Here is a 144,179-nt window from a genome sequence, read left to right on the forward strand (position 1 = left end):
ATGTGACTTTACACAACATTTTTGTTTACATGCATTAACATTTTATTAGTTAAATCAAAGGTCAAAACTTGGCGCAAAATGCAAAGGGGACCAATAAACCAGTAAACATCAAACTTCTCTCGTTTGGCCCCAACTAGAGGTCCGGTGAGATGACTATACTGCACCGGCATGGAGGGGGACGCAACTTCATTGACTTACGGCAACTGCCTTTGGGTGAATGACACGTGGGCCCAAGGGGTGGCTGGCCCACCTATCATACAACCAAAGGCATGTGCAGTAGAGGGCCGAGGAGTAGTACGAAATCCTACGCACCTACGCACGCTAACCAAGGGCAAGAGTGATCACACGAATCACAAGATCAATTGACTAGTATAAGCTAAGCTAGACCCATGGAGGCGATGAGCGCGAGCATCAGCCGTCTGTGCCAGATGGTCCACGATGCCGGCCTGCGGCCCGGCACCGAGGAACGTCTCCAAGTAGTATTGCTTGACGCTGCCAGGGCGAGGGGCCGCTTGGACGACAGCTTCATCTCCTTGTTCAACGAGGTCCTCATCGGTTTCCTCGACAAGTTCACCGTTGTCAAGAAGCTCACGGACGACTTTGATGTAAGCCTCCAGCCGACGCGCCCAGGCTCTACGATGCCCGCCACCCTCAACAGCCACTATGGTGACAACCTCTTCAACGCACTAGTGGCCCTGCGACTGCCCGCCATCACGCCAGAGAATGTCCACCTCGAGGTCGCGCTCGCCGCGCAGCGCCTGGCGCAGCAAGACACCATCGACATAATCACCCATGTCTACGCGCAAATCGTCCAAAAGGACTACTACATGCAAGAGGAGGACGATAGGACGCTGGCCTTCTTGGACCGCAGGGCAACCTTGCACGACACTGTTCAGAAGCACGTTGAGCTCGCCGCCAACGCCGCTGCTCCTCACACGTCGGTTGGTAACCCGGCGCACTAGGGCGTCAGGATGTCGTTGATGGATCTGTATATATTTTTATCTTTCCATCAAATCCATGTAGTAGTATATGATACTACAGTAATTATCTTACCTTTCGCATCAACTTCATAATTTTTGTACGTACTCCATGCATGAATGGCAGAACCAAACTTCTCATTACTCTAGGCAAAATCATTATTTTCTATCTATCGGTCGCGCCATGGAGCAGAACCAAAATTTACAAGTTACGAGTTCAAAAGGAAAAGCCTGTCGTGTTTGCATCGCACCCCCACACGGTTGGTCCGGCACGCCGCTCAAGCGGGAATGCGTGCGGTGTTACATTTTCACTTACAAGTGGGACCGCAGTTGAGCAAACCGACTATCGGCAAACCCCCACCCCGCCCACCGCACGATGGCCGAGAAAACAGGAGGGAGAAGAGATGGATGTAGCATGTACTCCAAGAAAATTTGTGTTGGATGGGACTCGTGTGGGTGGCATGTGCCGTACTGCTAGACGTGAATGCTAGTTATGGCCCATGCCACCCCACTATATCGAGCCTATATCGAGGTATGTAGAACAAATTTCCTGCAGTCCTTGCTCAGCCCTCCTCTATCTCTCTTCTCAGCCAGCCAGCGGACGCGCAGAGCCCATCGTTTGTTTGCTCACATGCGGTTCCACATATCAGTGAAAATGCAAGCGGACCCACTGAACCTGCACATCTTTCACCTCGACGTGCTGGTGATGAAAAACAAGTCCAATAAAGATCTTCGGTGGCCGCTTTTGGAGTTACTCAAGAGTAGTAAGATTCTATTTACAGTTTAACCCAAGATGCACATCTCATGGCTTCAACTACCACTCTATTTTCTTTCATGACACGACCTTGATGCTGGATGTCCGCCGTGTCGTCAAAAGGAGGAAGAACCCGACCAAATCTTCGGTTGTGCTCTCGGATTAGACTAGTTGTGCTAACTTAAAAACTTTATTGTGTACTCCCTCTGTTCCAAAATACTTGACTTCCATTTGTCCAAAAATGGATGTACCTATATACTAAAACATGTCTAGATACATATATATTTTGACAAATAGAAGGCATGCATTGTGCAACGGAGGGAGTAGAATGGATGCAAGTTTTTGTATTGGGAAGAAGAGTACATCCATATATTGATAGAGCGCAATTTAGTAGATGTTCTATCACTTTTAGCTAGCACAGAGGCTAGAGATGAGATTAGTGCACTTGTTGATACTCTTACTAGAATATAGGCTAGACATGAGATTAGATGCGAGGAAGCAACGTCTACTTCTTTACACTCGAAGGAGAAAGAAGCACGCAAGATCGAGCCTCCGCAGATCAACAATGAATGCATCGAGAAGGCACTAATCCAACTTACAGGATTAGTAAAATGTATTCTTGTGGTTCTTGTTTTCTTTGGTCTTGCTTTTCTAGTCAAAATTATCGTTGGAGTTCATGCAAAACGGAGGTCCGTTTGGGGTCGTGCGTTGGAGTTGGCCTTACAAGTGGGACCACAGTTAAGGAAACCGACTATCGGAAAACCCCCACCTCGCACACCGCGCGATGGCTGAAGTTAGAGAAATGACGAGGTTGAAGAGATTGCTCTAGCACGTACTCCAAGAAATAATATGGTGTCAGATGGATGTCGTGGTGGTGGCGTGTGTCGTACTCCTGGACGTGAATGCTTGTTCTGGCCCATGCCACCCTACTACTCCTACTACTTACTCCTACTATATAGTACTAGTATCGAGGATTCGAGGTGTTGGTTACGTACAGCGAACACATTAACATATGGCTACAGTAAAAACACCCGCCCGACGCGCAAAGCATGTGAAGCTAGTACAAATAGTGTACTACTATTGTTGATTGGCCTCATCCGATAACCTGTTGCAATGCACGTACAATTATGTATTCGGAAAAAAAATTGCCTCGTCGCACCACTCACTCAGAGAAGCGACTCGAAAGCCATTCATAAATTTAGTAAGTTTAGCACAGGTGAGGGAGTCCTGGATTAGGGGGTGTTTGGATGACCGGACTATAACCTTCGGCTGGACTCCTAGACTATGAAGATATAAGATTGAAGACTTCGTCCCGTGTCCGGATGGGACTTTCCTTAGCGTGGAAGGCAAGCTTGGCGATACGAATATGTAGATCTCCTCCCATTGTAACCGACTCTGTGTAACCCTAGCCCTCTCTGGTGTCTATATAAACCGGAGGGTTTTAGTCCGTAGGACGAACAACAATCATACCATAGGCTAGCTTCTAGGGTTTAGCCTCCCTGATCTCGTGGTAGATCTACTCTTGTACTACCCATATCATCAATATTAATCAAGCAGGAGTAGGGTTTTGCCTCCATTGAGAGGGCCCGAACCTGGGTAAAAACATCGTGTCCCTTGTCTCCTATTACCATCCGCCTAGACGCACAGTTCGGGACCCCCTACCAGAGATCCGCCGGTTTTGACACCGACATTTGTGCTTTCATTGAGAGTTCCTCTGTGTCGTCATCTTTAGGCCCGATGGCTCCTCCGATCATCAACAACGATGCGGTCCAAGGTGAGACTTTTCTCCCCGGACAGATCTTCGTATTCGGCGGCTTTGCACTGCGGGCCAATCCGCTTGGCCATCTGGAGCAGATCGAAAGCTACGCCCCTGGCCATCAGGTCAGATTTGGAAGTTTGAACTACACGGCTGGCATCTGCGGAGACTTGATCTTCGACGGGTTCGAGCCACAGCCGAGCGTGCCGCACTGTCACGATGGGCATGATCTAGCTCTGCTGCCGAACAATGCCCAGGAGGCCGCCCTAGTGTCCGCTCCAACCCTTAGCTCGGAGCCGACTGCGCCAATCGAGGACGGGTGGTTGGACACCGCCTCGGGGGCTGCAATCTCTATGGCGATCGAGCCGAACACTAGCCTTATCCTTTGCGAAGCTCGTGACTCCAAGGTGCCGAACTCCTTTCCGGACTCAAAACCTTCCATGCCCCTGCCGATCGAACCCGATTGGGCGCCGATCATGGAGTTCTCTGCCGCGGACATCTTTCAGCACTCGCCCTTCGGCGACATTCTGAATTCACTAAAGTCTCTCTCTTTATCAGGAGAGCCCTGGCCGGACTATGGCCAGCAAGGTTGGGATGCGGACGACAAAGAAATTCAAAGCCCATCCACCACCCACTTCGTAGCCACTATCGATGATTTAGACGACCAAGAACCAGCGCCTATAGGGCACTGGAAGGCCACCTCGTCATATGACATATACATGGTGGACACCCCAAAAGAAGGGAATGGCGATGGAACAACGGAGGATGGCCCCTCCAAGAAGCAGCCTAAGCGCCAGCGTCAGCGGTGCCGCTCTAAATCCCGCCAAAGCAAAAATGGCGATTCCGGCACAGGAGATAATAACACGCCGTACAGTGCCGAAGACAACCTCCTCTAGCAGGATTCAGCACAGGAGGACGGACAAGCCAGCCCTCATGAGAGAGCGGCAGACAGAGAGGTAGAGGATGATAATTACATGCCTCCCTCCAAAGATGAGGCAAGCCTCGACGACGACAAATTTGTCGTGCCTGAGGATCCCGTCGAACAAGAGCATTTCAAACGCAGGCTTATGGCCACGACAAGCAGCCTCAAGAAAAAATAGCAGCAGCTTAGAGCTGACCAAGACTTGCTAGCCGACAGGTGGACTGAAGTCCTTGCGGCCGAAGAGTACGAACTCGAACGCCCCTCCAAGAGCTACCCAAAGCGCAGGCTGCGACCCCGATTAGAGGAGGAAGCACCTAAACCTACATCACCAGCGCACGACGCGGCCGACCGGCCACTTCATGGCCGTGACAGAGAGGCCTCTCGGCCATCCACTAAAGCCGCACCCCGGCGTCGCTCAAAAAATACCAAGGCACGGGGAAATGCGCCAGACCTGCGAGACATATTGGAGGACAAGGCAAGGCAAACAAGATCAATCTATGGATCGCGTGGGCGCCCCACGACATGTGACGGTAACCGTCACACCGGATATGGCAAATACGGCCAGGCCGACCACAACAGACAAAGCTCATTTGAGCTACGTCGTGACATAGCCCAGTACAGAGGCGCCGCACACCCACTATGCTTCACAGATGAAGTAATGGATCATCAAATCCCCGAGAGTTTTAAACCCATAAACATCGAATCATACGATGGCACAACAGATCCTACGGTATGGATCGAGGATTATCTCCTTCATATCCACATGGCCCACGGTGATGATCTACACGCTATCAAAGACCTCCCACTCAAGCTTAGAGGACCAGCTTGGCATTGGCTTAACAGCTTGCCAGCAGAGTCAATTGGTTGCTGGGAGGACCTGGAAGCCGCATTCCTCGACAATTTCCATGCACCTATGTGCGACCACCAGATGCCGATGACCTAAGCCACATCATTCAGCAGCCAGAGAAATCGGCCAGACAATTCTGGACATGGTTCCTAACCAAGAAAAATCAAATAGTCGACTGTCCGGACGCAGAGGCCCTCGCAGCCTTCAAACATAACATCCGTGACGAATGGCTTGCCCGGCACCTAGGACAAGAAAAGCCGAAATCTATGGCAGCCCTCACAACACTCATGACCCGCTTTTGCGCGGGAGAAGACAGCTGGCTAGCTCGTAGTAATAACATGACCAAGAGCACTGGTAATTCGGATACTAAGGACAACAATGGCAGGTCGCGTCGCAACAAGCACAAGCGCCACATTAACGGTGACAATGCTAAGGATACGGCAGTTAATGCCGGATTCAGAGGCTCTAAACCCGGTCAGCGGAAAAAGCCATTCAAAAGAAACACTGAGGGCCCGTCCAGTTTGGACCGAATACTCGATCGCTCGTGCTAGATACACGGCACCCCCGAAAAACCAGCCAATCACACCAACAGGGATTATTGGGTGTTCAAGCAGGCAGGCAAGTTAAGTGCCGAAAACAGAGACAAGGGGCTGCACAGCGATGACGAGGAGGAGCCCTGGCCGTTGAACAATAGGGGAAAGAAGGGCTTTCCCCCACAAGTGCGGACGGTGAACATGATATACGCAACCCACATCCCCGAAAGAGAGCGGAAGCGTGCACTCAGGGACGTATATGCGTTGGAGCCAGTCGCCCCAAAGTTCAACCCGTGGTCCTCCTGCCGATCACTTTTGATCGAAGGGACCACCCCACTAGCATCCGCCACGGCGGATTCGCCGCATTGGTTCTAGACCCAATCATTGGCGGATTTCACCTCACTAGAGTCCTTATGGACGGTGGCAGCAGCCTGAACCTGCTTTATCAGGATACAGTGCGAAAAATGGGCATAGATCCCACAAGGATTAAACCCACAAAGACGACCTTTAAAGGCGTCATACCAGGTGCATAGGCCAACTATATAGGCTCAATTACACTCGAAGTGGTCTTCGGATCCCCGGATAATTTCCTAAGCGAGGAGTTAATCTTCGACATAGTCCCGTTCCGCAGTGGCTATCACGCCCTGCTCGGACGAACCGCATTTGCAAAGTTCAATGCGGTGCCGCACTATGCATACCTCAAGCTCAAGATGCCAGGCCCTCGAGTAGTCATTACGGTCAATGGAAACATTGAACGCTCTCTCTGAACGGAGGAGCATATGGCGACCCTCGCGGCAGAAGTACAAAGTAGCCTCTCAAGGCATTTCTCCAGTCCGGCTATTAAACGTCCGGACACCGTCAAGCACGCCTGGAGTAACCTACAACAAGACCGCCTGGCACATTCCGAGCAAGCGTAGCGGTGCGGCCCCAACCCCAGCCCTCGCAAAATTGCGAAGCCAGTACCATGTGTACATAATTACGCTCTGCAAATACCATGGACATAAGGGGAGGGGCACAACCACGGCATGCCCAAAATGCGGTTCAATCGCACTAGGGGCTCCCGAGTTTGTTATTTCTTTTTTCTTACTTTCAGGTCTCCACTCTCCAGAAGGCCTGCCCGGCAGTACAATCGCCGAACACACGATGCAACAGCCAGGGAAGCAGCAAGCTACATCGAATGTCCAGGTGGTCTCTATAACGAGCTAAATACCTGTCTTACATAAAGTCTTGCAGCTTGCCCCTAGAGGGGGACATGTCAAATAATCCCATCTCTTGCTTATCGCATTATTTGTATCGTTCTGCTTTCACAGCAGCCTTTTAATAAACAATACATAGCTCTTGTCTATTATTGCATTCATTTTTATGTAAATATGTTCAGTTATGAAATTATGCAACCGTACACCTTGGTACGACCAATACACCAGGGGTTTAAGGTACCCCAGAATATGGTGTGAGAAGTCCGAACACTCTCACGAGTGCGGCACCCCGAACTTATAGCATTATATGCATCAACTCCGAATCATGTCTTGGCTCAATAGTTGGGTTTGCCCGACTCCCATGTTTTGGTACCTTACGTTCCGTTATATCGGCTAAGGTAGCGCAGGGAGAACTACTGCGATTCTGCCCCAGTTGAGCTGGGTTAAGCACCTCAGTAGAGAAAGCTAAAACTGACCGTCATGATAGGGCGAGAGCTGGTCGCTGTTCGAGAGGTTTCGAGTCCCTAAAGACTTATGCCGCTTAGAGCGAGGAGCTGGCTTTGTCCGGCCTAGGCGTGGATAGCACCCCGAACTCGGTCTTCCGAATACTAGGGGCTTCGCCGAAATTTAAAATTATAGAATTCTATGGCTAAGTGAGAGTGATAAAGCATTATAGTCCGATTGCCTTGTTCGTTGTGCTGAGCGCCTCCCTCGAAGGACCCAAGAATGGGAACAAGAGCGCTCAGGTTTATCCCGAACACCCCATCACTCGTGGCATGGGGGTAGAAGCCGACGAATCGCCATCTCTCGGATTTAATAAACGGCCGCACAGAAGGTAATATTTTAAATTCAAAAAGCGTTACTTAGCGCATATGAACAAGTTTTCAGCGCACAGGATAACACGAGCGAGTTTACTCAAAAATTACATCCTTGGAACACTCATTCACCACAAGGCAGGCACCCTTCAGGACGCCCTCATAATACAACTTGGGCTTGCGATGCTCTTGCCCCTCCGGTGGCCCATCTGTCACCAGCTTCTCAGCATCCATCTTGCCCCAGTGTACTTTAACATGGGCAAGGGCCCTACGGGCGCCTTCGATGCATACGGAGCGCTTGATGATTTGAAGCCATGGACAGGCATCCACCAGCCGCCTCACCAGCCCAAAGTAGCTCCCAGGCATGACCTCCCCAGGCCATAGCCGGCTTATAAGGCCCTCCATGGCCTGTTCGGCCACCTTATGGAGATCGACCAGCTGCTTCAGCTGGTCGCTCAAGGGCACCGGGTGTCCAGCCTCAACATACTGGGACCAGAACACCTTTTCCTTCGAGCTCCCTTCCTCGGCTTGGTAGAATGCGGCAGCATCAGACACACTGCGGGGCAGATTGCGAATGCTCCTGGAGAGCTCCGGACTCGGGTAAGTAACAAGTAATTCACTTTCACGTGCTTGCTTTGCATAAAGAATGTCTTACCCGCTGCTATCTTCTTCATCGCCTCAATTTCCTGGAGGGCTTTTTGGGCTTCAGCCTTGGCAGATTTGGCGCTCTCAAGGGCCGAGGCTCTGCTTCAATGTATCAACCTCCGCAGTCAGTGCGGCAGAGGTCAGCAGCACAGCCTGCATTCCCATATTGACGTACTTATGTTAGACTCCTGCGTATATGTTTTTAGATCCTTAGTCCGGCTTTTCTTTCCGAACACCAAACTGAGCATCAGGGGCTACTGTCTATGCGGTAATATTTTTACATATCTTAAATGCATACCTCAAAGCCTGTTAGAAGGCTGGCACAGGCTTCCGTCAGCCCGCTCTTGGCGGACTGATCCTTCTGGATCACCGCACTCATAATAGTGCGATGCTCCTTGTCGATGGAGGCGCCGTTAAGCACCTCCAGCAAATTATCCGGTGCCTCCGGTTGGACGGAGGTCACCAGCGTCGTAGGCTTGCCCTTCTTACTAGGGGGGCGCTTGCCGGACTCCGGAACCACTAAAGGTTCCGGTGCGGTATCCGACCCAGGGCCAGACTTAGAGCCCTTTGGGGTTTCATCCCCTTTGCACTTGGAGTCCGGGAGGTCGCCTTGCGGCGCCTCCAGGACCACCTCCTCCTGGCTTGGCCCCTTTTGGGACTCCACCTCAGCATTGTCCGTAGGGCGAGGGGAGGTAGCGGTCGGGAGTGAAAGACTATTAACATCCGACGAATCCAGGGAGCCGCTCGACGAAGCGTCGAGCCGGGCCTTGGGCGGACTGCATGATTATATTCGGCGTCAGAAGATATTGTGCAATAAAGGAACACCATGAGTTATTCTGGTATCCGTATACTTACGATTTTGCTAGGGGCTTGGCCCTGGATGGCCACTCCTTTTCACCGTCGTCGGCGTTGGTGGAGTAGTCCGTAGGAAGGGTCTTTCCCTTCTTGGACCCTCCGCCCCCCTAGTTGGGGCGGCCTTCCTTTTCTTTCCTCCCCCCGTTGGAGGGGGATAGGCCTCTTCTTCCTCCTCCTCGTCTCCGTGGGAGGAGTGCGCTTCGGAGTCATCGGACGATGAATCCGACACCACCAAGCGCCGGGAACTCTTTCGAGTTACCGTGGTCTTCTTCTTGGCCTTCTTCTCCGGCACCACGTGAGGTGCCGGGACCAGCAACTTCGCCAAGCGGGCATCTGTTGGGCCTTCGGGCAAAGGAGCCGTGCAGTCGATCTGTCCGGACTTCTTTTGCCAGACCTGTCAAAGGAACGGGAGCTTAGATCCCGCATAGAGTCAAACTATGAAAAACAAGTATCCCATAAAGGGTAAAACAAGCTTACTACGCTGACTTGGCGCTTCGCGCAGAATCCGCGATCCTCGATAATGGGAGGGGGAACCTCGGCACCCTTGAATAGCACCTTCCAGGCATCCTCGTGCGTTGTGTCAAAGAGTCTAGACAAAGTTGGTGCTGGGCCGGGTCGAACTCCCACAAGTTAAAAGCCTGTCGTTGACACGGGAGGATCCGGCGGAGGAGCATGACCTGGACTACATTGACAAGTTTAACCTTCTTGTCCACGAGGTTTTGGACAGAGGTTTGGAGTCCGTCCAGCTCTCCCGAATTACCCCACGACAGGCCCGTCTCTTTCCAGGAGGTTTGCCGTGTGGGGATGCCAGATCGGAATTCGGGGGCCGCTGCCCATTCAGGGTCGCGTGGCTCGATGATGTAGAACCACCCCGATTTCCACCCTTTTATGGTTTCCACAAAGGAGCCCTCGAGCCATATGATGTTGGGCATCCTGCCCACCATGGCAGCTCCGCACTCCGCTTGCTGGCCGTCCACTACCTTCGGTTTGACATTGAAGGTCTTCAGCCATAAGCCGAAGTGGGGCTTGATGCGGAGGAAGGCCTCGCACGCGACGATAAACGTCGAGATGTTGGGGATGAAGTTCGGGGCCAGATCATGGAAATCCAGGCCATAGTAGAACATGAGCCCCCGGACAAATGGGTGGATTGGGAAGCCCAGTCCGTGGAGGAAATGGGGGAGGAACACCACCCTCTCATGGGGCCTGGGGGTGGGGATGAGCTACCCCTCATCTGGGAGCCGGTGCACAACGTCGTTGGACAAGTATCTGGCTTTCCTCAACTTTTTGATGTGCCCCTCCGTGATGGAGGAGGCCATCCACCTGCCTCCCTCTCCGGACATGGCTGGAGAAGGTTGAGGTGGGAAGTGCAGACTTGGGCGCTGGATCTCGAGTGCGCGGAAATGGATAAGCGAAGGAGGAAGAAGGCGTAGATGAAAAAGGTGGATCCTTATCCCCTTATATGGGCGGACGAAACTATGTGCCCCCACCAGCCTGGTAAAACTCACTTATCTCCCAACCGCCGTGATTAATGGAATGGTTGGGTTACCCACGCCCGTATTGATGAGAATCCCGGAATAACGGGACACGATCTCTGCTTCGACAAGACGTGCCAAGGAAACCACCTCTCTAAACACGCTAAGGTGGGACAGTAAAACAATTCGAATAAAGGCTTGGCCATGGGGTGATGTCAAGCTGCGGAATACGTCAGCAGATTAGATTTGTACAAATATTATTCTCTCTATGGTGGTATGTGGAACTTATTTTGCAGAGCCAGACACTATCCTTGTGTTCAAAATCTTCTATGAAGTATTCGGAGGAGGAACCACCTTGCAATGCCAAAGACAATCTGCGCGCCGGACTCATCGTCATTGAAGCCTGGTTCAGGGGCTACTAAGGGAGTCCTGGATTAGGGGGTGTCCGGATGACCGGACTATAACCTTTAGCCGGACTCCTGGACTATGAAGATACAAGATTGAAGACTTCGTCCCGTGTCCGGATGGGACTTTCCTTGGCGTGGAAGGCAAGCTTGGCGATACGGATATGTAGATCTCCTCCCATTGTAACCGACTCTGTGTAACCCTAGCCCTCTCCGGTGTCTATATAAACCGGAGGGTTTTAGTCCGTAGGATGAACAAGAATCATACCATAGGCTAGCTTCTAGGGTTTAGCCTCTCTGATCTCGTGGTAGATCTACTCTTGTACTTACCATATCATCAATATTAATCAAGCAGGAGTAGGGTTTTACCTCCATCGAGAGTGCCCGAACCTGGATAAAAACATCGTGTCCATTGTCTCCTGTTACCATCTGCCTGGACGCACAGTTCGGGACCCCCTACCCGAGATCCGCCGGTTTTGACACCGACAACAGGCATATCATTTTATTACATACAACAGGTCATCAACCCACATCGACAACGAGGATAAGTTATAAATACTTAAGTTTTCACCACACAACAAACAACAAGCAATGAAATGAACTTCAACTCAACCATTCCTCAGCGTTGGAAATGCTTGCTTTGAACCACAAGTGATTCTCTGGGACGGGCCATCCATTGTCGATCTTGAGACCAACGCAGGACTGATCATCCAGGCTGAAGCGGCCTACTATAACAGTACCAGGGTAGGGAACCACCCAAATCTCTGAGATATAGACACAGTTGCTTCTCATAAATGGTAGTAAGGTTGTGTCAACAGCAGTTGGATTGCCTTTCACCATCATTGGATAGTTTTGTACAAGTAAGAGCGAGTTTTCTCCAAGACTATCAATTCTATACCAGGGAGAAGGAGTTGGCACTAGCACACTAGTATCCATCCCGAATACCATGCAACGGGTGTTGGAATAGGTCCGTAGAGTGCGACCATGGGAGACTACACCTGCTTCCTCAGCACTAACATCATCAATGGGCTGTATACACACAAGAAGAGGTGATCTATCGGAATTAGTTGCCAGGTGCCAAAGAGTATATGGGCGCGGCTTGTCCTCATGCTCGTGATCATCACCATCGTCATCTCCCCCTTGGTTATAAAATTTTTCAAGTATAGGTGGTGGAATGTTCACAGGACCTTGGAAACACAAGAAGAAGGTTAATTAGTAAAGGAAAACTTGCTAACCCGCATGCATGTGGATGAACAATTATAATTATGGTGGAAGACAAATGTACTGAAACTACGAGGGTGCCATGCAAAAACAGTGCCACGAGTGATGGTAGCAAACACAATGCCCTCGTATTGAATTGCATTACAGTACTCATCCGTGTACAGAAACTGATTTTTGAGCAATATCCATCGAGTCAAACCACCAAGGATGGCAACAAGCTATCTTCATAGTTGTTGTAATTCCAAGAGCGGTTGGGAACTCGACAAATTGCTATCTTCCATAGAAGACAGTCACCATGATCGTATTTGAACGTGCGTACAATACCGGTGTGCTCAACCTCTGGGCAGTCTGCTGAGATTTTTGGAAGTGGAACCCGGTCACGTGTGTACACATTCACAAGATTCCACTTGCAGTTGAACCCAATATAAACAACCCAATCTCCATTTGCGCCTACCCAAGCCTTGCCCTCAAGCAATGGCATCTTAACATCATACATATCATTATCAAGCGGCATCAACTTGCAGAGGGCGAGGCCTCCGTCGTGTCGGCACCAGTCATCAGGGTCACGTCAAAGAAGATAGGGGAGATCAAACCGCTCCTTGACTCTTGGGTTCCTTGTAATGATGTTATTAGTTGAGTCGAGAATGGGCTTGAACGAACCTACCATGCTAGTCGAGGTGATGACGTCACACCGATCAATGAGTTCCTCCACCATGTCATCTTTCAGATCGGGGCAAGAATAACGGGTCGTTTTGAGACGATTGAACAATGGCAGAAGAAAGGGTGAAGGGCTAAAGGAAAATGGAGGAGGGAGAGGAAGAGCGTGCGACATAAGTTCCAAATCGAGAGGGAAAGGAGAAGAGTCGGTGGACGGTTGCCAGTTCGCCACTGTTCACGAAGAGGTGCCCTGGCCTACACGTCCGTTCGGAAATACTCCTACTACTCGTCGTCGTCTCACTGATATGTTGGAACGAGACCACATGTCAACGAAACATGGTGTGTAATTTCTCGTGCAAAATGTGATCTAGCCACGTTGGTCCGACGTGCCGCATTAGTTATCGACCTTTATTTTTTTAATGGTGTGTCGTTCAGTTTTGAAGCACAACTAACTGGTACTGTACACAGAGAAAATATAAACTACTCTACCACTACTCCACCTCAAGTACTAGTAGTATAAAAAAGATATATAGGCTGGAGCTTCAGCGCTTTCTTGCCAAGGGCTGCCCACTTGCTTCTTACACTACCACCCTCTCTCTAGATCTAAAAAAGATGGCCCATCTCTCCCTCCTCACCGGTGGTCACAGATCCGCCGGGGAAGAAAAGGACGTGTAGCGTTGACGCACTCGTCGTCGGTGAGCGAGGTCACGCACTGACGACAAGGCCGTCCTCTTAGACCTAGTGCCCGCGCGGGGTGGCCTCCATCCCCAAGCTCACTGCCGTAGTGTGTGCGGAGGACGACGACCACGAGCGAAGCCACTTCCCGCCGACCCTCAGGTATGCTACCTCTTTTCAAACCATACCATTGTTCTATTGCCCCATCTGCCATGTCGTTGCATGTGGATCTTTTTCCACTCCACCATCTTCCCAATTTGCTATGCTCCGGTCTGCTAGCCACGCAGGCGAAAACCATAATTTGCACTATTAAAGGAAACCCTACTTCATGCAGACTAATCCATGTCTGGGTTGAATAAGGAAAGTAAGGGAGGATGTACTGTCCAAGAGAGTAGGCATCGAACCCGCATCTAGGTTGAAAAGGGGAAAATCAGTAGCTAAGGAACAAGTCTCGTATCTCTTGGTTGAAGAAGGGTAGAAAGGCATGACAACGCAATAGAGAATTACCAGGTCGATCGGTTTACCGAAAAAGGCTTTCTCCCCGCTTTATATATAAAGCATAGATCAACCACAGCCCAAGTACAAACACAACCCACGACAACACACGCACACACCCAAGGCGGGATACATAGGCGTTGAGCGCAGCAACACCACCCCTAACACTACAAGAGCAATCGGGGACCTCCACCGTGAACACGCCACCGCGAAGAGATGAAGCCACATATGACGAATCGTGAGCTCCAAGGCGGCGCCTCCAAGAAGGTTATGACGCTAGCACGCCGCCACCGCCTGACCCGGGGGTCAGAGTTTCCCCTGGAGCGACACAATGACCGGTGAGAGCCGTGACCACGCCTTCAAGAAGGTAATGCGCTATGTCGCCGCCGGTACGTCTGAGGATAGAACATGTTTTCACCCCAGCAAACACTCACCGCCACCGAACGCCACACCCCTGCCACCATGCCGCCCACACGGCCATGGTCACCGGGCAGCACCAAGCCACGGGATCTGCCCATGAGCATCGTGCTACCACCACCAGGGCCGCCGCCCCGGCATCCAAGACCCTGACACCACCGCATCCGAGACCCGTCGCTACCCCAACCAAAGAGACGAGTGGAAAGGTCGCTCCTTTACACACCCCTGGACGGCCCCCGGCCTGAGACCCAAAGGGCCGGCCCAAAAAGGCCTCCATCACCTGTCCTGCTACACTGGGTGCAAGACAAGATCGGTCCTGCTGTCAGGCGCGAGACGAGCTCGGTCCTGCTGCCGGGCGCGAGACGAGCTCGGTCCTGCTGCCGGGCGCGAGACGAGCTCGGTCCTGCTGCCGGGCGCGAGACGAGCTCTGTCTCGCAGCCACGGGCGTGAGATGAGCAACGGACCGCAACTGGGAGCGGTCCAGCCCTATGACGAGGGTAGAGCCCGGACAATGAGGGGAGGAATCGAAGGTCGAAAAAGGCCGCTCACCAACGGCCGACGCCGGAGGAGACCAGCCGCCGACGTGAAACGGTCTAGACCTGCCAAGCTGCCGTGGAGCCATCCACGGCCGGAGCAGCAGCCACACCGGACCACTGGCCAACTCGCGCCGCCCGCCGAGCTCCAAGCGTCGGAGCCGCCGGACACGCACCTCCCGCTTCCGGCGAGCCACCCGCAGCCACCCGAACACGCCGGACCAAGCCACCACGAGCCAGCACGCCGAAGCACCACCACGTCGGAGCCTCCACCACGCCGGAGCGCTGCAGAGGCGGCCAACCCGCGCCGCCCACGGCCCTCGCCGCAAGGTGCAGTAGCAGACAGATCTGGCCGGGGCCATCCGCCACCACCGGGCCCCCGCACACCCTCCATCCAGGCTGCCGTCCGTAGCACGACGAGCACGCCGACAACCTCCAGCCACGCCACCCCGCCGCCACGGCCCGCGGCGCCCACGTGCAGACCGCCGGAGGGACCAGATCCGGATCTGGATCAAGAGGCCGAGCCCCGCCGTCCATGCGCAGGCACGCCCCACCTAGCCCGCGCAGCCACCGCCGCCAGCACGCCAGCCAACGCCACCGACGCGCCTTGCCGCCGCCGCGCCCCACGCCGAGCACGGTGCTCCCGCCGACCACCGCACCCCGTGCCGCGCGCCACCAAGCCAGGAGGGAAGAGAGCCCCGCCGCCGCCGACGCGGACCAGGCTTTGCCCGGCCGCGCCCTCCGGCGGCGGCGAGAGGAAGGAGAGGTAGTCGAGGGCTAGGGTCGGCGGCGCCTAGGGCTTCGCCCAGCCGCTCGCGGGAGCGGACGGGATGAAGCGTTTCACTGTTCAAAAGTCGGTCGATCGATTTGTTGTCCTCACATAGGAAAAAGGTGGCTAAAGGGAACAAAAATGGGACGTAATCCACATATGCTGCCTGGATATTTGTTGCTCTGGGCAACCATACCTCCCTCACCACTCTGCGTCCGTGGAGGTACATCGTACTGGTGCGCCCACTGTCCGAATGGGCCTCCAATGCTCTTATTGCCACTTTTTTGCTGTTAGTATAACGCCAGCAGTCAAGTCAAGCAATGCTACTGCTAAAGTGATGCCACATTTAACTAATGCCTCTCTCAGTCTAATGCCACCGATAAATTTAAGCAATGCCATTTAATGTCACTGGATTATTTCAGGGTTAGCTGTTGATTGTGGATGTATTAAAGATTTTTTAGCTAAGGCATTCTAATGTTGTTGCACATCCAGTATACCAACGATGAAACTTGTTACTACCTTCAGATTTTTGCACTATTAATGCTTATAGATTATATACCTCACTTTAATGCTCATGCACAGCTAGTATACCAATGCTGAAACATGTTACCTCTACATTTTGTATTGTTAATTCTTATAGAAACCTTCCAGTGCTAGAGTTTATTGAAATCTGTTCAGTAAAACCATTGTACTGTACCCTGTAATAAACTAACTACTCTACTGTTGCACTAGCCACTGGATTAGTGTATATTTGTAGTATTCAAATGGTGTTGCATTAGCGTATGGACATAAATAAAGTGTGGCAAGCTTTCCCAGATATGTTCTCAAGAAAACTACTACCTATTTTTCTAAATACTAGACGTTTGGGTACTTTAAATTGAACCGCGAAAACGTCTTATATTAAGGAGCAGAGGGTGTAGAGTTCACTCAAATTATCCCGGTAAATCTAGTCACACCTTTGTTAAAATTAATGTTCATTATGTTATCGGAGGAGGTATGTATGTTTGTCTCTAATGCCTATCGACTACATACCTGACAACATGATGTAATGTTAAGTCATTTCTTTTTGTACAGTGTCACTGAATTGTCAAGGGGGTGATGGCATTTTATTTTAGTAGAACTGCACAAAATTTGCTTAAAAGAAGAGGAAAGGTCAGGAATGGCTCAGTTTTTCATAAAAAACTATGTATGCCTTCCTGACATCAGCCCTTGTTGCTTTATTTATTCCTTCAAATAGGTTGTTAGAAACAGTCTTGCTACCTTTTCCCATTAAGGAATTGGAATGCTTATATTTGTGAGTCTATGCTTCAACTAGTGACACTTTTATAGTAATCACACTTTCAGTATCTATGCAAACAGGGATGCTCGATTTTAGTGGAGCTGCACAAAAAGTTCAACTGGTTCAACATTAGGAGCATGTTTTTATCCAAACCTTTATATCCAATTGGTGGCACTATGAGCTGTTCATTATGAAGGTACATGGTTTGCTACTATCTTGCTACTCCTTTTTTTACTATCATTAGATAGTAATACTAGTGGTTTGCTAGATGCTTGATATGTTTACTAGCTGCTTGATATTTGTGCAGACAGAGATGTCTGCCCGTTGCTATTTGGCAAACAAACAAAGTGTCCGCAATTTTGGTTGAACTACACAAGAGAATAGTATAGTCACTGCATGCAGTGCCATTTGAAAATAGACACAAAGATTGGATAGTCACTTCATGGACTGCAGAAAAGTAGTATTGTACTATTTACTGGCCAACAGTTGGTGCTTCATTGCTTTGGTCTGATTATACAATGGGCATCATTTTTCCTAAGTTAAAGTGGTGTGATCGAGAGAAGACCAAATCATATTGCAGTGGATGTTCCTCCATCATGTGTGGTTCATTCTCATGGTTCCAACTGTTGGTGAAACCACTTACGTTTGCAAGAGGAATTGTAGACTTCACAAACAAATTTGTCTTTCAGTCTGTACTGAATGTTGGCCAAGAGAAGCATCCATGTTAGTAGGTAGAACAGTTGTTTTTTCTAGATCTTTGCTTTTGGAGCTACATATTTGTATATGATCTGTGAATCATTGACATGCATTAACATGTTGATCTTATGTATGGGAATCGTACTAGTTTTTTTTAGTTGCGACGCAAGATCCGAAGTGGCTGATCTTTGATTTTGGAGCTACATATTTGTATATGATCTGTGAATCATTGAGATGCATTGACAGTTACTTATTTCTGTTCGCTTGGTGTTTACAAGTTACTGATCGATCAGTAGCTAGCCTACAAATGCGCTCCTGGCAGTTTTATTTGCGACGCAAGTTGCGAGGTGGCAGTTTTTTGAATAAAAATGCCTACCTCTGAAGAAACTGACAAGCTACACTATCGATCCTACAAGGATAAAACTGCCTACCTCTGAAGAAACTGACAAGCTACACTATCGATCCTACACGGATAAATAGCGGATCACGCACGTACTACCTCCTTTCCGGTTTGCAGGGCTCAATTCAAGAAACGACCTACTCAATCCTACACGAATAAATAGCGGATCACGCATGTACTAGTACCTCCTTTCCGGTTTATAGGGCTTAATTCAAACCTCTCACCAACCAAGGTACTCCCTCCGTCCGGGTTTATTAGTCCCGTGAGCAAAGCAGCAAGACCAAGGCATGGCAATAATTAACGACATGCAAAAGTTTAAGCCTAATTAATTCCAGTGATTTAAGTGGCTGCATGCGTGCCCTCGGCTGCGACTCATTGCATGCTGCTTCACATACTGCCTGCAAGCGATTCTGAGTGCCTGCATGCAGCCGGCCGTAATTAAGGTAGGTAACTGATGCGAAAAAAGATGCGCTTCAATTGTTGCGGGCTTTTTAAATCCGTGGAATCATTATTGACAAGGAGGGAGATGATTTGAGTGCACTCGTTTGACCGCCATGCCGGCGAGCGACCGAGACGGGACGGGACGGCACGGTCATAATTTCAGTTTCCCTAGTTTTCCACGGCAAGCTGGCGCGCTAAGCCATTATGCATTAAATTCCGATGACTGTCGCGCTACCTTCCTCCTATAAGTATTGTTTCCCGTCCTTCTCCGGTGCCACCGTGACCCAACTCGCCATATCCTCATAAGCCCCCACCGGCCCGACGTTGCTTGCCACGTCCGCCATGCCCCCGCCCGTCCGCGGTAGGCGATGCCGGAGGCGGTCACCACTGGAACTAGTGTTCGGTTTTTCACCGGAAGGTAGACAGAGGAAGGAGGCATTTTATCTGTCTTTAGATGGCAATGCACAAATCGAGGAGTTGTTGGAGCGCTACCGCATGGCGGAGGAGCAGGAGTTGTTGGAGCGCGACCGCCTGGCGGAGGAGTAGTGTATCACCGATTTGCGCCGCCAGCGGGAAATGGAGCAGCAGCACACCGACGCTCTGAGTCGCGAGCAGAGCACCCGCAACTGGGCTGACTACGTGGAGGCCAGCGCTCGGCAAATAGCCATGGAGGTTGTCGGGCACGCACGCGTTCACGACGCCGATTTTTACTACCAGCTCATCAAGTGGGTTTCCCGACTGGAAGCCGAAGCTTCGGTGGACCACGCCGGCATGGAAAGGGCCAACACGCGGGAGCAACGCACCCTATCGCACCTCTGGCAAGTCCGAGGCAAGACACAGGATGCTGGTGCTGGCGTTTAGCGTGTACCACAGATGGCGGCCGACATCGTCTAGTTAGCTAAGAGTAAGTTAGTACTTGTATGCTACTAGAGTATTAGTGGGAGCAGAGAGTTAACTTGGCTATGATGGTTGTCAACGTGGAAGTTCAGTACTCTATATGTGGATCAGTCCTGTTACTTTGCTCTGAATGTTCAACTTTCCGTTTGAACGTATGGAATGGGCTGTTATTTTTTTAAATGGGTTGTATTTGTCCTCCACGGGTTTAGAGGCTGACTTGTGGGCCTAGAAAGTTGAGCGTACACAATCAGGAGATGAGTGTACATGGAGAGGATGACAGCAGGGACCCGCCAAGGTCATGGCAGTACGCAAGCAAGTGCCTCCTTATTTCAAGCCAATAAAAAAATAGCTCCTCCTAGTGGATTTCTCACATCTGGGTCCCATGCCATTGTCAACGTAGTCAATAAACGAGAGAATTGCACAACGAGCGGCTGACACCAGGGACCCGGCAGCTCGCCCAGTTATTTTTGTTTTGGGTTAATTTGATAAATGCCACTCCAGATCTGGTGTATCCGAGAAATGCCACTGCAATTTCCAAACTTTGAAAAATGCCATTTCATGCCATTTCTAGTGGCATTTTTCGAAGTCTGGAGTGGCGTTTTCCAAAGTTTGCAAACTGCAGTGGCGTTTTTCAAAGTTTGCAAAAATTGCAGTGACATTTTTGAAAGTTTGGAAACTGTAGTGGCATTTTTTTGAATCGCCATAATTGGACTGGCATTTATCTAATTTGTTTTTGAGATGGAAGCAGGGTGTCAACTGGGCTGTGCGGGACACTCTGGCCTGTCTAGACAGCCTTTTCTTTTATGTTTAACACAGACCAGCCCAGTAGTTTTTTTTCTTTCTGAAAATGGCTAGCCCAGTTTTTTGTGATTTGTCAAGTCGCTTTATCAGGCCTGTTGGGCTGCAAATCTTTCAAGATGAGGAGAGCTTCATTCGGCTGGCCGAGAAAATGGCCTATTAGTAATGAGAAATGGGTTGTACATTCTTAAAACACATCAAACCGGCAATTAGTTTCAAATATCTTTTTTTCATTTTGAGATTTTAAATTGCATTGATTTTTATGCGTATTGGATATTATATTGATCTACATTTATTTTTAAAATCAGTCTGAATGTGACTCAAAATTTCGGGATTAAAAATAGTTCAGACCTCACCTACATATGCAAAATTTCGTATAATTTTTTAACCGTGGCCACAATATCGGTTGTAATGCTAACAAAAAGAATATGGGCTCCAAAAAAACACGTAAGAATTAGCAAATGGGCTGTAAATTATTTGAAATAATGGCAGATGGGTTGTATGCTGTTTTCAACAGATTTGTGGCTTTCCACAGATTGCCTGTATACTGTTGGATGTCCATCCAATGGCCGTCGTGCTTCTTCAATCTCTGCTCTTCCTGCTCCAGCCGCTCAAACAAGCGCCGGCGGGACTGCCTGCTCCCTCCTCCCCGCGGTCGGCTATGCTGCCGGCCTACCGCGCAGGCCTCACCGCCCCACCGTACTCCCATCGCTCGCCTAGCCATCCCTCTACTCACCCACAGTCCCACACCTGCTGTTATTCTCCGGCGACGGCGGACGAACCAGTAAACCCTCATACAGTTGTACTCTCCTCCGCGTGGAAAACAACTGCCAAGTCTTCCCTGCCTCCGTGTCGTTCCCTTCCTAGGACTCCTCGTCGTCCACCGCCCTGGTGCTCTCGGCGCGTCCTGGTCAACGTGGTCAATGACCGACATGCATCTGAACTGGACTGTACGTGGAGAGGCCGACAGCTGGGTCCACGGCCGCATGCAAGGAAATGCCTCCTTATTACGCGCAAAAAAATGATTCCTCCACCAGACATCTGGGACCCACCAAAAGGGCCTCTGTATTTCACGAAAAAAACATTACCGCCGCTGACAGCTCAGACCCACCAGCTATATCTTCGCACGCAAGGAAGTGCCTCCTTATTACGCACAAAAAAATGTATACCCCCCCTGCTAGCTGGGACCCAGTATAGTGGGCCTACTAAGTTCACAGGGAAGAAGGGCTTTGTCAACTTAGTCAATATGCACGATTCTAGCTCGACTAACCATACGATGTCCATCCAACGGTCGTAGTGCTTCTTCAACCTCTGGTCTTCTTGCTCCAGCCGCCCAAAGAAGCGCCGGTCGTGCCGCCTGCTCCTGCCTTTCGTGGACGGTTGTGCTGCCGCGGAGGCCTCACCGCCCCCATACTATTCCCACCGCTGGCCAGGCCATCCCTCCACTCCACTCACCCACACCCCCTGTTATTCTGTGGCGACGGCAGCGCAGCCAAACCAGTGAACCCTCGTACTCCTCTCTGCGTGGGCATCCACTACCGCGTCTTCCCCGGCTCCGCGTGATCCCCTTCCTAGGCCTCGCCATCGTCCACCGCCGTGGTGCTCTCGGCGTGGCATGGTCAATGTGGTCAATGACCGAATTCCATCGGAAGAATACTGTACGTGGATAGGCTGATAGCTGGGTCCATGGCAGCCGCATGGAAGTGCCTCCTTATTACGCGGAAAATAATTATTCCTCCACCTAAAAGCAGGGACCCACCAGACGGGCCACCAGTATTTCGTGAAAAAAACATTTGCCCCTGACTGCTGGGACCCACCCGACGGGCCACCGTATTTTGTGAAAAAAATGTTCCCCCTGCTATCAGCTCAGACCCACCGGAAGTGCCTCCTTATTACGCACAAAAAAATGAATACCCGCTGCTAGCTGGGACCCACCTTGGTGGGAGGTTGACTTGTGGGCCTACTAAGTTGACGGGGACAGAGGGCTTTCTCATCTTAGTCAATATAAACAATTCTAGCTCCAGTGACCATACGATGTCCATCCAACGGCCATAGTGCTTCTTCAATCTCTAGTCTTCTTGCTCCAGCCGCCCAAAGCAGTGCCGGTCATGCCGCATGCTCCTGCCTCCCATGGCTGGATGTGCTGCCGTGGAGGCCTCGCCGCCCCCTACTATTCCCACCGCTGGCTAGGCCCAGCGACGACGGCAGACTCACACCCCAGCTGAACTAGTGAACCATCATACTCCTCTCCGCGCGTTCTTCCACTGCCACGTCTTCCACGGCTCCACGTCGTCCCCTTCCTAGGCCTCGCCGTCGTCCATCGCCCTGGTGCCCTCGGCGCGGCGTGGTCAATGTGGTCAAGGAATGACTTCCATCGGACGTGGACTGTACGTGGAGAGGCTGACAGCTAAGTCCACGGTCGCAGCAAGGAAGTGCCTCCTTAATACGCGGAAAATAATTATTCCTCCACCTGACAGCGGGGACCCATCGGACGGGCCACCGTATTTCACAAAAAAAACATTTCCCCCTGACTCCTGGGACCCACCAGCTGCATCTTCGCATGCAAGGAAGTGCGTCCGGGCAAACAAAAAAACGATTCGCCCCCCTGACTGCTGGGACCCACCAGCTACACCTTCGCACGCTAGGAAGTGCGTCCGGGCAAAAAAAAACGATTCGCCCCCCTGACTGCTGGGATCCACCAGCTACATCTTCGCACGCAAGGAAGTGCGTCCGTGCAAAAGAAAAACCCAAAACGATTCGCCCCCTGACTGCTGGGACCCACCAGCTACATCTTCACAGGCAAGGAAGTGCCTGACAGTCGGGACCCACCTGGTCGAAGCGTACGTAGTGTTGTCATTCTGGTCGCGAACGTGTACGTACATATATACTGGTCGATGTAGAGGCGCGCACGTGTCGCAGTAGAGGCGTGTACGTGTCGTAGTAGAGGCGTGCACGTAGCACGTACACGTATGTACAGCGGCCAGGGTGCAAGAAATAAAATACGGCCACGTACGTACATACGGGCGGGGTCTGGAACGCATACTCGCGCATACGTACGGCCAGGGCTCGTGTACATGGTGGGGTCGGAACGGCAAAACAGCGTCGTCGTCTTGTTCATGGGGAGGCAATGGAATGCGTCGTGTTCATGGGGAGGTAACGGAATGCATCGTGTTCAACGGGAGGCAATGGAACACGTGGGAGCCAACCGGCTGGGTCAGAACGGAATGCGTGGTCGTGTTCATTGGGAGGGCTTGGACGGAACAGGCGATGGAAACAAGGCCTGGCATACCGCACAATGGAGGAAACGGACCTCCTACATTCGGAACGGGGTCCTGTTGATCGGGAGGGGTGTGGCGTACCGCAAAACGGAGGAAACGGACCTCCTACGGTCGAAACGGGGGTCATGTTGATCGGGGGGGTGTGGCATACCGCAAAACGGAGGAAACGGACCTCCTACGGTCGAAACGGGGGTCCTGTTGATCGGGAGGGGTGTGGCGTACCGCAAAACGAACAAAACAGACTTGTTATGGAGCGCTACGGTCGAAACGGGGGTCCTGTTCATTGGGAGGGGTGTGGCGTACCGCAAAACAAGACTCCACGGGATACTGTTCATCTCCACTGTCGACCTCCTCCAGCCTCCACGGGCTCCTGTTCATCTAGCCTCCACCGCGCGCTACTCCACCGGCTACTGTTCAACCACCCCTCCACTGTCTACAGTTCATCCAGCCCTCCAAACCATGGGGTCCTGTTCAACCACCCCTCCACGGGCACCCCTCCACCGTCTACTGTTCATCCAGCCCTCCACCACACCACGGGGTCCTGTTCATCCAGAGGCAACTCCATCGCTCACTGTTCATTCAACCCCCCCCCCCCCCCGCAACGCTCACTGTTCATCCCAGAGGCAGCATCGATCGGCTTCAGTTAGCAGCAGTAGCGAAGGAATCGCTCGCTCGGGTTCAGTTAACAGCCATCGATCGATCGCTTGGGTTCAGTAACGCGTAGCCTGCAGTGCAATCGCTCGCGTTCAGTTAGAGCCAAGGCCTCGCACACACACGCGTACATGTACGAGAGAAACGCGCATCGCTCGGCCCCCGGCCTCCCACCGTAACCGGCAACTCCCTGAAATTTTCCTCCCCCTTGCTTCTACCACGGTTGTTTCCGTCATGGACAGCCCAAAGAATGTCATGCAGCTGCGTCTCCGGCCCGCCCAGGATGAAAAGCCCATTTTCTGTCATTACTTTTTGTCATAGAAGTAGGAGCCCACCACATCTATGATGATACCGAGTTTTGTCACAATTATCGTCATAGAAGTGTCATATGTATGACAAAAAAAAAGTTCATTCAGCCCAAAATGTCACGGATGTGTCTTTTTCTGTAGCGGTGGGCCTACACTCGGCACAGAATAACAGGAGGTGCAGAGTGGAAGGATGGCCTGGCCGTCGGTGGGGTAGCGTTGCACTGTGAGGCGGGCAAAACAACGCTGCTGGACGCGAGAGGCTAGAGCAGGCGGTCCCGACAATGCTGGGGGAAGAAGACGAGAGATTGAAGAATAATGTCGTCCGTTGGATGTAAATCCAACGCCTTGCTTAGGCTTCGACCTACTGGCCCACATGTCAACCAGTCCATTTATTTTTTAAGTCCATTTGGTGGGCTGGGTGAAACAATGATGTAGCATCTACGCAGCCCGTTTATATATATGGTAGAATTTAAAGCCCATTTGCATTTTTCTCAAAATCTGCGGACTTGCAGGGCTGGGTGAAAATATCATGTTGGGCTGGACGGAGAAATGTTATAAAAAGATAAACACACGATTGCACGTCTATTTTTACTGCATTGGTCAGTAAAATCTTTGCAAGCTTATGTACGCAATCACTAGTTGTTAACTTGCCAAGTCATATATAAACAATTATTATTATTATTTTGTAAGAACTTTCAATTTATGAAATAAAATATCATTTAAATTTGATGAGTTAATAGGACGTGGGGTATATTATTTTTTAGGCTAGACATGGGACAGTTGAGTTGGTTCTAGGGAAAACTACTGGGAGAAATCTCAGTTTACATCAAAAAAGAAAGTGGAAGAAAATTCAGATATAGGATTAATGAAAACAAAAAATAAAGGAAGTGGGAAGGTCTATAAAATGATTGGACGAACGACAAGTTTAACGGAACCTTATGTTGTTTCTATTATAGAAAAATAGAACTGAGCTGTGTGTCGTCTTGAAAAAACAAACATAACTTGGGCTGCTGATGTTATAGAGAAGCTAGGTTGGGAGGCCCAGAGGCCGCTTGATCCAAAAAACGTTGAAACATGTCGTGAGCTGCCCATGTTAAACAACAAAACCTAGGCCATGGACCTGGTGGGCCCGGGACTGTCAGCCTCTCGACGAGAAGTTGTCTCCCGATTCCTCTTGTTTTGCTGGCCATGTTGGGAACGACAGACAAAGGCGCCGTGGCAAGAGCACCAAGGCGGAGGACGAAGTTGAGACCGCGGACCGAACAAATCGGAGTAGGGGAAGACGCGTGCAGAGGGGAGTACGAGGGTTGACTTGTTCGGGTGCAGGGTGGGCCAGTGGAACTGTCGCCGCCGGACAATGTGTGGGAGTAGAGGGATGGCCTGGCCAACGCCATAGGCTATGATGGCCAGCTGATGTATAGGAAGAGGACGAGAGATTGAAAAAAACAAAGAAATACAAATGGATAGGTGGTTAGTCCCATATGTCTGTGTACGAGACCTACTAGGTCCACCTGAGAAGGGGAATATGTTGGGAGGAAGGAGATGCAAATCATGGCAGCCGAGTGAACTAGTTACATACATAAGCAAATAGCCACTAAAAAAAGCAAACATGTTAATGGGTTCTTAGAAGAAATATTTCAGACAAAACAGATAATTACGCTAATGAATGAAACACTCAGATGAGAAAGGTGCTTAAACAGATAAAGTACAACATCTAGACCTTCCTGGCATACTTGATCATGACGCTGCGGTTGTCCGTGTACTCGTCGGTTACGGGAAGCAGACACACGCTCATGTCCAAGATCCGCCCGTACAGGTTGTAGCATGCGTATGCGTCCTTGGCTATGTAGGTTATGTAGGCTAGATTCAGAGGTACCTCCCACGTGTTCAGGTCCTTGGTATCATTGCCGATGATCTTGTATTGCTTTTGGATGTCGACAAGCTTGTTGCACCAGATGGATGAATCGTCGCGTTCTTCCTTCTCTCCACCGTAGCGAAGGTGCAGTCGGCGTTGCCGATGAAACGGGCGAATGCTCCAGAACCATTAATGGCCCTACAGCAGTGGTAGACGAGAACCTCATCCCGCATGCATACCTAGGCAACCGTGATCCGCTAGTCCCTGTCAGGAGAAGAATGTATGGGGTACAGCTTGAACTTGGTGAGGCAGAGCTTCACCGAGTCCGGATCGTTGGTGTACATCACATTCAACTTGGAGCCGCCACGGGACTGAACCGAGAACTCAAAGGTGAACTCCTTGCTGAAGTCCATATCCAGCAGGCTCACCCCTCAGATCACCATTGGAGTCTCTTCGAGTGAACAAGTGAGTGATACGTCTCTGTCGTATCTATAATTTTTGATTGCTCCATGCCAATATTATTCAACTTTCATATACTTTTGGTAACTTTTTATATTATTTTTGGGACTAAGATATTGATCTAGTGCCTAGTGCCAGTTCTTGTCTGTTGCATGTTTTATGTTTCGCAGAAAACCAATATCAAACGGAATCCAAATGGGATAAAAAAGGACGGAGAATTATTTTGGAATATTTGAGATTTTCTGGAGGAAGAATCAACGCGAAACTGTGTCCGAGGTGGCCACAAGACAGGGGGGCGCACCCTCCCCCCTGGGCGCGCCTGGCACTCTCGTGGGCCACCCGTAAGGCGGTTGACGCTCTTGTTTTGCCGCAAGAAAGCTAATTTTATGAGAAAAATCTGGGTGACAGATTCACCTCAATCGGAGTTACGGATATCCAGATATAAAAGAAACGGTAAAGGGGAAGGATCACAGAACGCAGAAACAGAGAGATAGGTCCAATCTCGGAGGGGCTCTCGCCCCTCCCAAGCCATGGCAGCCAAGTACCAGAGGGGAAACCCTTCTCCCATCTAGGGAGGAGGTCAAGGAAGAATAAGAAGGAAGGGCCCCCTCTCCCCCTTGCTTGCGGTGGCGCCGAAGCGCTGCCGGGGGCTATCATCATCACCGCGATCTTCACCAACACTGTCGCCATCTTCACCAACATCTCCATCACCTTCTGTTGGGGATATAACTATTTGTGTAAGCCGCCCAGGAGGGGCCGGGTTACGCAAAGAGGACTCACCAAAAAGAAGCCCAAGACCAAAGCATGAAGATGGCGGTTCATAGAGGGCTTAAGGCCCGTTGTAGTATACCGCCACAGTAATATGACTTGTATCATAAGGTAGACTTAACTAGTCACCGAGCCGGACACTATTATAAGCCGGCCGGGACTCTGTAAACCGCAGGGCGTCAACCCGTGTATATAAGGGGACGACCTGCTGGCGGCTTAGGGCAAGAAACAACTCATCGAGAGCCGAGCATAGCGTATCTCGCTCCCTGGTCATCGAAACATCAATACCAACCCAACTAGACATAGGCCTTACCTTCACCGTAAGGGGCCGAACTAGTATAAAACCTCTTGTGTCCCTTGTCCCGATTAACCCCTTCAAGCTTCCTAGTTGCGATGGCTCCACAACTAAGTCCTTTCACGAGGACATCTGACGTGACAATTCCACGACAGTTGGCGCCCACCGTGGGGCCAGCGCACGGTGGATTTTGAGTTCTTGAAGGGCAACTTTGAAGGGCTCAAGGGATACGTGGTGGGCCGGATGACCAAGATTTGTCGCGGCAAGATCTACATCGACGATGAAGGCTGGGGCCCCGACGCCGGCTCAATCGAGTACGGATACCGGGTCCCCTTCGGCGGAATCCATGTTTTCATCGGCCGGATCGGAGAGCCGGGACCTGAGCCGGACAGCAGCACCGACCTCATCGAGACGGCTCAGCATGCGAGGAAGACCTGAGCTCAACCCGTCATGAAGCGTGCTCTCGTGGGCTGCATCCATGGAGAGGAACTTTCTGAAGGATCTGAAGATGGTGGTGAGACGGCCATCCGATCTGACGGTGATTCATCCGCCGGTTCAACAGATTCGTTGTACCAGGTGCAAGACGGCATGCTCGGGGGTTGTTCCGATGGCATCAGTATTCCGGACCCCTATGAGCCGCCAAGATGGGCAGGAATCTTTATGGCTGGGACTCATCCCGGTTCTAATTCTACAGCTGTTGCAGCAATAACATCCGAGATAGGGACAGCCGGGGTAGGTGGCCCTGTGCGCCCGCCGGCTCAGGTGCTAATAGACCTCATGGACAAGCTTATGTCCCTGTTAACCGCGACGGTTATCCCTGCGAACAAAGAGGAGCATGACGCGGAGGTGGCATGGGTGCGTGAGGAGATAGCTCAGGCCAAGGAGGCCTTGGCAGCTGAGGATACTAGACTAGCTACAGAGCGGGCGGCTCTCGACGCCCGGGCACAGTGGTTGTAGTCAGAAGCTTACCAGCTCACGGTGAGCTTAAACGCATCCAATGAGGTAATGAGGAGGAGACACCAGAAAACCCAATCCCTTTTACCTCCGAATTACGACCCTTTGGTTCTTTTTGCTACACCCGGAGCAGGCCCAAGTAACCCGCCAGATGCCAACCAGTTTATGACAGCCGGAGCAGGAGGACCGGCTCAGCCTCGAGAGATGCCGCCTCCTCATGTGAGCATGGCACCACCGCGTTATGTGCCGATACCGGAGGCTCACTTTTCCAGTCCCATGGAGAACTTAATCGCGGCTTCGGCGCGCTTGGCGGCTCTGCCCGTGGACGGTGATGACCCGACAGCGGTGGAGACCTGGAGGGCCAGAGACCTATTCTTACAGCAGAGATAGGATCCATTCAACTCCTCCGCCTTGGTTAGCACCGCCTCGTCAGAACCGGAGCCCGAGTTACAGCAGGCACATGGAATCTGAAGCTTTGTCAAGCAACGCCCAACGCCAACATGGTGTCTATACCCGGTGCAGGACCGAGTACGTCAGGAGAATGAGCGGGCGGCTCAGCTGGCGGCTCAACAGGCGGCTCATTAGAATATTCCACAGTATCCAACGACTTCTGTTGAGACGGGAGTAGCCACCAGAACCGGTGGTGTTCCTTGTTTGGTACCGGCTTTGCGTAACGTGCGCCTGCCCAAGGACTTCAAGGGACCTCGAAAAGTGCCAAATTACACGGCCGACTCATAGCGTGGAGCATGGATTGAGAGTTATGAGATGGCCATGCAGCTGTTGGAAGTCAGTGACGCGGCAATGGCTAAATATTTCACCATGATGTTAGATGGAACGGCCCGGTCTTGGTTAAAAAGCTGACCACCCAATTCCATTGGTTCGTGGGAGGAGTTAAAAGCCCGTTTCATCCAGAACTTCAAGGACACCTGTAAGCAATCTATGTCGATCGTGGACTTGACAAATTGTAAGCACGGGGAGGGTGAATCCACCACCCATTGGGTACGCCGGGTCAAGGAGATAATTCATTCATCTGATAAGATGGATGCCGACTCTGCAGTCCTCATGTTGGAGAAAAATTACAGCTTTGAGCCGCTGAGGTAGAAACTGGGGCGCCTTAAACGTGACTGCAAGGATATGGGTACGCTAATGGCGGCTTTAGTCAAATATGCCGATTCTGATAGTACCAAGGATTCCGCGTCTGCCGACGAGGAGACAGGGAAAGGAAAAAGGAACGGCAATGGAAAGGGTCAACAGCACAACCCGGTGAATCAAAGCGGCAATAAGCGTAAGGCGGACGGCAACCCGGAGTTTGTAGCCAACGCTAATGCACATGGTAACAATCGGAGACGTAAGGGTAAGTGGCCTCGATCCGGCGGATCAGGCCCATCTCTTGAGCAGCTACTCAATGAGCCCTGTCTGAAACACGTCACCCGGGAGCACCCCGCTACACACCTGTGGAAAGATTGCGCGATCATGGAGGCATTTAAAAATTCCAATACCTTTGATGGCAGTCATGGATCTGGCGGCAGTTCAGGGGCTGGCGGCTTTCATGGCCTGGGCGGCGGCTCAAACTCCGGTTTTCAGGGACAGCCGGGAGGAAATAATCAGCAGCAGTCCGGACAGGGAGGGTAACAGCAGCAGCAGTCGGGTTATCAAAGTAATCCGAAACAGTTGAGTGGTGGGCAGTACCATGTGTTTACCACTAGCTTATGCAAACGTGACCAGAAGCTTCATAAGAGGGCCATAAATTCTATTGAGCCATCAATTCCTCGTTATTTGAGATGGTCAGAGCAACCCATTATATGGAGAAGAGAGGATCACCCTCCATGAGTTGATAATCCGGGTCAGTTAGCCTTGGTGGTAGCACCCCAGGTTGGTGGATATAAATTAACTAAGGTACTCATGGACGGAGGTAGCAGCATCAATATCCTCTACTACGAGACTTTTCAGCGCATGGGGTTGACTGAGAAGAATCTGAGAACATCCAACACTGTTTTCCATGGGGTGGTTCCCGGCAAGTCGGCTTACCCAGTTGGCAAGATTGAATTGGAGGTGGCTTTTGGAGATCAGTATGATTCCAGGGCTGAGAAATTGATGTTTGAAGTGGTTAAAATTAGGAGTCCATATCACGCCCTGTTTGGGCGACCGGCTTATGCTAAATTCATGGCACGACCGTGTTACATTTACTTACAGCTCAAGATGTCGGGTTACAAGGGCACCATCACTGTGCACGGGAGTCGAAAGGTGGCCTTGGAATGTGAAGAAGGCGATGCGGCTTACGCTGAGACTGCCTGTGCCGCGGAGGAGCTCAAATTTTATCAAGACAATGTTGACCCGGTGGATATGACCTCCCTCAAGAAACCAACTACTGAGCATGACCCAGCGTTCAAGTTTAAATCGGCCGCTAAGACAAAGCTTGTTGACTTTACCCCAGGAGATGCCTCTAAGCAGTTCAGTATCAGTGCCAATTTGGATCCTAAATAGGAAAGCACGCTCATCGAGTTCATCCGTGAGAACCGGGACATCTTTGCATGGAAACCTTCTGACATGCCGGGTGTACCGAGGGAACTCGCTGAGCACACTCTCAATATTGATCCAAAGTATAAGCCGGTCAGGCAGTTTCTCCGACGGTTCAACGAAGAGATACAGAAAGCTATTGGGGAATAAGTCGCCCAGCTCATAGCGATCGGGTTTATTGTTGAAGTTTTTCACCCGGAGTGGTTGGCTAACCCGGTGTTAGTGCTCAAGAAGAACGGCACTTGGCAGATGTGTGTGGATTACACGGACTTAAACAAGGCTTGTCCGGCTGATCCCTTAGCTCTCCCCCGTATTGATCAAATCATTGATGCTACGGCGGGTTGTGAACGTTTGAGCTTCTTGGATGCTTACTCTGGCTATCATCAGATCAAGATGGCAGTTAAGGACCAGGAGAAGACAACTTTCATTTCTCCGTTTGGAGCCTTCTGTTATGTATCTATGCCATTTGGACTCAAAAGTGCCTAGGCGACTTATCAGCAGTGTGTGCAGAACTGTTTGCACGATCAAATTGGGAATAATTTTCATGCTTATGTAGATGACATTGTGGTGAAGTCCAGAGAAAAGGAAACCTTGATGTCTGACCTGAAAGAGACCTTTGATAATCTCCGGGTTTACAAGATGATGCTTAACCCGGCGAAGTGTGTGTTTGGTGTACCTGCGGGCAAGCTCTTAGGATTTCTGGTGTCAAACAGAGGCATTGAAGCTAATCCGGAGAAGATTAAGGCGATTACCTCTCTGACCAAGCCGGCGTGCATCAATGATGTTCAGCGCCTGGCGGGTCGTGTGGCCGCTTTAAGCCGGTTCATAAGCCGGATAGGTGAGAAGGCCCTTCCATTATATCAGATGATGAAGAAAACTGACACTTTTGTCTGGAGTGATGCTGCGGATGCTGCCTTTGAAGACTTGAAGAGGCAATTGTCTGAACCACCGGTTCTTGTGGCTCCCATTGACAGAGAACCGTTGCTGTTATATGTGGCTGCTAATTCACGAGCGGTCAGTGTTGCCATTGTGGTGGAGCGTAAGGAAGCTGGCAAGGAGCATCCGGTTCAACGGCCGGTTTATTATATCAGTGAGGTGCTCGTTGAGTCTAAACAAAGGTATCCACATTGGTAGAAACTCGTTTACGGAGTGTTTATGGCCAACCGGAAGTTGAAGCAGTACTTTCAAAGTCATCCTATAACTGCGGTAAGTTCTGCCCCTTTGGGAGACATCATCTAGAATAGGGAGGCCATAGGACGAGTCGCCAAGTGGGCTATCGAGCTTGGGCCTCATGGTTTGAAGTACATGCCACATACTGCTATTAAGTCTTAGGCCTTGGTGGACTTTATCAATGATTGGGCAGAGTTGCGGGCACCTGAGGAGAAGCCAGATAACACATATTGGACTATTCACTTTGACGGGTCCAGGCAGCTAGAAGGCTCGGGGGCTGGAATTGTTTTAACTTCCCCTCGAGGTGAAAAATTTCGTTATGTACTCTGTCTTATGTTCCCATGTACTTATAATGCAGCTGAGTACGAGGCCTTACTCCATGGTCTCCGGATGGCCAAGGAGATGAACTTAAGCCGGGTAAGGTCTCTGGGTGACTCAGATCTCGTGGCTCAACAGGTGTCAGGCAAGTGGGATTCCAAGGATCCTCTCATGGCGGCTTATCAACGTGAAGTAGATGTTGTGGCTGGACATTTCAAAGGTTATCAAGTGGAGCACATTGATCGAAGGAAGAATGAGGCGGCTGATGCTTTAAGCCGGCTGGGATCTCAACATAAGCTGGTGCCACCTAACACATTTCTTGATGTTTTGCATAACCCTTCTGTCAAGGTGCCTACCAAGGAAGAACTAGCGGTGCCAGACCCGGAGGCCCAGCTGGTGGCAGCTCTTCGTGTTATCCCGGATTGGACAGTGCCATATTTGGCCTACATGACACGGGGAGAGTTACCGGAGGATGAAACTTTGGCAAGACAAATTGTCAGATGATCCAAATCCATGACGATTGTTAATGGTGAGTTGCATCATTGCAGTATAACAGGGGCGTTTCAACGTTGTGTGTCACCTGGAGAGGGACAAGAGATACTTCGTGAGATTCATGAAGGAGATTGTGGTCATCATGCCGGCTCAAAATCTCTTGTGGCCAAGGCTTTCCGTCATGGTTTCTACTGGCTCACGGCTCATGCTGATGCGGAGGATCTGGTCAGTAAATGTGACGGTTGTCCGAAGTTCTCACGACGTACTCATGTGTCGGCTCAGGAATTGAGGATGATCCCAATTACCTGGCCGTTTGCAGTCTGGGGGCTTGACATGGTTGGACCTTTCAAAAGGTCTAAGGATAAAAAGACACATCTCCTGGTGACAGTGGATAAGTTTACAAAGTGGGTTGAGGCGGAGCCAGCCAGTAAGTGTGATGCGGCCACAGCGGTTCAGTTCATGAAAAAGGTGATCTTTCGTTTTGGTTTCCCACACAGCATTATAACTGATAATGGTACTAATCTTTCCAAGGGAGCCATGGAAGAGTTCTGTCAGCGAGAACATATCCGGCTTGATGTTTCGGCTGTTGCTCATCCTCAATCCAATGGTCAAGCAGAAAGAGCTAATCAAGAGATACTGAAGGGTATTAATCCCCGGCTCTTAGTCCCCTTAAAATGGACTCCGGGTTTCTGGGTGGAGGAGTTACCCTCTGTACTATGGAGCATCAACACTACGCCTAACAGATCTACGGCTTACACGCCTTTTTTCATGGTCTATGGAGCAGAGGCAGTTCTAGCAAGTGACATTCGACACGACTCACCCCGTGTGGTGGCTTATGTTGAGGCGGACAAAGAAAAGGCTTGTCGGGAGGCATTGGACTTGTTGGATGGGGAGCGAGACTTGGCAATAGCCCGCTCAGCGATTTACCAGCAAGACCTGCGCTGTTATCATAGCCGCCGGGTCAAGAGCAGAACCTTTCAGGAAGGTGATTTGGTGCTCCGGCTCATCCAGGATCAATCTGAGATGCACAAGCTATCTTCGCCTTGGGAAGGATCCTTTGTGGTCAGCAAGAATCTGAACAACGGGTCATACTACCTCATTGATATTCGAGAGCGCAAGGACTCATGTAAGTCGGAGGAGGAGACCCGCCGGCCGTGGAATATAGCCCATCTTCGGCCTTACTATACTTGAGCCACCAGCTCTTAAGATGTATTACTTTTGACGATGTACATATTATATAAAGCAATAAAGCAGGACCTCTGTCCTTTTTTCCCATAAAGAATGTTTTTATGTCTTCTTTATCAGATGGTGGACACTACCAACAGGGAGCGGATCATATCTGAATCCTGCTTTCCCTTTGGTCCGGCTTATGATCATATCTGAATCTAGCCATGATCACTTGGGGGCTTCCTGTTCAAACATAGGTCGTATTCGAACCAAAGAGAACATAGCTGTCGATACCCGCTTGATCGGCATACTGCCAAACCCACTTGGGGGCTTCTTGATAATATTTGAATCACAGCTTAACCCCTTTGGGACTGACGTGGATCGTATTCGAATCAGCATCATTAAACAAATCTTATGGTCACTTTGGGGCTTCCTGTTCAAACATAGGTCGTATTCGAACCAAAGAGAACATAGCTGTCGATACCCAATTGATTGGCATCGCCAAGCCACTGGGGGCTATATGATCGTATCTGAATCTTAGCTTAACCCCTTTGGAACGGTTTACTGGTCGTATTCGAATCAGAAGCCTGTAAATGTTGGTTATTATCCATTATAAGCATAAATTATTTTGAGTATACTGAGACCTTGTGAAAGGCATTATGCGATGTTTTCTGTCTTTTCCGATTTAATATTGGTCACACCAGGTTGTTAAATACCAGGTGAGCATCATATCAGCAGGAAAGATTATCAAGGGGATCACAGGTATGTTATTATGGTTATGTTTAAACAACTATAGTCGTAAACCGGCTCGTATATGGTATCTTTGGTTGGTATTCCGGATTGTCAATACTTTATGGGACCCCCGGTGCAATAAACCAGCAAGGGAATTTTTGTTTGTTTTTATGTGCAGGATAAGGTAAGCAAATTTAAAACGCCAAGGGCATAACCGATCAACATAAGCCAGAAGTATATAGAAACGGCGGCTTACGAAAATGTTAAGCGCTAGGAATATGCGCGAAGGCATGACAAACATGGAGAAGTTTTTCTACCCTATTACAAGACTCCCCGAGTCTGAACAAATGAAGCATTGTTTTTCACATGACCCTTTACTCCTTCGGTGGGCTTGAAGACTCCGAGTTATCCTTCTCCGCCTCTCCGTCGGCTGTTTTGTCCTGGAAAATTGACGAGGCCCAGTCAATGCCGCTCAAGGCTTCAAACTCAGCTTCATCATTTATTAAATCGGTTGGGTCCACTTCAGGGGCAAAAGTATGCTTACGAGCAGGAGGGATCAGGCTGACTTCATCATATGGAACGTTTGGAATTCTCTGGTTCTCACTATCATAGCCCGGAGAATACTTGGTGAGGTCGGTATCGTTCCCAATAAGGGTTGCCACAGGACGTATAACTTTGACACGGGCGATGAAGTCCTGGTCATCAAATACAGTACCTTCCTCCTTCGAACTGGGATATCCAAAAGCAAGGTCGGCCGGGTCTAGCTCTGGAAGCCATGCTTTTGCCCGGCTCAATGCGGCTACGGCTCCGGCTCTTGCGGATGCCCGCCTTAAATCCTTAATTCGCTGAGGTAGCACAGTGAGATGCTTCAGCACGTCTTGTAAGAGGCGGAGAGGGATGTTTGATAAGGCTACAACGGCCAAGGCACGTTGTGACCCGGAGTACAACTGTTCCACTAAGGTGTAAACTGCTTTAAGCTTGATCAATATGTTTTGCTTAAGGTTGGTACTCCTGGGGCCTGTATGTGCACAAGCATAATAGTCAGCCAGAAGTAATTATTACAATAGTCATTGTAAGGTTACAATGTTTGAGGTTTTGCACAGTAACTTACCGAAGATGGCTGAGACCATTTGAGATACCTGTCGTTTTAAGTCGGACAGCTCGGTTGTTGCCTCTGCAATAGATGCTTCTACTGTCTCGGCCTGAGTCACCAGTGAAGCCTTCTCATTAGCCCAAGCTTTCTTCTCTGACTCAAAATTATTCTTCAACTTCTCATTTTCAGAGACACTGAATTCAAATTTGGAGTTGACCTTTTGAGTTTCAAGTTCTTGAGTTTCCAGATGACTCTTCAGGACAGCAAACTCCGATTCAAATTGACTTATGGTGGCCTGCATTGACACCAGGTAAGGATCACGATAAGGTAACATTAAAGTCCCAAGCACTTTACAAGTAAAGATACTTGGCACTTGGGGGCTAATGTATGCTGAAGAATTTTAAACCTATCATACCGGGTCGCACATATTATCTCAAGCACTTTACAAGTAAAGATACTTGACCCTTGGGGGCTAATGTCTATTGCAAATTTAAAACTATCATGTTATAACCGGGTGAAATATATTCTCTTTGAACCGGATAAACTAACAAGTAAAGCAGATTTCTAAGTCTACAACATATTTATTCATAAGCAATAGACTTGGGGGCTGGTACAATATGTAAGATTCAGGTAAATAGTATAAGTTATACCTCAGATTTGTGTTGTATTTGTTTCACCATGTCAATTTCCAGGTCACGGCTATTATGCACTTGATTCAAATAGCCCGAGACTATATCACCAATGCTTAAGTGAGTATAATCAGTAATATCCTGCTTGGCCTTTCGGCGTTCGACAAGTTCTTCTTTGGCAGAAAATTTGGCAAGGACAGTAGGCTGCCCAGGTTCAACAAACTGATTTTTCACAAACTCAACTTCTGGTTCAGACGTCTTGACCGGGCTAGGAGCTTCCGGGTTATCGGAGCTGTTGAGAGTATCTTCGGCAGGCGGGTCAGAAGTTGGCACTGGAATGTCAGAGGCCGGTTCAGGCGGTTGATGGGTTGAGCTGTCTGGAGCAGACGTATTAATCACCGGTTGAGTTACAATCGGGTCTTGGGACGGCTTATTCTTCTTTGCCCTCTTGCTGGGTTTCACTTGCATGCTGTTAACAAAGGCGGAAGGATGAATACTAAAGCATGGGTAAAGTAAAGCTGAAGGTACATAAGGTTACACTACCCGGGAGTAGTTTTGAAAGCCGACAAGTTTGATTGCATGGATTCGTCGGAAGAAGGAGAGGTATCCTGATAATTGGAGTCAGACGAATTGAGAGGTTGATGAATTAAGCCCGCTAAAGGTAAAAAAGAACGTAAATCGGAGATAACCTCAGTCCGACGCTTCCTGGTTATGTCAGGTAAGCCGGAGGAGAGTTCTGCATCCTTGTTGTTCCGGGTCTGCCTCCGGTTCTCAAGCTGTTGTTGCTTCAAAAAAAACTGAGGATCTTGATAAGCAAGAGGATGTGAAAATCTTACTTTCCGGGTCACCCTTCGGATCTTTTGCTTTGGTAAAGGCTCTGAGTCGGAGGAGATTATAGTTACCTCTTCATCGGCATTTTGACTGTTCCCCGTATCCTCCTGAAGGGATAGAATGTTAGACAGGTAATGACAAGGGAATTAAGAAAATTTAAAGATTACCTCGTCATCATCCGAAGAACTATCATCCAATTTGAGTAAGTCGGGGGCGCTGGGTTTCTTCTTCTTTGAGGTTCCCATCTTGGCGGCTTTCCTTTCGGTTTTCTTGGTCGTCCTGACTTGATTGGCAGCCTCATGGTCATATTTGACCTTCCATAAGTTATCATCGGCCTATGGAAAAGGATAAGGAAATTATGAGTACAAAAAAGGTATAATATAGCAAAGAGTATTTACTAAGATTGATAACTTACTGCAGGGGGCGGGTTCTTGCGAAAGGGAAGTAAGCCGAAGGTGTTACTCGTCATAGTGCCCTCCTTCAGCAGCGACTGGGTTGTAGCATCCACCACATCATCTAGTAAGTCGTCAGGACTATGGCGTAACGGGTCATCCTTTTCGCCTGTGTAAGTACACATTAAGCCGGAACGGCGGCTTAATGGAAGTACTCGCCAAGTGACCCAGACTCGGACCAGACCAATGTTGTTTAAACCGTTTCCAAAGAGAGCTTTGATCTTCTTGATGGTGGGATTGAGAGGCAGACGCTCAACGACCATCAGTTTGTCTGTTAGCGGATGGTTGGACTCAAGGCGCAGGGCGCGAAAGCCGGGCAGAGGCTTCTCATCAACCGGAGAAGTGTCCTGACAGTAGAACCACGTTTGGTTCCAAGATTTTCGGCAGCTCAACATAAGGAAAAAGGCAGTCTCTCCGTCGCTGGATCGAGATGCCGCCAAGCTCAAGACTGGGCCCGTTGGCACGTTCATTTTGCCGGTTCAAGTAGAAAAGTTCCTTGAACAATAGCAGACTTGGCTCGTCTCCCAGGTACACCTCCTAGAAGACATGAAAATTGCAAATATTTGACACGGAATTGGGTCCGATGTCTTGAGGTCTAAGGTCAAAGAAATTCAAAACCTCCCTGAAGAATTTTGAGCCGGGAGGAGCAAATCCCCGGCTCTTATGATCCGTAAAAATTATTACCTCCCCTTCTTTGGGTTGAGGCCTCTCTTCAGACGGGTCAGGGGCACGATAAGACATGACCTCCTTTTTTGGCAGGTGGCCAGATTTCACGAACTCAGCCAGTTTACTCTTGGTAACTATGGATGGGACCCAATTGCAGGTCACAGGGGCTGTGGAAGCCTTAAGAGCCATGACAACAATTGGCCTATGACAAAATAAGAAGATCCGGTTCAATTTTAACCCAGAAGAAATCTCTTAATTATTCAAGGTGGCGGCTTAATAAGGGGCCTAATGATATAAGGATAACTACGCAACGGTATTTAAGCCGCCACACATAACAAAAGCAGTTCCAACTTCTTAAGGTCATGAGGAGCAAGTAAGGTTCACAGTTCTTTGTCATTTATCTAAGTCGGCTACATGGACAGTTGTGTGGAAGAGTATTTGACAGAAGTAGTTTTCCAGGTGATACAAAAAGGTTTCATAATCTGCTATTGATATTTGATATCAAATAATGACACTGACAAGAAAAATTTCTAGACCTAAAACTGATGCAGACGAAGTTCAAGAGCTTGAATGGGACCTCTGTGTAACAGAAAGGGATCTATCTACGTCCAAAGTTGGTGCGGAAAACCTACCATATCGGTTTCTACCATCTCTAAAGATCAAGAAAAGCAGGGGGAATGGAATCCATGAAAGGGAACTGCTAAAATAGCAAAGAACGCAAGAACTCGAAGGTCTTAATGTGGATCTAAGAGGCAGGAAAAAAGGGACTTACGGACGCAGGGTTGCAGAGGAAGATTGTCACGTTACTCTGGTCAAACCAGGTTGATGCAGCGGCCGGAGTTGGTGAAGACGAGATCTGCGATAGCGGCGGCGGCAGAGCTCGAGCGGCAGAGAAGCAACGAGAGGAAGAAGACGACTGGAAGGACGAGAATGGGAAGACCTAGGTCGCGCCTATTTATAAGGAAAGGAAAACTAAGACGGCACAAGAAACGAGGAGACGGCGTGAGAAACGAGGAGATAAGAATTGTTATCCAGCGGTCCTGACGCCTCGATTCTCGGGATGGTCAGTAAAGGCAGCGATCCGTTGGAGGATATGGCGGAGTAAAAATAAGTTTTATTGAAGATGACGTCACGGTGATTTAACCCGGATCTAGATGATGACGTCACGACGGGTTAAAATTTTCGCACAAGACAAAAGACTGAAGGACAGTTCCATAAGGTGTTTTAAGATTGACATGAACAGGTTCAAATCAATCTGGGGCCTAATGTTGGGGATATAACTATTTGCGTAAGCCGCCTAGGAGGGGTCGGGTTACGCAAAGAGGACTCACCAGAAAGAAGCCCAAGACCAAAGCATGAAGATGGCGGTTCATAGAGGGCTTAAGGCCCACACGCGACTTAAGGCCCGTTGTAGTAAACCGCCATAGTAATATGACTTGTATCATAAGGTAGACTTAACTAGTCACCGAGCCGGACACTGTTTATAAGCCGGCCGAGACTCTATAAGCCGCAGGGCGTCAACCCGTGTATATAAGGGGACGACCTACTGGCGACTTAGGGCAAGAAACAACTCATCGAGAGCCGAGCATAGCGTATCTCACTCCCTGGTCATCGAAACATCAATACCAACCCAACTAGACGTAGGCCTTACCTTCACCGTAAGGGGCCGAACTAGTATAAAACCTCTCGTGTCCCTTGTCCCGATTAACCCCTTCAAGCTTCCTATGCGATGGCTCCACAACTAAGTCCTTTCACGAGGACATCTGACATGACAATTCCACGACACCTTCCCCCATCTATATTCGGCGGTCCACTCTCCCGCAACCCGTTGTACCCTCTACTTGAACATGGTGCTTTATGCTTCATATTATTTTCCAATGATGTGTTGCCATCCTATGATGTCTGAGTGGATTTTCATTATCCTATCGGTGATTGATGAATTGCTATGATTGGTTTGAGTTGCATGTTTTATTGTTGGTGCTGTCCTATGGTGCCCTCCGTGTCGCGCAAGCATGAGGGATTCCCGCTGTAGGGTGTTGCACTGCGTTCATGATTCGCTTATAGTGGGTTGCGTGAGTGACTGAAACACAAACCCGACTAAGGGGATTGTTGCGTATGGGATAAAGGGGACTTGATGCTTTAATGCCATGGTTTGTTTTTACCTTAATTAATCTTTAGTAGTTGCGGATGCTTGCTAGAGTTCCAATCATAAGTGCATATGATCCAAGTAGAGAAAGTATGTTAGCTTATGCCTCTCCCTCAAATAGAATTGCAATAGTGATTACCGGTCTAGTAACGAAGTCAATTGCTAGGGAAAATTACATAACTCCTACCACCACTTTTCCACACTCGCTATATTTACTTTATTGCATCTTAATCTAGACAGGCCCTAGTTTATATTTACATGCCCTTTATTATCTTGCAAGCCTACCCTATCACACCTACAAAGTACTTCTAGTTTCATACTTGTTCTAGGTAAAGCGAACGTCAAGCGTGCGTAGAGTCATATCAGTGGCCGATAGGACTTGAGAGAGTATTTGTTCTACCTTTAGCTCCTCATTGGGTTCGACACTCTTACTTATCGAAAGAGGCTACAACTATCCCGAATACTTGTGGGTTATCAAGACCTTTTTCTAGCGCCGTTGCCGGGGAGCAATAGCGTGGGGTGAATATTCTCGTGTGTGCTTGTTTGCTTTATCACTAAGTAATTTTTTTTGTTGTTCTAAGTTGTTCTCTATCTTTAGTTATGGATATGGAACACGAAATACAAAAAAATTAGGTGTACTTGCTACTCATGGAGATGGGGTAGCTCCTAAAACCCTCGATTCTCATTATGTGAAAGATATTATGTACTACTTTGATAATCCTGAGAAAACCCCATTCAACTTTATAATGGGAGACACGTTGGATCAACATGAATACTTTAGGGATTATTGTTCGACACAAAAGGGAAACTATTATGGGACCAATTTATTATGTTGCGTTGGTATGCCCGGGATCTATGCTTGAGATATGATATTACTTGTTGCTATAGGATAAAGGCTCCACACCTTCCCTTTTCATGCAAATTTAATGATAATGAAACCTTAGCTTCTTATGCTAATGGTATATATGATTACTATGATGTTGAACAAATTGAAGAATTGGTTGCTTTTAAGGCTGCTTATGAAATAGAATCTTTGTTTGAAAAGTATGAAGCTTTTGATGATGATGTTTATAGGCCTGAAAATCTTGCTATACTTAGATATTGCTACGAAAATTATGAATACAATTACTATATTAATGCATTTATTGAGAAAATCTCCGCTGTCCAAGAAGAGACTAATATGTTGCAGGAAGCTATGGAAGAAGAAATTGATGAAACTATGAGCTCATTGGATGAAAAAGATGATGAGGAGAGCGAAGAACAAAAGAAGGAAGAGCGGATTGATCACCCGTGCCCACCTTCTAATGAGAGTAACTCTTCGACTCATACATTGTTTAATTCCCCTTCATGCTTACCGAAGGATGATTGCTATGATGATTGCTATGATCCCATTGATTCTCTTGAAATATCCCTTTTTGATGATGCTTGCTATGCTTGTGGCCAAGATGCCAATATGAATTATGCTTATGGAGATGAACTTGCTATAGTTCCTTATGTTAAACATGAAATTGTTGCTATTGCACCCTCGCATGATAATCCTATTATCTTTTTGAATTCTCCCTACTACACTTTATCGGAGAAGTTTGTGCTCATTAAGGATTATATTCATCTGTTGCGTTTTACTACTACACATGATGATTTTAATAGATATAATATGCATGTGCTTGCTGCTCCTACTTGCAATTATTATGAGAGAGGAACTATATCTCCACCTCTCTATGTTTCCAATATGATAAAATTGCAAGAAATTGTTAATACTATGCATTGGCCGTTACTTGGTGTGCATGAATTGTTCTCTTATGACATGCCGATGCATAGGAAGAGAGTTAGAATTCGTTGTTGCATGATATATGTTACTTTGTGCTCACTTCTAAATTACAAATCATTGTTAATTAAAATTGGCTTTGATATACCTTGGGATCCGGGTGGATCCACTACTTGAGCACTATATGCCTTGCTTAATGGCTTTAAAGAAAGCGCTGCCAGGGAGACAACCGGAAGATTTAGGGAGTCATTTATTTCTGTTGAGTGCTTTTATATAGTTTAAAAACAAAGAAATAAAGAGGGGAACCTAAAACTTTTCAAAAAGGACAGTGAAAGTGAGAGAAACAAGCATTGTTGAAGTGGGAGAGCTCCTTGAACTTTGTTCATGCTCATGGAAACTTTGTGAATCTTTATTACAGAAACTTTTCATCAAAAATAATTATCCCCTTGTATAATTCCATTGTATTATAAAAATAATGTGCCAAGGTTTGCCTTTAGGATGTTTACAATGCTTGTTGGTTTGTACGGTGTAGGACAGAAACTTTGGCTGTAGTGCGCGATTTTACATTTTTAACTGGAAAGTCAAACGGTTCTGATTACTTTTGCACTATCTTACTACACAACTTTTTTATTTTTTCTAATTTGGGTAGAATTTTTGGGGTAGCATAAGTATGGTGAATGTTCAGATTGCTACAGACTATTCTGTTTTTGATGCATAGTTTGCTTGTTTTGATGAATCTATCAATTTATATCGGTGGATTAAGCCATGGTGAGGGAGTCCTGGATTAGGGGGTGTCGGTGTCAAAACTGGCGGATCTCGGGTCGGGGGTCCCGAACTGTGCATCTAGGAGGATGGTAACAGGAGACAAGGGACACAATGTTTTTACCCAGGTTCGGGCCCTCTCGATGGAGGTAAAACCCTACTCCTGGTTGATTAATATTGATGATATGGGTAGTACAAGAGTTGATCTACCATGAGATCAAAGAGGCTAAACCCTAGAAGCTAGCCTATGGTATGATTGTTGTTCGTCCTACGACTAAAACTCTCTGGTTTATATAGACACCGGAGAGGGCTAGGGTTACATAGAGTCGGCTACAATGGGAGGAGATCTCCATATCATATTGCCAAGCTTGCCTTCCACGCCAAGGAAAGTCCTATACGGACACGGGACGAAGTCTTCAATCTTGTATCTTCATAGTCTGGGAGTTCGGCCAAAGGTCATAGTCCGGCCATCCGGACACCCCCTAATCCAGGACTCCCTCAGTAGCCCCTGAACCAGGCTTCAATGACGACGAGTCTGGCGCGCAAATTGTCTTCGGCATTGCAAGGCGGGTTCCTCCTCCGAATACTTCATAGAAGATGTTGAACACAAGGATAGTGTCTGGCTCTGCAAAATAAGTTCCACATACCACCGTAGAGAGAATAATATCTGCACAAATCTAATCTGCTGACGTATTCCGTAGCGTGACATCACGCCACAGCCAAGCCTTTATTTGAATCATTTTACTATTCCACCTCAGCGTGTTTAGTGAGGCGGTTTCCTTGGCACGTCTTGTCAATGCAGAGATCGTGTCCCCTTATTCCGGGATTCTCATCAATACGGGCATGGGTAGCCCAACTGTGCCTTTGGTATGACTCCCTAATTGAAAGCGAGTCCTAAACAGTTACGGGGAGGGCTCTTGGTATTCAACCCCTTTATAAAGAGACCAAGGCTCGACTCCTTTCTTTTCAATCCAATCGAATCCGCCCCTTGCCTCGAGTTCCAACACCCAAGGCTCTAGTTTTAGGCGCTTTGGACCTTCGATGATGTCCGGCTCCGACCTTCAAGGCCGGTGGATGCCTTCCTCCATTACGGAAGAAGACGTGCGAAAGCTGAGAGATGCCAGGTATCTAACCGGCGAAATCTCGCATAGGCTGCCTGCTCAAGGGCAGGCCATTCCCACTCCCCAGCCCGGTGAGAGCGTGGTGTTCACATCTCACTTCCTTCAGGGGCTAGGCTTCCTGATTGATCCCTTCGTGAGGGGGCTGATGTTTTATTATGGGCGGGAATTCCATGACTTAGCCCAAGAGTCTATCCTCCAAATCTCATCGTTCGTTGTCGTGTGTGAGGCCTTCCTCCATATTACTCCTCACTTCGGATTGTGGCTTAGAACCTTCAAGGTGGAACCGAAGATGATCGAGGGGCAGCACGCTGAGTGCGGAGGAGCTATCATAAGCAAGATGGTCGATGATCCATGGCCCGAGGGCTCTTTCCAAGAGGAGTTCGGCTTATGGCAACGAGACTGGTTTTACATCACAGCCCCCAGGGGGCACCACATGGGTGGCGCCACCTGCTTTTCGCTCGGGTCCCCCACCACGGCTAGCGTCATGGGTCAATGAAGGGCTTATCTGGGGGCCGTCTCAAGACGTGCCCTTGCTGCAGGAACGCATTCGAGATCTCCTAGAAAGAGATATTAACTTGACCGTAGTGGCACAAGTTATGCTGATTCGCCGCATGCTGCCCTGCAAACGTCGTCCTCTTCGCCTGTGGGAATTTAATCCAGAGGGATCGCGAGTCCTTCAACACTTTATGGGCACGACACCCGTGGAGATGTACAAATTGTTCTTCGGAACACAAGCAAGGTGTCCGGACTTGTCCGAGGACGCAGGTCTGAGCTGCAATCGCCCGGATGCTCAAGTAAGTAGCCCCGTATACGCCATCCGTATTTTCATCATAAAATTGCCCTTTAACAGAGCTATCCTTTGAACATGAGTGGATAGCGAAGGCAAAGCTTATCAGGTGTCCAGCCCCCCTGCCTAAGACCGTGTCGGATCTCGTGTTAACCAGGATGCTGGAGATTGTGCTTTCGGCAGAGTGCGAAGAGGGGAACCAAAGAGCTACCGCCTCCGCGAAGGAGGCTGTCAGGAAGGGAGGAATCGAGAATTCCCCCAACCTGGGAAAGAAAAGGACTGCCTCTGAAGACCCGGGGGGATGGCCTCCAAACGGGGGAAGAAATCTTCACCAGAGGATCCGGCGCCAGAGAATGCCCCGGCCGCATTGCGCCCTCAAGGGGATCAGCTTTGCTCCGAGCCGTAAGTAAAGAGAGGGGTTCCAAAATGAGTGACATCCCTGTTTTATTTCTGAGGAATATAACCGAAATATTACCTTGCAGTTCGGATCTCAACCCTTCTCAGCAGAGCTCATCTTCAGGGGATCTTCGTCCGAAGATGATGGAGAGCGAAATGCCTCCCCTAGTTGCACCGTCTTACGAGGCAGGCTACCCCGAGGTGTCATCCCGAAGGGTTTTTCCAAGTCCGGACCCTGAAAAAGGTCGTCAGGCTAGTCCGGCACCCTCTGGTGCATGGTCGGTGGGGCTGAGGGGTCTGCTCGGGCGAGCGTCCATCTCAGAAGAACACCGTATGTTGATGAACACGGTGATAGGAAGGATTTCATCCGCGGAAAGCGGATTATACGAGGCCGCCAGGAGTTTACTGATAGGATTTGAGGTACGTGAAAAGGTGTACCTTTTGGTAGAGCCGCATATATAAAATGTGCCCTGTATAAATATTAGCCCCTCAGACTCTGTGTGTTGTCAAAGGTGACGGCGCATAGAGGATCATAACCCCAGGTATAATATGTCACCTGTTTTATGAAGGTGGCGAGGCGTTCGGTGGCTAGCCGGACTAATGAATCTGCCGAGCTAAAGCGGCAACTGGACGTGGCAGATGCCGACATCACGCTTGTAAATAAGCGGCTAGACGAGGCACAAGGTATGCTCCAAAGACATCTGATAAGAGGAGTTCGATGCTCGTGTCTTATAAGATATGTACTTAATGTAGATGGTGCTGCTGCCATGGAGAACCTTCGAGCGGAACTTGCCCGAGCCAAGGAGCAAGCAAGAAAAAGTGATGCGGCTGCCGTTAAGGCGGCTGGAGAGCTAAAAGCCGAACAGGCTGCTCACTGCCAGAGCAAGAAAGTAATAGCCGAGATGGCTATAAAATTGAAGGATGCTGCCGACCGCTGTAGATTTCTTGAACAAGAAGATAGGGTGGCTCAGAAGGACCTTGAGAAGATCACTGCCGAGGACAAGGATACTCGCTCTGCAATGAGATCTATGAAGGAGGAGCTACGTCAGGACGGAGATATCACGGCTGGAAGGCCCTATATGCTGCGGATGAAGTTCGGGGATCCTAAGTATGATCCATTAGACCTGCAGTGGAGTGCGGAAAATACTTATCTGGATTTGGCAGCGAGTGCGGCAGACGCAACCGAACACTTCTGAGGTCGAGGTGACCATGAATTGGAAGGACTTTTTTGGTCGCAGTTCCACAATCCAGAGCACCCACTTTCGGTATCCGACCATTTGGCCGCCTGGGCGGAGCTAAACAGGTTATCCGGACTCGCTGTGAGGTATGTTGCGAGTCGTTTGTGGCCGGAAGAGCCAGAGCCGAAGAGTTATTTTAGCTTGGTGCAGCAGTTCCTTGGATCGGTGCCGCATGTTGATGCGATGAAGAGGTCGGCGTGCATAGAGGGTGCACAAATGGCTCTTGCCCGTGTCAAAAAATACTGGGCCGATATGAAGGCCAGTGTTGTTGCATCCCGGGATTCGGACGAAAGTCGAGTACCTGCGAAGCACTACTTTGAGGAAGTTCTTCCGGGCGCTCGTTTAATAGAGGCGCAGTGCTCGAAGGATGTTGTGTTCGAATAGTGTGTGCTATTGTAAAAAGAATATTTTGATAGAATATAAAAGCTTTTTATACTTGTGCTTGCGGCCGTTAATGTATATGTGTATATAACCTGAAAGATGGTAGTCGTTGGCTTCAGCCCCCACACATATAATGCAGGGGTGTTCGCAAAAAGGCGCCTTTTCACACTTAATCCAACGTCTTGGTCCTACAAAGGAGGTGATAGCGCAGCGAACTAGGCAACCGGACTATAATGCTTTATCACTTTCACTTAGCCATAGGAGTTTGACAGTGGGGCTACTTAATAGCCCCTAGAGGCACCGCGCTCGCCCGAATTCGGGGCGCGTGTGTGCCTGGCCGGGAAGCGGCCCTTCGTTAATACAGAGGAATCCTAAAGATTCCAAGAGTCATCGATTGGTTGACCAGTCTCTCGCTATATCATGACAGTCAGTTTTCGGCTTTCTCTACTGAGGTGCTCGCCTAGCCGAACCGGGGCACAATCGCAGTAGTTCTCCTGGTGCCGCGTTAGCCGATATAGCAGAACGTAAGGCAGCAAAACACAGGAGCCGGGCAAACCCAACATTTGACCAAAGACATGATTCGGAGCTGATGCATATAAGGCCAAACTCGCGACGCCGAACACTCCCTAAGGTATTCGGTCTTTATGAAGACGGGCCGAACCAAAGCCCTTGGTAAAAAAGCCCCTGGTGTCCAGGTACGCGCAAAATTCTAGCGTGGCCACATGCCAAGACGCTAGGCTCCTCCTTGGTTATTACGAAAACCAGGGGATGTTGTCAACAAGAGACAGTAAAAAAGGTTTACGCAGGGTCCTAATCTGAAAAGAATCCTTAAAACGGGTCCCTACTGCACGTCTGCGCCTGTGTCTCCGTTGTGCCATATCCTGGACGGGCGTAGCACGGTGTTCATCTGTGAAAGAGAGGAACTTAGTAAAAAATAATCGTGTGAGGAATCTATATTAAAATAAACAAAATATAGTACAGAGACATGAGCAAAATTGAGCCGTATTGTCTCCTGGCGTAAACACGTGGAGCCCCTTGTACAGGGTTATGCGGCTATTGATCCTTTGTATGTTTATGCCGGACTCCTCGAGCCGTGTCCGGGATAATAGGGTTGGATTAGTGTGTGGCTGTCCAGGCGGCCGCACCATTGCCCATACTTTGGGGATCAATTGATATTTCCCTTTAATGAGATGATGCCTCGTGGACCGGGCATCTTGAGTGTAAGGGATGCATAATGCAGTATTGCGTTAAAGCGGGCGAAAGCTTCACGTCCCAGTAGCGCTTGATAGCGACTTATGAATGGGGCAATGTGGAAGGTTAGCTTTTCGCTTCGGAAGTTGTCGGGTGAGCCGAACGTGACTTCTAACGAAAGGGAACCCATACTCTGGGTATCTGGGCCCGGCGTGACTCCTTGAAAGGAAGTGTTGCCATGGCGAATTGTTGCTGGGTTTACCCTGAGTTTGCGGATTGTGTCCTGATATAACAGGTTTAGGTCACTGCAGCCGTCCATAAGGACTTGTGTAAATTGGAGTCCGTAAATAATCGGATCCAAGACCAAGGCAGTCTAGCCTGCATTCTGGGCCCCTCTGGACTAATCCTGATGATCGAAGGTGATTGGTTGTAACAACCAGTGGCGGTGCTCCTCTGGGGCGGGCCGTACGGCGCGTATCTTCGTAAGCGCCGTTCTGTTTTTCCCTTTTGTCATCTGAAGTGAATTTACTATTTTGACTTCTTGTGGGAACTTCTTTTGTTCTCCGGTGTTCTGCTTGTGGGGTGCGTCGTCATCCTCGCTTTATGTGTCGAGCCCCTTGTGTTCGGCGTTGAGTTTGCCGGACTGCTTGAAGACCCAACAATCTCTGTGGGTGTGGTTTGCAGGTCTCCCGGGAGTACTCTGGATTTGACATATTTTGCCCAGGATTTTGTTGAGGTTAGATAGCTCGTCCCTGTCATCTTTGGGGGGCGGCTTTTTCTGATTTTGCCGAGAGCTTTTAAATCCGGCATTGGCTGTCGTGCTCATCAGGCTGTTATCCTTGATCCGGCGCTGTTCTTTGTTACGGCGAGGTTTCCCGTTTCCATCTCTGAGTTCGGATGTACTCGGGTCGCTGGTGCTGCTTCTTGCCAACCAGCTATCCTTTCCTGCGCAAAAGCAGGTCATGAGGCTTGTTAGTGCGGCCATTTTTCTTGGCTTTTCTTGGCCGAGGTGTCTGGCGATCCATTCATCTCGGACACTATGTTTAAAAGCTGCTAGGGCCGTGGCATCCGGACAGTCAACTATCTGATTCTTTTTAGTAAGAAATATGTTCCAGAGTTTCTAGGCTGACTCTCTGGGTTGCTGAGTTATATGACTCAGATCATCTGCATCCGTAGGTCGGACATAGGTCCCTCGAAAATTTGCCCAGAAAGCATCCTCGAGCGCTTCCCAACTTCCCATGGTGTTTTCGGGAAGGCTTTTAAGCCAATGCCGGGCTGGCCCTTTGAGCTTAAGTGGTAAGTATTCTATGGCGTGAAGGTCATCTCCTCTGGCCATATGTATGTGGAGGATATAATCCTCGATCCAGACTCCCGGGTCTGTTGTTCTGTCGTATGATTCTATGTTTACGGGCTTGAATCCCGCTGGAAATTCATGATCCAGTACCTCATCGGTAAAACATAGGGGATGTGCGGCACCCCTGTATGTATGTGTGGCACGATGTTCGGATATTTTTTTGCATTGCATTGATCACTGGAGCTTGCTTTCTTGGCCCATAGATGGATCTGGTTGGACCGGTTTTTTGATGCGAATCCTTGGGAGGATTGCCTGCCGCATTGAGTGCGGCGCCCTTTGTTGCTTGAGATCGATCATGGGGTCGTCTATCCGACCTGGTGGCTTCCTTGTTTTTTTACTGTGGGGGCTCTAAGGCCTCTTCATCAAATTCCGGTATTAATTTCTTAGCTCTTTGTGTGATGACTATTGCCATACTTGTGTGCGGTATTGAGTACTTTGCCCCATCTGATTCTAAGTGCATCTTCCGCTGTTTTGAGCTTCCGCTTCTGCTTTTTAGGCTATGTGCAGTGGCAACAAGCCTTTGGTGGAGGTTCTGGTGTTCGAGCGACTTGTCCGGCATGAGGTCGTCCGGACTATTATATTTCCCGGGGATGGATTGTTCGGTTTGTCCGCCCTATTTGGACGGTTGCTCGATGGCATGTTCGTCTTCCGTTGATTCGCCCCGCTCTATGGCTGGGTCTCTATCAAGGTGAGGCTTGGCGCGGCGCTTACGCCGCTGCTTAGATTGTTTTTCGAGGGAGCGATCCCTGGTTGCGCCCTTTTGATCCTCGTTGTTGCTTCTTTTAGGTGTGTCCACCATGTATACATCGTGTGATGGGGTGGCTTTCCAGTGCCCTATAGGTGTTGGTTCTTGGTCGTCTCCTTCATCGGCGTCCATGCCATCGATATCTTCAGAGTCGAAGTCGAGCATGTCGGTTAGATCATCGACACTGGCTACAAAGTGGGTGGTGGGTGGGTTTCAAATTTCTTCATCATCCGCATCCCAACCGTGCTGACCATAGTCCGACTAGGGCTCTCCTGACAAAGAGAGAGACTTTAGTGAATTCAGGATATCACCAAAGGGCGAGTGCTGAAAGATGTCTGCGGCGGTGAACTCCATGATCGGAGCCCAATCGGGTTCGATCGAAAGGGGTGCAGAAGATTCGGAGTCTGGAATGGAGTCCGGCACCTTGGAGTCACGGGCCTTGCAAAGGGCTAGGCTGGTATTCGGCTCTATCGCCGTAGAGATTGCGGCTCCTGGGGCGGCGTCCAACCGTCTGTCCCCGGCTGGCGTAGTCAACTCCGAGCTAATGGTCGGAGTGGGCACCTCAGCGGCGCTCTGGGCGCTGTCCGGTGGCAGAGCTAGATCATGCCCATCATGAAAGTGCGGCGTGCTCGGCCGTGGCTCGAATCCGTCGAAGATCAAGTCCCCGCGGACGTCGGCCGTGTAGTTTAAGCTTCCAAACCTGACCTGATGGCCAGGGGCGTAGCTTTCGATCTGCTTCAGATGGCCAAGTGAATTGGCCCGCAGTGCGAAGCTGCCGAATACAAAGATCTGTTCGGGGAGGAAAGTCTCACCCTGGACTGCGTCGTGGTTGATGATCGAAGAAGCCATCGGGCCTAAAGGTGATGACACAGAGGAACTCTCAATGAAAGCACCAATGTCGGTGTCAAAATCGGCGGATCTCGGGTAGGGGGTCCCGAACTATGCGTCTAGGCGGATGGTAACAGGAGACAAGGGACACGATGTTTTTACCCAGGTTCGGGCCCTCTCGATGGAGGTAAAACCCTACTCCTGCTTGATTAATATTGATGATATGGGTAGTACAAGAGTTGATCTACCACGAGATCAGAGAGGCTAAACCCTATAAGCTAGCCTATGGTATGATTGTTGTTCGTCCTACGACTAAAACCCTCCGGTTTATATAGACACCGGAGAGGGCTAGGGTTACATAGAGTCGGCTACAATGGGAGGAGATCTCCATATCATATCGCCAAGCTTGCCTTCCACGCCAAGGAAAGTCCTATCCGGACATGGGACGAAGTCTTCAATCTTGTATCTTCATAGTCCGGGAGTCCAGCCAAAGGTCATAGTCCGGCCATCCGGACACCCCCTAATCCAGGACTCCCTCAGGGGGCTACGATCTCTACGGTGATTGAGCCGAACACCATCCCTGTCCTTTGCAAAGCCCGTGACTCCGTGGTGCTGGACACCTCTCCGGACTCCAAACCTCCCGCACCCCTGCAAATCAAATCCGATTGGGTGCCGGTTATGGAGTTCATTGCCGCGGACATCTTTCAGCACTCTCCCTTTGGCGACATCCTGAATTTACTAAAGTCTCTATCTTTATCAGGAGAGCCCTGGCCGGACTGTGGCCAGGAAGGTTGGGATACGGACGACGAAGAAATTCAACGCCCACCCACCACCCACTTCGTAGCCACTGTCGATGATTTAACCGACATGCTCGACTTCGACTCCGAAGACATCGACGGTATGGACGACGATGCAGGAGACATCCAAGAACCAGCGCCTACAGGGCACTGGAAGGCCACCTCGTCATACGACATATACATGGTGGACACCCCAAAGATGGGAATGGCAATGGAATAGCGGAGGATGACCACTCCAAGAAACAGCCCAAGCGTCGGCGTCAGCGGCGCCGCTCTAAATCGCGCCACAGCAAAAACAGCGATTCCGGCACGGGAGATAATAACACCCCGGACAGTGCCGAAGACAACCCCCTCCAGCAGGATTCAGCACAGGAGGAGGGACAAGCCATCCCTCATGATAGAGTGGCAGACAGAGAGGTAGAGGACGATAATTATATGCCTCCCTCTGAAGATGAAGCAAGCCTCGACGACGACGAATTTGTCATGCCCGAGGATCTCGTCAAACAAGAGCGTTTCAAACGCAGGCTTATGGCCACGGCAAGCAGCCTCAAGAAAAAGCAGCAGCAGCTTAGAGCTGACCAAGACTTGCTAGCGGATAGATGGACCAAAGTCCTTGCAGCCGAAGAGTATAAACTCAATCGCCCCTCCAAGAGCTACCCAAAACGCAGGCTGCTACCCCAATTAGAGGAGGAAGCACCCAAACCTACATCACCAGCGCATGACGCGGATGACCAGCCACCTCGTGGCCACGACAGAGAGGCCTCTAGGCCCTCCACTAAAGCCGCACCCCGGCGTCGCTCGAAAAGTACAAAGCCGCGGGGAAATGCGCCGGACTTGCGAGACATATTGGAGGACAAGGCAAGGCAAATAAGATCAATCTATGGATCGCGTGGGCGCCCCACGACACGTGATGACAACCGTCACAATGGATACAGCAATTCTGGCCGGGCCGAACATAGTAGACAAAGCTCATTTGAGCAGCGTCGTGATATAGCCCAATATAGAGGCGCCGCACACCCACTATGCTTCGCAGACGAAGTAATGGATCATAAAATCCTCGAGGGTTTCAAACCCGTAAACATTGAATCATACGATGGCACAACAGATCCTGCGGTTTGGATTGAGGACTTCCTCCTTCACATCCACATGGCCCGCGGTGATGATCTACACGCCATCAAATACCTCCCACTCAAGCTTAAAGGACCAGCTCGGCATTGGCTCAACAGCTTGCCAGCAGAGTCAATTGGTTGTTGGGAAGACCTGGAAGCCGCATTCCTTGATAACTTCCAGGGCACATATGTGCGACCACTAGACGCTGATGACCTAAGCCACATAATTCAGCAGCCAGATGAATCGGCCAGACAATTCTGGACACGGTTCTTAACCAAGAAAAATCAAATCGTTGACTGTTCGGATGCAGAGGCCCTTGCAGCCTTCAAACATACCATCCGCGACGAGTGGCTTGCCCGGCACCTAGGACAGGAAAAGCCGAAATCCATGGCAGCCCTCACATCACTCATGACCCGCTTCTGCGCGGGAGAGGACAGCTGGCTAGCTCGCAGTAACAACCTGACCAAAAACCCTGGTAGTTCGGATACCGAGGACAACAATGGCAGGTCGCGTCGCAACAAGCACAAACGCCGCATTAACAGCGATAATACTGAAGATACGGCAGTCAATGCCGGATTCAGAGGCTCTAAACCTGGTCAGCGGAAAAAGCCGTTCAAAAGAAATACTCACGGCTCGTCCAATTTGGACCGCATACTCGATTGCTTGTGCCAGATACATGGCACCCCCCCGAAAAACCAACCAACCACACCTACAGGGATTGTTGGGTATTCAAGCAGGCAGGCAAGTTAAGTGTCGAACACAACGACAAGGGGCTGCATAGCGATGATGAGGAGGATCCCCGGCCGCCGAACAATAGAGGACAGAAGGGCTTTCCCCCACAAGTGCGGACAGTGAACATGATATATGCAACCCACATACCCAAAAGGGAGCGGAAGCATGCACTCAGGGATGTATACGCGATGGAGCCAGTCGCCCCAAAGTTCAACCCGTGGTCCTCCTGCCCGATCACTTTTGATCAAAGGGACCACCCCACTAGCATCCGCCACGGCGGATTCGCCGCATTGGTTCTTGACCCAATCATTGACGGATTTGACCTCACGAGAGTCCGGATGGGCGGCGGCAGCAGCCTGAACCTGCTTTACCAGGATACAGTGCACAAAATGGGCATTGACCCCTCAGGGATTAAACCCACAAAAACGACCTTTAAAGGCGTCATACCAGGTGTAGAGGCGAAGTGTACAGGCTCAATTACACTTGAAGTGGTCTTCGGATCCCTGGATAACTTCCGAAGCGAGGAATTAATCTTCGACATAGTCCCGTTCTGCAGCGGCTATCATGCACTGCTCAGACGAACTGCATTTGCAAAGTTCAATGTGGTGCTGCACTATGCATACCTCAAGCTCAAGATGCCAGGCCCTTGAGGAGTAATCATGGTGAATGGAAACAATGAACGCTCTCTCCGGACGGAGGAGCACACGGCGGCCCTCGCGGCGGAAGTACAAAGCAGCCTATTAAGGCAATTCTCGAGTCCGACTACTAAATGTCCGGACACTGTCAAGCGCGCCCAAAGTAACCTACAACAAGACCGCTTGGCAGGTTCCGAGCACGCGTAGCAATGCGGCCCCAACCCCAGCCCTCGCGAAATCGCGAGACCAGTACCACGCGTACATAACTACGCTCTGGAGATACCATGGGCATAGGGGAAGGGGCACGACCACGGCATGCCCAGAATGCGGCTGAACCGCACAAGGGGCTCCCAATTGTGCGATTCCTTCTTGTTTTTCTTATTCGCAGGATCCGTTTTCCAGAAGCCCTGTCCGGGAGTAGAAACGCCGAACTCACGATGCAACAGCCAGGGAAGTATAAAAACTACGTCGAGTGTCCAGGTGGTCTCTATTATGAGCAGTATACCTGTTTTACATAACATCCCGTAGCTTACCCCTGGAGGGGGACATGTTAAATAGTCCCATCCCTTGCTTATCACACTATTTGTATAATTCTTCTTTCATTGTAGTATCTTTTGAAAAAACAATACATAGCTTCTCCTTATTATCGCATTCCTTCTTTCTTCGACAAATGTTCATCTATGACATGTTGCACCCGTACAACTTGGTACGGTCAAATACACCAGGGGCTTAAGTACCCCAAAACATGGTGTGATAAGACCGAACACTCTTATGAGTGCGGCACCCCGAACTTATAGCATTATATGCATCGGCTCCGAATCATGTCTTGGGTCAATAGTTGGGTTTGCCCGGCTCCCATGTTTTGGTACCTTACATTCCGCAATGTTGGCTAAGGTAGCGCTAGGAGAACTACTGCGATTGTGCCCCAGTTGAGCTGGGTTAACACCTCAGTAGAGAAAGCTAAAATTGACCGTCATGATAGTGCGAGAGACCGGTCGCTATTCGCGAGGTTTTTCGAGTCCCTAAAGACTTATGCCGCTTAGAGCGAGGAGCCGGATTTATCTGGCCTAGGCGTGGATAGCGCCCCAAACTCGGTCTTCTGAATACTAGGGGCTTCGCCAAAATTTAAAATTATATAATTCTATGGCTAAGTGAGAGTGATAAAGCATTATAAGTCCGATGGCCTTGTTCGTTGTGCTGAGCGCCTCCCTAGATGGACCCAAGAATGGGAACAAGAGCGCTCAGGTTTATCCCGAACACCCCAGCACTCATGGCATGGGGGTAGAAGCCGACGACTTGCATCTCTCAGATTCGATAAACGGCCGCACAGAAGGTGATATTTCAAATTAACAAGCGTTGCTTAGCGCATATGAACAAAGTATTCAGCGTACATGATAACAAATGCGAGTCTACTCAAAAATTACATCTTTGGAGCATTCATCCGCTATAATGCGGGCACCCTTCAGGACTCCCTTATAGTACATCTCGGGCTTGCGATACTCCTTGCCCGGCGGTGGCGCGTCCGTCACAAGCTTCTCAGCGTCCATCTTGCCCCAGTGCACTTTGGCACGGGCAAGGGCCCGACGGGCACCTTCAATGCAGGCGGAGTGCTTGATGACTTCAATCCATGGACAGGCGTCCACCAGCCGCCGCACTAGACCAAAGTAGCTCCCAGGCACGGCTTCCTTAGGCCACAACCGAACTATGAGGCCCTTCATGGCATGTTCAGCCACCTTGTGGAGCTCGACCAGCTGCTTCAGCTGGTCGCTCAAGGGCACCGGATGTCCGGCCTCAGCATATTGAGACCAGAAAACTTTTTCCATCGAGCTCCCCTCCTCGGCTCGGTAGAACGCAGTACCATCAGACACACTACGGGGCAGATCGGCGAACGCTCCTGGAGAGCTCCCGATTCGGGTAAGTAACAGATAATTCACTTTTATATGCTTGCTTTGCATAAAGAATGCCTTACCTTCCGCTATCTTCTTTATCGCCTCAATCTCCTGGAGGGCCTTCTGGGCTTCGGCTTTAGCGGCTTTGGCACTCTCAAGAGTCAAGGCAAGCTCGGAATCTCGTGTCTTTGAGTCACACTCCAAAGTCTTGTGTGTTTTCACGAGAGCCTGGAGCTCTTGCCGCACCTCCGCCACCCGCGCCTCCTGCTTCTCTCGCTCGGTGCGCTCCAAGGCCGAACTGTTTTCAGCCTTGGACACCGCTTCCTTCAGGGTCGCCACCTCATTCGTGGCCCCTGCAATACCCACGTTATTCCTGTCATTTTTTGCAACCAAATCCTTTCCATAAGGTATTACTTTAATAAGGTATTACTTAGCTTCCTTGTCCTCGAGCTGCTTCTTGGCAAGGCCGAGCTCATTCTCGGACCGCTCGAGGCTCTCCTTCAATGCATTGACCTCCGCAGTCAGTGCGGCAGGGGTCAGCAGCGCAGCCTGCATTCCCATATTGACATATTTATGTTAGACTCCTGCGTATATCTTTTAAGATCCTCAGCTTGGCTTTTCTTTCCGAACACCAAACTGAGCATCAGGGGCTACTGTCTATGCGGTAATATTCTTACATATCTTGAAAACTTACATCAAAGCCTATTAGCAGGATGGTACAGGCTTCAGTCAGCCCGCTCTTGGCGGACTGAACTTTCTGGATCACCGCACTCATAACAGTGCGGTGCGCCTTGTCGATGGAGGCGCCATCAAGCACCTCCAGCAAGCTATCCGGCGCCCCCGGTTGGACAGAGGCCGCCGGCATCGCAGTCTTGCCCTTCTTACGAAGGGGCTACAGGCAGGACTCCGGAACCACTGAAGGTTCCAGTACGGAGTCCGGCACAGGGCCGGACTTAGAGCCCTCTGGGGTTTTACCCCCTTCGGGCCTGGAATCCGGGAGGTCGCCTTGCGGCACCTCCAGGACCACCTCCTTCTGGTCTAGTCCCTTTTGGGACTCCACCTCAGCGTCATCCGCAGCGAGCAGGGAGGAGGCCGTCGGAAGTGAAGCGCTATTCACGTCCGACGAATCCAGGGAGCCGCTCGATGAATCGCCGAGCTGAGCCTTGGGCGGACTGCATGATTGAATTCGGCGTTAGAAGGTACCATATAATAGAGGAGCGCCATAAGTTATTCGGATGTCCGGATACTAAAGATTTTGCCAGGGGCTTGACCCTGGATGGCCATTCCTCCCTGCCATCTTCGGCATCAGAGGCGTAGTCCGGCAGAAGGGTCCTCCCCTTCTTGGACCCTCCGGCTTCCCCATTTGGGGCGGCCTTCCTTTTCTTACCTCCCCCCGATGGAGGGGGAGAGGCTTCCTCTTCCTCCTCCTTGTCTTCAGAGGCGGAGGGCGCTTCGGGGTTGTCGGGCGATGAATCCGACACCACCAGGCGCCGGGAGCTCTTTCGAGTCCCCGTGGCCTTCTTCTTGGCCTTCTTCTCCGCCACCACGTGAGGTGCCGGAACCAGCAGCTTCGTTAAACGAGCGTCCGCTGGGTCTTCGGGCAAAGGAGCCGGACAGTTGATTTGTCCGGCCTTCTTCTGCCAGTCCTATTAAAGGGATGGGAGTTTAGATCCCGCATAGAATCAAATCTATGGAAAACAAATACCCCGTAATGGGAAAATTAAGCTTACCGCACTGGCTTGGCGCTTCGCGCAGAATCCGCGATCCTCGGTGATGGGAGGGTGGACCTCGGAGCTCTTGAAAAGCACCTTCCAGGCATCTTCGTGCGTTGTATCAAAGAGCCTGGACAAAGTTTGGTGCTGAGCCGGGTCGAATTCCCACAGATTAAAGGCCCGTCGTTGAAACGGGAGGATCCGAGATATTGAGGATGAAGTTTGGGGCCAGATCGTGGAAGTCCAGGCCGTAGTAGAACATGAGCCCCCGGACGTACGGGTGAAGAGGAAAGCCCAGTCCATGGAGGAAATGGGGAAGAAACACGACCCTCTAATGGGGCCTTGGGGTGGGGATGAGTTGCCCCTCATTTGGAAGCCGGTGCGCGATGTCGTCAGACAAGTATCCGGCCTTCCTTAACTTTTTGATTTGCCCCTCCGTGACGGAGGAGGCCATCCATCTACCTCCCGCTCCGAACATGATTGGAGAAGGTTGAGGTGGGAAGTGCGGACTTGGGCGCTAGACCTCGAGTGCGCAGGGATGGATAAGCAAAGGAGGAAGAAGGCGAAAATGGAAAGGGTGGATCCTTATCCCCTTATATGGGCGGCCGAAACTATAAGCCCCCACTAGCCTAATAAAACTCACTTATCTCCCAAGTGCTGCAATTGGGTTACCCACGCCCGTATGGATGAGAATCCCGGAATAAGGGGACACGATCTCTGCCTAGACAAGACGTGCCAAGGAAACCGCCTCGCTAAACACGCTGAGGTGGAATAGTAAAACAATTCGAATAAAGGCTTGGCTGTTGCGTGATGGCATGCTGCGGAATACGTTAGCAGATTGGATTTGTTTAGATATTATTCTCTCTACGGTGGTATGTGGAACTTATTTTGCAGAGCCGGACACTATCCTGGTGTTCAACATCTTCTATGAAGTATTCAGAGGAGGAACCCGCCTTGCAATGCCGAAGATAATTTGCGCGCTGGACTCGCCGTCATTGAAGCCTGGTTCAGGGGCTACTGAGGAAGTCCTGGATTAGGGGGTGTCCGGATGGCCGGACTATGACCTTTGGCCGGACTCCCGGACTATGAAGACACAAGATTGAAGACTTCGTCCCGTGTCCGGATAGGACTTTCCTTGGCGTGGAAGGCAATCTTGGCGATATGATATGAAGATCTCCTCCCGTTGTAACCGACTCTATGTAACCCTAGCCCTCTCCGGTGTCTATATAAACCGGAGGGTTTTAGTCCGTAGGACGAACAACAATCATACCATAGGCTAGCTTCTAGGGTTTAGCCTCTCTGATCTCGTGGTAGATCAACTCTTGTACTACCCATATCATCAATATTAATCAAGCAGGAGTAGGGTTTTACCTCCATCGAGAGGGCCCGAACCTGGGTAAAAAATCGTGTCCCTTGTCTCCTGTTACCATCCGCCTAGACGCACAGTTCGGGAACCCCTACCCGAGATCCACCGGTTTTGACACCGACACATGGAAAAGCTATATTACAGTAGACACAATGCAAAAACAAAATATGAATTGGTTTGCAACAGTACTTAGAGTGGTGATTTGCTTTATTGTACTAACGGATCTTACCGAGTTTTCTGTTGAAGTTTTTGTGTGGATGATGTGTCTAATCGAGGAGGTCTCGATATGAGGAATAGGAAGAGAGGCAAGAGCTCAAGCTTGGGGATGCCCGAGGCACCCCAAGTAAATATTCAAGGAGACTCAAGTGTCTAACCTTGGGGATGCCCTGGAAGGCATCCCTCTTTCTTCAACAAGTATCGGTATGTTTTCCTATTCGTTTCGTTCATGCATTATGTGCAAGTCTTGGAGCGTATTTTGCATTTAGTTTTCACTTTTCTTTTATGCACCATGCTGGTATGAGATAGTACTTGGTTGATTTATAGAATGCTCATTGCACCTCACTTCAATCTTTTGAATATGGCTTTATAGAATGCTTCATGTGCTTCACTTATATCATTTGAAGTTTGGATTGCCTGTTTCTCTTCACATAGAAAACCGCCATTTGTAGAATGCTCTTTTGCTTCACTTATATTTGTTAGAGCGTGGGCATATCTTTTGTAGAAAGAATTAAACTCTCTTGCTTCACTTATATCTATTTAGAGAGATTACAGGAATTGGTCATTCACATGGTTAGTCATAAAATCCTACATAAACTAGTAGATCGATGAATATGATATGTTTGATTCCTTGCAATAGTTTTGCGATATAAAGATGGTGATATTAGAGTCATGCTAGTGGGTGGTTGTGGATTGTATAGACACTTGTGTTGAGGTCTACAAGTCCCGTAGCATGCACGTATGGTAACCGTTGTGTGACAAATTTGAAGCATGGGATGTTTCTTTGATTTTCTTCCTTATGAGTGGCGGTCGGGGACGAGCGATGGTCTTTTCCTACCAATCTATCCCCCTAGGAGCATGCATAGTAGTACTTTGATTCGAGGGCTAATAAACTTTTGCAATAAGTATATGAGTTCTTTATGACTAATGTGAGTCCATGGATTATACGCACTTTTACCTTTCCATCATTGCTAGCCTCTTCGGTACCGTGCATTGCCTTTCTCACCTTGAGAGTTGGTGCAAACTTTGCCGGTGCGTCCAAACCCCGTGATACGATACGCTCTATCACACATAAGCCTCATTATATCTTACTCAAACCAGCCACCATACCTACCTATTATGGCATTTCCATAGCCATTCCGAGATATATTGCCATGCAACTTCGATCATCATCATATACATGACTTGAGCATTTATTGTCATATTGCTTTGCATGATTGTAAGATAGCTAGCATGATGTTTTCATGGCTTGTCTGTTTTTGATGTCATTGCTATGCTAGATCATTGCACATCCCGGTACACCACGGGAAGCATTCATATAGAGTCATATCTTTGTTCTAGTATCGAGTTGTAATATTGAGTTGTAAGTAAATAAAAGTGTGATGATCATCATTATAGAGCATTGTCCCATGAAAAAAAGCAAAAAAAGGAAAGGCCAAAGAAGCCTAAATAAAAAAGGGGGCCAAAGAAGCCCACCGAAAAAAGAAAAAAAAGAGAAAGAAAGAGAAAGAAAAGAAAAGAAAAGAAAAGGGGCAATGTTACTATCCTTTTTCCACACTTGTGCTTCAAAGTAGCACCGTGTTCTTCATATAGAGAGTCTCTTATGTTGTCACTTTCATATACTAGTGGGAATTTTCATTATAGAACTTTGCTTGTATATTCCAACGATGGGCTTCATCAAATGTCCTAGGTCTTCATGAGCAAGCAAGTTGGATGCACACCCACTTAGTTTATTTTGTTGAGCTTTCATACACTTATAGCTCTAGTGCATCCGTTGCATGGCAATCCCTACTCCTCACACTGACATCAATTGATGGGCATCTCCATAGCCCGTTGATTAGCCGCGTCGATGTGAGACTTTCTCCCTTTTTGTCTTATCCACATAACCTCCATCATTATATTCTATTCCACCTATAGTGCTATATCCATGGCTTGCGCTCATGTATTGCGTGAGGGTTGAAAAAGCTGAAGCGCGTTAAAAAGTATGAACCAATTGCTCGGCTTGTCATCGGGGTTGTGCATGATGGGAGCATTTTGTGTGACGAAAATGAAGCATGGCCAAACTATATGATTTTGTAGGGATAAGCTTGCTTTGGCCTTGTTGTCTTGAAAAGACATGATTGCTTTATTAGTACGCTCGAAGTATTATTGTTTTTTATGTCAAATGATAGACTATAGCTTTAAATCACTCGTGTCTTAATATTCATGCCATGATTAGACATATGATCAAGATTATGCTAGGTATTATTCCACATCAAAAATTATCTTTTTTATCATTTACCTACTCGAGGACGAGCAGGAATTAAGTTTGGGGATGCTGATACGTCTCCGTCGTATCTATAATTTTTGATTGCTCCATGCCAATATTATTCAACTTTCATATACTTTTGGCAACTTTTTATATTATTTTTGGGACTAACATATTGATCCAGTGCCCAGTGCCAGTTCCTGTCTGTTGCATGTTTTATGTTTCGCAGAAAACCAATATCAAAAGGAATCCAAACGGGATAAAAACGGACGGAGACTTATTTTGGAATATTTGGGATTTTCCGGAGGAAGAATCAACGTGAAACGGTGTCCGAGGTGGCCACGAGACAGGGGGGCTCCCTCCCCCCTGGGCGCGCCTAGCACTCTCGTGGGCCACCCCTAAGGCGGTTGACGCTCTTCTTTTGCCGCAAGAAAGCTAATTTTATGAGAAAAATATGGGAGAAAGATTCACCCCAATCGGAGTTACGGATCTCTAGATATAAAAGAAACGGTGAAGGGGAAGGATCAGAGAACGCAGAAACAGAAAGATAGATCCAATCTCAGAGGGGCTCTCGCCCCTCCCAAGCCATGGGAGCCAAGGACCAGAGGGGAAACCCTTCTCCCATCTAGGGAGGAGGTCAAGGAAGAAGAAGAAGAAGGGGGCCCTGAGGGAGTCCTAGATAAGGGGGTATCCGGACAGCCGGACTATGTTCAGCATCCGGACTATAGAAGCATCCAGATACAAGACTCAAGACTTCGGCTCGTGTCTGGATGGGACTCTCCTTTGCGTGGTAGACAAGCTTGGCAATTCGGATATTATGTTTCCTTTGTTGTAACTGACTCCATGTAAACCCTAGCTCTCCGGTGTCTATATAAGCTGGAGAGCATGGTCCTTAGAAGGCCGATCACGTTTACAATCATACCATCATAGGCTAGCTCTTAGGGTTTAGCCCCTACAATCTCGTGGTAGATCTACTCTTGTATTCCACATATCTTCAATATTAATCAAGCAGGAAGTAGAGTTTTACCTCCATCGAGAGGGCCCGAACCTGGGTCAACATTGTGTCCCTTGCTTCCTGTTACCATCATCCTAAGACGCATAGATCGGGACCCCTACCCGAGATCCGACGGTTTTGACACCGACATTGGTGCTTTCATTGAGAGTTCCTCCATGTCTCCGCTGCAAAGGCTCGATGGCTCTTCTCGTTGTCAAGGACGACATCACCTATGGGGGAGCACTGGCTTTAGGCCAGACTCTCCGACTTGCCAGCTTCGTTATGACCGCCCCATCAGCTGTTGCACCGACGATGGCCTCTCGGATCATCACGCATAACCTTCGCATTGATTCGGAGCTTGCCGAACAGATGGATCCGATGGAGCTCTCCTCTCTTAACGAGCTCTTGGATTGCATCGCCGCTTTGGGAGTCGCTACGAACTACGACCGGATATGGCTTAAATCCGACCAGAGGGACATTAGATCCCCGCCGGCCACCCATGAGATAGCGGTAGTGGAGGAACCACACGTGGGTTGCTCCTCAACTTTGAGGATGAATTATGTCCGGATCACCGAACTCAGTGAGCCGAACACCCACCCAAAGGAATACGTGACCCAGGTCCCGGACTTAGAATCGGGCGCTGGGCCAAGGGGATTAGGTAATACTCCAGATCCCGAACTGTCAGGTTTGGCACTTCCCGTGCCTCTGGGCGTCAGATCGGATCAAAATCCGGATTCAGCCAACGACGCCCGCTCGGACCTGGTCCGTCTCTCCCGTGTCTGGCAGGAACCCTAGGAGACGGTACATCGTTACTGGGCCAGATTCCTCCTTGCTCTTAATAAGGTCAAGAACTGTCATGAGGAGGACATAGTCTCTCTTTTTTGCAGGAACTGCACGAACAAAGGACTCCTTAATGCTATAAGTCGCCGTGACATAGCGCACTTTACAGACTTAGCAACCATAGTACAAAAGTACTATGTGATGGAAAGTGCCTGGAAAACCCAAACAGAATTTTGGGATAGTACGGCCCTCACCGGAACCTTTGTCCGAACTAAACGGCCGAACTCTCGTAAGTCGACCAACTCAATTCCCAAGAAACCAAAACCCGCCCCAGGGCGTGGAACCATATTGGAGGAATGGCTCAACGGGCCATGTAAGCTTCACAGCACGCCGGAGGCAACGCCGCCCCATACCCTTAGAGCATGTTGGATACTCCGGCAGGTAGCCAAGAGTGGCGAGAATCTCCTCGAGAGCCATAAAGCAGAACCACATCCCGCCAAGGAACACAATACGGTGCTGACGGTCTTCGAGACCTTCGCCTCGAACAATAGGCACAAGCGAGCGCATCGAAGCTCCGCTGAAATTTGCCATGTGGCAAAGGTAAACCCGTGGAATGACACTGCTATAACCTCCAATGCCAGTGACGAACCCCAATTCCAGTCCGTCCAGGCGCCGGCCGCCCTGGTCCTCAGCCCAATAGTGGATGGTTTTCGGCTCACTAAAGTACTCATGGACGGCGGAAGCGGATTAAACCTAATATATGAAGAAGCACTCAAGAAGATGGATATTGACAAAAGCCGCATTGAACAAAGTGGCACGACCTTCATGGGAATCATCACTAGTCGGGAGGCATGGTGTGCGGGAAAAATCACACTCGACGTGGTATTCGGTACCCTAGAGAATTACAGGTCCGAAGAAATCACCTTCCAAGTGGCTCCTTTCAACAGTGGATACCACGCCCTTCTAGGGCGGGACGCATTTGCGAGATTTCAAGCCATACCCCACTACGGGTACATGAAGCTTAAAATGCCCGGACCCAATGTAATCATCACTCTAGCTAGTGATTCGGACGTCGCACTCCGCGCCGAAAACAAAACTGTAGTGCTGGCCTTGGAAGCATTATCCAAAGCCCTAGAGGCAGAAGAATTAACCACGCTACGCGCCACCGTGGACAGGGACGATGTGATACTCGACAAGCAACCCAAGTCCACTTCATTCAAACCCGCAGATGAGATAGTCAAATTCCAAGTCCACCCAATGGACCCCACGAAGACAGCCTCCATCAGGACACATTTGAACCCCGCTACGGACGCCGCATTGCGCGACTCTTTGTGCGAGAATTGTGATATCTTCGCCTGGCAGCCATCGAACATGTCGGGCATCCCACGTGGATTGGCCGAACATAACCTCAACATACTGAAGGGATACAAACCTGTTAAACAGACCCTAAGGCGATTTTTGGAGCCCAAACGGCAAGCCATGGGGGAGGAGCTAGCCAAGCTACTTGAGGCCGGATTCATCAGAGATATCAAACATCCGGATTGGCTGGCGAACCTGGTAATGGTACCAAAGAAGGACAAATCCTGGCGCCTGTGCATCGACTTCAAAGACCTTAACAAGGCTTGCCCCAAGGATCCCTTTCCCTCCCCCGCATCGATCAAATTATCGATGCCACAGTCGGGCACGACTTGCTGTGTTTCCTCGATGCATACTCTGGATACCATCAAATAAAGATGGCAGAGTCCAACCAAGCTGCAACAGCTTTTATAACGCCATATGGCCCTTTCTGCTTCAACACTATGCCTTTCGGGCTTAAGAACGCCGGAGCAACCTATCAACGCATGATTCAAACATGCCTGGAAAAGCAAATCGGCAAAACAGTGGAGGCATACGTGGACGACGTAGTCGTAAAGACAATACACGCCGAAACCCTAATTGATGACTTGAGGCTTACGTTCGACAACTTATGAACATACGACATCAAGATGAATCCGGAGAAATGCGTTTTCGGCGTACCCTCTGGAAAACTGCGGGCTTTATCATTTCCAATAGAGGAATTGAAGCTAATCTGGCAAAAATCCAAGCTTTGTCACAGTTGGCTAGACCAACAGACCTCAAACACATCCAGAAACTAGTTGGATGCGTGGCTGCCTTAAGCCGCTTCATCTCCAGATTAGGAGAAAAGGCATTGCCTCTTTATCGCCTCGTTTGGCGCACCGAACACTTCATGTGGACGGACACAGTTGCAGCCGGACTAGATGAAATAAGGACCTTATTGGCCAGTAAACCAGTCCTAACAGCACCAACTATCGGCGAACCTATGCTGCTGTACATAGCTGCAACACATCAAGTTGTAAGCGCAGTACTCGTCGTCGAACGAGAGGTGGACGGATACAAATTCCCGCTATAGAAGCCGGTTTACTACGTATCCACAGTCCTCACCCCATGCAAAGCCCGGTACCCACACTATCAAAAAATAGCATACGCGGTCTTCATGTCATCCCGGAAGCTACGACACTACTTTCAAGAGTGTTCGATTATGGTGGCCTCCGAAGTACCGCTAAACGACATAATAAATAACCGCGATGCCACGGGCCAGATTGCCAAATGGGCCATCGAGCTCCTTCCGTTCGACATAACATACAAGCCTCGGCAGGCTATAAAGTCACAAGTATTAGCCGACTTTGTCACTGAATGGACGGAAGCCAAACTCCCTAAAGAGTACGGCACGTACTCTAACTGGATCATGCTCTTCGACGGCTCCAAAATGCTGGCCGGATTGGGAGCAAGCGTTGTCCTGACCTCTCCCACTGGAGACACGGTCCAATACGTCCTCCAAATATTATACAGAGACTGCAACAATGCAGCCGAATACGAGGCTCTGTTGCAGGGTCTTCGGATGGCAGTCTCTATGGGCATTCAAGGCCTAGAAGAGCGCGGAGACTCAAACCTCGCAATATCACAAATAAATGGAGACTTTGATGCCAAGGATCCTAAAATGGCGGCCTATCGCAGTGACGTCCTTAAAATGTCAGCTCGGTTCGAGGGACTCGAATTCCACCATGTGGCTCGAGAAAACAATCAAGCGGCAGACGTCCTTGCCCGCATCGGTGCTAAACGCGACCCCGTCCCACCAAACGTATTCCTGGAAAGACTGTTCAAGCCATCCGTGGTATGGAAAGGGGAATCCGGCAATACCAGCACGGATCCGAATACATCCCCAGATTCCGAACTATCAGACATAGTCGGAGGTTCTACAACCGAAATAACATCGTCAGCCCATGAAATAATGGTTGTCATCGCCTCATGGACTGAGCCTTTCTTGGCCTACCTAAATAGGCAGGAGCTCCCTAAAGACCAAAACGAAGCACACTGCATTGTCCGGCGTTCTAAAGCTTATAAAGTGCATGAAGGAGAGCTCTATAAGAAAAGTGCTACTGGAGTGCTCCAAAGGTGCATCTCCAAAGAGGAAGGGCGGCAGCTCTTGGCTGAGATCCATGCCGGACTAGGCGGGCACCATGCTGCGGCCCGAGCACTAGTCAGCAAGGCCTTCTGTACAGGCTTCTATTGGCCGACACTCCGAGCAAACGCACAAGACCTTGTCCAACACTGCATCGGTTGCCAACTCTTCACCAATCAGGGTCATATACCCCCTACCGCTCTCCAAACAATCCCCATAACTTGGCCCTTCGCGGTCTGGCGGCTGGATACGGTCGGACCCCTTAAAGGGGCAAGCCATAAGAAAAAATACCTATTGGTCATGGTTGACAGGTTCACCAAATGGATAGAAGCCAAACCAGTGAAAACGGCCGAATCCGGACCAGTCATAGACTTCATATCCGGGGTCGTACACCGATACGGTGTCCCCCACAGCATCATCACCGATAATGGCTCAAATTTGACAGCCGATGAAGTGAAAGCTTGGTGTAGCAAAATGGGCATTAAGCTCAACTATGTTTCCATCGACCACCCTCAAACAAATGGTTAGGTCGAAAGGGAAAATGGTCTCATCATGAGCGGCATCAAACCCAGACTAGTGCGATCCTTGATAGAGTAGGATACTCATTGGGTCGAGGAGCTTGACTCCGTACTCTGGGGGCTGCGGACCACACCGAATCGCACCATCGGATACACACCATTTTTTATGGTGTACGGCGCGGAAGCAGTACTACCATGCGACATAATACATGATTCACCACGCGTACACATGTACGAAGAGAAGGAAGCTGAGTTAGATCGACAGGATAACTTGGATGCCCTGGAGGAGGAGCGTGATGTCGCTAAGGCTCGTTCCGCATTCTATCAGCAACAGGCTAGACGATACCAAAGCAGAGAAGTGTGGGCCAAAACTTATAATATTGGTGAACTTGTTCTACGCTTACCAGAGAAGAAGAAGGACAAGCTTAAACCCAAGTGGGAAGGCCCCTTACTAATCGATAAAGTTCTCACCGGAGGAGCATACCGTTTACGCAATGCGTCCGGTAACAGACTCGAGCCGAACCCATGGAACGCGGCCAGACTCCGGAGATTCTATGCCTAGCGCCGAACTTAGTGTTCGTCTCCTTAACCCTCCTTTTTCAATTATGCCCCCCCTTTTTTCCTTTTTTTCCTTTCTCGATCCCTTCCCTTTTACACACAGTATTCAATACAGTGCGGCTTCCCAGATTATTCCGGCCGCACCATGTGTGCAAACTTTACCTGGGGGCTTCCTATACGGAAGCTTAATATAAATTACTTTCAGGGATCTTTGCCCGTCACACATGCGTTTCTCTTTCCATGTGCACCTTTTCTTCACCATTATATGCATCGATATGACTTAAGACGTGGCCAAGCTGGGTTACCTGGCTCCTGTGTTTATGACCTACGTTCCCGTTAATTCGGCTAGGGCATAAGGGGAGCAACTCTGTGATTGTTACTGCCGGTTGAGCTGGATGTGTACCTCAGACCGGGTGAAGCCGAAAGCTAGTTTCCTTAAGAGAATATTAGGTCGGTGAACAAAAGATGTCTTTGTTTATTATAACATTAATCCCTAGAAGTTTTGTATCCTGCGCTTTGGTTCGCAGTCCAGACATGTGCCTTGACACATGCTTACCCAGGGAAAGGAACCCTTAACGGAACTATTCTCCCTGGAAGATGTTTCTTGCTAACCATGCAATATAACATAACTAGTTGGGTACTTATCTGTTCAAGCACTTATGACCCCTATGCCTGGTCTCCGCGCATACTCCGGTGTTATATAACCGAGCGGGTATTCGGACACACCCCGGACTTTAGGATCCAGGGGCTGAAGCGAAAAGGTCTGCCACGACAAATGATTTTAATCCGGCTAGGGGATCCTTATGTCCATCGAATTACACAGTCATTTGGACTGATTATATTCATCCTCTATACCATCCAACAGGCTATCTAACCTACAATCCTGTTAAGAATACTTTGCGGCTAGCGCCACCTAGTCATATACCAGACTCACGGGGATTTCTTGCCCATCTGGCCCGGTCGGTCCTACTTCGGCCATATGGTTCGGGTCCAGCTTGGTGTAGCGCGTCTTCACCATCGCCCATGCTTCTCTTGCACCTTGCCGGCAGGCGGATATCTTCCACAAACGGAAGCGCTGCCGTGCTCCCTGAAGCATGTCCACAAGCCCCCCCGTGCCTTTTGGCAGGGTGCTTGATGGCCACAACGACCGCGCAATGCCCTGCATCACCTGCCAAGCTCGCTTGTGCAGTTGTGAGAGGTCCTGCAGCAGATCACCTGCAGAAGCGGCATCTCCTCCTCAGGGCAACCCGTCAGCATCCCTGCAAACATAACTTTTTCAATATGCTTCGTCGTCGAACTATACTACAGTTCGTTTAGGCACTTATGATACATGTCGCGGCGAAGCATTCTGTTCTCCTTCATGGAGTCCGCCAGCTGTGCGCGGACGTCTTTCAATTCGACGTCCAGCTGAACATTGGCATCCTGGAGCATATTCTTATCATGCTTTACTTGCGTCAGAATGCGCTCACCGGCCTTTAGTTGCCGCTGGAGATGCGACTCGTCATCCCCGCCGCCCTCCGGATTTACTCTGGGGTTGTCTATAGAACTTTCTATTAAATTCGTCATACTAGCTAGTTGCCAACTGGTGCATGTCCCTTAAATTCGGATAAATATTACCACATGAGGCCTTCTAGGATTCCTCTAGCTTGGATACTGTGGCCCTCAGTTGGGTCTTGCACTCCTCTAGCTCCCGAGACAATTGCTCATTCTTATCTACAAGAACCTGTGCATGAATTGATACTTAAAACTCTTGCTTCAACTGTTTCAAGTCTCAGGGGCTACTACTATATATATGCTAATTAAGCTTTCTTACCCGTATATCTTTGGTATACTGGACTGTCGCCCGAGCGAGTCCGCTTTGAGCAGCTCAGATGTATGCGTCTCCCGAATTGAAGGCATTAAATGCCTCTTCGGAAAAGATGTTGTTGCGAAGCACGGCCCGTCGACGCCGATGATGCATAGCGCTCTCTACCTCCGAATTTGTGGCAGAGAGCATGTCTGCGTCCTCCATCGGAGGACTACCTGGCGTCGGACCTACGTCCACCTCCTCTCTCAGAGTTGGTCCTGGAGCCCGACTGGTGGAGGCGTGGTTGGCAGGATCTCCGGATACTGTCCGGATATTCCTCTTCCTGCCGAGATCTACAAAGGGCGATGTTATGCTTCAAACGACCACAAATTACATGACAAGTGGCTTTCTTACCTCTATAAAGGCGTGTCGGTTCTAATCGCCTTCCTCTTGAGCCTACCCAATCCAGACACCTATGGCTGACGGGTCCCTAGGGGCTCGGCCCTGCGCTCCGAACGTCGCTTCTACAAAAACATGACATGTTAGGAATAAGGTATGACACCAGGCAAGAATCCTCTTTGGGGGATCGATTTTTTGGCTTGGCTTATGCGCGACGAAGGTAACAGTCCGGGATAATCAGCTATGATAGCTACCGGGGCGCCATCACGGCTCGCCTGATAAAATATCCCATCGGCAAGCTCCACGGCCGCATCTGGGTCTTCTTCGAGTCCCGGATCCAGGGCCCTTCCGGGAACCTCTGGCTGCGGGGAAGGGCTGGAGATTCCTTCCACTTCCCTCCTTAGTTCCTGCTCAGAAAATGCAGGTAACCTTAGCAAAGTATGCCACAATAATTGAAGCGATGAAATAAATGATGACTTACCCAGTTTGGGGGGTTGTACATGGAGAATCTGTCTCACGGTTTGATACGAAGGAATTCTTCCTCTTCTCCTTTTTACAGGTCGGACAGTATCCTTGCCAGTGCGGCGGGGGAGTCCGGGCCCTTCTGGCCACAGCGGGTGGCATCGTTTGTCCCGTTGTAGTGCCACATGGGATTGCTCCGGTATTGAAGCGGTTGCACTCCCCGCATTATGCATATTGCCATCACCTCGACTATCATTAGTCCGGATTTGGCCAGTAACTTTATCCTACTCATCAGGAAATGTACTTCCCTGGAATCCTCTTCCCGGGGGCCGCGGGGGCGCCAGCTTAGACGTGCCCTCAGCGGGGTGTTACTAAATTTGGGGAGTCCTGTCCGGACTGGATCCGGAAGGGGAGCGTCGTTGATGTAAAACCACTCTGAAGTCCAGTTATCTGGCGCCTTCTTGGGAGTACCGGATAGGTATCCGGTCTCAGTGATACGCCATATTTCGGCCCCGCCCACTTGACATAGGGATTCTCCCTGGTTGCGGGGGACAAGGCAGAACAGTTTCTTCCATAGTCTGAAATGAGCCTCGCAGCCTAGAAATAGCTCGCAGAGGGCGACGTACCCTGCTATATGCAGTAAGGAGGCTGGGGTAAAGTTGTGCAACTGGAGGCCATAGAACTCCAGAAGGCCGCGAAGAAACGGGTGAATAGGAAACCCGACGCCCCTTAACACATGCGGAATTAAGCATACCCGCTCCTCTGGAGATGGATTGGGGGATCTCTCCTCTTGTTCTTCGCCATTATAGGTGGCCACTCCGGCTCGGACAGGGACCATAAACACTGGCGGGAGGAGCCCTTGGGTTTGTAACTTCACCAAACGGCTAAGGGAAACTGAACACTCTCCCCAATCCCCCGGCTTGGGGCAAGGGGAGCGAGCAGAAGAGCTGCGACGACCATCCATGTTGGGATGGTTTTTTCTGGGCGCTCTGTTGGATGCTTGCTCGAGGAGGGAGAGTGAGGTTTGGATCTGGGAATCCCCGTCTCTTCAAATAGACGGTTAGCCCGAAGGACTGAGGGTGGCAAATGCAAAAACACCTTGACTCCTCGCATTCGCTCGACACGTGGAAATGGTCATTATTGAAGCACTAAAGCCGAGGAGTACAACATTGATGAAGATGCCGGACACTGTTCGTCATGATGGGAACATTGGAGTATTCGGAGGAGGAACCCTCCTTGCAATGCCGAAGACAAGACTGCGCGCCGGACTCATCGTCATTGAAGCCTGTTTCAGGGGCTACTAAGGGAGTCCTGGATAAGGGGGTATCCAGACAGCCGGACTATGTTCATCTTCCGGACTATAGAAGCATCAAGATACAAGACTCAAGACTTTGGCTCGTGTCTGGATGGGACTCTCCTTTGCGTGGTCGACAAGCTTGGCGATTCAAATATTATGTTTCCTTCCTTGTGACCGACTCCATGTAAACCCTAGCTCTCCGGTGTCTATATAAGCCGGAGAGCATGGTCCTTAGATGGCCAATCACATTTACAATCATACCATCATAGGCTAGCTCTTAGGGTTTAGCCTCTACGATCTCGTGGTAGATCTACTCTTGTATTCCACATATCTTCAATATTAATCAAGTAGGAAGTAGGGTTTTACCTCCATCGAGAGGGCCCGAACCTGGGTAAACATTGTGTCCCTTGCTTCCTGTTACCATCAGCCTAAGACACACAGATCGCGACCCCCTACCCGAGATCCTTCGGTTTTGACACCGACAGGCCCCTCTCCCCCTTGCTTCTGGTGGCGCCGGAGTGCTGCCGGGGGCTATCATCATCACCGCGATCTTCACCAACACCGCCGCCATCTTCAGCAACATCTCCATCACCTTCCCCCATCTATATTCAGCAGTCCACACTCCCGCAACCCGCTGTACCCTCTACTTGAACATGGTGCTTTATGCTTCATATTATTTTCCAATGATGTGTTGCCATCCTATGATGTCTGAGTAGATTTTCGTTGTCCTATCGGTGATTGATGAATTGCTATGATTGGTTTGAGTTGCATGTTTATTATTGGTGGTGTCCTATGGTGCCCTCCGTGTCGCGCAGGCATGAGGGATTCTCGTTGTAGGGTGTTGCAATGCGTTCATGATTCGGTTATAGTGGGTTGCGTGAGTGACTGAAACACAAACGTGAGTAAGGGGATTGTTGCGTATGTGATAAACGGGACTTCATGCTTTAATGCTATGGTTGGGTTTTACCTTAATGAATCTTTAGTAGTTGTGAATGCTTGCTAGAGTTCCAATCATAAGTGCATATGATCCAAGTAGAGAAAGTATGTTAGCTTATACCTCTCCCTCAAATAGAATTGCAATAGTGATTACTGATCTAGTAACGAAGTCAATTGCTTAGGGACAATTTGACAACTCCTACCACCACTTTTCCACACTCGCAACATTTACTTTATTGCATCTTAATCTAGACAGCCCCTAGTTTATATTTATGTGCTCTTTATTATCTTGCAAACCTACCCTATCACACCTACAAAGTACTTCTAGTTTCATACTTGTTCTAGGTAAAGCGAACGTCAAGCGTGTGTAGAGTCGTATCAGTGGCCGATAGGACTTGAGAGAGTATTTGTTCTACCTTTACCTCCTTGTTGGGTTCGACACTCTTACTTATCGAAAGAGGCTACAACTATCCCGTATACTTGCGGGTTATCAGTGAGTAGGCGGCAGCAGCAATTCGTTTTTCAGTTCTTGGGGAACTAGAATCAACGGTAAACTGAGTGTGTATAGGCGACAACAATTACTACCCCTCCCTCGCCCGCTGCACACCCGGCAGAATATGCACCCTCGGTGCATTCAAACGCCTCCATTAAGAAACCTATTTCGGCCACACACGTCGGTTCATGAGCGGGTCTGTATTGGTACTGTAATGACAAGTGTTAGTGGTCACTTTACTTAAATTTATTTAGCTTTAATTAAAATGTATTCGTAAAACAACCAATGCATTGGCTCATTCTGTGAGTGCCACAGGATCAACATGCACAACAATTAGAATTATTATTCTCAGGACGCACATGATCAACACATTTGCCGCACTTTCACACAGACAATACTACCAGGTTTGAACAATTTATTATGGTTGTTGTCCTCTGCATCATCATGTCATGTTCCCAGCTTGCAAGATTCAGAACCAACAAATAAGATTCAATTAATAAGTACAACAAAGATGCCTACAGATCTCATTGATTCCCAGCTTGCAAGATTTAGAACAAACCCATTAGAGACTTTTGATAAAGTGAATATCAGGATTAAATCCATCTTGGCTAGCCGTGTCATACAACCCAAGAACTTGGCAAATGCTCTTGACCGTCACAACATCTGTAGTAGAGTATTCCTATTTGTATAGATAAGAAAGAGCATGGATTTAGGACTCTAACAGCCGTAGAGATGGTTGTAAACATTGGCCTTTTCTTTTGGCCACCAATTATATCTATGTTCCTGATGTGTCAATCTTTGATGCATCCCTTGAAATTACTATAATAGTGGCACTAGTTGAAGCAAACTTTATTTCCAAAATGAGAAAAGATTGCGATAGAATAGCTTTATTTAAAAATACAATGTTGGCACAGCATGACAAAGGACAATCATGTTGATAAAGGACAGTACTGACCGGTGTGAGGGGCCCTATGCCGCCATGACTCGATCTGGTGAACCTACAACTCCACTCGGATGAGGTCAACCTGCAACTCCATGATTCAATTCATGCGCCTTTTTCTGCAGTTCACCTGAAAGGAAGCAAAGATTGCATCATTCAGCTAGCAATAAGTACTTGCTCTCATGAGCTGGCAGGTTCTTCTTTAGTAGTTGTACTAAAATTGAGCAACAGTAAGGTTGGCTGTCCTGCTCATGTAAGGTGCAACTATAATTTGCTTATCCTTTTGTGCAGTTCCACTAAAATAAAATGCCATTGTGGTGACAGTGACGACTCATCTTGCAAAGGCTAATAAAATGTTGCACGAGATTACCAACAGAATTTGCGAAGATTTTAGGAACTACAGTCACCATTTTGTGCAGTTCCACCAAAATTGAGAGATGTTTCCCACGTGATATTTTAGTTGAACTGCACAAGACACTCATTCCAAAAAAAGTGTTTTGTGCAGTTCACCAAAAGGTCACAATAGCAAGAAGGTGAAATGGATATCCCTATTTGCACAAAAAGATAGAAAGTAAATAGTTGTTGGTCAATAAGAATAAACGAAACATACACGAAATAAAAAGAAGCATCTTAATTTTGTTAATGGCAATCACACAAGGACAGTAGAAATTTTAAAACGTCAGTAATGCTTCATGTTACCGGAAGCATTACGATCAACTATGACATTCGTCAAATATGGGATTACTTTAATGGTGGCATTGCTTGTTTACCAGATACAGTAAATCAACAGCAGCTAAAGAGTTGGTTTAAGGGCATGGGACCGTGGGGACACCAGGTCACTCAGCAGCGTAAAGAAGCAACTTACTTATCATACTGGGGAAAATAGCAAGAGTACCATTTGTTAACACAGTTTAATTGCATCATATCACTAGAAGCATTAGATTAACAATAACACTGGTTAGACATGTCCTTAAGGTAATAGTGTGATCGCTTCATTTTACATGCGCCCTTACATTAACAACAACAAAAGGTTGATATAAGCACATGCGACAGTGGGCGCATCAGCACAATGTACCTACAAGGAGGCATAAAGTGGTGATGCCAAGTTTGTTCATGCTCTGTGAGGGCAGCAAATCTAATCCTGGAGAACTTTTACTATGTGAGGGTAGCATATCTAATCCTGGAGACCTTTTACTATGTGAGGGCAACAAATCTAATCCTGGAGACCTTTTACTATGTGAGGGCAGCAAATCTAATCTTGGACATACTCTATTGACTTGTCCACCAGCCGCCACTTTCTATCCTTTTTTCAACCAATAATAGATTTGTTCCTTATCCAGTTTGTACTGAGTTTTCCCATTATTTCCCTTTTCAACCAAGAGACCGGTTGGGTATCCGGTCTCTACTACTTTCCCCCTATTATTTCCTCTTTGAATCAAATCCTAGATTCATGCTATGACTTTCCCCCCTTTCTTCGTTGATGGAACCAAGTCCTAGATTTGAATGCATGAAGTAGCTTTACCTCTAATAATACTAAAAATTTAGGTGGATTTGGAAGAGTTGATGGAAGTAGAAAAAGATGCACATGCAAACACGTGGGGAGCTGGGGCAGTAGAGCAAGGCTGCTTTTGAAGAACTTGTACCTGAGGTTTGTCGGGATGTCGGCGGCAGCAGGTCAGATCTGCGCACAATATGTCAGTGAGGAAGAAGGGTCGGAGGACCTCCCGAGTCGGCACTGTGTCGGAGAGAATGGCACGGGCAGAGGATCGGGCCCTAGTGGCAGCTGTGGGTTTCCTCCCTCGGCGGTGATGACCGTGTGAACGATGCACCTTTTAGTCCTCTACACACACCGGCCTAAGGGATCCGGCCAGATCTGTGACCAGCGGTGAGCAGACAGAAAATGTCGCTACTGCTGTCTTGTTTAGACGTGGAGAGGATGAGAGAATGAAGAGAGCAACCCTAGTAAAGCAAGAGCTCAGGCCCGTGCGTACATATATAGTGGAGTGAATATCTTTTTCTCTGCATAACAAGCATTTCAATTTGTGTATGTGGCATTAAAGAAAAGAAACTATTTAAGGTGTCTAAGTGTACGACTCCTACTTACTACTAGTAGTACTAGTATAGATCACTTGTGCTCCCCGGCCCTCCATTCATTGAACAACCCCACGGGTGAATAAACATACAGTACTACTCCCTCTGTTCCTAAATATTTGTCTTTTTAGATATTTCAACAAGTGACCACATACAGAGAAAAATGAGTGAATCTACACTCTCAAATATGTCAATATACATCCGTATGTGGTAGTCCATTTGAAATCTCTAGAAAGACAAATATTTAGGAGCAGAGGGAGTAGTATTTATATAGAACGAACAAGCTCGAACTATTTTCGCGTAGTTAAAAGTTGAGGGCGGGGCTTTTCCTGGGAAGTATGCGCGACAGTTTTCAGGTAGGTGGTTTGACAGAGAGGCGAGGAGGTTGAGGGGGTGGTGGATTCAAACTTACTGCTGGAAAGGTCGGGCTGTGCGATTCAAACTTGTGATATGACTACTCACTATAGTCATGAATTACTGGCGCTACGACCGGGGTGATGCGCCCCTTCTATTCCGCACTCTAATCTGGTGCACGACATGTCGACCCGAATGCTGGCTCTCCCACATGTTGGCAAAGTACGTAGTAAGAAGGAGAAAAGAATGATGCGGTATATACTACTACCACTACTCATTTTGGAGGAGTGCGAACCACGGCAACCCAGTGAACCAGCAGCGCGAACCATGGCAACCCAGTGAACCAGCAGTAGAAAACAATGTGGTGATATGGACATAAAAAACAATGTGCTACGGCCTAGACTGTAGCATGTACAATACTACTCCTCTTTGTTTGGATCCCTGAGTTAGAGCTAGTTTGGGTTGAAATAGCCTCAAATTATCGAAACAGGAGGGGTTAGTTTGAGCTAGTTTGCTCTAACCCAGCTAAAAAAACTAGCCCAGTGGAGAGGTTCAAATTGGGTTAATTATCCTCGGGCCCACTAAAAGAGAACTAAAAAAATCTCCCCTTCCCGCACTAGGTGGCTCCCTCTGCGCCCACCCCCCTTGCATGACTCCTCTCTATTCCCCATCGGGCCGCCCGCCCAAGCGCCGCTCTATCGCTCGCCCTCTCTCTCCTCCAGTCGCCCTCTACCTCCGGCCTCCGCCGCCCTCCTCCGGCTGCCCTCTCCCTCCGGCCTTCGAAGGTCGCCCCGCTCCCCCTTCACCAGTCGTTTTCTCCCTCTGTCGTGCGCGGTGGTGGTGCATCTACTAGGGAGTTCGCGAGATGGGTGAGTTTGTTCGTTCCTTCTCTATCTCACAACCATATCATTGATCTTTCTCGCTCTAGCGCTAATTCCAATTTGGAAAAGTAGATCCTGATCAAGCTTGGTATAGATTTGTGGTGCACGCATGGAATTGTTTGATGCTGCTTGAGGAGGTAATAAATCTTTTTAGAGGCCCAAAGATTCAGTTCACCTTTCTAGGTATTTCAGTTTCAGGCTTGCATTATTTCTAGAGTCCCAAAGATTCAGTTCACCTTTCTAGGTATTTCAGTTTCAGGCTTGCATTATTTCTAGAGGCCCAAAGATTCAGTTCACCTTTCTAGGTATTTTAGTTTCAGGCTTACATTATTTCTAGAGGCCCAAAGATTCAGTTCACATTTTAGGTATTTCAGTTTCAGGCTTGCATTATTTCTAGAGGTCCAAAGATTAAGTTCGCAGTCATTAGCAAGTGGCCCTGCTACCCATGCCGGTGTTGACCTCAACTCGCAAGCGCCCGCGTCGGAGGGGTTCCCGGGGCTTGGGCTCTACAGAGCCTTCCTCCAGAGCGACGATCATGAGCTCCTCCCGGGGTGGGTGAGGTCCTCTGGGCTCCCTCTCTATCGTGAATGTCTTCCGTGATGAGTTAGCTCATGCTTTGTTTCATGGAGTGTATTTTTTTGTGAAGCTTGATTGAACTTGTATGTTTAAGTGGGATATCTCATTTATATGGACAAAGTAAAATTTATCATGTTTTGCATGCTTGATTTGTAAAGATGGTTCGTTTATGTCAATTGTGAGCAGGAGGAGGCCACACAAGAGCCGGTCACACCAAATCCGGCAGGAAATAGGGTCCAATGGAGTCAAATGATTGAGAAAGAGCATTTATTGTCAATCGAACCCTGCCATCCATACACCTATTTGGTTTAGAGTTAGTTCAGGGTTAGAATCTAACTCCAACCTCTAACTGAGTTAGAGTTCTCCTCGTCTCGTTTCATCACCATCATACTTTCCCCATTCCTGTGTTTTCAGTATCCTGCGAATCAAAGAGGCCCTTTTTTTGCAGGAAAAATCAAAGAGGCCCTTAGACTGGTTTAGGTCCAGTCATTTTTTATAAACGTGTTATGTCCAAAATTTAATGAACGTGCTCTGGTCTCTACGAAAATAATCCGGTTTCATGTAGTAATTCATTTATTTATTTATTCTTCTGCGGGGGGTTTGCATGTAATTCGTGATGTCTGAAATGTAAAGTACCCCGACATATGCTCAGAGTCGTGCATGCACTACGGCCCAGATGCTCTATGTCCCACATGTCGGCGAAAGGGAGCATGTCGAAATAGCCTAGGAGTACATATAGGAGGATAAATGCATGAAAAAATATGTACTATGAAGCATAGCTACGGTTCGAAAAGGAGACCTAAAGTGATGACAGCTATAGGTCGCACGCACCCAACTAGTGGTACTAGACATACGACTATTTTTTCTCTAAAAAAAGAGGTGCTAGTGCTCAATATTCCTATTCTATCAAGACAAGTCCCATCTAACAACAGCATTCGTGCTACAGCTAGCTCTTCTCCCTCGTTTCTCTTTTCTAATTCTAAACTCGGCCGATGCCCGATGGGCGGGTGGGGATTTGCTAATGGTCGGTTTGCTCAACTGCGGCGCCACCTCACAATGCAAATGTTACGACTGGAATAAAAATGCCATATACTCCTTCCGTTCCTAAATATAAGCCTTTTTAGATACTATTTCAAATGGAATACAACATACGGATGTATGTAGACATATTTTAGAGTGTAGATTCACTCATTTTGCTCCGTATGTATTCACTTGCTGGAATCTCTAGAAAGACTTATATTTTGTAATGGAGGGAGTACTATACTAATAGAACATTAATGCCATGAGGCGATGCAGTGCTGGTTACTGGAGGCAAGAAGAATATACGCATCCATCGACGACGTCCACCTCCTGGACTCAGGGCGACGGCCCGCTGAACAGCGGCTAAGTAGCAGCGGCTTCAGTGGCTAGGTCGACGTGCTTCTGAACAATGGCGTCCAAAGATTCCAGCCGCTAGAAGAAGGACAGCGTCTTTCAGTCGTCGCTTGCCTTGTAGTGGCCTATGTAGACGATTTCCTCGTAGACGTGGATGTGCAGGTTGACGGTTTCTTGCATGGCGAGGCGCTGCGTGGCGAGTGCCTCCTCAAGGTGCACATTCTTTGTCGCGACCTCCGGCACCTGCAGGGCCACCAGGGCTTGAAAGAGTTCGTCACCATGGAGGCCGATGATGGTGGCAGGCAATGAGGAGCCTGGTCGTGCGGGCTGGAGCAGTACGGCAAGGTTGTCCGCGCGCTTCTTGACGGTGGTGAACTTGTAGATGGAGTTGACCATCATATCATCCATGCGAGAGGCAAAGCTGGTGTCAGCAAGGGCTACGATGCCGGCGGTCGCCAGCATCGTCTAGAAACGCTGAGCGGTGCGGGGCCGCAGGCCGGTGCCTTGGATGATTTTGCATAGCCGACTACCGCTCGCGTCCATCGCCTACATAGGTGCGTGTGGCTTCTGGTCAATTGGTCTTGCATTGGAGTGAGTAGTGTTGCGCAGAGGCTAGGAGTAGATGGATTGGAGTGGTGGGGCACCTTTATATGAGAGTCCAAACTCTGTTGCATTTACATCGTGTTGGATCTATTATGCTTCTCCAATTAATTCCCTCTGCATGTAATTGAGGATGCATCATTGACCGTTCAACGTCTCGGGAACCGCTACCCTCTCCCTCATTGGCATTCAAGCACCTATGGATGCGACTGCCGCTCTCATCTATCGCGTGTCAGGAGACGTTGCCGTCGATGATGAGGTGCCTATGGTGAGATGGTAGTGTCGGCTCAGTCTTTCAGAGGTGCTCATAGGGGCAGGGTGTGCATGTTTGCGTTCATAGCAGTGAGTGTATGCGCGTGTATATGAGCGCTTGCATCTGTACTGTGTTAAAAAAACATAAATGCGTGTCAAAAAGAAACTAGTCAGTATACTCAATATTGTGCACCAAGGCAGAGAGGAAAACAAGAGAACTACATATTTATTTACGGTGCAGATTCACTCATTTTGCTCCATATGTACTCCGTCTCGGTGTAGTCTAGTCACTTGTTGAAATCTCTAGAAAGGCAAATACTCCTTTCTGGTTTACAGGGCTATACTAGCAAGTATGTACTACAATAGTGGGCTCACATAGCAATTTTGTCTCATGCAAGAGCCTGGCTATATGCGTGCTCCAAGGTTCGCAACTGCCATGTTCGGGTTGCGCTTGGCTCTTCGCCTCTTCGAGAAGACGAACAATGATGTTACTACTACTGCATCTACAATATCGATTCCACTACTGCATGTCCATCCACCGCGAGCGGGAGGGATAGCTTGTTGTAGTACTATAAGCAAAAGTCTGTCCTCGTCTGCGAGCCACCATGCGCATGGGCGAGGGAGAAGGCGTGTAGTAGTAAAATCAAGCTTCTCCTCGTTGTACGAGTTGACGCGACACATCGTAGCACTGGCCCCACATGCTTGCCTCTAAACTTGGCTGAAAGACCCGCAATGTACAATATATTTGCTGCAACCTCTAACATTTACCCACCACAAATTAAAATATATATTCCTGTCTTGACCAGATGAGCGTGCAAACTACAATCACCAGGATGACAGGTAGGGCCAGAAGATTATTTTAATAAAAAAAGCTTCAAGACATCCACATAGCACAGAGCCGACACCAATGATTTTAAGCTTACAGGCATGGTACACGCTATCCTAGACTACTCTACACATGAAACTGCCACACAAGCGTCCGGGCTGCGCTTGGCTCTTCGCCTCTTCGGGAAGTCGAACAATGATGGAGTAGTATTGTAGTGGAGGAGTACAACAGTAAGCTTCTGGCCATCTGACACCGATTGAACTGCTGCATGTCCATCGCGTGCGGGAGGGAGAGTGTGTAGCGAAAGCTTCTCCTAGTCCTGCCAGCCACCATCCTCATGGGCGAGGGAGGGACGCAATTTCATTGACTTAGTGCTTCTGCCTTTGCGTGTATGACAGGTGGGCCCAACAGGTGGGTTGCCCACCTGTCATACATCCAAAGGCAGGTGCAGTTCAGGCACCAGAGCTCAGTCCGTGACGGAGAGGATAATCAAACTTCTCGTTGTTGTACGAGTTGACGCGACACATCAAAGCACTGCACTCGATATATTTCAATAATTTGCGTTTACTAATGCATTAATTACAACACATGCATGCATGCCATGACTCTCCTTTTGATACTTGCATGTGTTGATTTAATGCACCTTGGAGTAGTATGAATATGTGACGGTAAAGCTTTGTAATGCCCTGGCCCTAAAGCGAGAGATGGTTGTGCACAAGGCGGGTGAGATCATGCAGACGGAACAGGACTCGATGATGGAGCTCTCTATGGTATCTATGGACCTCACCTTGATCCACTGCCCCTTGTGCCTCCGCCCCTTGAAGCCTCTAGTGTATGAGGTTCGAATACACCTCATCCGTTCGGCTGATCGAGCAAGGTGCAGGTTTCTTGATTGATGTGATGTTAGATTGGTTTGTGCAGTGCAAGGAAGGGCACCTGGCCTGCGAGGACTGTCGCGTCAAACGCCCCTGGAACCAGCGGCAGTGCCTGAAGTGCGAGCCGGCGGTGGCTTCGATGTGCGGAACACGGTGGTGGACGCCGTCCTCTCGTCGGTGAGGGTGGAGTGCCCGCACGAAGGCTGTGGGCTCTATGTCACTTACCACAAGCTCGCCGATCACCAGAGTGTGTGTCCGCTCGTGCCCTGCAAATGCCTCGTGCCCATCTGCGGCTACGAAGGCCCGCCGCCGGCGCTCTCCCACCACATCAGCACTGTTACAACCCTAGCTAGGTCATGCATTAGAGTGACTGCATCATGTTTACTTTGATTAGAAACTTGGAAATGGGGATGACATAACCCCTAGCACCCCCTTAATCCAACTAGGGTTTAATAAAATCTTTTTCAATGAACCTGAAATGCCCTTCTAAAATGTTCATCATCTTTTACTTGGTTTAAAATGTTTGACAAAAATGGTGCTCAAATTTCTAGGACATCCGAAGGTCACTAGATTAAATCATATGTTATTTGCATTAGGACATTTAAATGCTATAAAATATTTTAAATGTAGAAATAATCATAAACTAAAATGTTTACTGTTGAATATACTCTATACAGTGGGCATGAGAAGTTTCACAATTTTTGAAATTGCCTAGGTATTTTTAGAAAAGCCACAAACTTGCAGAAAGAAAAGAAAAACAGAAAGAAAGGGAAAAAGAACCCACCAGACCAACTCACCCAGCCGGCCACCTGGCGGCCGAGCACTATGCTGGCCCGCGCTAGCCAGCTGCTTCTTCCCCGCCAGGCAGGCAGGGAGGTGATGCCGGCGTGCGCGAGCTCGCCACAGCGCCAGCTCCTTGCCGCCCGCGCTGCTGGATGCCTGGATGTTCTCCACATCGTCGCCCCGACCCCTTGGACACCTCACTCTCCCCCCAATGCCTCTTCCTCGCCCACTCCCACCATGGCCGACGCAGCCGCAGCCGCACCGCTGTCATAGCCGTGGCCACCGTCGACTCCACGCCGCCTCGCCGTGTCCAGAAGCATCGTTGCCCTCCTCTTCGTCGAGCAGGCCGAGCCCCGAGTGCTTGTTCGCCCCGAAGCCACTGCAACAACCTCGCCCGACCTCGCTGTCTCTGGAGATCCCCCAAACGGCAATGACAAGTTCGGCCTCGCCCGAACTCCGACAGCAGCAAAGCTCGTCGCCGGCGTTGTTTCCGGCAACATTGAGCTCAACCACCACCACCCCTCAACGCGGCTGGCTCCCAGCTGTCCGTAGGTGGCCTCAGCCGTCCATTTGGTTGCCGGAGGGCGAAACCCGCACCCTCCACCGCGTCTGGACGTCACCGGTGGCTAAACGCCGGCAAGTCAACCCAGTTTGACCAGGGAGTTGACCCCTGAGAGAGTCCTAGATTAGGGGGTGTCCGGATGGCTGGACTATGACCTTTGGCCGGACTCCCGGAATATGAAGATACAAGATTGAAGACTTCGTCCCGTGTCCGGATGGGACTTTCCTTGGCATGGAAGGCAAGCTTGGCGATACGATATGAAGATCTCCTCCCATTGTAACCGACTCTGTGTAACCCTAACCCTCTCCGGTGTCTATATAAACCGGAGAGTTTTAGTCATAGGACGAACAACAATCATACGATAGGCTAGCTTCTAGGGTTTAGCCTCTCTGATCTCGTGGTAAATCTACTCTTGTACTACCCATATCATCAATATTAATCAAGCAGGAGTAGGGTTTTACCTCCATCGAGAGGGCCCGAACCTGGGTAAAAACATCATGTCCCTTGTCTCCTGTTACCATCCACCTAGACGCACAGTTCGGGACCCCCTACCCGAGATCCGCCGGTTTTGACACCGACATTGGTGCTTTCATTGAGAGTTCCTCTATGTCGTCACCGACAGGAAGGATGCCGCAGCCCGTCTCTAAAGACGGCGTTGTTGCTAAAGGAGCTTTGGCTGTCGGCCAAACTCTCTGGCTCGGCAGTTTTTTGATGACCGCCTGTTCGGCCGCCGTGCCGGCGATGACCTCTCGGGTCATCGAAAACAATCTCCAGATCAGCTTGGAACCTGCCGAGCAGTTAGGTCCGATGGAGCTCTCTTCCCTAAATGAGCTCTTGGATCGCACCGCCGCCCTGGGAGTCGCTACAGATTACGGCCAGATTGGGCTTAAACCCGATCAGAGATAGATCGACTCTCCCTAGGTCACCCACCACGTTGAAGTGGTGGAAGAACAATGCGGCGAATCTTCGCCCATCCTAAGGACGAGATGTGTCCGGATTCCCGACCCCTCCAAGTCGGACATCCGCGGAGGGAAGGACGTCGCCCAAGCCCTGAACCTAAAGTCAGGCAGCAGGCCTGATTCATTGAATAACGTCCAAGAAAACAAACTTACGAATTCGGAAATTTCTTGGCCCCTAAGTCTTAGATCGGGCGAGGTTCCGGATTTAAACCCACCCGCCCACCCAAATATAAGGGATCTATCCCAAATACGGCAAGAGCCCGGGGAAATAGTACACCACTACTGGGCCAGATTCCTCCTGGCTATGAACAGGATAAAGGACTGACGTGAGAAGGACACAATTTCATTCTTCTGTAACAACTACACGGACATCGGAATCCTCAACGCCATAAGTCTCCGCAAAATTACATGCTTCGCCGACTTGACATCCATAGTACGAAAGTACTGTGCGACAGAAAGCGTTTGGAAAACCGAAACAAAATTCTGGGATAATACGACCCGAATACAATCTCAGTCCGGAACAAAAGGGCGCATTATCGCCAAGCACCTGGGCCAAACAGCAAAAAACAAAAACCCTCTATAGGGTATGGAACCGTACTGGAGGGATGGCTCAATGGACCCTGTAAAATTCATAGTACAGAGGAAGTCACACCAACCCATAGCCTTAGAGCATGTTGGATACTCCAGCAGGTGGCCAGAAGTGGCGAGGAGCTCCTAAACCCAGAATCCGCAGAACACCACCCCAGAAACGCCAGTACGGTGTCAACAGTCTTCGAGACTTTCGCATCAAACAATGTGAGGAAACGAATGCTCTACAGCCTTACCGAAGTCTACCAAGTAGCAACAATAAACCCATAGAGTGACATGGCTATTACCTTTAATGCCAGTGACGAACCTAAATTCCGGACAGCCCGAGCACCAGCTGCACTGGTCCTCAGTCCGATAGTGGACGGCTTCCGGCTTACAAAGGTACTCATGGACGGTGGCAACAGACTAAACCTCATCTACGAGGAAACCCTGTGAAAAATGGAAATAGGCTGGAGCCGCATTGAGCGAAGAAACACAACCTTTAGAGGAATAATCCCCAGCCGGGAAGCGTGCTGTTCAGGAAAAATCACACTGGATGTGGTGTTCGGCACGCCAGATAATTACAGATCCGAGGAGGTCACATTTCAAGTGGCCCCGTTCAGCAGCGGATACCACGCTCTATTAGGGCGAGAAGCATTCACAATTTTTCAAGCTATACCCCATTATGGGTACATGAAGCTCAAAATGCCCGGACCCAACGGAATCATCACTCTTGCTAGTGATCCGGACACAGCGCTCCACGCCGAAAACAAGACAGCCGCACTGGCCCTCGAGGCATTATCCGAAGCCCTGGCGGCCAAGGAACTAACTGTGTTGCGCTCCACGGTGGACAGGGACGATGTGATACTCGACAAAACATCCAAGTCCACCTCCTTCAAGCCGGCAGATGAAATAGTCAGGTTCCAAGTCCATCCAATGGACACTACAAAAACGGCCTCCATCGGGGCACAACTAAAACCTGATGTAGACGCCGCACTCAGAGAATTCCTACAAGAAAATTGGGACATTTTTGCCTGGCACCCTTCAGACATGCCAGGAATCCCACGCAGGCTGGACGAGCACAGCTTGAACATCCTAAAAGGTTTCAAGCCCGTTAAGCAGACTCTTTGGTGTTTCTCCGAACCCAAGAGACAAGCCATGGGAGAGGAGCTAGCAAAACTACTGGAAGCCGGATTCATTAGAGATATAAAACATCCGGACTGGCTAGTAAACCTGGTGATGATACCAAAGAAGGACAAATCCTGGCGCCTATGCGTCGATTTCAAAGACCTAAATAAGGCCTGCCCAAAGGATCCCTTCCCCCTCCCCCGCATTGATCAAATCATCGATGCCACTGCAGGACACGATTCATTGTGTTTCCTCGACGCATACTCTGGCTACCACCAAATCAAGATGGCAGAGTCAGACCAAGCCGCAACGGCATTCATCACCCCATATGGCCCATTATGCTTCAAAATGATGCCCTTCGGGCTCAAAAACGCCGGCGCGACATATCAGCGCATGATTCAAACATGTCTGGCCAACCAGATCGGCAAAACAGTTGAAGCGTACGTGGATGATGTGGTCGTCAAAACCAAACACGTCGAAACTCTAATAGACGACTTGAGGCTCACGTTCGATAACCTCCGAACATATGACATTAGGCTCAACCCGGAAAAATGCATTTTCGGCGTACCAGCCGGAAAGCTCTTGGGCTTCATTGTATCCGGTAGAGGAATTGAAGCAAACCCATCCAAGATTCGAGCTCTGTCACAATTGGATATTCCAAAAGATCTCAAGCAAATACAAAAATTGACTGGATCCGTGGCGGCTCTAAGCCGCTTCATCTCCCGCTTGGGGGAAAAGGCATTACCCCTTTACCGCCTCCTCTGGCGCACCGAACACTTCGAGTGGACGGATGCTACCACGGCCGGACTCGAAGAAATAAAAGCCATACTGGCAACAAACCCTGTCCTGGCCGCGGCAAACATTCGCGAACCAATGTTGTTATACATCGCGGCAACTCACCATGTTGTAAGCGCAGTCCTCGTCGTCGAACGAGAAGCGGACGGGCACAAATTCCCTGTACAGAAACCAATGTACTACGTGTCCACTGTCCTCACTCCATGCAAGTCCCGGTACCCGCACTACCAAAAAATAGCATACGCAGTGTTCATGGCATCCCGGAAGCTACGACACTACATTCAAGAGTGTTCGATAACGGTAGCCTCCGAAGTACCTCTTAACGATATCATAAACAACCGCGACGCAACAGGCCGGATTGCCAAATGGGCCATTGAGCTCCTCCCGTTTGACATAACATATAAGCCACGGCGAGCCATCAAGTCGCAAGCCTTGGCTGACTTTGTCGCGGAATGGACTAAAGCCGAACTCCCTAAAGAGTACGGCACATATTCCAACTGGACCATGCACTTCGACGGCTCAAAAATGCTGGCAGGTCTGGGGGCTGGCGTCGTCCTGATGTCCCCAACAGGAGATACAGTCCAATATGTACTCCAGATAATGTATACGGACTCCAACAATGCAGCCGAATACGAGGCCCTCCTACATGGCCTCCGGATGGCAGTCTCCATGGGCATTCAACGCCTAGAGGTGCGTGGGGATTCGAACCTCGCGATATCCCAAATAAACGGAGACTTTGACGCCAAAGATCCGAAAATGGCAGCTTACCGCAATGCCGTCCTAAATATGTCAGCTCGGTTCGAAGGGCTGGAATTCCACCATATAGCCCGGGAAAATAATCACGCAGCAGACGTCCTGGCACGCATCGGCGCAAAGCGCGATGAAGTTCCCCCCAACATTTTCCTGGAAAGGTTATGCAAGCCATCCGTACAGTGGGAAGGGGAATCCGGAATTAACAAACCGGACCAGGCCGCATTACCTGACCCCGAACACCATGACACAACGGAAGACTCCGTCAATGAAGTCACACCCTCAGCCCACGTAATAATGGTAGTAATTGCCCCGTGGACAGAACCATTCTTAGCCTACTTAACTAGGCAGGAACTCCCCAAGGACCAAAATGAGGCACACTGCATAGTGCGGCGATCTAAAGCCTATAAAGTTCAGAAGGAGAGCTTTATAAGAAAAGCACCACCGGAGTCCTTCAAAGGTGTATCTCTGAAGAAGAAGGGCGGAACCTTCTGGCGGAAATTCACGCCGGACTCGGCGGACACCACGCCGTAGCCCGCGCACTTGTAAGCAAGGCCTTTCGTACCGGATTTTATTGGCCGACGGCCCGGGCAGACGCTCAGGACTTAATGCAGCGATGCGTCGGTTGCCAATTATTCGCTAATCAAAGCCACATGCCGCCTACCGCCCTACAAACCATACCCATTACCTGGCCTTTTGCGGTCTGGGGGCTTGACATGGTTGGACCCCTTAAAGGAGGAACCCACAAGCAAAAATATCCACTGGTCATGGTGGACAAATTCACCAAATGGATAGAGGCCAAGCCTGTAAAGACGGCCGAATCCGGACCAATGATAGACTTCATATCCGGGGTTGTACACCATTACGGCGTCTCCCACAGCATCATAACTGACAACAGCACAAACTTCACGGCCGGCGAAGTTAAACTCTGGTGCAAAAACATGGGCATCAAACTCGACTACGCTTCAGTCTATCACCCACAAACTAACGGTCAAGTCGAGCGAGCCAACGGTCTCATCATGAGCGGCATCAAACCCAGACTAGTGCGATCCCTCAAGGAATCTAACACGCACTGGGCAGAGGAGCTTGACTCCGTACTCTAGGGGTCGTGGACCACGCCGAATCACACTACCGGATTCACACCATTTTTTATGGTATACGGCGCAGAGGCAGTTCTGCCCTGCGACATAATTCATGACTCACCTCGCTTGCGCATGTACGAAGAAAGAGAAGCCGAGCTCGATCGGTAGGACAGCTTGGACGCATTGGAGGAGGAGCATGACGTGGCAAAAGCATGTTCCGCATTCTATCAACAGCAGGCTCGAAGATATCAAAGCAGAGAAGTATGGGCCAAAACTTATAATGTTGGCGAACTAGTTCTACACCTGCCGGACAATAAAAAGGACAAACTAAATCCCAAATGGGTGGGTCCCTTCATAATCTACCAAGTCCTGACTGGTGGAGCGTACCATCTGTGAAACGCATCAGACAACCGACTCGAGCCGGACCCATGGAACGCAGCACGCCTACGAAGATTCTACGCATAGCGCCCGATTCTGTGTTCGTCTCCTTCCTCTGTCCCCCCCTTTTTTATCATTTATTTCAAATTAGTTGCCTGGTATTTCTCTCCTTCTCCCTCCCTTGTTTCTCCCAAGCCTTTAAGGGCTTGCCTGCGCGTTGTTCGCGCATACTTGAAGCGCCACCCACGCTCATTATACCTGGGGGCTTCTTTATCAGAAGTTTATATAAACGGGCCTCATGCCCAAAACATGTGTGACACTTCCGCATGAACCTTTTATACACCATTATATGCATCGATATGACTTAAGTTTTGGCCAAGCTGGGTTGCCTGGCTCCTGTGCTTACCCCTATGTTCCCGTTTGTTCGGCTAGGTGGTAAAGGGAGCACCTCTGCGATTGTTACTGCCGGATCAGCCGGATGTGTACCTCAGACTGGGTGAAGCCGAAAGCTAGCGTTCTTAAGGGAATATTCGGTCGGTGAACTAAAAGATGATTTTTTTCATTTGTCTATTTATGTTCCCCCAGATGCTTTTCTGCTTTCTTTTCGCAGTCCGGACATGCACTTTAGGGCATGCCTCCCAGGGAAAGGAACCCCTAACGGAACTATTCTCCCTCGAAGATGTTTCTTACTAACCATGTAATATAACATAACTAGTTGGGCACTTGTCTGCTAAAGCACTTATGACCCCTATGCCTGGTCTCCATGCATGCCCCAGTTCTTACATAACCGAGAGGGTATTCGGACACACTCCGGACTATCCGGTCCAGAGGTTGAAGCGAAAAGGTCCGCAATGACAAACGATCTACAATCCGGCTAGAAGGCATTTTACATGTCATTTTAAATTACATAGTCAATTCGACTAGGTATATTCTTCTTCAATACCATCCAACAGGTTGTCTAATTTACAGTCCTGTTGAGAATACTTGGCAGCCAGCTCTACCTGGCCATACACCAAACTGACAGGGATCTCCTTCCCATCGGGCCCCACAGGGCCGACCTTGGCCATGTGGTTCGGGTCAGCCTTCGTGTACCGAGTCTTCACCATGGCCCAGGCCTCCCTGGCACCTTGACGACAGGCCGATATCTTCTATAACCGGAAGCGCTGCCACACTCCTTTCAGCTTCTCTGCAAGCTCTCCAAGGCCTTCGGGCATGGAGAGGGATGGCCACATAGCATGGACGATGCCTTGCATCGCCTGCCGAACTCGTTCATGCAGTTGCAACAGCTCGGGAAGAAGGTCCCCCGCTGAACCGGGCATTTCCTCCTTAGGACGACCAGTCAGCATATCTACAAACATAGCTCTATCAATCGACTTCCTCGCCGAACTCTTTTTTTCGCAGATTCGTTCAAGCACTTACTAAAAATGGCGCGTCGAAGTCGCTGATTCTCCTTTATGGAATCAGACAGCTGAGCACGAACATCCTTTAGTTCCTCGCCCAGCTGGGTATTGGCATCTTGAAGTTTGTTCTTCTCTTGCCTCACCCTCGTTAGCACGCTCTCGCCATCCTTTAGTTGGCGTAGGGTTGTTGCTTGTCCGTATTCACTCTGGCCCCATTTGCACTGTTATCGTCAGAATTGCACACATGCCGCACTTCACAACGGAATTATCTTTCGAAGCATATATTACTTGAAGGGGTCCCCTTGGCACTATCTGAAGCGGCCAGTGCGGCCTAGAGTTGGGCCTTGCACTCTTCCAGCTCCTGGGACAGTTGCGTGTTCTTTTTTGTGAGATCCTGCATAACATATGATCCTTAAATCAGTTATCTTAACTGTTTCAAGTCTCGGGGGCTACTGACATATATAACCGTCAGAGTTACTCACCCGTATAACTTTCACATACTGCTATGTGGCTCTGGCTAGACCATTTTGAGCGGCACGGAGGTATGCATCTCCCGTATTAAAGGCGTCCAACGCCTCTGGGGAAAAACATGCGTCACGAAGAACAGTCCGGCGACGCCTGTGGTTCATGGCACTCTCCACCTCTGAATTGGTGGCAGATAGCCCGTCTGCGTCCTCTGTCGGAGGAACGTCCGATGCGCGCCCCGTGTTCGCCTCCGCTTCTGGACCCGGCCTCGAAGCCTGGCCAGTGGATATAGTCCGGCGGGCTCTCTTCTTCCTGAGGAGAGCATGAGCGTTAGTGTGACTTCAGGGCATAAACCCTAGGCGTTAAATTTGCACGCCGTACCGTTGCGCCGGAATCTCGATCTGGTCCGCACTTCTTTTTAGCCCACCTGGCTTCAGCGGCCCTTGTTCGCTGGCCAGCGCGGACTCGACCCTCCGCCTCAAGGATTTCCCCTGCAAAATGAAATACTATTGGTTTACGACATTCAAAATAAGGCATGGATGGATCCTCTTGAAAGTATTGGGACTTCGGTCTCGGTTACCTTTGAGGCTGGAAGTAGTCCGGGATAGTCGGCCGTAATGGCCACTAAGGTATTGTCCTTACTCAGTTGATGAAACACCCCATCAATTAGCTCCACACATAAGTCCGGGTCCTCTTGGGAGTCCGGATCAAGGGGCCGCTCCGGGTCCTTGGGTTGTGGAGGAGGGCTGCGTTAGAATTACTAGACTGAGTACTCAATTATGGGAATTTGAAAACAGGTAGGTAGGTGAAAATGTTCGCTCACCCAGCTTGGAGGACTGTACATGGAGAATCCGCCCCGTGGGTTGACCCGGAGGAATTCCTCTTCTTCTCCCTTGTACAAAGCGGATAAGATCTTCGTTAGAGTGGCAGCCGAATCCGGCCCCTTGCGACCGCACCGGGTGGGGTCGTCCTCCCCGTTGAAATCCCACATGGGGTGGCCTCTGTACTGAAGTAGCTAAACCCCCCGCGTAATGCATGTGGCCATGACCTCGATCATGGTTAATTCGGAATGAGCCAACAATCTTATCCGGCTCATCACGTAAAGAACGTCCCTGTCAGTTTCCCTCTGAGGGTTCCGTGGGCGCCAGCTCAGGCGTTTCTTCAACGGAACGTTATTAAACTCAGGGAGGCCGATCCGTACAGGGTCCGGTAGGGGGATGCCATCCATATAAAACCATTCCGAAGGCCAGTCCTCGGACGCCTTCTTTGGGGTACTGGATAGATATCCAGTCCCGGTGATGCGCCATAGTTAGGCTCCGCCCACTTGATAAATTGACCCCTCCTGAGAGCGGGGCACAAGGCAGAACAACCTCTTCCACAGCGTGAAATGGGCCTCGATGCCCAAAAACAGCTCGCAGAGGGCCACGAAGCCCGCAACATGCAGTATGGAGGCGGACGTGAGATTGTGTAGCTGGAGGCCGTAGAACTCCAGTAGACCTCAGAGAAACGGATGAATTGGAAATCCGAGTCCTCTTATTAAATAAGGAACTAGGCACACCCGCTCTCCTTGAGAGGGATTGGGGACGCTCTCCGCCGGCTCTCCGCCGCTATAGGTGGCAATCCCGGATCGAACTGGGACCATATATGTTGGAGGGGGGAGCCCCTTGGATTGAAGCATTACTAGCTTGCTATACGGGACGGAACACCACTCCCAGTCTCCGGGCCGAGGGCTGGAGAGGCGAGAGGAGGAGCTGCTTCGGCCGTCCATGGTGGAATGGATCTCTGTCGAAAGCGCTATGATGAATACTCGCGGAGGGAAGGTGGTGTGAATTGGATCTAAATCCCCGTCTCTTTTATGAGTGGCTCATTTACGTGGCCTGGGGGGTAAACGAAAAAAAACTAGCTTTTCACATTCGTTTGACATGTGGAAGATGGTCATTATTGGGCACAGAAGCCGAGGAGAGCGGCACGCACTAGAAGCCGGACACTATCCGACATGTACATGGATTTTGGAGAAGAACCCGCCTTGCAATGCCGAAGATAAACTTGTGCGCCGGACTTACCGTCATTGAAGCCTGGTTCGGGGGCTACTGAGGGAGTCCTGGATTAGGGGGTGTCCGGATGGCCGGACTATGACCTTTGGCCGGACTCCCGGACTATGAAGATACAAGATTGAAGACTTCGTCCCGTGTCCAGATGGGACTTTCCTTGGCGTGGAAGGCAAGCTTGGCGATACGATATGAAGATCTCCTCCCATTGTAACCGACTCTGTGTAACCCTAACCCTCTCCGGTGTCTATATAAACAATCATACCATAGGCTAGCTTCTAGGGTTTAGCCTCTCTGATCTCGTGGTAGATATACTCTTGTACTACCCATATCATCAATATTAATCAAGCAGGAGTAGGGTTTTACCTCCATCGAGAGGGCCCGAACCTGGGTAAAAACATCGTGTCCCTTGTCTCCTGTTACCATCCGCCTAGACGCACAGTTCGGGACCCCCTACCCGAGATCCGCCGGTTTTGACACCGACAACCCCCTTGGGTCACTGACATGTGGGCCCTACCCGTTAGTCAAACCTAGAATAGGGTTAAACTAATCCTAATTAAGTTAGTTAACTAACAATGACACTGACCAGTGGGCCCCACTGGTCAGGTTTGACCTGGACCGCCCCAGTTGACCTGCTGACGCAGTAAAGCATTTTCTGGATTTATTCTTATTCAAGAAATTTCAGAAAATAGTGCTAACTTCAAAAAATCATAGAAATTAATCTGTAACTCCAAACACAAAGTTAGTCTGACCCGGTGCATTGACGTGCCTGGGCACACGACCATGTTAGTCTGAGTGATGACTGAGACATGCTATAGATGGTATCCGGAATATATCGTCGAAGAGCAGTTTCGGGACTTTAATCAGAGTCAATATATCTGCACCGTGAGGATCTTCCCTTCTTATCCCGGAGCTGCCGAGCCCCTGCACTTGTCCTACGGTCTTGGTATTACCGTGGAGATGTTTGTGCAGGATGCTGCTTACTCTATGATCTTTATCATTCAAGACGGGTATGCATCACTCCAGTATACCGAGTTTTGCTATCTGCCGGCGGCACACGCTGTCCAGGAGGGCTATTACATTGGGCTTTATGCCGATGCTTCTCAGGAGGAGCCACGTCTTTGCATCACCACTGAGATGTTGGAGGAGAGAGACCGAGAGAACCGTGCCTTACACATGGAGCTGTACAACACCCGCACGGACCACTGGGCTACCCTAACACGGCTCACACCTGTCGTGCATACCGGTTATCTCGATATGCGGGATTTATACCCAGTCCACACACGTCTGCCAGCTCGCATGGATTATCCAGATGTTGAAGGTATCATGCCTCCATGTGGGTGTCATATGCCACCCTTCGTGGGGACGAGGCGTCATCCAAGTCCATATGGTCCACAGTCCCGACGTGACCGTGAGTTCCGGGATCCGCATGTTCTGCTTCCAGGCTATGCGGGTAATCTCTATGAGGACTACTACGGAGACGACTGAACTGGATCACGACACTAGTAGTATGTAGTAGTTGTATCTCCACAGTCTTGCACGTCTTGTGGGAAATGACTTAGTGTGTACTAATTCCGGAGGTGTAGAAAAATAATGTATAGGAGCTTGGAATGCCTCGGATGAGATGTAATCTTCCTTTCACCGCAGTTGTACTTCAGTTTTCTCTTATACTAAATTGTGTATGGTGTGTATGACCGATGGTATATATATGGCAGTTTCTGTATTACCATTTCGTACGGATGAACATCTTGCATTCCGAGTCATCCATTACATTCTGTACTTCTATGTCAGAATTTTGTCATCCCTGTCTAAACCGTTGTTTTGTTTTTCCTAGGATGGTCAACACCCGAAACAACCCAGCTGCTCCGGAGTAGGCTGAAGGCAGTGGGGCTAGAAATGTGAATCTGCCTCATCCTCCTTCCTTGGCTGAGGTCATCCTGGAGGCCAAACGGAACAAACGTGAGACCAACCATTTGCTGGAACGCATTGAGAAGAACACAACACAACACTAGAGGAACGACTTAGTGTCTCTTAATGATTTCATCAAGTTGCACCCACCCACCTTCCATCATTCTGTCGAGCCCCTCGACACGGATGATTGGCTCCGCAGCATCACCCACAAGCTACGATATGCACACGTAACCGAAGATAACAAGGTCACTTACACTGCTTATCATCTTGAAGGCCCCACCAGCCTTTGGTGGGAGAACTATGAGGCCATGCGCCTAGCTGGCCAGGTTACCACTTGGGCAGAGTTCAGTAAGGCTTTCCGTGAGCATCACATCCCGGAAGGTCTTATGGATCGCAAGCGGGAGGAGCTCTGCAACTTCACCCAGGGTAGACTCACTATGGATGCATACAACAGAGAGTGTGGGAATCTGGCACATTATGCAACCGAAGAAGTATCCACCGATGCCAAGAAGCAGGCAAGGTTCCACAAGGGACTCAGCCCTGAGCTTTGTTGTGATCTCCGATTGCACGAATGCACTTCCTTCTAGAAGTTAGTGAACAAGGCTATCAGTGCTGAGACAGGTTAGACTGACTTCGAAGCTACACGCAAGCACGCCTGTGACACTGGTTCCTCATCCGGTTCTGGCTCTCAGAAGCGCCGGGCGTGGGTGCCTAACACAGCTCTGCCACCCAGGTTCACACCGAGGCCATCCAGGGGGAGAACCTCTCCCCATCTACAGGGGAGGCCATGGAGGAGGAAGCACAAGGGGGAGGACCTCTCCTCCTCTCTCTCGGTGGCACGGGAGTGCCATCGGGAGGGGAATCATTGCCGCGGTGATCGTCTTCATGAACATCACCATCATCATCACCATCCTCATCTCTTTTATGCGGTCCACTCTCCCGCACCCCACTGTAATCCCTACTTGAACATGGTGCTTTATGCCATATATTATCATCCAATGATGTGTTGTCATCCTATGATGTTTTGAGTAGATATCTTTTGTCTTTGGGTTGATTGATGATCTAGATTGGTATGAGTTGTATGTTTTATTTTGGTGTTGTCCTATTGGGCCCTCTGTGTCGCGTAAGCATGAGGGATTCCCACTGTAGGGTGTTGCAATACGTTCATGATTCACTTATAGTGGGTTGCTTGAGTGACAGAAGCATAAACCCGAGTAAGGGGGTTGTGGCGTATGGGATAAAGGGAACTTGATGCTTTAATACTATGGTTGGGTTTTACCTTAATGATCTTTAATAGTTGCGGATGCTTGCTAGAGTTCCAATCATAAGTGCATATGATCCAAGAAGAGAAAGTATGTTAGCTTATGCATCATTGCAGTGACGAGTACCGGTCTTGTTAACAATTGCCTAGGATAATTCCGCACACCGACCCATCATTATTCCACACTCGCTATTTATAATATTTAGTAATATATTATAACTTTATGATAATAGCACCTACTTTTATATTTTAGCTCTTCGATATCATACAAACTTATCCTCTTCATACCCACAACATAGTTTTATTTCTTGTTTCTAGTTGGAAGAAAACATTCGGTGTACGTACAGCCGTATCAGTAGCAGATAGGACTTGAGAGAATATTGATCTTACCTTTAGCTCCTTGTGGGTTCGGCACTCCAAACTTATCACTTCCACCTTTTGGAATAGCTACGATGATTCCCTGCACTTGGGGATTATCAAGCTCTTTTTTGGCACCGTTGTCGGGGAGCAATAATGTGGGGTTGATATTCTCGTGTGTGCTTGTTTGCTTTCTTCATTAAGTAGATTTTGTTTTTCCTTTTTGCTTCTGTTTAGTTTTGGGTGAAACATAAAAAATAATAATAATGAAAATACAAAAAAAGTTACTTGCCTCTCATGCCTAAAAAAGTTTTTCAAAAAGAAAAGTGATTGGAAAGTTATGCATTGAAGAAGTGAGGGTCGACCTTGAGCACTTGTGTTCATGCTCACGGAAACAATGTAGAATTTTTCATGGAAGTTTCTCTGTAAATAATTACCCCGTTGTATATATCCACTGTATTATAAAAATAATGTGCCATGCTTTGGTTTTAGGATGATTAGATTGCTTGTTTACTATGTGCAGAACAAAAACAGAAACTTTGGTTGTAGCGCGTGATTTTACATTTTTTATTGGAAGCTCAAATGGGTCTGAAACTTTATGCACATTACTTCTGTACAAATTGTTCAAATTTTCATATTTATTTTATAATTGTTGGAGTTACATAAGTTTACTAAACTTTCCAGATTAGTACAGACTGTCCAGATTAGTATCGGGGGGTATGAACCATAGAGAAGTTGGAATACAGTAGATTTAAAACCAATGTAAATAAAGAATGAGTTCATTACAGTACCTTAAAGTGGTAGTTTGATTTATTACACTAACGGATATCACAAAGTTTTTGTTAAAGTTTTGTGTTGATGAAGTGTTCGAAGATCGAGGAGCTATCAATATGAGAAGAATAAAGAGAGGCAAGAGTTAAAGCTTGGGGATGCCCAAGGCATCCCAAGTAAATATTTCAAATGATACTCAAGCATCTAAGCTTGGGGATGCCCCGGTTGGCATCCCATCTTTCTTCTTCAACAAATATCGGTTTACCTCGGTTTTTGTTTTGTTCACATGATTTGTGTCCTTTGTGTTTTTATTTCCCTTTAAGAACAATGATAGTATGAGTTAGCCCTTCATTGATTTATATAATACTTCATGTGCTTCACTTATATCTTTTAAGTATAATCTTATAGAATTGCTCTTTGTGCTTCACTTAAATCTTTTGAGTATGGTTTTATAGAATGTTTCGTGTGCTTCACTTACATATTTTGAGCTTGGATATTGGTTAGTATATATTAATTGTAGAATGCTCCATGAACTTCGGTTAGAAGGAGTGGAGCAAAGCAAAACTGGAGGATTTTTGTCCTTTGGTGTCTCTTTCAAAGAAAAAATGTAGGAATTTTAATATTCACTTGGACGTCCATTTCAAATTAATATGCATGAAGGACAGAACTAATTGCATTACTGGCATAACAAGATTCTTATTTTTTTCATTTTCATGTGGTTTGACTTTAATTTGACCATGTTTCTCCATTCCTGTGTTCTTCCAATTCTTGTGAACCAAACACCCAGGTTGACAGAAATCCTAAGTTTCCAAATGCTCTGTTTTGCACGTGCATTCCTATCCTGTTCCTGTGTTTTTCCTGTCCCTGTGTTTATAGAATCCTCCCATTCTAAGGAGCCATTACATATTTACTTCATTTTCAGATAGGCATAAAACAAAACTCTGTGTGTTATGTCCTACTCCTGCCATGCCGTCATCCACCCCACCTGAGGTGCACCATCGACAGAAGCATTCACTGCAGCAGAGATTCCCCCTACAGACTTTGTTTCGCCACCTCAGATCATCTTCCCCGTTGCCGGCAGCCACGCCAACTGCATTACCATCATTGACTGAGCAGATGAACCTGAGGACTACACAGTTATGGAAGAGAGGTCGTAGTCATTCGTGTTTGCTTACGTTATACATTGGTTATTATTACCTGCTACTTTATCGTTCAAACTGGAGTTTTAAAATGCCCGTGGGTCTCATATCGAGGCAGCAATGAATAGTATTTGTCTACTATCTGGTTCATCTGGGGTCTTCTATGCGGTTCATGTTGGGTGGGAAACAAACAATAGATGATCCATTGTCTATCTTTTTAAACTGAAGCTATAATCTACCTGCTATCATTAGTTTTGGATCTATCCGCTCGTTTGCTACCATCAGTCTTGATTTCTACATGCACCCCTTAGGCCTTACAAAATCTAATGCTTGTCAGTTATTGTACACAATCGTACTAAACATGTAGAGAAAAAGAGAAGACCGTTGTGTGGGAATATAATGTCATGTAGACGCAGCTCCATGGTGGGCGAAGTGCCCCCGCCTCCCGCCATTCTAGATTGTATTACGGAGGAAGATAACTGTTCAGATGGGGATTCAGAGGGAGCCGACCACTCCTATTTACCACCTGAGGTGTTTGCTCTAACCTGGCATGCTGATGTTGGTCATATCATGAATATGCACTACAAAAAAATACACTTTCGTGATGATACGTGTTTATCACAGTAGGTCACGTTTTCTGTCATGCATGTACATCCATGATGATTTTATGACAGAATCAAGATAGTCGTACATGTGTTGTCGTAGAAGTGTTCCATGACATTACCAAAATTATCATCACGGAAGTGTCCACTTCCATGACGATAAATCGCGCGTCACAGAAGTGCTTTCGTCAAGGGTGACCGACATGTGGCATCCACCATAATGGAACGTCGTTAAGCTATCGGGTCCAGTTTTGGATCCAATAACCCGTTAACAGCCCCGACTAATGGGGATTTCCATGTGTAAAATCATCATTGGCTGGAGGAAACACGTGTTGGCTCACCGTTGGGATAGATGTCATCCACTCATTGGACCGAAGTCGTCTATGATACGTCAACACGTGGCACAGCCCAACAGAGGCCCATTCGTGTGAAAAGACTGGCCCATTTGACTTGGTCAAAATGTGGCGGGCCGGCCCACAGAAAGCATATTAATGGCCTGTTCGCATATAGCCCATTTACAACCCGCTAACCCAGGTCCCGTTACGACCTATCCGAATTAGGCCAAGTAGCATCATCTAGGCCGTCCAATATGATTCCAGCCCATTTTAACTTCCGGCCCATGTATGGCCCATGACGTCTTTCGGCCCATATGAGGCCCTTTGTAACTCTTGGCCCATTAACGGCCCATGGTGAAACTGGCCCGTAATGAACAGTGTATCACTTTATACCCATTAACGGCCCATTATTCCATTGCGCCGTTTCCAGCCCAAGTTATCTTTCGGCCTTCTCAGAGCTCATTTATTCTTGGGCTCATTTCCAGCATTTGGTTACTTACGGCCCGTTACTGTCATTTTCTGCTTGTGGGCCAAATTCAGCCCGTCGTTATAGTCAGCCCGTTTGTGGCCCGTTAATAAGTTGGGCCATTTTCAATGCAAAAAAATCCGTTGGGCTGTTTTCATAGAGTTATCAAAAACGGCCAATTAACGGCCCGTTATGGTCCACGAATAGTACGGCCCATGATTGGCGAAATTATTATACGCCTCATAGAAGGCCCATGGATCGTACGGCCCGTAGAAGGCCCATGGATCATACGGCCCGTAGAAGGCCCATGGATTGTACGGCCCATAGAAGGCCCATGGATCCTACGGCCCGTATAGAAGGCCAATGGATCCTACAGCCCGTAGAAGGCCTATGTATCATACGGCCCGCAGGAGGCCCATGGTTACAACAGTCTGTGTGTTCCCATGATTATTGTGGCCTAGTTACCAAAAATAGGTTATTCTGGCCACTAGAAAAACACAGAAAAAGAACTGCAGTGACTACAAGCAAACAACTAAACAAGACAATAAGGAAATAAATAAGCAAGCAATTAGCGCTAGCCTATTACCGCTATTACACATATTACATCCACTGGGAATCAATCGCCACCAGTGCAAATATAGGGAACAAAGCAGCATATTACATACACTGGCCGTCAAAATTGGCCACCAGTGCAAATACACGTGGCAGCAAAACAAGAGTATAACTGAAACAACTTCAGAAGAGCTCAAGAAACGTTATCCTGGGTATCCACCATGCTGGCAATAAGCTTAGCAAGCTTATTAGCTTTGTCCTGTTTGGCGCTAAAATCCTCCAACGCTTGCTGTTGCACCAGAAAGTATGCATCTGAATGCTCCAGGGACTTCCGCAGTCCTTCCGCTTCTTGTCGCACCACAGCTGATCGATGTCTTTCAGCTTGTAGTTGAGACTCAAGAAACCGAACTAATTCAGACAGTGAGTTTGAATAGCTTGTGCAAGCGGTAGTGGCTAGTAACTCGAACACTAAACCAAGACAGGACTTTGGGATTGTCTCACTGTCTTCAAGATAGTATTCCTTAGCTATTGTATCAGCTTTGTTGGAGACCAACAAGGATGTCTCACTATCCTGGACCTTATATGCATTACTTCCTTTACCATTGCTTAATAAGGCGCTCTTCCCCAATATTCTGTCAGCATTCTAAAAGAAGAAACAAGCAGACACATAACAGGTTTAGCATGTACTAGTATATGATACTCATTTCGGTGAACCAGTTCATTAGTAAGGTGGACAGGACTAAACTACCAAGTCTTCTATTGCCAACTACTAGTACATAATAAAAGCATCAAACAAACATATATCTATGTCCTATGGTCACTGATTGTCTTGCCAAATAAAAATAGAGACTTGGTTCAATTCATATCAGTTCAAGATAAAGTAGCAGTGAAAGAATACAAAGCGTGGGAAACTGCACGGCACAACAAGATTTCAGATGGGTACCACGGGTCTACATGTACAACAACACTATTGGCTCTATTATGATGCTAGTAATGTGCATGATATGAGAAGTCAACTGTATACACAATTGAATTGAAATCAATAGAGCTATTGATAAGAGCAAACCTGTTAAAGAAACATGTGTGAACATACCTGCTGTGCCATTGGAGTTTCGATTGGATCCTTCAATTTAAAAATAAGTTTGCATGAGTAAATACAGTGATACAAGAGCAAAGCACTATGCACGATAGCAATCATAGTTAAAAAAGGCGCGCCTAGGCTCTAGGCGTTGGCAAAACGCATTGCGCATAACTACGCTTAATCTGTGCATAACTGCACATAAGCATGCGCTTTGGTCAGTAAAGCGCAAGGCGGTGGCAAAACGCTCAATTAACGCCTAGCGCTTTTTTGAACTATGATAGCAATGGAATCTTAAATTAGAACAACTGTTCTTCCGGTTTACACGAACAGAGTACAGTAAGACGCAAGAATATAGTACTTAAAAATAGAAAATGAGCTCATAGACCTTACCACATTCTTGGTTTGGGACAAGTACGGAAAAAGGTGTTCCCAGTCATTGTTCAGTAAATGTGTCTTAGGAGAATGTAAGGGAATTTGATGAGTTTCTTTGCGGTAAAGTACGTTTTCTTTAGGTAATTCCGATATTGCCACCAAGCATTCTTGAAGATAGCAGAGGTATTAGCACAGGTTACCTCATCCTGATTTTCCAAATCGGTCCTTCTCTATAGAGAAAAATGGGAAATTTTGCTGTATTATAACCATCATGGAGGTAGGATGTATGGAACAAAGCAAAGTAATTTCCATCAATAACATTACTTACACATAACTCCTTGACAGACACCTACAACTGGCATTTTCCTTCATCTTCAGTATAATATTTCCAAGATGGGAGGATACACACATAGGATTTAACAACATCAAATGCGATAGATGCTAAACTACGACTAGTTGGTTGTGCTTCCTCCACAGGAATAGGCGTACTAACTGGTGGAGTTGGGGTTCATCATGGTACTACTGGCCCTTTGGGCACTGGAGCTGCCTTACTATAACTGCTCTTGTTTGGGAGCTCTGTGGTGGTGATGGTGCTGTGTCAACGGGAACTGGGTTACTATTTGCTAAGGTTGGGGTTAGATTGGGTGAAGGTGGTTCTCTGTCCATCGCAGTAGGGGTACAATCTGCGAGAGTTTGGGTTATGTGTGGTAGGGCTGGTTCTCGTGCATGTACAACCGGGGTGCTGTCTCCAACAAGAGGTAGCACTGTTTTATTTGAAGACCGTGTTTTTACTTTGCTAGATACTGGCATCACCCGCTCCAATTCAAATGGCTGATAAACAGGAAACATAGTTGAATGTACAAACATTGTATGAGAGACAAATGCAATAGATAGTGTGGAAAAAAAGGGAATGAAATAGTTGACATGTATATTGTTTAACTAAAACGGATAGCATGACATAATTTCACATCTATGATGTCTATCTAAACTGGATAGCAAAGCATAACATAATTCAAAGATACGATGAATAACTAAACAGGATCGCATGACATATTTCACCTACATGTTATCTAAGTAATCAGGATCGCATGATTTAATTCACATATGTGATTGATATGCTAAATATAGGGCATTCAATATGATGTTTGAACTAAGAACATGGTGTTAATATTGTGTATATGATGTCTAAACTATGCAATGCAAGACACCATATGCATGATATGAGCAGTATAACCGTGCCAAGTTAGAGCATAAACCTCGGTCGGGGAATAGGACTGGTCATCTGTCTCTGAATCCATCTCTGAGGATCTATCGGGACCCAACAAGAGATCTGCTTCGACAGGTAGCACTATCTACTCTGAAGGCCTTGTTTTCACTCCAGATTTTTCCATCTCCCACCCAAATAGCTGATTCATTGGAAGAGTAGTTTCATGTACAAACATTGTCGACAAATGGAAATGTAATGAAGAAAAGGATGGGCAAGATATCATTCAAATATATGATGTCTGGTTAAACAGGATGGCATTGCACATTTCACATATATTATGGCTGGCTAAAAGACATGAGACTGCATAATTCCCATATATGATATAGAAACTAAACATGTGGCATTACAGAACATGTCTAAACTAAACAGATGACATATATGATGTCAAAAGTAGGCACTACAAGGCAACATATGCATGATATGACTAACACCATCATGACAAGGTAGAGCAAACACCTTGGGGGGTAAATAGGAGTGGTGGCCTGCGTCTGAATCCGCCTCAGAACAGATATCTTCCTCTAGATTACAATCTGGAGAGGGGGGAGGGTTTGCCATTGAACCCACCATGGAGCGATGTCTGCATGACATTGTATTGCCACACAAAACTCTTCTCTTTTTATCTACATGTTCAGCATGACTGTGTACAATATCTGACATGCATACAAAAAAATATGGTGAGATTATGTAAGGAGAGCATGCAAAAATTTAGAGTGATGGTAACATCCAATGGATGGATCCAAAAATAATGATAGCAGGCTGATGATTGCTTTAATTTAATAAAAAGACAGATGATGATTGCTTTACTATTTGTTTCCCACCCAAGATGAACAACATAGGCATACCCTAGGTGAACCAGATATTAGACAAAGATACTATTCATTGCTGCCTCGATATGTGCCCCACAACTAATTTAGAACTCAAGTTTGAACATTAATTTGGACCTAACTTGGAATCCAAGAGGTGAACAGGACGATAAAGTACCAGGTAATTTTAAGCAGAAACAAAAGAGTGTGACCTCTCTTGTGGACCCGTGTACTCCTCACGTTCATCTACTGAGTCGATGATGGTGATGTCGTTTCGGTGGGTGCCGGCGGCAGGGAAGGAGATCTGAGGCGGTGAAAGACTTTCAGGAGTCATGATGTATGGTTTGGTGGATGCTTCTGTCGATGGAGCATCTTAGGTGAGGTGGACGATGTCGCGGCAGGAGCAGGACAAACCACACAAAGTTCCCTTCGACACCTACCTGTAACTGAAGTAATTCTGTAAGGGCTCATTTGGCTTGCATGATTCTAAATACGCAGGGATAGGAAAAACATTGGAATAGGATAGGAATGCACATGGTAAATAGAGTAGTTGTAAACATAGGATTTCTGCCAACTTGGGTGTTTGGTTCACAGGAATTGGAAGAGCAGAGGATGCAAAGAAACATGGCCAAAATAAAGTGAAATCATATGAAAGCGTGTACAGTTAGAATGTTATTCTGCCACTAATGCACTTTGTCCTATTTTCATGCATAGGATTTTGAAAAGTAGGTCTAGGTGGATGTTTTGCTCCATTCCTTTCAACAAAATGCATGAATAATTGAATAGTAGAGTGTCATAGGATAATTCCCTATTGCTATGTTTTTCCGTTGAACCAAAATAGCCCTAATGGATCAACATGAATGTATAGTAATAAGTGATGCAACAAGTGTACAACCTGTTTGCCATAGCCGTGTCGACCTCAGCATCATTGGTTGGTCGTTGAAGCAGTTGAGGCAGAGGTGGCTGTCGGAGGTGTGGAGGAAGATCTGGGGAATCTGTAGACGGCGTCCAGGGCACTGCTCTATTGTGATGGATTGTTCTATCATTGGAGCAGCTCCAGTGAGCCGTAAGACGTCAAGGCTGAAGCAGCACAAAACATACATCATCAATCTCAACTGGGATTCTAATAGCATCTCCAATAGATGATGCAAAATAGATGTAAAATTTACATCACCAAAAACCACCTGACTACAATAGACGAGGTAAAAACTGTTGACTCTGAACTTAATTGTCGAAACTGAAATTTACTGCGGAATCTGAATGTTACTGTCGAAACTGAACGCAATGGTAGCAGAGAGGCACTTGACATGTAGTTTAGGGAGGGCCTATAGTTCATCTTCAACCTGCACCCCCTGAGCCGCCAGCCACCACTGGCCGAACCCCTGGCCCCAGCGCCGCCTCGCCGCCCCGAAACAACTCCCCATCGTTGGTCCACCGCCGCCCTGGCCATCCCTCTAGGCCCCCCGCCCCCACCCTAAACCCCAATATAGATAGTGGGGTACCTCTCCGGCGAGCCCCCGTCCCCGCTGCGGGTGGTTCTTCCTTAACTCTAGCGAGCCCCCCCACCCCCTGAAAATCAACTGACGCAAAAGTCGATTCAGTCGACTGAAGTGTAGCTAAATCGAAGCAGAGCAGTAGCACGAGCGAGGGGGAGAGCAGCAGCAGTAGCGTGAGCGAGCGAGAAAGAGCCGGAGCAGCAACAGCAGCAACGCGAGTGAGCGAGCAAGAGCCGGAGCAGCAGCAGCAGATCCGGCTGGTATGGTCGCCACCGCCGAAGGTGCCTCGCACTGGGGGAGAGCCGCCGTGGAGATGTCGCCCGCGTCGCTGGCTTCAAGGTAGCCGCTCCATGGGGGTGCGGGATGGAGCACCATCGGTGCTGGGAGGTAGAGTTAAGGAGAAGGTGCGATGCAATGAGTGTACAACCTCTTTGGTGGAGCCGAGTAGGCATCAGCTTCGTCCAAGGAGTCTGTGAGGATGATGCAGTTCGGGTAATGAACACATGAACTTTGTGTACTACATGAGATAGAGATAGATAGATATGAACTATGTGTACTACATGAACTCGAATTCTATTTTTTGAATACACTTCATGTTGATTCCAAATAATAGTACATTTGATGTACTAACTATATATTTATAATCTAAACCATGTTCCATACGCACACCGTGTTTATCACACAAAGTATAGTGCCCCGCCCTCTACATTATGACAAGTATTTAGACCTAAGCAGCAAAAGCCACACATTAGCCCAAATTATAATCAATGTTCTATATATTATCCATAGTACTAGCAAGATGCCCATGCGTTCCACAGAACATCAACATGATCAAGGGGAGGCCTAATTTGCAAATATGGAGAGGGGTGTGGGTATCTTTTTTCAAAATTGGCATAGTTTCCTTCCTATCTGTCAGATATAAATCGGACGGCCTATATTGCAGGATGGTAGGCAGACCGTCATCAACAACTCCGTTTTTTATAAGAGTAGAGATAAAATATATTATATGTAGTATAACATGTTCATAACCACACCATGTGTATCACCGTTATATATATTCACACATGCGTTGGTTTAAAACACTATGATAAATTCTTCAAATACCCGAATTCGCTTTTTATAATGAAGTATGATCTCTATTCGTCTTTTACACCCACACAATCCTCTTATCTTTGTAGATAGCGCTAACTTTATCTCGTGCTTGCACACACCCGCATCCCTCTCACCCTCCCTCGGCATTCTCTAGCTCCATCGCGCAAATTCGTCTTTTCACTTTAGGTCATTCACCCATGGTGTGTGTAGGCCCCCCAGCTCCTTCTTTACGGCACATATTGGTCGATATGCCTCTCTAGCCAGGTGTGCCTAGCACAAACACAAGCTTACCCTCTTCTCTTATCACCGTCCATGCCTCACACCCACCACTCTTTTCATCGATCTCGTACTCGCACACTCCTTCCGCCTCGATATAGTATGCCTCTCGCACCACCTCCTGGATGCATCCCTCTCTCTCTATCCTTCTCCCCGTGCCTCATTTGCTTCTAAGACACACATGCATGTACACCGATCAATCTCCCAACATATACCTAGGTTGACTTTAACTATTCCCCCCCATCGATCGACGTACTTCACAAGTTATGTCTCTCCTTTCTCTGACAAAGGACGATTGATCTTCCTATGTAGTTATGTGTGCTTACCACAACCATATCATCCCCCCTCATCATTCGTGCATGCCTTCTGACCTGTCTCTCACACGCATGTGCACAGACAGGCAGCCATCCCCTCTCTTATTGATATTGCAGGCGTGCCCTCCGTTGGTCTAGCAAGCCTCTCCCACCATTTGTTAGAAGCAACTCCACTACCACCCCTCCAACACTCTAGCTCTGTCTCTCTCCCTACCTTATTCCTCTCCTACACATATGCATGGATGTCGATCAATCTCCCTTAATACATGAGGTAGATCGATCTCCCTTAATACATGAGGTAGGCCTCTCTCCTCCTCCACACATATACCAGCCATTGTACCTCTATAGTTAATTAGGCCTCCCTCCCTCCCACCACACACCGATAGTCGAGCACTGTAGGTAGGTATCCATGCCACAGAGACAAACTACACCTGTCCTCTCTCATCAGTAGGCTAGCCACTATATCTTTGATGTGGGCACACACAAATTCGATGGCACTCTTTATGGATCGCGCGCGCACACACACACATCATACCTCTCTTCGATTCTATGGGCACCTCAAGCCGATGATACCTCCACTCTCTTCTCGTGGATCGCCCCCTCTATATATATGATATATCCAAGACTCTATTTCACACACATTGCATATGTTACATTTTTTGATTAACCCCCCCCCCCAAAACTCTCACAAACCCACACACTATATCTCTCTACGTTTGAATCTCTCTCACACAATCCCACGTAGGTGGTGTACATATACAAGAAAAGAATAGGTGCACCGTGCATGTACTCACAATTCGTGCCTAGCCACACACGCATGGGTACATGGTGGAGCTCATTTCTGTACGAAATGGCAGCCCACGTGCTAATTTGATCGCGTGTAGTGGTTGTTTACCTACGGAGGTCGTGTACCAGGCGTGCACGAAACAAAGTTCGACTTGATGCGTTGGCGCGTTATTTTTAAATAAAGTTATATCGCTCAATGGCACATACACAGAATATAAAATGATTTTTATGGAGAAAAAGGTAGTCGGCTCCACTATATACAATGGAGCCTGCCTGCCTGGTTTGTCTCTCTTCAGATTATCTCACACAAGGCTGCGGTGGCCTCTCTCTCTCTCTCACTGTTGGTCACTGATCCGGCTGCATCCCGTCCACCGACGGAAAGAGAGGATGTGCATCGTTTCTCCATTTGATGGCGCTGAGGCAGCATGTCTCGAACTGCGGTACACGCTGTTCTCTCTGACCAAGCTCCAGCGTGGTAGGGCCTACGCCACCCGCTCACTATTGCAGTATGGGCAGATTCCGCCCGCCGCCGCTCACCAAGTTACATCCCGACGACCACCAGGTATTGATGACCCATGAGTATAGGGGATCTATCATAGTCTTTTTGATAAGCAAGTGTGTCTAACCCAACGAGGAGCAAAAGGAAATGACAAGCGGTTTTCAGTAAGGTATTCTCTGCAAGCACTGAAATTATAGGTAACAGATAGTTTTGTGATAGGATAATTTGTAAGGGTAACAAGCAATGAAAGTAAATAAGGTGCAGCAAGGTGGCCCAATCCTTTTTGTAGCAAAGGACAAGCCTGGACAAGTTCTTATAATGAGAAAAGCACTCCCGAGGACACATGGGAATTATTGTCAAGCTAGTTTTCATCACGTTCATATGATTCATGTTCATTACTTTGATAATTTGATATGTGGGTGGACCAGTGCTTGGGCGCTGCCCTTTCTTGGACAAGCATCCCACTTATGATTAATCCCTATTGCAAGCATCCACAACTACAAAAGAAGTATTAAGGTAAACCTGACCATAGCATGAAACATATGGATCCAAATCAGCCCCTTACGAAGCAACGCATAAACTAGGGTTTAAGCTTATGTCACTCTAGCAACCCATCATCTACTTATTACTTCCCGATGCCTTCCTATAGGCCCAAATAATGGTGAAGTGTCATGTAGTCAACGTTCACATAACACCATTAGAGGAAAGACAACATACATCTCATCAAAATATCGAACAAATACCAAATTCACATGACTACTAATAGCAAGACTTCACCCATGTCCTCGGGAACAAAGGTAACTACTCACAAAGCATATTCGTGTTCATGATCAGAGGGGTATTAATATGCATTAAGGATCTGAACAAATAACCTTCCACCGGATAAACCAACTAGCATCAACTACAAGGAGTAATCAACACTACTAGCAACCCACAGGTACCAATCTGAGGTTTTGGTCCAAAGATTGGATACAAGAGATGAACTAGGGTTTGAGAGGAGATGGTGCTGGCGAAAATGTTGATGGAGATTGACCCCTTGCCGATGAGAGGATCGATGGTGATGATTTCCCCCTCTCGGAAGGAAGATTCCCCGGTAGAGCAGCTCCACTGGAGCCCTAGATTGGTTCCGCCAAGGTTCCGCCTCGTGGCGGCGGAGTTTCATCCCGAAAGCTTGCTTATGATTTTTTTCCAGGGTGAAAGACTTCATATAGTAGAAGATGGGCACCGGAGGGCCACCAAGGGGCCCAGGAGGCAAGGGCGCGCCCTGTGAGGGTGGGCGCTCCCCCCACCCTCGTGGGTGGTAGGTGGCCCCCCTCAGGTATTTCTTCCGCTGGATATTTTTCATTAATTCCAAAAATGAATTTCGTGGAGTTTCAGGACTTTTGGAGCTGTGCAGAATAGGTTTCCAATATTTGCTCCTTTTCCAGGCCAGAATCCCAGCTGTCGGCATTCTCTCTCTTCATGTTAAACCTTGTAAAATAAGAGAGAATAGCCATAAGTATTGTGACATAACGTGAAATAACAGCCCATAATGCAATAAATATTGATATAAAAGCATGATGCGAAATGGACGTATCAACTCCCCCAAGCTTAGACCTCGCTTGTCCTCAAGCGGAAGCCGATATCAAAGAATATGTCCACATGTTTAGAGATAGATGTGTCGATAAAAATAAAATACGGACATGAGGGCATCATGATCATTCTTATAACAACAACATATATATATATATATATTGTTAGATGATTTCTTATGCTCAAGTAACAATCTATTCACAATGCCAAGTATGAATAAAAAACTTCATTGAGAACTAACAAATTATAATCTCAGTCATTGAAGCAATTGAAATTTATCATAACATCAGAAATAGTCAATAATAGAGCTTTTCAGCAAGTCCACATACTCACTATCATTTAGTATTTCACAAGTGCTGACACTCATGCAATACTTATGGTTATGGTGTTTTAATCAGACACAGAGAAAGATAGGGGCTTATAGTGTTGCCTCCCAACGTTTTACCTTGAGGGTAATGTCAACAATAATAGTTCATGCTAACTTTCATCCAATTGGATATATATATCAGGATCTTTCCAACACGAGGTGCTTGCCAAAGGATAAAATAAAAAGGGAAAGATGAAGATCACCATGACTCTTGTATAAGACAGAAAGTAAAAGATAGGCCCTTCACAGAGGGAACCAGAGGTTGTCATGTGCTTTTATGGTTGGATGCATGAAATCTTAATGCAAAAGAACGTCACTTTATATTGCCACTTGTGATACGAACCTTTATTATGCAGTCCATCGCTTTTATTACTTCCATATCACAAGATCGTATAAAGCTTATTTTCTCCACACTAATAAGTCATACATATTTAGAGAGCAATTTTTATTGCATGCAACATGAAAACTTACTTGAAGGATCTTACTCAATCCATAGGTAGATATGGTGGACTCTGATGGCAAAACTGGGTTTAAGGATATTTGGAAGCACAAGTAGTATCTCTACTTGGTGCAAGGAATTTGGCTAGCATGAGGGGGAAAGGCAAGATCAACATGTTTGAATGATCCATGACGATATACTTTAACTGAGATGCGAGAAAACATAACACATTACGTTGTCTTCCTTGTCCAACATCAACTCTTTAGCATGTCATACTTTAATGAGTGCTCACAATCATAAAATATGTCCAAGATAGTATATTTATATGTGAAAACCTCTCTTTCTTTATTACTTCCTATTAATTGCAACGATGACCAAAACTATGTTTGCCAACTCTCAACAACTTTTAATCATCATACTCTCTATATGTGAAGTCATTACTATCCACAAGATCAATATGAACTCTTTATTCTTTCATGCACTTAAGATCATAGCAAGATAGCAAAGCCCTTGACTCAACACTAATCTTTATTATATATAGCTGACAGACTCGATTACATAGATGGATCACAAAGCAAAACTCAAAACTAATTCACACCAAAACTTTATTCTACTAGATCAAGATATTACCAAAAGGTTCGAACTAAGTAAAACAATAAAGATAGAAGTGTGATGGTGATACGATACTGGGGCACCTCCCCCAAGCTTGGCAGTTGCCAAGGGGAGTGCCCATACCCATGTGATTATGTCCTCGGAGGTGGTGAAGAAGGAGTTGTTGATGATGTAGGCTTGTCTTCCGTCTTCTAAGGCATAGGCTCACCATCATAGAAGGATGATTGGGTCTCCGGGATCCTCAAATATGCAGCCAAACTCATCCTTTTGAATCTATATTCATACTCACAGTTTTGGTTTTGCAGGTCATAGATCTGGGCTTGGAGGTGCTCGATTTTCTCATGAAGCTTGAAGATGGTCTCCCCAATGTTCTTGGCGTTCAGCTTGTGGTTGTTGGTGAACTCCATGATTATCATCTGGTTGGCATTAAGCCCGTGCTCCACCATCCCTTAGCACTTGAAAACTTGTTGTTCCATTGCTTCGAGCTTTGTCTCCACGCTTCTGGTACTCCTTGGTCCCTCCACATCGCAGATGTGCAGCACCCCCTCAGACATCTCAATGGTTTGAGGGTGATGCAGCACCTCCGCGAGGTAGGGGTTGATGACCCCTCAAAAAACTTGTCCTTGGGAGTGCTTGAAGACGTCATGGTGCTCTAGATCTATCAAAAAACAGCTCGAAACAAAGACAAAAGATGTTTGCGTGATACGGTGGTCAAAACCTTTGGGAGATTATATAATGAATTTTTACCAACCGAGAGAAGTATCGTGTAAGAAACGGAGTCTGGAGAGCACACGAGGTGCCCACAAGGCAGGGGGTGCGCCTAGTAAGGTAGGGCGCGCCCTCCACCCTCGTGGACGCCTCGTGTCCTTCCCGGACTACTTCTTATTTTTCTATTTTCTTAAATATTCCAAAACAAAGAAAAATTGCTATTAGAACTGTTTTGGAGTCGGTTTACTTACCGTACGACATACCTATTCCTTTTCAGAGTCTGAAACGCTCCGGAAAGTGACTCTTATGTATTCCTCCGGTGTTACGGTTTCAATAATATTAGTTTCAACATTTATCGGGTTACCTGAGATATAATGTTTGATTCTTTGACTGTTCACAACCCTCGGATTTGTGCCTTCGAAGTTGTTGATTTTTATGGCACCGGAAAGATAGACCTCCTCGATAACGTAAGGGCCTTCCCATTTAGAGAGAAGTTTTCTAGAAAAAAATCTTAAACGAGAGTTGAATAGCAACACATAATCACCTACATTAAACTCACGCTTTTGTATCCTTTTGTCATGCCATCTTTTAACTTTTTCTTTGAACAGCTTGGCATTCTCGTAGGCCTGGGTTCTCCATTCATAAAGTGAGCTAATGTCAAATAACCTCTTCTCACCGGCAAGTTTGAAATCATAATTGAGCTCTTTAATGTCCCAATATGCCTTATGTTCAAGTTCGAGAGGTAAGTGACATGCTTTTCCATAAACCATTTTATATGGAGACATACCCATAGGATTCTTATATGCAGTTCTATAGGCCCATAATGCATCATCAAGTTTCTTGGACCAATTCTTTCTAGATCTATTAACAGTCTTTTGCAAAATTAATTTGAGCTCTCTATTACTCAACTCTACTGGACCACTAGACTGTGGGTGATATGGAGATCCAATTCTATGATTAACATCATACTTAGCAAGCATTTTACGAAAAGCACCATGAATAAAATGTGAACCACCATCAGTCATTAAGTATCTAGGGACTCCAAACCTCGAAAATATAACTTCTTTACGCATCTTAATAGAGGTGTTATGATCAGCACTACTAGTTGGAATAGCTTCTACCCACTTAGTAACGTAATCAACAGCAACTAAAGTATGTGTATATCCATTAGAGGCAGGAAACAGTCCCATATAATCAAAGCCCCAAACATCAAATGGTTCAATAACAAGAGAATAATTCATAGGCATTTCTTGATGTCTACTAATATTACCAATTCTTTGACATTCATCGCAAGACAAGACAAACATACGAGCATGTTTGAAGAGAGTAGGCCAATAAAAACCGGATTGTAATACCTTATGTGCAGTTCTATCTCCAGCGTGGTGTCCTCCATATGCCTCGGAGTGACACTTGCGTAGGATATGTTCTTGTTCATGCTCAGGCACACAACGTCTAATAACACCATCTACTCCTTCTTTATAAAGGTGTGGGTCATCCCAGAAGTAATGTCTTAAATCATAAATGAACTTTTTCTTTTGTTGGTATGTGAAACTAAGTGGCATAAATTTAGCAACAATGTCATTAGCATAATGAGCATACCATGGAGCAGTACGAGAAGCATTAATGACCGCTAATTGTTCATCAAGAAAGCTATCATCAATAGGTAGTGGGTCATCAAGAACATTCTCTAACCTAGACAAGTTGTCTGCAACGGGGTTCTCAGCTCCCTTTCTATCAATAATATGCAAATCAAATTCTTGGAGCAAGAGAACCCATCTAATAAGTCTAGGTTTAGCATCTTTCTTTTCCATGAGATATTTAATAGCAGCATGATCAGTGTGAATACTTACTTTAGAATCAACAATATAAGGTCTGAACTTATCACAAGCAAATACAACTGCTAAGAATTCTTTTCCAGTAGCAGCATAATTTCTCTGGGCTGTGTCTAGTGTTTTACTAGCATATTGAATAACATTCAGTTTCTTATCGACTCTTTTCCCTAGAACAGCACCTACAGCATAATCGCTAGCATTACACATAATTTCAAAGGGTAAATTCCAATCAGGTGGCTGAACAATAGGTGCAGAAATCAAAGCTTTCTTAGGTATTTCAAACACTTCTACACAATCATCATCAAAGAAAAAAGGGATATCTTTTTGCAATAAATTGGTCAGAGGCCTAGAGATTTTAGGGAAGTCCTTAATGAACCTCCTATAAAACTGGCATGACCAAGGAAACTTCTTATACCTTTAATGTCCTTGGGACACAACATATTTTCAATAGCATCAACTTTAGCTTTATCAACTTCAATACCTCTTTCAGAAATTTTATGCCCCAAGACAATGCCTTCATTAACCATGAAGTGGCACCTTCTCCCAATGCAAGACGAGACTAGTGTCTTCGCATCTCTGCAAAACTCGATCAAGGTTGCTCAAGCAATCATCAAAAGAGGATCCATAAACGGAGAAGTCATCCATGAATACCTCACAAATCTTTTCACAAAAGTCAGAGAATATAGCCATCATGCATCTTTGAAAGGTAGCAGGTGCATTACATAAACCAAAAGGCATACGTCTATAAGCAAAGGTACCGAAAAGGCAAGTAAAAGTAGTCTTTGCTTGATCGTCCGCTGACATAGGTATTTGAGAGAAACCAAAATAACCATCCAGAAAGCAAAAATGTGTATGTTTGGATAGTTTTTCTAGCATTTGATCAATAAAAGGTAAAGGGTAATGATCTTTCTTAGTAGCCTTATCTAATTTACGAAAATCAATTACCATCCTATAACCAGTAATAATTCTTTGCGGGGTCAATTCATCTTTATCATTAGGAACAACAGTAATACCTCCCTTCTTAGGGACACAATGGACAGGACTTACCCACTGACTATCAGCAACATGATAAATTATACCTGCCTCAAGGAGCTTTAGTATTTCTTTTCTTAGCACTTCCTTTATCTTAGGATTTAATCATCGTTGATGATCTCTAACTAGTTTGGCATCTTATTCCAATTTTATTTTGTGTTGGCATAGAGTGGGACTAATGCCCTTAAGATCATCAAGAGTATATCCAATAGTCGCACGGTGCTTCTTCAGAGTTTTCAATAATCTTTCATCTTCCTGCTCTGAAAGTTTAGCACTAATAATAACACGATATATCTTATTTTCATCAAGATAAGCATATTTAAGAGTATCAGGTAGCGGTTTAAGCTCAAACACGGGATCACCCTTGGGTGGAGGAGGATCCCCTAGGATTTCAACTGGCAAGTTGTGTTTCAAAATAGGACCCTGTTTAAAGAATACTTCATCTATTTCCCTTCTTTCATTCATAAACATATCGTTTTCATGGTCTAGCAAATATTATTCTAACGGATCAGTAGGTGGCACGACAATAGAAGCAAGACCAATAATTTCATCCTTACTAGGCAATTCTTTATCATGGGTTGTCTACGGAACTTAGAAAAATTAAACTCATGTTTCATATCCCCCAAGCCAATTGTAGCAACATCCTTTTCACAATCAATCTTAGCATTAATAGTATTCAAGAAGGGTCTACCAAATATAATGGGACAAAAGCTATCTTTGGGGAACCAAGAACAAGAAAATCAGCAGGATATTTAACTTTCCCACACAAGACTTCAACATCTCTAACAATCCCAAATGGTGAAATAGTATCTCTATGGGCAAGCTTAATTGTAACATCAGCAGGTGCAATATCATGCATAATTTCTTCATATAAGGGAAAAGGTATTGCACTAGCACTAGCACCCATATCACATAAGCCATGATAACAATGATCTCCTATTTTCATAGAAATAACAGGCATGCCTACAACAGGTATGTGTATCTTAGCATCGGGTCTAGCGATATTAGTAGCTTCATCACAGAAATAAATAACATGCCCATCAATATTATCAGCCAAGAGATCTTTACCCATAACAATACTAGGTTCAACTTTAATTTGCTCAGGTAGTGTAGGTGTTCTAGTATTACTTTTATGAACCACACTTGAAGCTTTAGCATGATCTTTTATCCTAACAGGGAAAGGTGGTTTCTCAACATAAGTAGTAGGAACAATAGGATCATTATAAGTGATAATCTTTTCTTCAACTGTAACAGGTGCAACTACTTTTACTTTAGTGGGAGGATTATATATAAACCACTTCTCCTTAGGGAGATCAACGTGAGTAGCAAATGATTCACAAAAATAAGCTACTATCTCAGAGTCAAGTCCATATTTAGTGCTAAATCCACGAAAAGCATCGGTATCCATAAAAGACTTAACACAATCAAACTTAGGTGTCATACCTGACTCCTTGCCATCGTCGGAACCCCAATCTTCAGAGTTGCGTTTAATTCTTTCCAATAAGTCCCACTTGAATTCAATAGTCTTCAGCATATAAGAACCAGCACAAGAAGTATCGAGCATGGTGCGATCATTGAGAGAAAGCCGAGCATAAAAAATTTTGAATAATCATTTCTCTTGAGATCTCATGATTGGGGCATGAATTTAACATTGACTTAAGCCTCCCCAAAGCTTGAGCGATACTTTCTCCTTCACGAGGCCAAAAATTATATATATATATTTACGATCACGATGAACAAGATGCATAGGATAAAACTTCTGGTGAAATTCCAATTTCAATCGTTTATAGTCCCAAGATCCCATATCATCACATAGCCTATACCATGTCAATGCATCTCCCTTCAAAGATAAAGGTAAGACCTTCTTCTTAACAACATCATCAGGCATACCTGCAAGCTCAAATAATCCACAAACTTCATCCACATAGATAAGGTGTAAATCGGGATGCAATGTTCCATCTCCTGCAAAGGGATTAGCTAGAAGTTTCTCTATCATACCCGAAGGAATTTCAAAGTAAACATTTTCAGTAGGTTGATGAGAAACTCTTTGCTCTACTGGTCGGGGTGAAGATACTGCGAACAAGCCCCTCAAAGGATTAGTTTCCATAGTAACAAGTGACAGTAAATTTCAGCACACTATATAAATGTTTCCTTACCAAGTTCCACTCACCAAAGGTGCTTCACTCCCCGGCAACGGCGCCAGAAAAGAGTCTTGATGAGCAGAAGGAAATGACAAACGGTTTTCAGTAAGGTATTCTCTGCAAGCACTGAAATTGTAGGTAACAGATAGTTTTGTGATAGGATAATTTGTAACGGGTAACAAGCAATGAAAGTAAATAAGGTGTAGCAAGGTGGCCCAATCCTTTTTGTAGCAAAGGACAAGCCTGGACAAGTTCTTATAATGAGAAAAGCGCTCCCGAGGACACATGGGAATTATCGTCAAGCTAGTTTTCATCACGTTCATATGATTCGCGTTCGTTACTTTGATAATTTGATATGTGGGTGGACCAGTACTTGGGTGCTGCCCTTTGTTGTACAAGCATCCCACTTATGATTAATCCCTATTGCAAGCATCCGCAACTACAAAAGAAGTATTAAGGTAAACCTAACCATAGCATGAAACATATGGATCCAAATCAGCCCCTTACGAAGCAACACATAAACTAGGGTTTATGCTTCTGTCACTCTAGCAACCCATCATCTACTTATTACTTCCCAACGCCTTCCTCTAGTCCCAAATAATGGTGAAGTGTCATGTAGTCGACGTTGACATAACACCACTAGAGGAGAGACAACATACATCTCATCAAAATATTGAACGAATACCAAAATCACATGACTACTAATAGCAAGACTTCACCCATGTCCTCAGGAACAAACGTAACTACTCACAAAGCATATTCATGTTCATGATCAAAGGGGTATTAATATGCATTAAGGATCTGAACAAATAACCTTCCACCGGATAAACCAACTAGAATCAACTACAAGGAGTAATCAACACTACTAGCAACCCACAGGTACCAATCTGAGGTTTTGGTACAAAGATTGGATACAAGAGATGAATTAGGGTTTGAGAGGAGATGCTGCTGGTGAACATGGTGATGGAGATTGACCCCCTCCCAATGATAGGATCGATGGTGATGACGATGGTGATGATTTCCCCCTCCCAGAGGGAAGTTTCCCCGGCAGAATAGCTCCGCCGGAGCCCTAGATTGGTTCCTCCAAGGTTCCTCCTCGTGGCGGCGGAGTTTCATCCTGAAAGCTTGCTTATGATTTTTTCTAGGGTAAAAGACTTCATATAGTAGAAGATGGGCACTGGAGGGCCACCAGGGGGCCCACGAGGCAGGGGCGCGCACTGTAAGGGTGGGCGCGCCCCCCAGCCTCATGGGTGGTAGGTGGCCCCCCTCAGGTATTTCTTCCGCTGGATATTTTTCATTAATTCCAAAAATGACTTTCGTAGAGTTTCAGGACTTTTGGAGCTGTGCAGAATAGGTTTCCAATATTTGCTCCTTTTCCAAGCTAGAATCCCAGCTGCCGACATTCTCCCTCTTCATGTTAAACCTTGTAAAATAAGAGAGAATAGCCATAAGTATTGTGACATAACGTGAAATAACAGCCCATAATGCAATAAATATTGACATAAAAGCATGATGCAAAATGGACGTATCAGGTATCCCCTCTGGCCTTGCTCCACTGTCCGTCTTCCCACGTCACTGCATGTCGATCTTCCATAGTTCTTTGCCCAAAACGTAGCTCGTCCGGCGTACTTTCCATATTGCAATCTTGTCCTCACACCGTTTTAGACAAACACAATCGTGTTGTTATCTTCCCTTAGGACAAGGAATATGCTTCTTTTTTGTTGTCGCATGTGTCATCAACTGTTATTGGCCAGTAATTGTTTCCTTTCTACCTCTTTTTTGCAAACAGGGCTATCCATTTCACCTTGTTGCTATTACGACCTTTTGGTGAACTTCACAAATCACTTTTTTCTTAAGAATGTTTTGTGCAGTTGTACTAAAATGTCACACGGGCAACGTCTCTACATTTCAGTGTGACTGCACAAAGGGAGATTGGTTTTGCTCTATCCTCCTCATCCAACTCCGAGCCTAATCTTCTCCAACTAGTTAGTCTTAAGAGAGACTGCAAAGGTGACCGACTTCTATTTATGTGTTTATTGTTTCATCGGCAGTCCTCTATTATCGTAATCACACTTAATATCTTTGGAACAGGGACACTCAGCTCTATTTTAGTCGAACTGCACAAAATGATCGAAATGTTGCATGCTCCAGACAGCTACTTTTTTTCCCAACATGCCTTGTTGATTTAGACAGAGCTGGGGGGACGTTGCTGCCAATGAAAGCATGGATCAATTTTAATTTAACACCTTCTCACAACTTTGTATTCAGTTGTGATGTAAATATTAGCTCTGATCTGCTAATAATTGAGATCCATAGCAAGGAAGTTGGTTTTTTATTATTTCTGAATGAGCATCGATGGCAAGACACACGAAACAAAAGCTGAAAGCTCACACCGTTGTACAATTTCATGTCGCTGGAAAATTATTTGTATAGTACGTCAATTATGTAAACAAATGTTGGAAGCTTGATAACATTGCCAGAAGCCTCTTTAGCATCCGGGTCCATGTGCCATGCACAAAATTATACTCCTTCATTACTAAATATTTGTCTTTTTACAAATTCCAAATGAGCATATTTTAGAGTGTACATTCACTCATTTTGTTTCGTATGTGTACTCCCTACATTCCTAAATATTTGTCTTTCTACAGATTTCAACAAGTGACTACATACGGAGCAAAATGAGTGAATCTACACTCTAAAATTTGTCTACATACATCAGCATGTAGTAGTCCATTTGAATCTCTAAAAATACAAATATTTGAGTAGTCACTCGTTGAAATCTCTAGAAAGACAATTACTCCGGAGTATATTTAAGAACCGAGGGAGTAGTGCACAACCGCATGGGAGACTCAGCCTGGTCGTTGCGCTGCATTAATAGTGAGTAATGAGAAGTCAAATCATAAGCCCCACCTTTCCCACTATAAGTTGCTCGGAAGAAGCAACCATCAGTATGCTCTTCTTTGAATCCGCTCATACTACTCCATCCGTCACTGTTTATAGAGCGCGCTTCAGAAAAAGAAAAAATCTCTAGGACCAAGGCGACTAGCAATCGGCCTGAAAAATAGCATTGGTAGTTATAGCACAACGTCTATTACTAGAGGAAATAATGCGTACACACATGCATGCAGTGCTTCCACCCCGGGTATACACATGCATGCACTTACTCCACTCTGTAGTACATCGAGAGAAAATTGTGGACTTGATTGCGGTTACCACACCCTAATTAATTGAGCATTAAACCAAACGCGTCTAAAGTCTCTCTGGTGGTGGAAATGCATTGAGAGAAATGCATCATAATGAAGCGTGCCCTATAAACTATGACAGAGGGAGGAGTAGTATGAAGGTGCAAAACCAAGTATGCGTATGGCCAGTTGGTCAACGCATGTCCTCTTGGCATGTCACTAACATGTGGGACCGGAGTGTGAGCAAACCATTCTCAATTGACGGAAAAATGGCCAACCCGCCGTTCCTTGAGAGAGACGAGGAACGAGAACACCCAAACGGGCTCGCACGGAGGCCAAGATATATTCGAGCATGGTTGATCGATATCATCATTACATGTTGGGCTGCCGTTTTCCACCCTTCTCCTGAATAAATGTGTACTTTATCAAAGATTAAAAAAATAAGAGTACAGACGCTCCACCATGCGGTTCTAGTAGTAGTACTACTCGTAGTCTCGTACTACTAAACATTGCGCTTGGCTCTTCGCCTCTTCATGAAGTCGAACAATGATGGTACTCCGCATGTTGGGTATTACAGTGTATGCCTCTGGCAATCTGACACCGAATGAGCTGATGCATGTCCACCGCCTGGGCGAGGGTAGGTTGCATTAGTCAAAAGGTATAAACGAGCTTCACCTTGTCCTGCAAGTTTCTCCTTGTTCTGCGAGTTGACGGGACACACCAAAAAGTAGTGCTAGTCCATACTCCCTCCTTTTTGGTTAATATGGCTTAATCTTTTTTGCGGGTAAATGAGAGAGCTTTATTCATATATAAGCATTCCTAGGATGATCAACCAAGACACTGGTCACTAGGAAGCGAGGTACCCCACAAAAAAAGAAGTAGGAAGCGAGGTGTTTCATCAAGCCAGCTCTCGGCCACATTCAAAGTGCAGCAAGCACGGTTCGCACAAAGATGCGCCGCAAGGTTTGCTGACCCGTTTACATGCTGAATAACAAAAAAATAGGAAATATTACCGAGAGCTCCTATTTGTAACAGGATATGAGCCAGAATTGTGGCGAGTGTTCCATGCAATCAACTTCCATTATCATATGCGAGAACCCTCAAAGAGAACCAAATGTGTTGGAGATTGCTTTATCACATTTAAAAAATATAATAAGAGTGCAGACGCTCCTCCATCCGGTTCCTAGTAGTATAGTACATACCTCTATAGACTATAGTAGTAGTACTAGTGCTAGTAAACTTTGCGCTTGGCTGTTCGCCTCTTCGGGAAGTCGAACAATAATAGTACTAGTATATTGTATGCTTCTGGCAATCTGACACCAAATTAACTGTTGCACCTCCATTGCCTGAGCGAGGGAGAGCTTGCATTAGTCAAAAGTTTATCCTTGTCCTGCAATCCACCACGCGCAAGCTTCTCCCGTCCTGCAAGCTTCTCCTCATTCAGCAAGTTGACGGGACAGAGCAAAGTAATGCTAGTCCATACTGCCTCCTCTCTGGTTAATATGGCTTAATTTCAAACGAGATAAATACACTGTCTGTCACTGTATATTTGTAAAAATATGGTCAGTGGACTTCATAATATGCTCACTGCGCTCAATATATACATTTTTGGTGTTTATACGGTCACTAGCTCACCCTGGCTGAGTATGTGTGTGCATGCACGTGTAGGTTGAGCACTTGAGCGTGACCGTGTGTGTTCCGTCATGTGCTCGGACATGCATGCATTAGGGCGTCGTGCGCGTTTTTGCATCCATGTGTACGTGTGACTGTTGCATACATGTAGGGGGAGTACGTGTAGGGGCCACTAAGGAGCAGTCAAATCACACAGTAAGTTAGTCAGAAGAAGCAACCATCATTTCACTCTTCAATGACATGTACGCAATATAAAATGGTTGATATGGAGAGAGAAATAAAACCACTATATATACACTAGCAGGAGCCTAAGCTACAAGCCTGCTTGCTTGGCTTGCTCTCTTCACAAGTATAGAACGATGGTGGCCGACCGCTGGTCACTTATCCGGCCTGATCCCGCAGCTGGGGGAAGGGAACAATGTTCTGCATAGATGCGGTCGACATCGGCGAGGGAGAAAACCCACAGTCGGTGCGTCCCAATCAGGGGTCACCGCGGTATGGGCCGATGCTGCATCCCAACCGCCCTTCTAGCTACCGCCCGACGTCCCAGGTAGTACATCTTCCTTTTGGAGCCGGCTTGCTCCACGGCCGCAGCTCCCCACATAGCTCCATCTCCTTGTCGATATTTCTCTACTTCTACCAGCTTCTACTTGTGATGAGTTTATGTCTCATGAACTAGTGCCAGTACTATTATTCTAATCACACTTCTTCAATATCTTTGCCATCAGGGATGCTCAGCTCGATTTTCGTCAAACTATACAAAAGCATCGTATGATCCGAGGGTGCCAGCCGTCTTTCCTTTGACAGGTTCTACCTAGCCAGGAAATTAAATCCTGTTTAGGGTTTAGGGTTTAAGTCGTAGTGACCCCATCAGTAGTTTTTCTTTTGTACACGCTCTCACAACTTTTGTCTTTAGTTGTGAAGTAAATATTGGCTATGATCTGTGAATCATTGAGATGCATCAGCATGCATGTTAGTTTTCCTTTGTATTTGATGGAATGTTGTAACGAGGCAACCTTGGAGTAGGAATGAAAATGGAGTGGAAAGTTTCCGTTTTTCGGAGAAAAAATGGAAACGGAGAGAAACCAGCGTTTCGTTTTGTTGGATCGCGCCATCGAGCAAAACCAACATTTAAATCACGTCTGTCGCGTTCGTGTCTCACCCTCCTCTACGGCTCGACCCCACATGGTCGCTCGGCATGCCACTCACCGCAAACCGAGTATACGATAACTTTCCCTCCTGCTTGTCGATGGATCGCACCATGGACTACTAGCACTATTGAAAGAGATTGACGAGTTGGGGAGGACAGCTAGCTGTAGCACGGACTCCCAAGAAGTTTTTACATGCATGTTGTGGCTGGCTATTGCGACCTTTCAATGCGGAGCAGTCGCGTGCACCAGGAAGCAGCACGCGCGACGCTCCTTCAGCCGGCATGTCGCTTCAATGCCGGCGCCAGTGAGAGGTCGCGTCCGCTCTGGCCGGGCATGAATGCTGCACTGATCGTTTCAGGCGGGAAGCACGCGCGGGTGATGAAGAGGGTTCGGGTTGGTCAGGAGCGGCCTTGGCAACGGTCTGTACGCCCACAAACAAGAGATGTTGTACGTTAATATTACTGCATATATAATTAACAACGTAAATAATGTGCCAGTTGGACAAATATGATTGGAGATGGAGATGAAAATGGAATTTTACATAAAAATGGATATGCATGTCTATGTCTATGTGTGTGTGTGAGGGAGTCCTGGATAAGGGGGTATCCGGACAGCCGGACTATGTTCATCGTCCGGACTATAGAAGCGTCAAGATATAAGACTCAAGACTTCGGCTCGTGTCCGGATGGGACTCTCCTTTGCGTGGTAGACAAGCTTGGCAATCCGGATATTATGTTTCCTTCCTTGTAACCGACTCCATGTAAACCCTAGCTCTCCGGTGTCTATATAAACCGGAGAGCATGGTCCTTAGAAGGCCGATCACATTTACAATCATACCATCATAGGCTAGCTCTTAGGGTTTAGCCTCTACGATCACGTGGTAGATCTACTCTTGTATTCCACATATCTTCAATATTAATCAAGCAGGAAGTAGGGTTTTACCTCCATCGAGAGGGCCCGAACCTGGGTAAAGATTGTGTCCCTCGCTTCCTGTTACCATTAGCCTAAGACGCACAGATCGGGACCCCCTACCCAAGATCCACAGATTTTGACACCGACATTGGTGCTTTCATTGAGAGTTCCTCTGTGTCGTCGCTTCGAGGCTTGATGGTGTCTTCAATCGTCAACAACACGATCCAGGGTGAGACTTTTCTCCCCGAAGAGATCTCTGTGTTCGGCGGCTTCGCACTGCGGGCCAACTCGCTTGGCCAGTTGGAACAGATCGACCGCTTCGCCCCTGGACACCAGATCAGGTTTGGAAGCTCATACTGCACAGCAGATATCTGCGGAGACTTGATCTTCAATGGGCTCTGGCCTGCGCCAGGAGCGCCAGATAGTTACGATGAGCACGGCCTAGACCTGCTGTCGAACAGTGCCCGGGACATCGTCCCCGAAGCAGCCCCGGATCTAAATCTAGGGCAGATTGCGTTGCTTATGGACGGAGGGCTGGACCCCGCCCCGCAGGCCGCACACTTATCGGCGGTGGAGCCAAACACCGGTCTCACTTCTTTGGAGGCCTATAACCCTGGGGCCCCGGACTCATATCCGGCTGTTGGCCTTGGTCCGCTCACTCTCGAGCCAGCCGAGCCAGGCTGGGCTCCGGTAATGGAGTTTATTGTTGCGGACATCTCTCAGCGCTCGCTTTCGGGCGACATGCTGAACTCATTAAAATCCCTCTCTCTGTCAGGAGGCTCTGAGCCGAACTATGACCGGCTTGAGTGGGAAGCAGGCGACGAAGGAATTCGCTGCCCACCCACTGCCCACTTTGTCACCACGATCGATGACTCAACCGACATGCTCAACTTCGACTTCGAAGACATCGACAGTATGGACGACGATGCAAGAAACATACAGGAGCCACCGCTCACAGGACGGTGGACAGCCACGTTTTCAAACAATATATACACAGTGGACACTCCAAAAGAAACCAATGGCGATGTGGCAGTAGAGGACAAACCCTTGGGAGGAAAAGCAAAATACGGGCGTCTCCGACGCAACTCCAAACCCCGCTACATCAAACTGGTCCCGGAGATGATCCGGATAGTACCGAAGAGAGATACAGTCCTGATCAGCTGACCATCAAGCAGGTCGCATAGGCCAGGGTGGGATACTTGGAGAGGGACAACTATACACCCCCCTCCGAAGACGAGATAAGCCTCGACAATGACGAATTCGGCGTGCTTGAAGACCTAGTGGAACAAGTTCGCTTTAGGTGATGACTCATAGCCACTGCAAAGAGTCTGCAAAGAAAGCAAGAGCAGCTTAAGGCCGAACAGGATTTGCTAATAGAATGGTGGACCAAGATCCTGGCCATCGAGAAGTACGGACTCGATCGCCCTAATAAAGGGCACACGCGGCACAACTGGCTACCTCAACCTAAACAGGAAAACCAAAAGTACATAACCCGACGTCCGCACACCACTATGGCCCAAACCAGCAAGAAGGATGCACGAAGAAGCAGCCTCAAGCCCCGGCGCAACGGTCATAAACGGCAAATCAGGGAAGCCGATATCAAGTTCAGCAAATCCCAATCCGGTCAACGGACAAAGAACAACTCAAGCCTATTTGGCCCAAGCCACGAACTCGGTCAGCCGTGTGAAATTCACAGTACTCCCAAAACAGCAGCAAAACATACTAATAGAGAATGCCGGATCTCCAAAGTAAAGCAATCGGGCGCGCGCCAGAAACGTTGAGGGGAGGCGCTTAGTCAAAAGCCCCCCCCCCCCAGAGCACAACAGTACGGCCGACCGCCCCTATCATACAAACCACAACAATTCAATTGCAAACTCCCAGACCTAACAGTCCAGGGGCTCCTCAAACAATAAAGCCCAAACGGGCATGCAAATAGCACCTTCTACAAGGTATCAGGCACAAAGGCCAGTTTCATTGGCCCACAGCCCTAACGGTTGTTTTCAGATAACCAAATAAGGCCGCGCCACCGGCGCATTCCCCCTACACGGTATCACACCGTATGGTAACAGGATGAACCACGTTGGCTAAGATTCCACGTGGTAAATCATCAGGCCAGCACCGATAATACACTCATGCCTGCGTGCAGAGCCAAACCCCGCCCTTAGAAGCGGAGATCATACAACTGCCAGAGTAGCAAGTCGCGCATGCCTGTCAACATTTGGATATGACAGCCAACTATCCGTACACCACTGAGGAGTCCAGACTGCTTCTCAAATAGCGGCTGGGGTCACCAGGGTCCAATCAGGAACCTTTGGACCAACCAGGTGGGGACGTTTGGCGGCCTCCACGCACTTATCTTCACGAACTAACTTCTATGCAGAACAGTTTTTGCGGCGTGAAGTTGGCCCGGACACACAAGGACAAGACCCTGCAGGTTGACGGCAGCTCGGACTCACCTTTGATCCACTCACAGCCCCCTCCAGACCGTCCACCACAGGTTCCGCCAGAAAACCATATCTTCTTCATAATCATAAATCGCATTCATATGCATAGACATATCATATTACTGCAATGCATAGACTTAGCTAAACATGCACCGGTCGTCGTTCATTATCGACGCCTCTTTGCCATAAAAATGGCAGCCACGGTTTGTGTTACACCCGATTATGCCAAGGGCTCCACAGTACAGCAATAAAGTCCGACCACCTTCTCGGTCGCTTGGCACCCCGAACTTATAGCACTATGTGCATCAGCTCCGAATCATGTCTTGGGTCATTGGTTGGGTTTTCCCGGCTCCCATGTTTTGGTACCTTATGTTTTGTTCCGTCGGCAAAGGTAGCGTTGGGAGAACTACTGCGATTGTGTCCCGAATATGCCGGACGAGCACCTCAGTAGAAAAAGCCGAAAATCGACTGTCATGATGCGGCGTGAGCTGGTCAACTGTTCAAGAGGTTGCAAAATCCTTAAAGATTAATTCCGCATAATGCCACTATAAAATGTAGATTGCAACGGATCGGTCTACCGCTCAGGCGCCAATAGAGCCCCTAGTCCGGCCTTCCAGACACTAGGGGCTGCGTCGACCATACTCGAGTTCCTATGGCTAAGTGAGAGTAGTAAAGCCCTATAGTCCGATTTTCTGGTTCATGGTGGCAAACGCCTCCTTATAAGGACCCAACCATGGGATAAAGAGCATTCAGAAATACCCCGAACACCCCCGTACTTCTCACGTGGGGGCTGAAGCCGACGACTGGCCAACTCTCAGAATTTGCATACAATGAACAGCCGCAAAGGAAGAACATATGTTCAAACCAAACAGGCAACATATAATAAAGGTGCCATTATCCAATATTACAAACATTGGCCAAAATGCCCTCAGGGAAATATAATGTCTTTTGTGCACTTATCCGCCGCCAGGCGGGCACCCTTCATTACACCTTCATAATACAGTTCAGGCCTGTGATGCTCCTTACCCTCTGGTGGCCCCTCAGTTATCAGCTTCTCTGCGTCAAACTTCCCCCAATGCACTTTTGCATGGGCAAGAGCCATTCGCGCACCTTCTATACAAACTAATCGCTTGATAATATCAAGCCGAGGATAGGCGCCCACAAACCGCTTGGCGAGTCCGAAGAAACTGCTAGGAATTGGCTTTGAAGGCCACAGCCGGATGATCAAGTCCTTCATAGCTTGTTCGGCCGCCTGGTGCAGTTCGACCAACTACTTCAGCTGATCGGTAAAAGGCACCGGATAGTTCGGCCTAGATACTACGACCAGAAATTCCTCCCCGTAGACTCACCCTTCTCGGACCGGTAAAACTGGGCAGCATCTGATATAATACGAGGCAGATCCGCAAACACCCCTGTAAAATCAAGAATTCAGCTTGCTGCTTAGAGTTCTCCGCATTATAACATCATAACGGCCATAAGATACAACAGGCCTTACCAGCCGCAACTTTCTGGGCCTCCTGAATGTCCCGTACAGCACCTCGGGCTTCTTCCCGAGCATCTTCCACGGCTTGAAGAGCTTGGGCGAGTTCAGATTCTTTCCCTACTAGACTCTGCTCCAAGCTCTCGCTTTTCGTCACAGCATCTAGAAGCTCCCGTTCAGCTATGATGACCCTGGCCTCATGTTTTTCACGCAGAGCCTGTTCGGCGGCAGCCTTCTCTTGGGCACCAGCAGCTGCCTTCTTCAGCGCCTCATATTCGGCACTCGCTCCTAGGGCGTATAACATAAATGCTTTTCAATAAGCACACTAAATCATTTATACCCAATGCAAGACAATGTTCAGACATACCTTGCTTCTCCTCCAATTGTTTCTTCACATGGCCAAGTTCTTCTTGGGCCCGTTCCAGGCTCTGCTTCAGTTTGGACACTTCCCATCATGAGCGGCCGTCCTCTCCGCAGACACCTATTTTAAAAACAATTGGGAATACACCAGTAAATAAAAGGTTCCCATTACAATAGAGGGTTTGATCCCTTGTCCGGCTTACTTTCGCCGGATAGTGTATCAGGGGCTACTCCTCATATCATGATAATTCTTCAAAGGTTCCTTAGAAACCATACCTCAAGAGCCTTTATAAGGCCAAGACAGGACTCATTCAGCCCGCTTTCGGCAGCCTGAATCTTTCCAACCACCGCACCCATAAGGGCCCGATGTTCATCGACGACGGACACGTTCTTTAACGCCGTCAACAGACCGCCCGGCAGCTCGGCGTAGACCGAGGTTGCTGACGGAGTAGGCAAACCTCCCTCCATGGAGGAGGGCCACTCGCCCGATCCAGCAGCCTTAGGGGTCTCCAGAACTTTATCCGGCCCCGGATCTCTTTGAGACGACACCTCGGTGTCGCGCCTGGACTTCGAAAAAGGAATCCCCGGAGGCGTCTCGCTCGCCACAGCATTCGATCTCAACGAATCCTCCGATGAGGATTGTCCGGAGGGAGACCTGGCCGGGCTATATGAGATTTGGCAACAGTTAAAATTACTATACCAGAACAACCCTGGCTACATAGACGTATTCGGATTTCTGTTACTTACGATTTTTCCAGGGGCTGGGCCTCGGGATCCCACTCCAGACTGTTATCGGTGGACGGGGTGGATGCCTCTGGAGGAGAACCTCGCCCTCTCTTTGGCGACTCGGCCTGCAGGGATGGGGAAGCCGCGCGCTTCTTCCCGCCTGCAGAACGAGGCTCGTCCTCATCTGCCTCCTCCTCTTCGTCTTCGGAAGATGGAACGTCGCTGGAGCCTTCGGACTTGGAAATATGCCCTAGAGGCAATAATAAAATGGTTATTATTGTATTTCCTTGTTCATGATAATTGTCTATTATTCATGCTATAATTGTATTAACTGGAAACCGTAATACATGTGTGAATACATAGACCACAACATGTCCCTAGTGAGCACCTAGTTGACTAGCTCATTGATCAATAGATGGTTATGGTTTCCTGACCATGGACATTGGATGTCATTGATAACGGGATCACATCATTAGGAGAATGATGTGATGGACAAGACCCAATCCTAAGCATAGCACAAGATCGTGTAGTTCGTTTGCTAAGAGCTTTTCTAATGTCAAGTATCATTTCCTTTGACCATGAGATTGTGCAACTCCCGGATACCGTAGGAATGCTTTGGGTGTACCAAATGTCACAACGTAACTAGGTGGCTATAAAGGTGCACTACAGGTATCTTCGAAAGTGTCTGTTGGGTTGGCACGAATCGAGACTGGGATTTGTCACTCCATATGACGGAGAAGTATCGCTGGGCCCACTCGGTAATGCATCATCATAATGAGCTCAATGTGACTAAGTAGTTAGTCACGGGATCATGCATTACGGAACGAGTAAAGTGACTTGTCGGTAATGAGATTGAACAAGGTATTGGGATACCGACGATCGAATCTCGGGCAAGTAATGTACCGATTGACAAAGGGAATTGTATATGGGATTGCTTGAATCCTCGACATTGTGGTCCATCCGATGAGATCATCGTGGAACATGTGGGAGCCAACATGGGTATCCAGATCCCGCTGTTGGTTATTGGCCGGAGAGATGTCTCGGGCATGTCTACATGGTTCCCGAACACATAGGTTCTACACACTTAAGGTTCGGTGACGCTAGAGTTGTTATGGGAAATAGTATGTGGTTACTGAAGGTTGTTCGGAGTCCCAGATGAGATCCTGGACGTGATGAGGAACTCCAGAATGGTTCAGAGGTGGATATTGATATATTGGACGAAGGGTATTGGAGTCCGGAATTGTTCTGGGAGTACCGGGTGACGACCAACGTGACCGAAAGGTGTTTCGGAGGCCCCGGCAAGCTTTGGGGGCCTTATGGGCCAAGGGGAGGGGGCACATCAGCCCACTGAGGGGCTGTGTGCCCCTCCCATCCCATCTCACGTAACGTGGAGAGGTGGGAGCGCCTCCCCTAGGGCAGCCACCCCTCCCGGCTTGGGGGGCAAGTTTCCTAGGGGTGGGGGCGCCCAAACCAATCTAGGGTTTCCCTTGTGGCCACCACCCCTCCCCTAGAGAACCCTAGGGCGCCTCCTCCAGCCGCCTTCCCCCTATATATAGTGAGGGAAAGAGAGGGCAGCCGCACCCTTCCCCTGGCGCAGCCCCTTCCTCCTCATACATCTCCTCCTCCTCTGTAGTGCTTGGCGAAGCCCTGCAGAAAATCCACGAGCTCCACCACCACGCCGTCATGGTGCCGGAGATCTCCCTCAACTTCTCCTCTCCCCTTGCTGGATCAAGAAGGAGGAGACGTCCCCGGGCTGTACGTGTGTTGAAAGCGAAGGCGCCGTCCGTTCGGCGCTAGATCGGATCTTCCGGGATTTGAATCGCCGCGAGTACAACTCCATCAACCGTGTTCTAGTAACGCTTCCGCTTAGCGATCTTCAAGGGTATGAATATGCACTCCCTCTATCTCTCTCGTTGCTAGTATCTCCTAGATTGATCTTGGTGACACGTAGGAAAATTTTGAATTATTACTATGTTCCCCAATAGTGGCATCATGAGCTAGGTCTATGCGTGGATTCTATGCACGAGTAGAACACAAGTAGTTTTGGGCGTTGGTTTGTTCAATATGCTTACCGTTACTAGTCTTATCTTGATTTGGCGGCATAGTGGGATGAAGTGGCCCGGACCGACCTTACACGTACGCTTACGTGAGACAGGTTCCACCGACTGACCTACACTTGTTGCATAAGGTGGCTAGCGGGTGCCAGTCTCTCCCACTTTAGTCGGATCGGATTCGATGAAAAGGGTCCTTATGATGGGTAAATAGCAATTGGCATATCACCGTTGTGGCTTTTGCGTAGGTAAGAAACGTTCTTGCTAGAAACCCATAGCAGCCACGTAAAACATGCAACAACAATTAGAGGACGTCTAACTTGTTTTTGCAGGGTATGCTATGTGATATGATATGGCCAAAAGGATGTGATGAATTATATATATATATGTGATGTATGAGATTGATCATGTTCTTGTAATAGGAATCACGACTTGCATGTCGATGAGTATGACAACTGGCAGGAGCCATAGGAGTTGTCTTAATTTATTGTATGACCTGTGTGTCATTGAAAACGCCATGTAATTACTTTACTTTATTGCTAACCATTAGCCATAGTAGTAGAAGTCATAGTTGGCGAGACAACTTCATGAAGACATGATGATGGAGATCATGGTGTCATGCCAGTAACAAAGGTGATCATGCCGCGCCTCAAAGATGAAGATCAAAGGCGCGAGATGATATTAGCCATATCATGTCACTCTATGATTTGCATGTGATGTTTTTCATGTTTACATCTTATTTGCTTAGAACGACGGTAGCATAAATAAGATGATCCCCCATAAAATTTCAAGAAAGTGTTCCCCCTAACTGTGCACCGTTGTGAAAGTTCGTTGTTTTGAAGCACCACGTGATGATCGGGTGTGATAGATTCTAATGTTCGCATACAACGGGTGTAAGCAAGATTTACACACGCGAAACACTCAGGTTGACTTGACGAGCCTAGCATGTACAGACATGCCCTCGAAACACAAGAGACCGAAAGGTCGAACATGAGTCGTATAGTGGATATGATCAACATGAAGATGTTCACCGATGATGACTAGTCCGTCTCACGTGATGATTGGACACGGCCTAGTTGACTCGGATCATGTATCACTTAGATGACTAGAGGGATGTCTATCTGAGTGGGAGTTCATTAAATAATTTGATTAGATGAACTTAATTATCATGAACATAGTCAAAAGATCTTTGCAAATTATGTCATAGCTTGCGCTTTAGTTCTACTGTTTTAGATATGTTCCTGGAGAAAATTTAGTTGAAAGTTGATAGTAGCAATTATGCGGACTGGGTCCATAAACTGAGGATTTTCCTCATTGCTGCGCAGAAGGATTATGTCCTTAATGCACCGCTCGGTGTGCTGAACCTCGAACGTCGTCTGTGGATGTTGCGAATATCTGACATACATGTTTTGATGACTACGTGATAGTTCAGTGCATAATGGTATACGCTTTAGATTTGAGGCATCGAAGACATTTTGAAATGTCGCGGGACATATGAGATGTTCCAAGAGCTGAAATTGGGATTTCAGGCTCGTGCCCACGTCAAGAGGGATGAGACCTCCAACGAGCTTCTTAGCCTACAAACTAAGGGAGAAAAGCTCAATCATTGAGCATGTGCTCAAATTTTCTGAGTACTACAATCACTTGAATCGAGTGGGAGTTAATCTTCCAGATGAGATAGTGATGTTTCTCCAAAGTCACTTCGACCAAGCTACTAGAGCTTCATGATGAACTATAACAACTCAAGGATAGATATGATGATCCTTGAGCTATTCGCAATGTTCGACACCGCGAAAGTAGAAATCAAGTAGGAGCATCAATTTTTGATGGTTAGTAAAACCACTAGTTTCAAGAAGGGCAAGGATAAGAAGGGATACTTCATGAAACGGCAAATCAGTTGTTGCTCTAGTGAAGAAACCCAAGGTTGAACCCAAACCCGAGACTAAGTGCTTCTGTAATGAGGGGAACGGTCACTGAAGCAGAACTACCCTAGATACTAGGTAGATGAGAAGGCTGACAAGGTCGATAGAAGTATATTGGATATAAATTATATTAATGTGTACTTTACTAGTACTCCTAGTAGCACCAGGGTAATAGATACCGGTTCGGTTGCTAAGTGTTAGTAACTCAAAATAAATGGCTACGGAATAAACGGATACTAGCTAAAGGTGAGGTGACGATATGTGTTGGAAGTATTTCCAAGGTTGATGTTATCAAACATAGCACGCTCCCTCTACCATCGGGATTGGTGTTAAACCTAAATAATTGTTATTTTGTGTTGGCATTGAGCATAGACATGATTGGATTATGTTTATCGCAATATAGTTATTCATTTAAGGAGAATAATGGTTACTCTGTTTATTTGAATAATACCTTCAATGGTCTTGCACCTAAAATGAATGGTTTATTGAATTTCGATTGTAGTGATACACATGTTCATGCCAAAAGATATAAGATAGTAATGATAGTACCACCAACTTATGGCACTGCCATTTGAGTCATATTGGTATAAAACGCATGAAGAAGCTCCATGTTGATGGATCTTTGGACTCACTCATTTTTGAAAAGATTGAGACATGTGAACCATGTCTATTGGTATATATGCATGAAGAAACTCCATACAGATGGATCGTTTGGACTCACTTGATTTTGAATCACTTGAGACATGCAAATCATATCACATGGGCAAGATGACTGAAAAGCCTCGTTTTCAGTGAGATGGAACAAGAAAGCAACTTGTTGGAAGTAATACATTTTGATGTGTGCAGTCCAATGAGTGCTGAGGCACGCAGTGGATATCGTTATGTTCTTACTTCACAGATGATTTGAGTAGATGCTAAGTATATTTACTTGATGAAACACAAGTCTGAATTATTGAAAGGTTCAAGTAATTTTAGAGTGAAGTTGAAGATCGTCGTGACAAGAGGATAAAATGTCTATGATATGATCATAGAGATGAATATCTGAGTTACGAGTTTGGTACACAATTAAGACATTCTGGAAATTGTTTCACAACTAATACCGCCCGGAACACCATAGTGTGATGGTGTGTCCGAACATCATAATTTCACCCTATTGGATATGGTGCATACCATGATGTCTCTTATCGAATTACCACTATCGTTTATGGGTTAGGCAATAGAGACAACCGCATTCACTTTAAATAGGGCACCACATAATTCTGTTGAGATGACACCGTATGAACTATGGTTTAGAGAAACCTAAGTTGTCATTTCTTAAAAGTTTGGGGTTGCGACGCTTATGTGAAAAAGTTTCAGCCTGAGAAGCTCGAACCCAAAGCAGATAAATGCATCTTCATAGGACACCCAAAACAGTTGGGTATACCTCCTATCTCAGATATGGAAGCAAAAGTGATTGTTTTTAAAAATGGGTCCTTTCTCGAGGAAATGTTTCTCTTGAAAGAATTGAGTGGGAGGATGGTGGAGACTTGATGAGGTTATTGAACCATCACTTCAACCAGTGTGTAAAAGGGCGCGGGAAGTTGTTCTTGTGGCGCCTACACCAGTTGAAGTGGAAGCTGATGATAGTGATCATGAAACTTCGGATCAAGTCACTACCAAACCTTGTAGGTCGACAAGGATGCGTACTGCTTCAGAGTGGTGCGGTAATCCTGTCTTGGAGGTCATGTTGCTAGACAACAATGAACCTACGAGCTATGGAGAAGCGATGGTGGGCCCAGATTCCGACGAATGGCTCGAGGCCATAAAATCCGAGAAAGGATCCATGTATGAAAAGAAAGTATAGACTTTGGAAGAACTACTTGATGGTCGTAAGGCTGTTGGGTATAGATGGATTTTAAAAGGAAGGCGGACAATGATGGTAAGTGTCACCATTAAGAAAGCTCGACTTGTCGCTAAGATGTTTTCCGACAAGTTCAAGGAGTTGACTATGATGAGACTTTCTCACTCGTAGTGATGCTAAGAGACTGTTGGAATTATATTAGCAATTACTGCATTATTTATGAAATCTTGCAGATAGGATGTCAAAACATTGTTTCCTCGATGATTTTCTTGAGGAAAGGTTGTATGTGATACAACCAGAAGGTTTTGACAATCCTGAAAGATGCTAACAAGTATGCAAAGCTCCAGCAATCCTTCTAAGGACTGGAGTAAGCATCTCAGAGTTGGAATATACGCTTTGATGAGATGATCAAAGATTTTCGGTTTATACAAAGTTTATGAGAAACTTGTATTTCCAAAGAAGTGAGTGGGAGCACTATAGAATTTCTGATGAGTATATGTTGTTGACATATTGTTGATCAAAAATGATGTAGAGTTTCTGGAAAGCATATAGGGTTATTTGGAAAGTGTTTTTCAATGGAAAACCTGGATTAAGCTACTTGAACATTGAGCATCAAGATCTATAGGGATAGATCAAAATCGCTTAATAGTAATTTCAAACGAACACATACCGTGACAAGATTTTGAAGGAGTTCAAACTAGATTGGCAAAGAAGGAGTTCTTGGATGTGTTATAAGGTGTGAATATTGAGTAAGACTCAAGACCTGACCAGGGCAGAATAGAGAGAAAGGATGAAGGTCGTCCCCTATGCTTTAGATGTAGGCTCTACAGTATGCTATGATGTGTACCGCACCTGAAGTGTGCCTTGCCATGAGTCAGTCAAGGGGTACAAGTGTTATCCAGGAATGGATCACAGGACAACGGTCAAACTTATCCTTAGTAACTAGTGGACTAAGGAATTTTTCTCTATTATGGAGGTCGTAAAAGAGTTCATCATAAAGGGTTATGCCGATGCAAACTTTGACACTAATCTGGATGATTCTGAGTAGTAAACCGGATTCGTATAGTAGAACAGTTATTTGGAATAGCTCCAAATAGAGCGTGGTAGCTGCATCTACAAGATAACATAGAGATTTGTAAAGCACACACAGATCTAAAAGGTCCAGACCCGTTGACTAATAACCTCTCTCACAAGCGATATATGAGCAAACCCCATGGGTGTTGAATTCATTACAATCACATAGTGATGTGAACTAGATTATTGACTCTAGTGCAAGTGGGAGACTGTTGGAAATATGCCCTAGAGGCAATAATAAAACGGTTATTATTGTATTTCCTTGTTCATGATAATTGTATATTATTCATGCTATAATTGTATTAACTGGAAACCGTAATACATGTGTGAATACATAGACCACAACATGTCCCTAGTGAGCCTCTAGTTGACTAGCTCGTTGATCAATAGATGGTTATGGTTTCCTGACCATGGACATTGGATGTCATTGATAACAGGATCACATCATTAGGAGAATGATGTGATGGACAAGACCCAATCCTAAGCATAGCACAAGATCATGTAGTTCGTTTGCTAAGAGCTTTTCTAATGTCAAGTATCATTTCCTTTGACCATGAGATTGTGCAACTCCCGGATACCGTAGGAATGCTTTGGGTGTACCAAATGTCACAACGTAACTGGGTGGCTATAAAGGTGCACTACAGGTATCTTCGAAAGTGTCTGTTGGGTTGGCACGAATCGAGACTGGGATTTGTCACTCCATATGACAGAGAGGTATCGCTGGGCCCACTCGGTAATGCATCATCATAATGAGCTCAATGTGACTAAGTAGTTAGTCACGGGATCATGCATTACGAAACGAGTAAAGTGACTTGCCGGTAATGAGATTGAACAAGGTATTGGGATACCGACGATCGAATCTCGGGCAAGTAAAGTACCGATTGACAAAGGGAATTGTATATGGGATTGCTTGAATCCTCGACATTGTGGTCCATCCGATGAGATCATCGTGGAACATGTGGGAGCCAACATGGGTATCCAGATCCCGCTGTTGGTTATTGGCCGGAGAGATGTCTCGGGCATGTCTACATGGTTCCCGAACACATAGGTTCTACACACTTAAGGTTCGGTGACGCTAGAGTTGTTATGGGAAATAGTATGTGGTTATTGAAGGTTGTTCGGAGTTCCAGATGCGATCCTGGACGTGATGAGGAACTCCGGAATGGTTCAGAGGTGAATATTGATATATTGGACGAAGGGTATTGGAGTCCGGAATTGTTCTGGGAGTACCGGGTGACGACCAACGTGACCGAAAGGTGTTTCGGAGGCCCAGGCAAGCTTTGGGGGCCTTATGGGCCAAGGGGAGGGGGCACATCAGCCCACTGAGGGGCTGTGCGCCCCTCCCATCCCATCTCACGTAACATGGAGAGGTGGGGGCGCCTCCCCTAGGGCAGCCACCCCTCTCGGCTTGGGGGGCAAGTTTCCTAGGGGTGGGGGCGCCCAAACCAATCTAGGGTTTCCCCTGTGGCCGCCACCCCTCCCCTAGGGAAACCTAGGGCGCCTCCTCCACCCCCTTCCGCCTATATATAGTGAGGGAAAGAGAGGGAAGCCGCACCCTTCCCCTGGCGCAGCCCCTTCCTCCTCATACATCTCCTCCTCCTCTGTAGTGCTTGGCGGAGCCCTGCAGAAAATCCACGAGCTCCACCACCACGCCGTCGTGCTGCCGGAGCTCTCCCTCAACTTCTCCTCTCCCCTTGGTGGATCAAGAAGGAGGAGACGTCCCCGGGATGTACGTGTGTTGAACGCGGAGGCGTCGTCCGTTCAGCGCTACATCGGATCTTCCGGGATTTGAATCACCGCGATTACGACTCCATCAACCGCGTTCTAGTAACGCTTCCGCTTAGCGATCTTCAAGGATATGAAGATGCACTCCCTCTCTCTCTCGTTGCTAGTATCTCTTAGATTGATCTTGGTGACACATAGGAAAATTTTGAATTATTACTACGTTCCCCAACACGGACCTGGTATCCGGAGCCTCGCGACAACGGAGTCCACTCCGGGTCTTCTTGACCTGCTTGGAGGCCTCCTTCTTGGGCGCCTTGTAAGGTGCAGGGACCAGCATCTTCGTCAGAAGAGGACCGGACGGTTCCTCCGGCAGTGGAGCCGGACATTGTATCCACTCCACCCTTTTTATCCATCCCTAAAACCACAATGAAGCACGATTAAAACGTCCCCCTCATGATATGCCAGCTAAGGCCTGGAGGGACAGGGCGTGGCTGTAACTTACCGGGCTTGCAGAGTGGGATACGTGATACCACCGGTCCTCGGAAGAGTCCGGCGATGATTTGCTGGACTTAAAGAGCACCTTCCAGATATCCTCATGGGAGGAATCATAGAGCTCCCGGAGGGTTTGGTGCTCGGTCGGGTCGAATTCCCATAGAGTACAAGCTCGATGCTGGCAAGGGAGAACCAGGCAAACTAGCATCACCTGGACCACGTCAACAAGCTTGACGTCCTTGTCTAGCATACTTTGAACACGCATCAGGAGCAGTGACAGCTCATCAGACGAGCACCAGTTTGGGCCCTTCTTGGGCCAGGACGTTAGCCGCAGTGGAGCTCTGGACTTGAACTCCGGAGTTTCTGCCCATTTTTCGCCGCGTGGTTCGGTGATATAAAACCACTGCTGTTGCCACTCCTTGACGGAGTCGTTAAAAGTGCCCTTCGTCCAAACAACCTTGGGCATCTTACTCACCATGGTGCCGCCACACTCGGCGTGTTCACCACTCACCACCTTGGGCTTCAAATTGAAAATCTTCAGCCAGAGGCCGAAGTGAGGCGGAATCCGGAGGAAGGCCTCGCACACGACGATGAACGTCGAGATATTGAGAAAAGAGTTGGGGGAAAGATCGTGAATGTCAATCCTGTAGTAATACATGACTCCCAGAATGAATGGGTGGAGGGGAAACCCGAGCCCGCGGACAAAATGGGGAAGGAACACGACTCTCTCGTGGGGCTCTGGAGTGGGGATGACCTGTCCTGCCGATGGGAGATGGTGGCCAATCTTCTTGGACAAGTACCCGGCTTCTCAGAGTCTCTTGATATCCCTCTCCCGGACGGTAGAGGCCATCCATTTGCCTCCTGCTCCAGATCTGGACATCTTGGAAAAACCTCTCTTCGATGGACAAGAAGAGCGCTTGGGCGTTGGGCGCTCGAGCAGAGGGGAATGAGTTAGCAGGAGGAGAAGGCATGGGTAAAAGAGGAAGATGCCCTATCTGTTTATAAGAGAAGGTAAAGAGCTTTTTTGTGCCTCCCCACTTACCTGGTAGAACCCGCTAGTCTCCCACTCGCCGCGATTAGCGGCACGGTTGGATTACCCATACCCGTATTGATGAGAATCCCGTGATGAGGGGACACGATCTTCGCTTCGACAAGACGTGCTAAGGAAACCGCCTCGCGGTATATGCTATGGCTGGTAGTGGAAAGACGGTTCGATCTAACCGAAAGGGCGTGTCACGTCGCCTAAAAATTATCAACTGAAGTATCATTCTCTCTACGTTGGCACCAAAAGATCGTTTTGCAGATCCGGATACGGTCTACGTGTTCGTCATGATGGGAACATTGGAGTATTCGGAGGAGGAACCCACCTTGCAATGCTGAAGACAAGACTGCGCACCGGACTCATCATCATTGAAGCCTGGTTCAGGGGCTACTGAGGGAGTCCTGGATAAGGGAGTACCCGGACAGCCGGACTATGTTCATCGTCCGGACTATAGAAGCGTCAAGATACAAGACTCAAGACTTCGGCTCGTGTCCGGATGGGACTCTCCTTTGCGTGGTAGACAAGCTTGGCGATCCGGATATTATGTTTCCTTCCTTGTAACCGACTCCATGTAAACCCTAGCTCTCCGGTGTCTATATAAACCGGAGAGCATGGTCCTTAGAAGGCCGATCACATTTACAATCATACCATCATAGGCTAGCTCTTAGGGTTTAGTCTCTATGATCTCGTGGTAGATCTACTCTTGTATTCCATATATCTTCAATATTAATCAAGCAGGAAGTAGGGTATTACCTCCATCGAGAGGGCCCGAACCTGGGTAAACATTGTGTCCCTCGCTTCCTGTTACCATCAGCCTAAGACGCACAGATCGGGACCCCCTACCCGAGATCCGCCGGTTTTGACATCGACAATGTGCGCGACGACTCTCGCCACCTGGAAGCGGGGCGTGTTTTTGATCGAGTTTTCTTTCTTGGTACGTTAAAAAACTGTCCGCCAGTTTTCGTTTCTTTTTTCCGGGAACGCATGTATTCTATTTAAAACCACTGCTATGGAGAGATTTTTTTTACTCCATTATAGCCTCTTGTTTGATAGAGTTACTCGCGTATCGCTCTCTCACCCTCTCCATATCAAAACAAGATGATAGTGTCCACTCTATCTCTCTCCTCACCGATGGTCACAGATCCGGCCTAATCTCGTCTGCTGTGGGAGGTGAGGAGGTGCAGCGTTGACGTTGTCGCCGTCGGTGAGGAAGCCGATGCACACCGTCCTCTCGGAGCCGGCGCTGGCGCGGATGAAGGTCCTCGGCACCCTTGTTCGCTGTCGTCATGTGGGCAGATCCCGCCCGCCTGCCTAAGCGACATCTCGCCCACCTGAGGTATAACTTATTGTACTGGTCCATCTCCCCAGGTCGCTGCATGCGGGTTTTCTTCTATGCGACTACTCCCCAGCTCCCCATGTATAGAAGCAAGGGTTTGTCGGCTGGTCCAACATCACCTACTATTTTAGAGGAAATTCCACTCGAAAAGTTGTCCTGATTTATGCCTTGGTGGAGGTATACATGTTATTTCGACAAAAAGTACATGGTGGTTGTGCGATCATTATCCATATGCTCCTATTGCTGCTGCTAATCTAATACTTTCACTGGTTAAACAAAGAAATGCTTTTTTTCTCAGGTATCCTGGTTTAGTTCCCATCAAGATAATCATGATGCTTCTGTTTGTTGGTATACTTTTCATTGATTGTTATTAACAATTGAGATGTCATTGCTAATCTTGTAAAACAAAGTAACAACACTATATCACTTTTTTATATTTTTGGAAACAGCGATGTGTATCTCCATACCCGGGCATGTCTTCCTCAATTTTAGTGGAACTGCACAAAATTGGATGGCCATTGTTGTTCCGCCTCACTTTCCTCTACCACGCGGTTCTTCCTTCCTCGAGCTTGATTACTGAGAAGAAATGGACCACATTGAGGATTTGTCAAACTTCATAGGTGCCTGACCCAAACTTGATACCAAATCGATGATGCATCACCATGATCACCTATCGATGCTCATGGTTGCGTCGGCTGGTGAAGCTGATCGATTTTTAATGAAAAACAAGTTGTCTTCCATTAGTGCTCTTTGCTTGTTACCCACAAATATGATATCCTTCGTCAGTTCACCTTGGTTGCGTTGGAGACGCAGTCGTCTTTCACGTTGGTGCAATTTTATCACACAATTAGCTATGAACCAAATGTTTTCTCGAAGAATGATCGGCGTTGGTACTAAGAGCATAAGTTTGGTATTGATTTCTAAGCCTTCTAACAACTTTGTCTCCAGCTCCCCTATAATTTTATTTTTCCAGCTATTAACTTTGATTAAAAAATGGTGTGGAATAAAAACCCTGATGGACATTGTAGCCCTCCATTTTTATTTACTCCACATATTAGATTTGACTAAAGTCAAACTTTGTAAAGTTTGACCAAGTTTAGGCCGAACGCAACAAACCATAATTATTAGAGAGGGCAAACTGTACATACTCTTAAACCTTTCCGATAATTGAAATTAAAATTCTTTATTTGTACACACTCTCACACGTTTCCGATAATTTGGCGCACGTGTGGTTGTTCATTTAAGGGAGGGTAGTGTACCGCATGTGAAGGATAGGAAGTGCGACCAGGATGCATGGATCATTAGTTCATCGGAAGTATGTAGTAGTTTTCTTCACTCGTACGTTAAATAAAGAGTTTTGTTTCATACTTACCCAATTTAAAACGATTATTATGGAGAGAATAAGAAAACCACTCCACTATATATTAGTCGAATACACGAGTACTATATGGATGCAGCTTCATTAACTTAGTGCACCTGCCTTTGGGTTTATGACAGGTAGGCCCAAAATGTGGCTAGCCCACCTGTCATACAGCCAAAAGCAGGTGCAGTTAAGGCACCGGAGCTCAGTCCATACTACAGTATATATATAAGCTAGAGCCTCAGTGCTTGTTCGCTGGGGTTTGCACTCTCCACACTCTTGCTGCACTACATATATATATATATATACACGCTGGAGGCTCAGTGTTCCTTTGCTAGGGTTTGCTATATTCACAGTCGCTCACCCTCTTCACCAGATCTAAACAAGACTGTGTTGGCCTCTTGTCTCCCCCCCCCCCTCACAGCTGGCGAAGGAGGCGTCCGGATCCCGTCGCATCGGGAAGGGGAGGAGGTGCATCGTTCACTCTATCGCCTTCGGCGAGGGAGGCAATCCACTGCCAGCTGCTTTGTTCTCTTTCACCCAGTGCCTGTGCGGGAGGGCCACTGACCCCTTCTTCCTCGCTGTCGTATGTAGTGTGGGCAGATCCGGCCTCCCGCCGCACGCCTTGCCACATCCCGACGACCCTAAGGTATAAGTTTCTTTGAAACCGTCATTGTTCTAGTTGCATGCGGATCTTTTTCGATTCTGTAGTTGAATCTAGGTCTTGGTTCAAAGAGGAAAGAAGGGTGTGGTGGGGTGGAGCATGAATCTAGGACGTGGTTCAATGATGAAAGGAGGGAGGGAAAGTAGTATAGATTGGCTATCTAGCCGCTTTATTGGTCGAAAAGGGAAAAAGGGGGTAACCCAAAACTGGGGGGTCGGTTAGTTTGTGCAGGACTAGATTTGCTGCCCTCACATAGGAAAAAGGTTCAAAGAGAACAAATATGGGACCAACACAGATATGCTTCTTGGCTACATATTCTGCATCACCCATTTATACGTGTGGACGCACATGGTGCTGGCATGTCCCATGTCCCATGTCCCATACAACTATTTTGCCGGTTGTTAATCTAAGAATGCCGCCGGAAAATTGAAGCAATGCCACTGTTAAAAGTAAATTACATTTTTTAACGAATGTTGTTTTAAGAGAATGTCTCTGTCAATATGAATCAATATAACCGTTTTAGAAATGCTAATATCCTACTCTGTTTTCCATCAAGATAAGTTAGATGCTTCTTTCTGTCACCGTTTGTTTCATCGTCCTTTATTGGCAAGTAATTGTTTCCTTTTTTGCCTCTATTAAAACAGGGGTATCTATTCAAATTGTTGCTATTGTGACATTTTGCTTCGCTACGCGAAACACTTATGTTTTAAGAGTGTTTTGTGCAGTTCAACTTGAATGTCACACCGACGACTTTGCTTAATTTTGGTGGAACTGCACAAAAGGAGATCAATATTTGCTTCTAGTCTTCCTTGGGAGTTGTTTCAAA

The sequence above is a fragment of the Triticum aestivum genome, chromosome 3B (genome assembly GCF_018294505.1).
Source record: "Triticum aestivum cultivar Chinese Spring chromosome 3B, IWGSC CS RefSeq v2.1, whole genome shotgun sequence".
Lineage (NCBI taxonomy): Eukaryota > Viridiplantae > Streptophyta > Magnoliopsida > Poales > Poaceae > Triticum > Triticum aestivum.